The 110942-nt window shown below is 47.5% G+C and overlaps 8 protein-coding genes across 18 annotated transcripts; 3 read left to right on the forward strand and 5 right to left on the reverse strand.

Moving 5' to 3' along the window:
• The first annotated feature begins 478 nt into the window (after positions 1 to 478).
• MORN4 (MORN repeat containing 4) lies at positions 479 to 8698 on the forward strand. Of its 2 annotated transcripts, XM_028730565.2 has the most exons (5): positions 480 to 630; positions 4876 to 4973; positions 5726 to 5840; positions 6267 to 6376; positions 6652 to 8698. In XM_028730565.2, the coding sequence occupies exons 2-5, from the start codon at positions 4907 to 4909 to the stop codon at positions 6798 to 6800; spliced, it is 441 nt and encodes a 146-aa protein (XP_028586398.2). In that variant the 5' UTR covers positions 480 to 630; positions 4876 to 4906; the 3' UTR covers positions 6801 to 8698. The 2 variants fall into 2 exon arrangements, with proteins under 2 accessions (XP_077786272.1, XP_028586398.2); XM_077930146.1 differs by lacking the exon at positions 5726 to 5840 and having other exon boundaries at positions 479 to 630.
• A 1058-nt stretch (positions 8699 to 9756) lies between these two features.
• Positions 9757 to 17783, reverse strand: HOGA1 (4-hydroxy-2-oxoglutarate aldolase 1). Its single transcript, XM_028730561.2, has 7 exons — positions 17486 to 17783; positions 14480 to 14608; positions 14117 to 14244; positions 12644 to 12778; positions 11615 to 11711; positions 11094 to 11227; positions 9757 to 10026 (listed from the first exon to the last, which is right to left on the reverse strand). The coding sequence occupies exons 1-7, from the start codon at positions 17739 to 17741 to the stop codon at positions 9877 to 9879; spliced, it is 1029 nt and encodes a 342-aa protein (XP_028586394.2). The 5' UTR covers positions 17742 to 17783; the 3' UTR covers positions 9757 to 9876.
• A 1537-nt stretch (positions 17784 to 19320) lies between these two features.
• ANKRD2 (ankyrin repeat domain 2) lies at positions 19321 to 29160 on the reverse strand. 2 transcript variants are annotated; one of them, XM_028730556.2, is made up of 9 exons: positions 28744 to 29160; positions 27228 to 27341; positions 24368 to 24511; positions 23417 to 23524; positions 22712 to 22810; positions 21638 to 21736; positions 21245 to 21343; positions 20372 to 20470; positions 19321 to 19516 (listed from the first exon to the last, which is right to left on the reverse strand). In XM_028730556.2, exons 1-9 carry the CDS (start codon positions 28831 to 28833, stop codon positions 19418 to 19420), a joined length of 951 nt encoding a protein of 316 aa, XP_028586389.2. In that variant the 5' UTR covers positions 28834 to 29160; the 3' UTR covers positions 19321 to 19417. The 2 variants fall into 2 exon arrangements, with proteins under 2 accessions (XP_028586389.2, XP_028586390.2); XM_028730557.2 differs by lacking the exon at positions 21245 to 21343.
• A 3368-nt stretch (positions 29161 to 32528) lies between these two features.
• On the reverse strand, positions 32529 to 55439 carry UBTD1 (ubiquitin domain containing 1). Its single transcript, XM_028730553.2, has 3 exons — positions 55083 to 55439; positions 35472 to 35699; positions 32529 to 33669 (listed from the first exon to the last, which is right to left on the reverse strand). The coding sequence occupies exons 1-3, from the start codon at positions 55150 to 55152 to the stop codon at positions 33284 to 33286; spliced, it is 684 nt and encodes a 227-aa protein (XP_028586386.2). The 5' UTR covers positions 55153 to 55439; the 3' UTR covers positions 32529 to 33283.
• MMS19 (MMS19 cytosolic iron-sulfur assembly component) lies at positions 55395 to 83235 on the forward strand. Of its 3 annotated transcripts, none has more exons than XM_077930148.1 (31): positions 55395 to 55511; positions 62833 to 62881; positions 65028 to 65128; positions 66081 to 66166; positions 66805 to 66879; positions 67876 to 67945; positions 68033 to 68161; positions 68507 to 68568; positions 68732 to 68818; positions 70152 to 70226; positions 72834 to 72911; positions 73684 to 73822; positions 74159 to 74313; positions 74532 to 74610; positions 75497 to 75622; positions 75941 to 76022; positions 76955 to 77052; positions 77393 to 77524; positions 78263 to 78418; positions 78694 to 78793; positions 79169 to 79271; positions 79384 to 79461; positions 79634 to 79760; positions 79924 to 80024; positions 80102 to 80158; positions 80244 to 80430; positions 80910 to 80992; positions 81267 to 81431; positions 81524 to 81583; positions 81741 to 81841; positions 82400 to 83235. In XM_077930148.1, exons 3-31 carry the CDS (start codon positions 65056 to 65058, stop codon positions 82425 to 82427), a joined length of 2892 nt encoding a protein of 963 aa, XP_077786274.1. In that variant the 5' UTR covers positions 55395 to 55511; positions 62833 to 62881; positions 65028 to 65055; the 3' UTR covers positions 82428 to 83235. The 3 variants fall into 3 exon arrangements, with proteins under 3 accessions (XP_077786274.1, XP_028586375.2, XP_028586376.2); XM_028730542.2 differs by lacking the exon at positions 55395 to 55511 and adding an exon at positions 58419 to 58576; XM_028730543.2 differs by lacking the exons at positions 55395 to 55511; positions 82400 to 83235 and adding an exon at positions 58419 to 58576 and having other exon boundaries at positions 81670 to 81791.
• Positions 83236 to 84267: 1032 nt separating this feature from the next.
• ZDHHC16 (zDHHC palmitoyltransferase 16) lies at positions 84268 to 93591 on the reverse strand. 7 transcript variants are annotated; one of them, XM_028730551.2, is made up of 11 exons: positions 93419 to 93591; positions 89615 to 89867; positions 89075 to 89269; positions 88707 to 88798; positions 87482 to 87510; positions 86771 to 86904; positions 86545 to 86592; positions 85967 to 86052; positions 85602 to 85725; positions 85022 to 85092; positions 84268 to 84769 (listed from the first exon to the last, which is right to left on the reverse strand). In XM_028730551.2, the coding sequence occupies exons 2-11, from the start codon at positions 89849 to 89851 to the stop codon at positions 84655 to 84657; spliced, it is 1131 nt and encodes a 376-aa protein (XP_028586384.2). In that variant the 5' UTR covers positions 89852 to 89867; positions 93419 to 93591; the 3' UTR covers positions 84268 to 84654. The 7 variants fall into 7 exon arrangements, with proteins under 7 accessions (XP_028586384.2, XP_028586379.2, XP_028586382.2 ...); XM_028730546.2 differs by having other exon boundaries at positions 86771 to 86910; positions 87437 to 87510; XM_028730549.2 differs by having other exon boundaries at positions 88707 to 88801.
• Positions 93592 to 93707: 116 nt separating this feature from the next.
• EXOSC1 (exosome component 1) lies at positions 93708 to 100960 on the forward strand. The gene is made up of 8 exons (XM_028730555.2): positions 93708 to 93863; positions 95476 to 95591; positions 96414 to 96488; positions 98842 to 98930; positions 99367 to 99400; positions 99931 to 99981; positions 100082 to 100166; positions 100533 to 100960. Exons 1-8 carry the CDS (start codon positions 93836 to 93838, stop codon positions 100637 to 100639), a joined length of 585 nt encoding a protein of 194 aa, XP_028586388.2. The 5' UTR covers positions 93708 to 93835; the 3' UTR covers positions 100640 to 100960.
• Positions 100961 to 102119: 1159 nt separating this feature from the next.
• PGAM1 (phosphoglycerate mutase 1) lies at positions 102120 to 108121 on the reverse strand. Its single transcript, XM_028730541.2, has 4 exons — positions 107884 to 108121; positions 104714 to 104988; positions 103279 to 103459; positions 102120 to 103131 (listed from the first exon to the last, which is right to left on the reverse strand). Exons 1-4 carry the CDS (start codon positions 108023 to 108025, stop codon positions 102962 to 102964), a joined length of 768 nt encoding a protein of 255 aa, XP_028586374.1. The 5' UTR covers positions 108026 to 108121; the 3' UTR covers positions 102120 to 102961.
• Positions 108122 to 110942: the final 2821 nt, after the last annotated feature.

A 110942-nucleotide genomic window follows, 5' to 3' on the forward strand; every position in this document is an offset into this window, starting at 1 on the left:
AGTAAATAAAATTGTGACATATAAAAAACCCCCCACCAAACAAACATTTTAAATTATGTCATTTTTGTTACATTACAATAAACAAATGATACACAAACAACACACACTCCCCTGATTTCAGAAATCTCTTTTTCTTTTCAAAGTAGCATCTGCTTCTTCACATTTTCCCTTTTTAAACCATGAATTATGTATTTTGAGGACAGCAACAGGAACTTGCCCTCAAAGGAAACGAGTACAGAAAGGCCTCAATATGGCAGCCCCTAGCCTGTGGTAGGAAGGAAAGAGAGAACTCTTGCCCCTCACAAAGATGGCCGCCCTGTAAAAAAAAAATAGAAAAAGGAGGAGGGAACCCTCCTCGCCCTTCACAAAGAAGGCTGCTGTGGGAAGGGCGGGGGAGCTCAGCAGGGAGGCTGGGCAATGAAGAGGCGCGTTACTGCGGGTTGCCAGGGCAACAGCCAACGGCGTGCGCGGATGGTTCCTGGTGGGCGGTTGCCCTGGGTGGTGGGTGTGAGGGAAGCCTGGCATAACTGACGGAGCGAAAGGAGAGGAGGGAGGAGGGGGCGGCGGCCGATGGGGGGAGACCGAAGGGGTGTGGGGCTGGTGGCAGCTGCGGAGAAGCTCGGAGCGCAGGTGAGGGGCGCGGCCGTCGGGGATGCCGCCCAGAAGGGCTGAGGGGAAGCGGTGCCTGGGCTGGAGCCGCTGTGCGGAGGCTGCTGGGGTGGGTGGGCTGCGGGGGCTTTGGGGTGCGCGGCGGAGGAGAGCGCCCACAAGGGCTGCGTGGCGAAGGGTGGTAGCGGGGGGCTGCCTGCAGCGGGTGCACGAGAGCCAGCTGGGTCCCGAGACCGTGGGTGCCATGCACCGTGCATGACCCCGGCGCTGAAATTTGTGGGTGCCCGGCCCCTTCCTGGGGAATTTTGTGGGTGCTGCTCGGGCACCCAGGGCCCTAGGGAGTTTGGTGGCCGGAGTAGCCGGAGTGGCACTAGGGCATGGGCGTGGCTTCGCCGGGCGGCATGGCGTGACTTCAGCATCCTGCAAGGACCCGAATTCAGGGGCGAAGCTGTGTGAGAGTTGTGGGGTTTTGTTTCGTTTGTTTGGCGATTGTGATTTTGCACCGTGGTGACTCGGGAGTGTTGAGGCTGCCTGAAAGGCATTTTGCCGCGGCTTGAAGAGCTGGAGCAGAGACATAATAGCGGCACACTTCCCTCTTTGTAGCTGCCTTTCTGTTTTAATTGACTCATGCCAGGCTCCCGCTGCCCGGTAAGACGACCTGATGGTTACTGCCAAATTCTGCTGGTTTCCGAGTGGGTTGGGGTGTCCCTCTTCACAGCTTGAGAAACTGTTACACACGCCTGGTTTGCTGCTGCTGCAGAGCAGCTGGGATCGCTCTGCTCCAGCAATCTGTTGTACTGTAATTGTTTCCAGGGAAGCAACAGCCATCGCGTGGTCCCTTGGAGACTAGGCGAACCTCATCTCCTCCTCTGTAGCCCTCCAGCCAGCTTTGGTCGTTAACAAGAAGATTCTTAAGTATATCTTGCCTTCCAAACATGAACAGATTAAAGTTGTATTTTCATAAGGATGACTTTTTGCTCCAGTTATTTTGTTGGTGTGTGTGTGTTGGTAATTTGTGGTGAAAAGAGTAGTGATTATTTACATCTTGACATTTAATGCACCCTGAACCTCTTATATCTTCTTCTGTCTCCTGGACTTTTAACAGGTTAACTGCACTATTACATGACTTCAAGTCTAAGGCTAGCCTCAAATCTGGGCTCAGATTGTAGTGATGCTAGTTTCCCTGCTGTACAGCAGGACCCTGTACAGCAGGGTCCCTGCTCTACAGCAGCAGTTTGGTAGGTGAGCACTACCATGTATTGATTTGCTATCATTCACTGTAGACTTTGAAAATAAATTAACCATTCCTTATTTCCAGAACTAGGTGCTAGTCCATTGGGGCTAATGGAGCACTGCCCCACCAACCTCTATCTGCCCTCAGCCAGGCCCCACCTGCCTGCCTTCCTACTTACCACCTGTCCAGGGCCATCAGCTTCCTCCTCACTGGTCTCAGTGTTGCCCCTCTAGTATTCAGCAGGGAGGAGGATGGGGACAAAACTAAAATTAGTTGACTCTAGATTCCACCTATCTGCTGCCCCTGCTAGGGTAGGGTGTTTCTATTTGGAGAGGTCTGGGTTCTAGCGCTGCAGCATCTCCCTTTTCATCTAAAATCAAACGTAAGTTTTACTTGATGAAATTAACTGTAAAACCCAATGAAATTAATGAACATGACTAAGTTGAGTCTATTAACTTCAATGTACCAACTCTGAGTAAACCCAAGTTGAATACCACCCCTACTTGCTGTCTCCCAAAAGGTAGGCATTATCTTAGGTGGTTGCATTTCTGTCTTCCAGTAATACAAATTACACACGTTTCCCATTTCTCATTGCTTTCCTCTTTCCCACAGAGCTTCCAGGCAGCTCATGTCATTGCCCGCTGTGAGCTCATTGATGTAGTGTACATCCTTCCTTGCTCAAGGGGCTCCTTTCTCTTTTCGCTTGCCAGTTGTATATTCCAATTACAAAGATGCTGATCTACAGCTGTTTTGTCCATTGTTCTGAATGTTGTCTGTGTGGAGTCCTCAGAGTTATGATTTGGTTGAAATTGATAGGCAACACTTTTGATTTAAGACTTGCTCTGTACAATATGGAATTCATTGCCACAGGATTCTGTAATGCCCACTAGCTTGCATGCCTCTAAAGAAATAAAAAGAAAGAAAGGTTCTGTCTGTTTGGGTTTGCAATGTAAGATAGCCAGAAGCACAACTTCCAATGTTTCAAAATTTCACGTCTTATTGAAGGAGGAGGGGTATAGTTTGGGAATTCTCATCGATCCAGATCTGTCTCTGGAGGTGCAGGTGTCTGCAAGTCAGTAGTGCCATTCCTGTACCAGGATACCTTGACCACAGTTGTCCACGCATTGGTAATGTCACAGCTAGATTACTGCAATGCAGTCTATGTGGGGCTACCCTTGGGGTTGCTTCAGAGGCTGCAGCTGAGGCAGAATGAGATGGCTAGATTGCTGGGGCAAACTACCACCTCCATATAACTCCCTACTTGTGCAATTTGCTTTGGATGCCAGTCTGCTATTGAACCAAGTTCAACATATTGCTTCTGATGTACAAGGCCCTATGTGGCTCAGGACCAGGTTACTTGAGCAACCACCTCTTCCCTTACACACCCAGTAGGTTGCTGTGGTCGGTGGAAGGTCTTCTGTAAGTTCCAAAGATTTCAGAAGCCTGCTGCGCAGTAACTCAGATCAGGGCTTTTAGTGCTTTGAGATTGTTGTTTAGATGAAGATTAATAAATCAGTGATGATGATGATGATGATGATGATAATAATAATAATAATAATAATAATAATAATGTCATTTTATATCTTTTTACTTTATTTCATAAAATTTATTCACCACTTGATTCCAAAAATACAAAACAAAAAACACCCCCAAGGCAGTTTAGAACAACATGGTAATGATTCTATTATTCAGCCCCTCCCCTTCCCTTGATCTGGCCTTGAAAGCTCCTTATATTTTTCTAAATGTAACTTGTCTTCCTGGACAGAGCCAAGTGTAGATGGATTTGAACAGTAAACTTTCCTTCCGGCTATCCCTACTTAGCCTGGCACAAAGATTTCTGCCCTTGCCAAGCCATGGAGAGTTCTAGGCGGGTGTTTGGAATACTAAGCAGGGAATTCAACTTGTAGGTTCTGCTAGTTGCTTTAGGACCTGTCAAACAGTAAATAAATGGGGGAGATGACATACATTAAAATACCCACCATCCATCTGCATGTAGTAAACATGTAGTACAAAGGGGCCTGGGCACTTTGCAGTTCTACTAGTCTCTTGCTGATAGTAGGAGGGGGGAGATAGCAGCGTTTAATGCTGAAAACTGCCTGAATAAGCCTCTGAGATAGGAAGCACCAGGCTGGGTCCCCATCTGGGCTCCACACATGAATGTTTCATGGAGGTAGAGCCCTTTGTGCTGGAGCTGCATTTGAGTCTAGTCTGGTGAAAAAAACCCAAGAAGAAATAGCAACGTGAGCCATAAGGCTTGAATTTCCTGTGGAAAGAATGGATACGTTTGTCTGGTGGAGGCAGGAAATTGCTCTGTGTGGCACTGATGTGGAGAAATAGGGCAGGAGTCTGCAAAACACATATATGCCAGGTCAGCTCTGGGAGCTGAGCTCCTGTGGCTTAAGCCTTGTGTGTCCTTCCCTACTAAGGTAGGATACCCTATTTTGGGGGGAACATGTGTTTGAGAGTTTTGCTCCTGCATACTGAGTGTGTTGTGTAGTAGTTAGAGTATCAGACAAGGACTAGGAATACCTAAATTCCAATCTTGGCTCAGCCCATGAAACTCATTGGGTGACTTCAGCCCATTAATTTCTCTCTCTTTCTCTCTGTTTAACCTACCTTACAGGATTGTTGTGAGTATTCGGGTGGGGGGGGCAGGAGACATGCTGTCCCAAGTCCCTTGCAGGAAAGGCGGGATAAAAACTTACGAGTTCCTTATTGGATTGGGAATAACAAAAGGGAGTTGCATTACCTTGTAATAAATATGCCAGTATAGTATAGACTGTTCAGAGTTCATACTGGTGGCCAAGGAAGGAGAGTCCACAACCTCCCTAGGGAGACCATTCCACTGCCAAACAGCTCTTACTGTCAGAAAGTTTTTCACATGCATGTTGCTCATACTGCATGGATCCAAAACTGGTGGATGTGGCTTTCCTGTCTCCTCAGCTTGCTGTACTTCTCCCTAGTTTCTGAAGTGCTCTTCCTCCCCATAGGCATCTTATCCTGCTTTCAAACTCCTGCATCTTTTCTTGCAGCTGTTGTCTTGCCTTCTTGAAAGCTGGCACCATGACCTTGACCAAGGGCTCCTTCACCTACTCCAGCGGGGAGGAATATTGTGGGGAGTGGAAGGAAGGTGAGTGAGGCTGGCCAAGTGCAGAGTGGGGTCCCCTCATTGAGCCAAGTACAGGGGACGGTATCTGTTCTTGGCGGACTGCATATAACTTCCTCTCTAGGGGCCATACTACACATTACATTACCTATATGGCTGTGCCTTTAAGTGCAGGGGGCTTTATCTGGACTGGGACCATAGCATGTGGGGAAGGAACTATAGCTCCTTATACCCTGTTGTGGTCCCAACCTCCTCTCCCAGGTAGTGCTCTCTGCTCTGGTCCCACAAGTGCTCCCATCAAGACATGGAGAGAACAAGGAACCTCTTCTTGGCCACTGTTTCCCATTGGCTGGCAGTTGTTTATGTGTGGTGGTGGATGGCAAAAACTGTTCTTTAGGAACATGCATGTGATATATTGGAGACTCGGAGATCCTTCACTGGCTGCACAATCAAACTTAGCAACCTTGAGGTCCACAAAGCCCTTTACGAACGGTATTGTGTCTGCACTGTGAGTCTCTGTATGAATGCATACTAAGCTCCAGCATGCCTTGTGGATGGTAGAAGGAACAAGCAACAGCAGGGGTCTGTTACATTCTTTCTCTGTAAGACATATTAGCCAGCATGACCTCTACCACTGCCCACATCCTATTCCTTTTGTCCCTTTTTTGAAATTAAAAGTGTCACCATAGATTTCATTGATTTGTTGCTTAATGGGCACCATGGTTCCCTTTTTGACAACTGACAAAAGAGCAATACTGCTTGTTCTCCCTGCCTAGGGCGCCGGCATGGTGTTGGGCAGTTGACATTTGCTGATGGCAGCATTTACCTGGGACACTTTGAGAATGGTCTCTTCAATGGCTGTGGGGTGCTCACTTTTGCAGATGGCTCCAGGTGGGTACAGGGCTGGGGGCACACACTGTTCTAGGCTTGCATTTGGTGCATGTGCATGACCTAAGCAGCCCCAAGAAAATAAGAGTAAAAGGCAGCTCTGTGGAGCAGGCTGCTCTGCTGTCTTGTTGGACTTGGAAGAATGTCTATGCCTTGCTATGCCTAGCATGAAGCCCTTTTTGTATGTGAGCATGCCTCTGTGATTCAGAACCATAAGCAAGCACTTCTTTGTCTTGGCTGTTACACCATCCTCATCCTAGGTTCTCTGTAGTCACTGCGATTACTACAGACTCATGTTTAAAGAGCTCCTTAGTGATGCCCCTTTGGCTCTTTGCCTTCTGTACAGAATACTGTGTTCCTCCTGGTGTTTTCAGTTTCTGGCTGTATGCCATAGTACGTTATCCTTACACAATCCTATTATTGACGCAGGTATGAAGGGGAGTTTGTACAGGGAAAATTCAACGGCGTTGGAGTCTTCACACGGTATGACAACATGACCTTTGAGGGAGAATTCAAGGCTGGACGTGTTGATGGCTTTGGTGAGTACTGCAAACTCCTTGTTTGGAGTAGCCAAGCAGCAACACTGATCTTCTAGGGCTAAATCTATTTTGGAAGGACGGCTGCAGTGTGAGATGGGGAGAAGTGAGAACTGGGCAAACACCATCCTCCAAAGCACAATATAGGCTGACATATACCCCAGTGCTTCGTCTTGATTCACAGCTCTGCATTCTCGGCTCTCCTGAGCTGAAGTCTTGCAAGTTTGATCCTCTGCCTTGAGCCCTGCTGAATAATGATGTTTTGTTTTCTTCCAAAGGGCTTCTGACTTTTCCTGATGGCTCTCACGGAATCCCCCGCAATGAAGGCTTCTTTGAGAACAACAAACTCTTGCGACGGGAGAAGTGCCAGGCAGTGGTCCAGCGCGCTCAGAGTGCCTCTAAATTGGCGCATGGCCTCACAGCATGATGGGTGCAAGCTCTAAAGCACCCTACCCCAGGACTCTCCCATGAAACTGCAGCTCATCCTGGGGGTTGGCAGGAGTGTGGAGTGCAGGAGTCACAGAGACAGACACCATCTCTAGGAGGTAGATGATCCCAAATCAGCCCTTATCAGGTGGGCAGCCTACCTGAGTCACTTCCTTAAAACAGCCTGGCCCCCATAGTGTAATCCAGTGCCAAACCTCAACTTATAGAGCCACTGTCCCCTCCCAAACAGAGAGTCTGTCACTCCTGAGGCTGTGGCATTCCTTTGTCAAGAGCGTTCTCCATAGGACAGTCTTCTAGTGCCCCATTTGCGGTGGGAACAGCGGGGGGGGTGTGCTCCCACCACCACCTTAGAGGCAGTGACTCACTAATGCTTAGACATCATTTTACCATTTTCTTAGCTTGATACTAGTGCAGCTGAGAGTTCATGAGATTAGTCTTCAGTGTTCAAGGGAGAAGTTGGAACTTGCATTTAGCACAGCTTCCTGTTGCCCTCCACAGCCCTAAACCTCTGGTTCTCTCTCTTGTCGCTTCAATGGGGTTCTTCGTTCCTTTTATTTATTTATTTATTTATTTTTAATGCAAAAATGGAAAATTTATATACTGCAGAATTCTAGACCTTCTGAATGTGCCTTTCCCCGATGTTGTACATCAGCCCAAAGAAGGAGACTTGAGCTGCAATGCCTGCCATCCTTTAGGCCCTAGAGTATATCTGGGACGCACTGCCACTGCTTTCTGATGCTTTATCCAGTTCACTTGGGCCATTCTCACTGTGAGTATTTGGACTGCCTCTTCGGTGAAAGTCAGCTTTTCTCCCTTATATAAGGTCTGTGCTCCTTGACCCAGAGGGAGAGATCTTCCAGAGCTGTTGCATGGCATCCATGCACCATAGTGCCATAGACACAGGGCTGCGTGTATTCTGCCCTTCAAAAATGACAATTCTGTACAAAGAAAAGCTGAATTCTGCAACATGTATAAATTACGCGGAAACAATTGGCATATAATTATTTATTTTGCATGATTTCTGCTTTTGGTAGTAATAGGAAAAGGCAAAAGTGCTTTGGAGAGCACTAATGCCGTATCTCTTGAACACTTGTGCATCCCCTAACTCTCTCTTCCAGTTTCTCAGATTTCATCAGGCATTGCCTGAATGCTTTTAAGCCTATCTTTTGCTGCCTTAACGGCTAGAAATTTGCTTTAAAACATACAACCGAGTCTCATGATGCTGACTGCTGTGTCCACTATTGTTGAATGCAGTCACAGAGAAATGACATACACACAGCCCTGTAGATACCCAAAAGAAGTGGTGTCCATCCCCATTTTGTCCACTAGGTCCAAAGAGGTGGTTGCACTGAGATCTGGTAATGCTGTGTAGCTCTTTAGGAGCATTTTGGTAGGGGAAGTAAGTGAGCACTGGAGACTTCCAAAACTTGAGTGTGTGCAGGGCATCCCTAATACATTTGCATGCTAAGCTGGGGCAATGACGTGGAAGAAAGAAACAGCTCCTGGGAGGGTCCTCGCAGGCTGAATGGAAATATAGGGCTGGGCTAGCAGAAGGGGAAAGCTAGCTGTGGGATATCAGCCTGTGAAATGATGGGCTGGGGGGTTGAGTTGGGACTGAGTGGCCTTTGAAGAGCGACTTAGTTTCTACCCAGCCACTTTGTGTTTCTGTGCACTGAAAGTAAACATGGGATTGTTTTGGGACTGGGGGGTGTTCTTAGCCAAGCATTGACCTGCATGGTGTGTGTGTCCCTAAGTGCCATGCTGGAGCCTCTTGTTACCAGCCCACCTCCACACTGAATGTCTGCGTGTCAATGCCACCCTCGTGCCTTTTGTGTCTCTGCCCATGTAAGGGCCTTGGCCAAATAAAGAGTTGCTGAATCTCTGCCTCCATGTCTTTTTCCCCCTATTGGAAGGATGTAATGTATCAGCAAGGGTGGGCTGTGTGCATGCTGTAATAGCCTTTCTAATCATCTTTATGTGGGGAATACAGCAGCAGGCACACTCAGCTCTGTATGCTGCTTTTGTTTTGTGCAGACAATCCATGCTTCCCTCCTTTGGTTCAATGCACAGCTCTGGCCTGAAATTGTGCTGGTTTCACCATTTATTCAGTCACTCTATTTCCCCTTTGCAAGCAGAGTGTACCATTACTGAGATAGTAGACAGGTCAAAGCATTTTTACCTGGAGAACATACTTTTCTAAAGATTAATTCCACCCATGCGATCTTTGTCACTGAGGGCAAGCGACTGAGCCCCAAGAAGCATTATCTTGCAAATAAAGCATCTTCCCTGTTAAAAGGTGCTTCCTAGTTGGTGAGCTAACACCAGTCAGTACCATGAATCTATGGATCAAACAAATATGGCTCCACCCTCTTCCATTCTTACACACCTTGTGAATTTGCAGTTGGTCAGCACCTACTAACTTATGGAAGTAGGCCATGTAGTCATGCAGCAAACTCCTTTGACATCACCTTGGAAGATTGTAATGATGGGGAGTAGGTGGATGAGGCACCTATTTCCTTCCAGATATTGTTGGATTGCAACTCTGTCCATTGGCAGACCATGGTAGTTTTAATTTTGCTGGCTCCAGCTGTTATCCAGATCCCCCTTAGAAAAGCAAAGGACATGGGGTCTGCTTTCTTTCTCTTTGGCAGCTGGGGGAGCAGGGGAAAGGAAGTCAACCTGAAAGGATAGTGCCTCGGGCACTCAAATGTTAAATGGGCCCCCAATGGTCAATTTGATACAATAGATAAGTACCCCAGCTAAGGACAAATTTGGCGATTCCAAGAAGGAATGGTTAGAACCTCTATGAGAAAAGGAATTCAGAGCTACTGCCATGAAAAGTGCTTACTTGCCCATTTGAAAACCTTTCTGGCATCTTCATTATGCTGTTTCACTTGTAATAATACTTTGGTTTTCAAACATGCCAATGAACGGTGTAGGTTGAATGAGCTGTATTTTAGTAAGCTGCAGGATATGAAATTCGGGGCTTAACTGGATGGCAATATGCCTGCTGCCCATTTCAAGGTTCCAACCATTGCCTGGAACAGCTTCGTCTTTCAGAGCCATCCGTTGGAGGTGAAATCCTGGCGCAGCTCCCTCACCTGTGCCTCACTTAGCGGGAGCAAGGGAGAGCGACAGAAGCCCCCATTTAAACCAAACCATTCCATGGCCTGTTTCAGGCCTGGGACTCCAAACTTGCTTGTTACCTGTGGAAAGAGAAACAGTGCAGGGCACTCAGAACTGCAGTGTGGCAGAGGTGTACGTGAACCCCCTTTTCCTACAAGCATCACTCAGCTCTAGGCCTGCAGAAACTGAAGAACTGCACCATCAAGGACTTGTCTGTGGTCACAGAATGTCCAGAACATTAGATATGGGCAAGTGTTATGACCCAGGAATTCCTGTTTGACACTTAATCAATTCAGGCAAGGAGGTAATGGTGCAGATCATAAGCGTGAACGTTTGAAGTCAACAGTGTATGTGCATTTGAAGAAGTGGTTGGTTAATTCTTAGACTACATGAGGTCTAATAAAGTACTACTAGTACAAGGATATACAAGCTTACAACTTGCGCTCACTTTACTTATGCAATCTTACACCGGTGGGGAGGAATAAATTAATACATGGAGAACTGGGGAAACTGTTCTCTTCTCTTCATTTATTTATTTATTTTCCCCACCCATGCACCCAGCAGGTTTTCTTTGCTTATCAAGCTTTGGGATGGAGGTGCAAGGGCTCCAGAGGATTAGTACTAGAATTACAAGCCCCAGATATGTTTCTGAAATTATTAAATGGAGACGAAAAGAAACTGCCAAAAAATAAAATAAAAATTCACAGTTGCATATCATGCTTTTGCAAAATCCAGAAAATTGTGGTGTGAATAAGTCACAGGTTTTGCCAAGAAAAACCCAAAGAATGGCTGACGTTCCCCAAATTGTCACAAAAATAAAAATGGAATGCTGAGATGGCTCAGAACACCGACGCTCACACAGAATAGGACAGGGCAAAGTGGAAGAAATGTAAGACCAAAGGGCAAGCAATAAAACACAATTGCTTGGTCATACTGCTGACCAAGTTTGCAAAGGATGGGGAAGGATAGGACTTGCCCCACAGCCTGTGTTCCAGACCATGAGCAACAACTGTATGTTGTTCTGTTGGGAGCTTTACCAAAGCATTACCTCTCTTCCAGTTGGGCCTTTTCCTCCCCATACATTCCCAAGGAAGTGGGGTGTTCCCACTTCTTACGTCCCACTTTCCTCCCGTTTTCTGCCTCTTACCGCAATGTTAGGCTCAATGAGTCGGTGCTGCAGTGCACGGGCCTCATCCCAGCTTCCAGCACAGCACAGTTGCTCAAGCTGACAGACTGGAGAGCCAAGCACGTTGGCAAGGGCACAAATCCCTCCAGCAGCACCTGGAGCAAGGAGCATAGTTCCATCAAAAAAATAATAGGGCACCTAGGCAGTGAAACAGGCATCTTTGCATGATACACACACCACTTCCCCAGCATTTTTTCGTTCTCTGCTCATTTCAAACTAGCAAAGCCTGGGCCAAATGTTGGGCTCCCTGTAGCTGCTTCCAACCCAAGGAAGGAAGGAAGGAAGGAAGGAAGGAAGGAAGGAAGATAGATCATACTCTGCTCAAGGGTAACCAAGTTGGAAAATGCTTTTTTAATCTCTTGACAAATGTTATAATGCACACCCTAGGCTATTTTGTAACCCTTCCCCATCTCCTGAAACAGCCAGCCAGCCACTCTCCCCAGAACTGCCCCATATGGACATCAGCTCCCAATATCACCTACCTACAATGTAACTCGCCAGCAGAAAACCAGCTGATCCTGCCAATACCTGGAAGTCCTCATGCTGGGTCTTGTGGACAAGCAGTCCAAGGCGGGTGATCTGGCAAGAGATGGGATCACTTGATAGAGGAGGACAGCAGTAGGCATCCATCAAAATGAGGGGGCAGCAGTTGACGCTGACAATGAAATCGCTACTCTGCCATTGCTTTATTCATGTCCCCTTTAAGCTACCAGGCAGCTCCTGGTCTTAAGAAGAGCATCAGCCCCTAAAGCTACTCCCCTCTTTTTGCTTCACTTATATAATGCTCTCCCTACAATGGGCGATCTCAACATCAAGTGGGGAGGGATGGATGGACTATGCTACTAAGCAAAGGGTGGTAGTCTTAGGTCACATGGTGCTGTCACGTTAACGCACAGCCTGCCGAATTCCTGGGTAGACAAGAGGCCCACAAAGGTGGTGCTGAACTTTTAGGTAACAGTGTAATACCAAAAGGAGGTGAAATACACTTGTAGAGTCACCGCTGAAGGTCTGGGTTCAGAGATCACAGCCGCTTTCCAGTCACATATTTCCTGATGGATTTGTTGGGATAAGCAAATGGAGCTGTTTTATTACTGCTGATTCCTTAGCTCCACTGGCAGGATGGACCACAGTTTGAAAGTGTCTGCGTGTGAGTGTTTAAGCGTTTAGGGTTATTAAAGAGAGCACAAAACCTTCGCATCAGTTTGGAGGGGATCCAAATTTTTGGGGTTACACATTAACGAAGCTAATGAAAAGTAAGAGTGTGGGGAAACTTCCACCTGGCTGTGTCCTGACTTGGAAAACAGCCTTAAGCTGTGGGAAATGATTACTTCAAAGTTAATCTTTCAATACTCTAGGAGGAGGGGCATACTGGCAGGTCTCCAGATCTCCCTGTGGGCCATTAGCTTGTTTAAGAGGGCCAATACTGACAGGCCCTCCAACTCAGATTCTTGCCAGCACCCCAAGACGCAACCCGCTTTGTCTCAGCACCCGGCCTTCCCCCCTTCACTCACATTGCCACCACTGTCCTTGATCCCCACAATGTTGGGGTGCTGTGCTAGGCTGAGCACCACATCGGTGGGCAGCTCCAGATTCGTATTGGCCGGGACACTGTAGAGTATCACAGGGATTGGAGATGCTTCAGCTACCTGAGGACACAAAATAGCATGATCGTGGCACATGGGGAAAACCACATGCAGACTGCGAGAAGCCTCCACACAGCAGGTTACCCTTCAAAGACTGGTTCACATGCTTCCTTTCACATAGTAAAATCCATGTCAACTCTAGTCATCCCCTTGCTGTGGTTGATCTTGTATAGCTACACTTACTGTGTGTGCTGTTACACTTACTAGCCAATGTTTTCACTGGGACTGGACAGGTCTGGGTTTTTTAAATTCTCAGTGTGAAGCAATACAACAAACCTGCGGCCATGCAGATTATGCAGGACTACAACTCCCATCATCCCTGACCCTTGGGCCATGCTGGCTGGGGATGATGGGAGTTGTAGTGGCGACACAGGTTTCATCATCCCTGCAACAAAATGCTAATTTTTCTGGGCTACGTTTCTCCACTCTTTCAACACAACAATGTTCAACAAGACTTGCAGCCCTAACATGGCAGCCAATGGCTCCCAGGTGGCCCTAAGCGTCTGCCAGCATCTTTTGACTTGGAGAACCATTTAACTCTTTTCAGCACCTACTAAAAATATTCTTGTTTAGATAAGTCTACCCAGGTGCTTAGAAAGTTGAGGTAATTTTAATCTGCTTTAGTATTTTAACTCTTGTATGTTTTAAAGCATAGCTGTAAACCTTTCCTTTTTTAAAAAAAAATCTTTTTGTAAACCGATTTTTTGTTTTTTTACAATCATGTGGTGTAGAAATTTTTATGAAATAAATAAATAACGTCTCATACACAAGCTAAATAACTAATACTCAAAGGTCAGTCTCACTCCAAGGAAGAACATTGTGATAATGAAAGGGAACAGGACCTGGAAGAAGCAAGTCAAGTGTTTATTCATTCTGATTTATGGGTACCCTGCTCAGAAGCTGTGGAGATATAGCACATGTTTCATACTACACCGAACCCTGCAAATGAATCATCACTGATCTGAATTAGACACAGAGAATGATTATTTAATATACAGATCTTTGTTCTAAAATTCAAGGTAGCTAGAGACCAAATGCACTCTCCTTTCAAACCCACATCTTTTACTTTCTCAAATAAGCTTTTTATTTTCTGAATAAATACTTTTTAACCCAGGCAAACACTGGTGCCTGCGATAAAAACCCTAAGCACCTTAGGGAGAAGTTGCACTTGAATTCAGAATTAAAGGTATTTATTTTAATTGCATTACTATTGAAAATCCACTCATGCCTGCAACATCAACCAACTTGTAATACAAGCTACCACCATCTTGGTACCATCTCAGCCTTCCCCCCCAGTCCCTGCGGCTCTGACCAGGGAGATGCCTGCACCTCATCCTTCACCTGTTTGTAATGATGAATCAAGGCTGCACTGGTCATGCTTCCCCGGAAGTAGCAAGGCGTCACCACGAGGGCAGCGTCTGCACCCTTGTCAGCCATTTGTGCTGTCATCTCAATGGTGCCCCGAGTTGCTAAAGGAAGGAGGACAAAGAGGATAAATGGATAAAAATAATAAATGGGTTTTAAGAGGCCTGTGGGACCAAAGGATGGGCTCAGTGAGATTAAGTGGCTCCAAGAACCAGAGATAGAAGCAGGGGATAGAAAATGCCTATATAAGATCATTGCTCAGCTCTAGCATCTTCATTCAGGATGTGGTGCGGCTGGAGAATGGCATCCTCTGGGCCCCATCCCCTGCATGCTGCTCACATTCACATCCGGTACCAGCCAGCAGGAGCTTATCCTTGGGCATAGCTTGGCGCACCCGTCTCACCACTTCCAGGCGTTCTTGTTGAGTCAGGTAGGGAAATTCCCCATTGGAACCCTGCACCACAAAACCTGCAAAGAGAGAGAGAGAGAGAGTTGGCAATGGGTTTCTGTTTCCACCATGGGGAACTCAGCCATTTTCATTTCAAGAGTTTATGTTCTGCTTTTAAGCAAAGCAACAGAGAAACGCCAAAACCTAAAAACACTAAAATTGTGTGTGTGTGAAAGAAGAGGTGCCAGAACTCACCATGAACGTCTCCCTTGTTCTCTTATAATGGCAATGGCACCCAACTAAGTTCTGGCTGAAAAAAAGCGTGCTCTGTCTGTGTGTGTGTGTGTGTGTGTGTGTGGAGATACCGATATAGCTATATAGAGAGAGATATATATATAACATGATAAAATGTAAAACAAATGAACACGAACAAAACAAGCCAAATAGCAGTAGAAAACAATAAAGCAGCAGTGAATAAAACTAGAAGAACTAGGAGTGGAGTAGGAACCCCGATGAATTTTTTAAAAGTGTTAACCTGTATTTTAAACAATAATTGTGCAAAAAGGACTCCATAAATCTGCTTGGGGAGGGTGCCAACACTGAGGTCTCTCTCCCCAGCTGCTGTACCTCTAATGGCAAGAGAAAGTCCCATGCAGCCAATATTAAAATCAGGTATTATCCAGCACCCTGGTTCCAGGCTATTTACAGCTTTAAATGTCAACACCCTCATGACAGGGAATTAATTGTGCCTGGAATTTTCCTGGTAGCCAGTGCTGAACTTTTAAAATGGACAAGGTATGTTCACAGGAACATGTTCCAGGCAACAGTCTAGCTCATGAAGTGTGCCTCCGGGGGTAAAGTCAAACCACTGGAGAATCACAGCGCCTGCTGTGGCTGCAGAGACTGGTAACTCGTAACTGCTTCCTCCTAGCTGCTGTAATTTGAGCATATTGAAGATTTGATGAAGTCTTCAAAGACAGCCCCACATCGAGCACATGACAGTAGTCTAACCAGGATGTTACCGGAGCTGCAGTCTGGTGATCTAAGAGTGGGCTTGGCCACAAAGTCAATAAGGTGGTAAGTAAGCAACCAAATGAAGACTCCTGTCTCACAGCTATAACAACAGTTGAGTTACAGAAGCTTTCTACTCTTGCCTGCCAAACCATGTCCAAACCCCCAGGAGAAGAAAATCATGCTGGGCAGCATTAGTGACTTCTTCCTGGCAGGGCTCCTGTGCCTTTAGCAGCTGTATTTCAGACAGAAATCAAACAGGTAAGGCTATAAAAGCAGGGATGGGGAACTGTCAGTAACATAGTAACTACACTTGGAAAAGGGCAGTCACTGTAATTGGATAGGTGGTGAACCAGGACCTTTTCGGAAAAAATGCCTGGGCATGTGGAATCCAGGAAGTATGGCAGCCGGTTACTGGCAGGGTATCCATGCAAAGTTGTCCTCTGCTAGTGAAGACTAGGATAGCATCATTGGGGGGAGGGGAAGGAAAAATACGCCAAAAATGCAGTTTCCTCCCCCATCTCCTGCAGAGCGTTAAAGGATGGCCAAAGTTCGTGCGGGCAGCCATGTGTGTCTTTGAAGAAATAGCATAGTTGACAATTCAGCTGTGTACCCCTTTCCTATTTACTGGAAAAGGTCCCGCTGGATGAAACAAGTAAATGGAAGGCTTGGTTTTGCTCTGTTAAATTGTCACCACTGGAGAAGTAGCGGTGCTAGCTCTGAAGGACCTTTCAGTACAGTATGTGCATCCAGCACACACACCCCCTCCAGCTGGCTGGGAATAACTGTGCCTACAATACAGTGAAACCACTTGCTTATCCATTTTTCCTGCAAAACGTTCTGTGCCTTTATCAGCTTCAGGGCAGAAGGTCTCGCAAGACACGTTGCATTTCTGTGTATCAGGTAGCTCTTAAAGGCATTGAGATTTTTTTTTGTTTCTCTTTCCAGAGTTATAGCGAAGGTGGCCCTAGTTCACTGTGAACCTGCCTTCCAGGATGCAACAAGATCTCCACAAATCTGTTTGGAGAGGATATTCCAAGAATTGGGGTCCTTATTCCTAGCTACCTTACTATTGAATGAAGAGCAATTCCTCTCAAAGAGCTACACTTCACAGAGCTCCCCCATGAAGAGGGATTTGTCTTAAACCATTCTGGAAACAGTAGCTCTGGGAGGGGAACAGGGGTCTCCTAAGTACTCTTAGGAAGGCCTGCACAGCCATTGGGTAGGGTGAGGTCACTGCCTCAGGCGGTGAAAGCCCCGAGGCAGCATCTTTGTGGGTCTGTCCCACCACCATCCGCCAGTGAAGTGGCACCAACACCAGTGCAGACTTTGGGAGAGATCGCACAGATTTCAGGCAATATCTCACTGAAATTGTGTGAGATCTCACACAATTTTTGCCAGATCTCGCTGGAAATTGGCACGACTTCACCCAAAATCCGTGCCAATGCCAGCACCATTTCTCCAGCCAGGAGCAGACTGGAGTAATCTTTCGTAATATGGCGCTCTGTGTGAGGCCTAAATTGGGTGCCCCAAAATGGATCTTCTCAATTATGGATTTTCTCAGTTTTGCACCCCCTCGGCTCAGCACCGTGTGCAGGGGAATCCAGCACTGCTCCAGTAGGGCTGGGAGGGCAGGTAGCAGCGGGGTAGGGCAGCATGTCTCCTTTCGCCTCAAATGACTAAACGAGAGGCGCTGCCCGTCACTCTCTGCACCTCTAGCCAACCACAGCTCTCGGGATTATTTGGGGAGAACGATGACTGTTCCAAGTGGCATCATAGCGCTTTAAATGAATGGTGTGGATATGTAGTCAACAGCGTTGCCAACGCCCCCGGAACCCCACAGGAACAAACTGCGACCCACATCCGTCTCCAGAAAGTAGAAAGTTGCTGCAGCATCCGCCCTCTCCACTCTCCGCCCGCTGCTCTGCCTCGCCTGCCGACCCTACCTCGGAAGGGAATCCCGGAGTAGAGGCGCAGGTTCTCCTCCAGCCGGCTGTAATCTACCTCTCCCTGCGAGGTGAACGGGGTGGCCAGGGGCGGGTAGATGCCCCGCAGGTCGAGGCGCCGGGGGGGTGTCGCTGCCGAGGCCCCCGCGGCAAACCTCCTGGGCGCGCTGCCCGCCCCAGTCCCCGCGGGGCGCAGGCCAGGGCCTTTTTGCCACTGCAGGCGCAGGAGCCGCGCAGCTACAGCCACCCGCACCATGACCCTCTCGCGGCTTAGCGCTGCGCCCTGTGGGAGACGCACAACGCTTGATCGGGGGCGGGGAGAGTTGGCGAAGTCCGCCCCGTCGGCGTGGGGTGGGAGTCCAAGCAGAGCGGACTCGCCGCACCATGAAACCCTTCTCAAACTCGAAGAGAGGAGTGGAAGCAGCTCCGTCAGCTGGATCCTGATAGGAAGCCAAGTCGTATGCCCTGTTCCCAAACTTTGCAGGTGCAGACAGTATGGAGAGTGGAATTGTTCATGACTGCCCCATGCCACCCTGAGCATAAATGCATAATAAAAGGATGTTTGGAGGGGCCCCAAATCCCACCCGCCAATCTGCTTTTCTTTCAGCTAGCAGGGGTGAAGGATTGGGGGCGGGGCTGTGGGTTTGTTGGGAATTCTGGTTTTGGTAATTCATCCATCTGTTTGAACGTTTTAGATTGCAGGCCTAAAGATACTTATTAGGGAGAAAGCCTCATTATGTACACTCTAAGACTTCTGAGTAGACATGTATAGGACTATGCCGTCAATGTGCTGTTTCGGCTTTATGAAATGTGGTGTTATATCTATTATGTATGTGTGTGGAACATGCTTTAGTCTTCTTAGGAGGAAGAGGAGTTTGCTGTCCTAATATTAGGCACCAGGAATTTCTATACCTTGAACAGCAGATCTTATCTCCATTTGCTGAGCCAGTTTAGCATTAGTTGCCCTGTTCACCCCAGATCCCCTAGAAGTTGGTATTTAACATGCCACATGTTTGTATTGCGTGTGTGCCATGTAGAGGAGATGGGGTTTGGGGCAGATATATTATTGCCAGCTACTGTAGTTAGCGAGTAGATACACAGGAAGGAGGTTCTGGGTATAGACAACAAAAGACTCTGCAAAGATCTGCATGTAGACGGTTATATGAGCCTGCCGGGCCTCCATTGATTCTTTCACCATTCCTTCCTTCCTGGAATAGCTTTTGATTTGCAGCCAGTTTTCATCTCCAGTCATTCAATCACAGCAGCTCAGATCAGGCCCACGCTGAGGTTTTTGCTGCTGCTCAGGCTCCGAGCCTTTCCCACTACTTGAGGAAAGATGCACTGTTTCATTAGAATCCCTAGGAGATGCTTTGAATCTTGACTTCCACATATGCTCAACCCCACCACCCCTATGCAACAGAGTGCACACAGTTTTGGACTGTAGCATCTCATGGGCAAAATTGCCATTGTGCACCTATCTGAATAATATGGAGCTGGATCAAATAGGTATTGTGGGTAGCTCAGCTCAGTTGGACCTAGTGGATATAAAATTAGCACTTGTTTACCTAAGAAAGTCCCTGCTCCTGTAACAGCTGTGGGGCTGGCAAAAATGTCACACATGAGGCTGATAGGAGCAAGACTTGCTGAATTTCTGCCCGTTACACACTTCTAAAGGAGTGGGTCACCTTCATCCCTCCAGAAGTTGTTGAACTCCACTTCCCATAGTTATGCTGGCTGGGGCTGATGGGCCCTGGAGCCCCACAGTATGTGCAGAGCCACAAGTTAGTCACCTCCTGCTTCACAGCAACCCAAAGAGGACATCAGATTCCCGCGGGTTTTTCGTTTGCTTGGTTCTTTATTGAGTGTTAATGGCACAGCCTCTCCCAAGTCCAGAACCGTCCTTGCTTGGACTTCCATCTTTTGTCCGTTTGCTCATGCTGGCAACTCTGTTGCCTCGGGCTCTCGCTTCTCTAGCACTTCCCGCGTGTCTGCCTGCCACAGCTGCACCAGGTCGGTGGGTGTCTTCCCAGCCTGTGGAGAGACCAGCATCCTTGGGTTACAAAACTGCAGCTTCCAACCAACAGACTGCAAAAAAACTGACACAGGCAGCACCTGAAATTAAGAAAGCATGCTTCTGGGGTCTCCTCCAGACAGATTTTTATTTTATTTTTATTTTTTTGCAAATGTAGTCTGAAACATGTCACTGATACAATAATAGTGCCTTAGTGGTGGATTTATTCTGAAGCATCCACATCATTCCACTTTATTACTGTAGTTGTTCTGCAATGCTTCCACAATGATATCACTTTGCACTATAGCACCCTTGCACTATAGCACAGGGAAAGCAGGGGGGAAGCCCTAAACCAAGAGCATCTGGGGTATAGCAGGAGACCATGAGACATGCACCATCTGGAAACAAAGCTATATGGCTGCCCAAAAACTTCTGCAGGCAAAAGCAGAATTGAAAGTGACATCAAAGACACAAACCAGGCATAGGCAAACTTGGCCCTCCAGATGTTTTGGGACTACAACTCCCATCATCCCTGACCACTGGTCCTGTTAGGTAGGGATGGTGGGAGTTGTAGTCCCAAAACATCTGGAGGGCTGAGTTTGCCTATGCCTGGACACAAACCATGATGAATCAAAAGGACATATTGGGAAGCAAATGTACTTTGCATTAAATTAAAAAATTGTCCAGTAGCACCTTAGAAACCAACTAAGTTTGTTCTGGGTATAACAAGCTTAGTTGGTCTCTAAGGTGCTACTGGACAATTTTTTAATTTTTTAATTTCCTTTGACTGCATCAGACCAACACGGCTACCTGTACCTGAATCTAGTACTTTGCATTGTTATTCCATGCATAAGCCACAAGGGGGCAACACTCACCAGGTTTTTGGCCATCATGTCTGCCCCATGCAGAATCAGCATCTTAATGATCTTGTAGCGATTGAGGCGCACAGCATCGTGCAGGGCACTGTCTCCCTCCTGCAACAGACATGGCAGCACCACTATGTGTAAGGCAAGGACAGGCAGGTACCAGAACACTTATGCTCACTGCTCATAAGACTAGCAGAAATTGTTAGTTTATCCGCCTGCTCATCCAGTTCAGATCGATCAAGTGCTTCGAAACGAGAGTCTGGGTGCACTGAGTAGAGATAGCTTTGTGGGCAGAGATCAGTTGGTGCACTAAAGAGAGAAAAGCATGGCAAATACTGTACTATGAAAGACTTAAGCCAGCTGAACGTAAAGCCTTTCTGCGTGCCATCGACAGAGTAGGCTGCAATTTCCCCATTCTAATGGATGGAAGGTACTAACTCTGGGGATTAGGGAATATCCATGGATGATCTCTTGGTTGGTGCATCCCTAGCTAAAATTACTAGAGAGGTATAGAACCGCTGGTATACAGGGCAGCTCAGCCTTCAATGAAAAGAAGAGAAACGAGGACTAGGACTCAGGAATTGAAGGCAATAAGGAAGGGGATATTATTGACATTATTAAGTTAATATACCACCTTTTAAAACTTGATCTTTCCTTTTACCTTTTTTTGTTTTGTGTGCATGCATGCACCTCCCTATAGAAAGGGTTTTGTGTATCCATGCATTGTGTATTATATTTATAATCTGCCCTACCACGGACTGGTGTGATTCCTACACAAACCTGTGTGCGTGTGTACAATTACTGCCTCGACTCACATTAAGTTACTGGAATTAGATGAGCAGGGTGCACTGCAATAAGCAACCACAAAAAAGGGCCTCTTACCCGGTCACGAGAATTGACCTCCACCCCATTGTTTATCAGGTGCTCCACAATCTCCGCCATGCCAGTGCGGGTGGCCACATGCAGTGGGGTGCTGAGAAGCTGGATTTGGGCAGGTGGTGAAGACGGGAGCGAGAAAGGGGAAACATGATTTCATGTTAGTGCCCCCTGCTTCCATCATGTGCTTCATCGCGTTCTTATTGGAAGGACCTTGCATTGCTCCAGAACAGAGCCACTTTCCTGAATAGCTGCAAGATCCCACAGTCCCTTAAAACCTCCTTCTTTCCACTCCTCCCGCACAAATCTCCTTCCCCCACAACTGTCTGCTTGCCGAGTTCCTCCCACAGTGCTGTTCTCCCACCATGAACCAAATCCTGGACTCCCCACCTTCCTCACCTTGTCCTTGACATTGAGATTGGATCCTTTCTCCTGCAGCAGCTTCACCACGTCCAGATGTCCTCCTCGGCAGGCCCAGTGCATGGCTGTGGAGTCCAGCTGTTGCCAAGCAGTACACATCCATCAGAAGAGGAGAACCTCTCCCTCCTGCACCTGTGTTCACCCCCTTCCTTCCCTGCCCCAAACCCTTTTGAGATTCATGCAACTGCATCTCCTAGCGTTACTTAAATAAACAAAGCTGTAGTGGTCATGTAGGATTGCTATGAGGAATTATGAAAAATGAAGCAAGCCATTGTGTCAGCGGTGAAAGCATCGCTTTGACTGGGTTTGGGTCATCAACATGATTTCTGATCAATCCCACAAGCCTCTGCATCTCTGCCCCATTTTCTCTATGCCTGACAGTCACATGGAAAGCATTCTGCACAGACCAGTTGCTTACCAGGCATCCTGGGTGCATAAAAATAAGGAGGTAGCTTTGAAGGAGGTAGCTTTTGGTAATCTTTAGGTAGATCTTAGGGCCAGGAACAGAGTTCACATGGAGGTGGTAAAATGCCTGCATTTCCTTTTACTGTGGGTTATTACCTCCGGGGTTTACCAAATGCATTCCTCCTTGGCTCCTGTTTATTTAGCCTAAACATGTATGCATGCTCAAATAGTAAATAGTTCTTTGTAGTTAAGAGGCTTCCTCTGATCTGACTTTGTCCCCACGTAGGGTTTTTTTGAAATGCTCAGAGGAAATCTGATTGGTTCTTACAAACGCTGTGTTAAAGTTCTTTTGTGAATAAAAATGACCTGGGCCAGGGAGTGGGATGCACTTTCTCCCAGGGTCTTGCTGGTCAAGCCTCGTGTCTATTGTATTAATCAGGGTCCAGTCCTTCCTTTGCTTTCAGAATGCCAGTCTTTTTTTTCTTTTACCTGGAGCACCCAGTAAATGCTACCCCTGTACCAGAGAGAGGAAACTGATAGTAGTGGCTTAGGAGAAGCATATATGGGCATAGATGGAGATAGCAGGGTGGTGGTGGTGGGGAATGAGCAGACACAGATACAGAATGATGCAATGAAGGGTTATCTTACTCGATCTCTGAAGTCGACAGTGGCTCCATGGGACAAAAGCTTCTCTGCGATCTCCACATACCCCTCAAGTGAGGCACGGTGCAATGCTGTCCTGCGGAACTAAGTGAAGGACAGAATTAGGGCTTCTTCACATGACATAGTGATTGAGCAGTGTTGGTGCTGACCATTAAAGCCCTAAACAGCCTCGGTCCTGTATACCTGAAGGAGCGTCTCCACCACCCATCATCCAACCCGGACACTGAGGACCAGCGCTGAAGGCCTTCTGGTGGTTCCCTCACTGCAAGAAGTGAGGTTACAGGGAACCAGGCAGAGGGCCTTCTCGGTAGTGGCACCCGCCCTGTGGAACGCCCTCCCAGCAGATGTCAAGGCAATAAACAACTATTTTACTTTTAAAAGACAACTGAAGGCGGCCCTGTTTAGGGAAGTTTTCAATGTCTGACGCTGTATTGCTTTTAATATTCGGTTGGAAGCCGCCCAGAGTAGCTGGGGAAACCCAGCCAGATGGGTGGGGTATAAATAATAAATTATTATTATATTATTATTATCCTGATTTGCTTGCAGAAGCCACACACACCCCGACACACCCCACACCAATACTCTGCTGTAAGCCTTATCCCAAGTGTGGAGATGGTTGGTTCTCTGAATAGGGTGATGGCATTTGAAGGCATTTCATGAAAAGAACAAGCTCTGCTCCCTGCGTCATACCTCATCGCAGGCGTTTGGGGATCCTCCGTCTGCCAGGAACTTGTCCACCACATGCGCCTTGCCTTGCACAGCTGCTTTCAAGAAGTCCTCTTCCGTCACAGGGCCCGTCTGCAGGGGAAAGGGTCGACGCTGCAGTGGGTGTTGCAAAAGCTCTGAAAGCCCACGGCGAGGAGCTTGGACCATTTTAGAAGCTTCTTTTTGTAAACAATCAAGCGGCATATAAATTGTAGGAAACGAACCATAAAAATGAATAAAATTTCATCACAAAGGCTTTTCCGAAAAAAGGAGCAGTGGCATAGCTATCCCTGATCCCATGGGATGGGGTATGCATTTCGAGAGGGCTCTGGGAGCACGACTAGCTCTCTGCAGGGTGAGCATTGGAGATGGGGGTCCTTGGGCACCTGCCCACCCCCCAGCAGGGTCTCCTCCACCACCCGCAACCGCTGAAGCCCCTGGGCTCTGTGGCTGTTGCTGCTCTTCCTCCTTACTGATGCTGCCAGTATGCAAGTGAGCAGGGATAAGAGCAAGGAGGAGAGAGCAGGAGGCCCAGCACACTCTGCCCTCTCCCTCCAGACTGCCGGGTAGATGGTGGCCAAAGGGAGAGGGCAATCAAGTGGGCAGAGGCAACAACAGCGACAGCAAAGAGGGCCCCACTCATGGGACCTTGCCCAAGGACTCCTCCCTGGGGGAAGAGCTGTTGAGCACCTGGTATCTCCAAGCAGGACCAGGAATGTCCCCCTGTCTGAAACTTGGGGAGGATGCTGCCAGCCAGAGTAGGTGATACTGAACTAGGTGGAGCCAACAAGCCCACTCAGTATAAGGCAACTCCCTTATACTGGAGCTATGCCATCTTGCTTCTGCTGCTCCTGGGTGAATCTCAGGCTCTCCCTGCTGCTGCCTCTGTAGTCCCTTCCCCCCCTCCCACTTATAGACGCTCCGCCCACCCCTTACAATCTCCTCTGGCTCAGGCTCTGGTTTCTTCTCCTCTTTTTTCTTCTTAGGCTTTTTGCGCAACTCGAAGAGGTATTGTGTGCCACCAACTTGGATGATCTCTCGTCTCAGGTCCACAGAGCTCTTCCGCACCCTTTCCTGGCCCTGTGGGAGAAGAGAGATTTCTACAGAAAAACTCTTGCTTAGGACTAAATCCCTGCTTTTATTTCCCCCCTTAGCAGCAAATCCACTCTCCCCCACCCCTTTCTTTTGCTTTCCAGTTAGGGCTGGCCCGAGAGGCCCTGCCCAGAGGCGAAGGCTGAGATGGTGCCCCTCTTCCCATGTGCAGGTGCTAAGTGGATGGGAAGTTTGATCTTGCTCCCAACACGGCCGAGGAGCTCAGGAGGTGCAGGGTAGGCAATGTCATCAACACAGCTCTGCCTTCCACTGCTTCCTGTCCAAGGCAACAATGCTCCCTTTGCCTAATGGTAGGGCCGGGCTCAGCCAGCTAATGGTAACCAAGGGCTTGCTGATCAAATGGAATATTTTTGTCTTTGTTTACTCCAGTCCTCACATTTAAAATTGGCACTGTGATGAGCAATGTAAAGTCCTGCTGACTCATGCTGGCTTCTCTCCTTTCACTCACCAAGAGAGCAACTTCCTTTGAATGCCTGTCTGAAAGATCCTAGAAGGGGGGAGGTGGTTGGACTGTTCCAGATTCCAAGCAAGATATCCTGCTAGGCTGAGGACAGTGGAGTCTGGGAACAGCAGCATTCTGCAATGGAGCCCATGGGTTCAGCCCTTTTTAAAGAGAGAGCTCAGCCCTAGAGCATGCAGGAGCATATCTGAGCATATGCAGAGTGTATTTCCTTTGTCCCCCAAAGGCATGAGAGAACTGGGTTCCCAGGCGAACTAGAGTCCCAGCTGTCTCATTATGAAATGAAACTTCCTGCAGGAAATGGAGATTATAAAAGGAATATCCACGACTTTTCTCTTTACCATGTGGGGCTTGCTGGTGGTGTGGGCAGAATTTGTACCTAATAACGGCACATGTTGCCCAGAACTTCCTATGTAGCTATCAGAACATTAACTTTCCTGCTCTGGTGCCAGATCAAACGACGTTACTTTTATGTACTGTTTTACTATATTACCGTGTTGGGTTTATTTTTAGTACTGCACTGAAAAAAACACTCAGCGTAGCTTGTGCCCTGCCAAGCTGCATGCTGGCCGTCCATCGATCTTGAATGACAGCCCATCGGGGCTCTGTAAATCTCCTGGCTTGGCTGCCTGTCAGGGAACGGCAGAAATTGAGGAGGGGGGGGGCTGTCAAGCACCTAGTGGGCAGGCTGCAATATATGGCTGGTGGTCCGACTTGAGCTTGAAGGAACCCAAGTCCTACTGATACAGAGATTTATGGAAGGACCATAGCTTGGTGGAAGGGTGTTTTGCTTTGCACCCAGAAAGCCCCAGTTCAATGCCTGGCCTCTCTAGGTAGGGCTGGGAGAGATTCATCCTCTCTGAAATCCTGGAGAGCCTCTGCCAGTCAGTGTAGACCAGGCATAGGCAAACTCGGCCCTCCACATGTTTTGGGACTACAACTCCCATGATCCCTAGCTAACAGGGCCAGTGGTCAGGGATGATGGGAGTTGTAGTCCCAAAACATCTGGAGGGCCGAGTTTGCCTATGCCTGGTGTAGAGGGTACTGATCTAGATAGGCCAATAGAGGCTGGATCTGCAGATCCTGCTTCCCAAGGCAGTCACCCGCTTTTACCTCAGGGATGGGCCAGCACTGGCTAGAGTCAGGATAGGGGCGTTGTACCTGGGAAGGCTATTATTATCAGTGCTTTTTTCTGGGGGGACGCAGGGGTACACATACCCCTGAACATTTTGTGAATCTGACTTTGGCCTCATTGAGAGGCAGTATTTCAATATGAGTAGGAAAATGAGAGTACCCCTAAATATTTTCTTTTAGGGGGAAAAAGCACTGATTATTATCACACCAATATTAGGGAACGGTGGAAGTATTTAGCCACTAGAGGGCAGGAAAGGCACTTGGGAATTCATCTGGAATGTATGCCCAGGGAAAGGAAGAGAGACCATAAGCAGGCATACTCCTTAATGGGTCTTTCCTGACTTAAGGTAAAGGTAAAGGTACCCCTGCCCGTACGGGCCAGTCTTGCCAGACTCTGGGGTTGTGCGCCCATCTCACTTAAGAGGCCAGGGGCCAGCGCTGTCCGGAGACACTTCCGGGTCACGTGGCCAGCGTGACATCGCTGCTCTGGCTAGCCAGAGCCACACACGGAAACGCCGTTTACCTTCCCGCTAGAAAGCGGTCCCTATTTATCTACTTGCACCCGGGGGTGCTTTTGAACTGCTAGGTTGGCAGGCGCTGGGACCGAGCAACGGGAGCGCACCCCGCCACGGGGATTCGAACCGCTGACCTGACGATTGGCAAGCCCTAGGCGCTGAGGCTTTTACCCACAGCGCCACCCGCGTCCCTTTTTGTTTTATTCCACCTTTCCCCCAAGGAGCTGCGGCTGTCTCTTTCCTCACAAGAGCCCTGTGAGGAGGCAGATTAGGCACAGAGTGAGTGACTGGCCAAAGAGTTACCCAGTGAGCTAAGCGGGGATTTGAACCCAGGCCTCACCCAACCTTGGTGCTTTACTCTAGCCATTACACTACACTGGAAAGGCCGTTAACATGGCATGGCTTATAACGCCAGGAAAGACAACTTAAGACGCTTCCACTGGATCCGTGTGACTACTGGATTGATAGATCCTGGATGATACCCCCAGGAGTATTATAAATTCATACATTATAAAGCTTTGTGCCCGACAGAGTAGGATACAAGAGCCTCACTGAGGGCTGCAGCCTCTCTCACCTTAAGCCCCTCAAGACCTTTGTTGAGAGGCCCGTGCTTCTTCTCATCCTCCAGAAGTGGGGTATCTAGCCGGGCCACGACCGGCGGTTCTGCAGTGGGGCAGGAACGGTGTTTCTGGGTGAAGCAAACAGGAGACAGGAAAAGCATTGCAACATCCCACACCTCGTTTCTTTTGACTGTGTAGTGAGCTGCGGCTTCTCTTTCCACGCATTTAAAAAAATGAGATGTATTCTATGATCACAATGATAAGCAGACTGGTTTTCATGAGAGACCCGTTTCCTGAAAATTGCTGTCAGCCTCAAAATTGTCACTCCCAGAGCCATCCATGTTCCACATCAGTCTCTTTTGAGGCCCTAGAGCAGGGATGTCCAACAGGTCGATCGCGATTCACTGGTCGATTGCAGGGGGGGGGTCCGTGATCGATCACATGATCCTCCCCCCAAAAAAAAACCAGTTCAACAACTTTGCTCCCTAAAAAAAGCTCAACAACTTTGGTAAATTGAATGGGTAGATCACTGACAGTTTTTTTTACAGTGGGAGTAGATCGCAGTCTCTAGAAAGTTGGACGTGCCTGCCCTAGGGGTAGTTTATCATTCAGCGTTATCCTTATTCCCCTCTTCTTCTCCCCATGATCTCTGGTGGGGCATCTCTCTGAAGCTGCCCAGAATAACCACTGCATAATTACTAGGCTGCCTACAACAAACTGTCTAAAGCACATGAAATAAACGCAACCAAATAAATAAGCCACTCTTCAAGTGAGCTTTGTTTAAAACTTGCCATTTAGGTTTTCAAACCTTTTTTGTAAATTGAGTATTAGAAACTGTACTTTTGAGTCCTCAATCCTTTATTACTGCGCTTTATTTTACCTAGGTCGAACTAGGATTATAAACACGTCAGAATTTTGGGGGTTCTACCCTTGTTTGAATTTTGGTCATTTAAAGTTTATGATTTTTCTATTTCCTTCTGAGGAAACTGAATAGTTCAGTGAAATGAGGTTTGTAGCCAGCATCCCGTTAAGGCTTTGTTCTATTTTAGGTTTTTCTAATTTTTTTCCTTAAGCTTTTTGATTTTTTATTTTATTTAGTTGATTTCCACAAGATAATATTTATAGTCAATTACTTCTCGTTTCAGGGATTTTCACGGTATTTCATTTGTTTTGTGCAATTTCTCAGTTCTGTGACCGTCTTTTTTCTATTACATTTTCATTTGGGGCAGAGATAACAGCGCCAGCCTTAAACATCCCTTACTTGAACAGTCAAAATGGTGACTCCCTTTCCAATATATTAGTTGCTAATTACATGGAAAGGAGGTTACAGGAAATAAATTGGCTGCTTCGAAACAACCATTTCACACCACTTCATAGTAAAGCTGTCCCATCTCCTGTGGTTGGCAAGAACATGAGATCCTTCTCTGTGGGTCAAGTCTCCCTCCCGTGGATATCCAGGAACCCAGGCCTCATCCAGTACAGCCACTGGGTCTGCCTCCTGAGTCCCAGGAATGCATCCCCAAGACTCACCTGTTCTTCCTCCTCCTCCAGGGCCAGCTTCTGTTCAATCAGGTCTGTTGCCCATTTCACCCCCTGGTCCACAGCCGTCTTCTCTGCCATTATCCTGGAGTTGTGAGTCCTCCCCAACACTCCCCCTGATCCTGGTTATGCTCTCTTCCCAAGCTTTATGCAGGACTCTGTGGACCTGCTCCTGTCCGCTCACAGCCGCTGACTTAAAAGACCTGATGTGCGTCCTGCCCAAGTGACCCTGTTCACATTCCCCACCCCAAAGGCCTTTGCTGTGAGCTCAGCTTGTCGCAATCTCTCCTTTTCCAACTGCACACAGCTCACCTTCCTAAAAACGACCCATTAGTAGCCAGACACCCCCTCCCAATCGGGAGGTGAGCACTGAGTTTCCCCCTTGACTCCTGGGGAAGATTTGTCCATTCCATATAGGCTGATGTCCTTCTCCTGGATACATTGGGGACAGGGATTGTGGCTCCCTGCCCAGCTGCAAGCTTCCCGAGTTGTCCTATGAGTCACTCCTGGGAGATTTGTATTGTCATGCGCACATACATCCCAGAAACTCCACATACACATGGAGTTTCCAAAAGTGGTGATCCCTGCACAAAGCTGCCAATCATAATTTCAAAAGCTGTAGCATCTGAAATACGGCCGTAATAAAACCATCAGGTTGGGAGGGATCTCCAAAGTTCCTCTAGTTCAGCCACCTGTCAATGCAGGAAAACCACTCCAGCAGCTTCCCTGAAAATCCAGCCACTGCTTTAAAATTTCTAGCAGTCCACCACCTTCTGTTCAGTGTGGCGCAATGGTTAGAGTGTTGGACTGGGACTTAGGAGAACAGGGTTCAAATCCCTGCTCAGCCATGAAGCTCACTGGGTGAACCTGGGCCAGTCACCATCTCTTAGCCTAACCTACCTCACAGGGTTGTTGTGGGGATGAGAACCATGTACAGCCCCTCGAAATCCCTGGAAGATAAAGGTATATAAATGTAATAAATGATAAATATTCCAGTGTGAAAATTAGGGGTATCCATCCTGCGATGACTATGAGCTTCTGGAATCAAGGACCACCCCTTTTTTAAAGTGCTACCTGGGAATAGAGGTATCTGAATTTATCAATACATTTTGTAAACTGGCCTTTCCCCCCAGTGCTTTGTATTTTGATAAGTGAATGTTTGTTGTAACTTGTAAGTCACTTTGGGCATCGCTCATTATGTGAAGGCAGCATGTAAATCAACAGAGTCAACCAACCAACCGTCTTCTAAAAGGCTTCCATCACTAGCCTTAGTGGCTGCTGCTCCCCCAGCATAGAACTCCTGCCTCTGTGATGAGACACATGATACCCGAAGGGCATTTTTGCCCTCTGCTGTGGGTGCCAAAATCTCCAGAGGAGCCTGCTCACGAGGGCACTAGCCCAAGCCACTGGGCTCTGCCAGGAAACAGCTTACCAACCTGCCAAGCAGCTAACATAGGCACAAAGCCTGGAACAGAAAGTGTGGTGGAACAGGATGAGTAACATCGGGTGAAGTGGGGAGGGGTGGGGGCAGGTGAGAGGACACCAGGAAGGGATGAGCTGGAAGTTATTTATGGCAACAGACACATCAGTCTATCCCTCTCAGTCTCATAGCCCCCAATTGTACCGTGACAGCAGTGCTACTTAAGTCGTTCCTGAGCTCCAGGGTGCTCTTCTGCACAACAGGATGGAGATAACATCCCATTTCCCAATAACCAGTCTGAGAATTAATGACGTGGGACGCCTTCCAAGCCTGCAAGGCAGCTTCCGAGGTGATAAGAGGCCAGGATGAGCCACAGCAGTCAAGCAGCAGGGAGGAGGACCTCTCCAAATATCTACTGGCCCATCTTGCAAATTCGTGGGTGCTCTTTTTGTCACCAGCCCTGTTTCATTAGACAGTCCTGACCCCAAACTAACCTATAAGGAGAGCAAGTATGCATATTAATTTAGTCACACGTTGTTTTTAAAGAATGGCAGCTGTACGAGTGCCACAGAACAAAACCAATGTATGAATCTGATGGGAACTGATGGCCGCTTAATAACTAGATGTGGATGCTGGTTCACATGAAATCTTGTACGCTGCTTTGGAGAAACTGGTAAGTACTGGTATTGAGGCATGCTTTCTCTGGCAGTGAAGGGAGAACATAGCCGCCAGGGCTAGTGGCTATAATAGTCTCATCCTCTACGAATTTGTCTAATCCTCTTCCAAAGCCATTCACGTTGGTGGCCATCACTACCTCTGCCTTTGAATAACAGGGGGGATTTGGGGTTCCTTGTTGTTCCTATTTTTATTATGCATTCTGTATTCTTTATAAATTTTGACCAAACTGCGGGAGGCAGTGGAAGACAGGAGTGCCTGGCGTGCTCTGGTCCATGGGGTCCATGACTAAATGACTAAACAACAACAACAATTCTTTATATTTATGTTGTGAACCGCCCTGAGACCTGCAGGTATAGGGTGGTATACAAATAATAATAATGAAGATTATGATGATGTAAATTGTCCTGAGGTCTACAGATTATAGTAATAATAGTATTAAATAGTAATGCAGAAGACCACATGTGTAAATGTTCAGAAGCAGTGCTTTACACATGTCATGTGAACTGCTGAGCACTTCTGTCCATGCTTGACCATCCATCAAGCAGAGCTTGGCCAAGTGGATCTTCCACACGGGTTCTGCTCTTTTCATTTCCCTTGCCCTCCCCTCCCTCCTTTGTGCTTTGCAGGTGGGCAAACAGCACCTGCACACAGAGGGCGTGCATCCTTTTTAAAAACAGATAGACCACTGTAGCAATAAGATAAGCTTAAGACGTGTTAGCAGTACCATTTTTCAATGTATTTGTCTGGTGTGTTGTCTCAAAAACCTCTTGACTAGATGTGGCCAGAGAACTTGGATCAGAAGGCCAAGCTAGACCTTACAAGGGGAGCCTGGGGGCTCCCAACCCACATTTCCCTCCCCTTGCTAAGGGCACAAGTGGTGCACAAACCTTCGCTGCCTGGTCCTCTTCTGTGCAGGCAGTGTCTATTTCTCCCCTTTCCAGCCAGGCTGTGAAAAGGGAAACAAGACCAGCTGATGGGAAGAAGGTAAGAAAAAGGCCTGGAACGGAGAAGTACAGGAGGAAATAGGCAGCCATTCCTCTCATCTGCAGAGGGTTCCCCACATGTTCCATCAGCCCCCCATTTTTGTTATCATGGCCACTATGTAGTTCACAGAATAGCAAGTTAGAAGGGATCCTGAGGGCCATCTAGTCCACCCCCCTCCCTGCAATGCAGGAATCCTGTCCACAGCTATCCCTGGGTAGCCTTGAACACCAACCTTCTGGTTAACAGCCACATTACTCCAGGCAACTTCTAGTTCCACATTGAAATTTGGATTTGACTTGAGTTTCAGGTTCCTAGGGAGACAGGAAGCTGCCTTATACTGAGACAGACCATTGGTCTACTTCACTTAGCCTTGTCTACACTGACAGACTCTCCACGGCTTCAGGAAGTAATCCCTCCCAGTCCCACTTGGGGTTAATCCTGGGACCTTCCGCATGAAGGCAATTGCTCTCCCACTGAGCTACAGCCTTTCCTACCTGGTTTGCCTCATGCAAATTGCCCATTGCCCTTCTGGAGATGCTCAGGCATTGCATTGCAAAGGTCAGCCTGACCAGCTCTTCCTTCAAAAGCAAATCCAGCTTACCAAGTTCATAAGGCTGGTTCTTTAAGTCGTTCGACGCTTGCAGAAAGCGAAGGCACCCAAAGCAAGTTCCCGGCTGAAATCAGGCTCCCAGGCTAGTTGGAAAAGGCTTTATTGATAAATTACACTGATACCTATACATACAAACCATCTTCCCCCGTATCGCACCTTATCTGGTTGAGGGGCTGCCCATAAAACCAGGACGAGCAGCAGCTGCCTCGCTGGGCTCATCCCATGAAATTGTGCAAAGAGGGCCAACCTCAGCATTACTCAAGGTCTCATTCAGTGGCCTGGAAATGGGGAGCCAGAACCGGCAGGGTCTTCTGACCCACGTAGTGCAGCCCTGGGCCCAGCCTGGTCCCTTCATGTCAGGGACGCTTTGGTCTCCAGCTTCTCAGTGCCCAAATGACAAGAGCTGTGCCCAGGAGACAGCGTCCACAATCCGTCATATAGGCTCAAGTGCAGGCAGCTCAGCCCGGACTGGAGCTGAGCAGGGGGGGGGGAGGCATGTGTTTCGGTGCCAGCCGAGCCCAGAGCCTGGATAATTTGGGAAGAGGGGGGAGGTCCGATCCTTGGGGTTCTGGGAAGTTTAAAAAAATTGGCCCCAAAGGGCCCCGAGAGACAAACCACGGGGATAAACCACTTTCAATGTTGCCCATCTGCGCTGTCAACTCAGTCTGTTGCCTCTTGCAGCGAGTGAGTGTGTGCAATTTCTCAGGGGCTGCTGGGGAACCTTCCGGCCCTGGTTCCGAGGGCGCCACCTGCTGGGCCCCCCTCCAGGCGCAAGAGCAGCCTCCTGCAATCTCAGTCCCTGGGTTGAAGGCCGGGGCGTCGCACCACCCGCCTCCAGCTCAGTTCCTCGGTGCAGGCGGCTGGTTGATGATGACTTGGATGACAAAGTCCTTCTGGATCTTGGTCTCCTGCAGGCGGCTCCTGTCCGTCAGGAGCTTGCCCGAGAAGAACCAGCGCTGCCAGGTGGGCTCCAGTCCTTCCTGGGCGTACAGCTGCTTCTTCAGCTGCCCGATAGTGTCTGTCATGCTGGCGCTCAGGCGCAGGTCCTTGCCCGTGGAGAGGCGGACTTTGAGGGGGAATTCGCGCCGGGTGTTGGGCGTTGGCTCGGGGGGCTCCACGCCCTCCTCCTCGCTCCGCTCCATGATCAGGTTGACAGGGGGGGCCAGGCAGTAGACTGGAAGCTGGTAGCGGTTACCCAGTTCATCATAGCACTCGGTGAGGGAGCCTGCAGGAGAAAGAAAGCGCCAGCAGGGGGCGTGAGAGGCTTATATAGGGGGGAACGGAACCCAGTCTCTTCCCCTTGATTCTAAACCAAACTAAATGTAAGCTTTCCATTTCCTCTCCTTATTTATTTATATATCCTTTTTTTCCTCTCCAAGGAGCTCAAGGTGGCCTACCTGGTTCTCCACCTCCTCATTCAATCTGCACAGCAACCATGTGACTAAGAGAAGGGGTAGGCTAGACTAAGAGAAGAGACTGGCCCAAGCTCACTCAGTGAGCTTCATGGCCAAGCGGGGATTTGAACCCTGGTCTCCCAGGTCCTAGTCCAACTCTCTAACAACCTTGCCCAGCCACCTATCACACCCCAGCTGCCAGTGAGCTGCCAGCAAGTTACTGAGCCCAATTCAAGATGTGAGTCCTGGTGTACAAAGCCCTAAATGGCTCGGGAACCAAGAATTAAAAGGAGCATCTCCCGCAACATTAAGCACCCCAGACCCTATGATTGGCAGGTGAGGCCCTGTAGGTCATACTAACTCTGGCTGCTGTCCAGTTGGCATTTTGACCCATGGCAGGGCCTTCTTGTTGGTGGCTCCCCATTTGTGGATTAAGTGTATTTGTCTCCCTCATTATTGGCTTTCAGGAGAAATTTAAAACTTCCCTGTTTAATAATAATAATAATAATAATAATAATAATAATAATAGTAATAATATATTATTTATACCCCACCCATCTGGCTGGGTTTCCCCAGATACTCTGGGCGGCTTCCAACAAAATATTAAAACAATACTTTTTAATGTCTATTGAACATTAAAAGCTTCCCTAAACAGGGCTGCCTTCAGATGTCTTCTAAAAGTCTGGTTGGAGGGCGTTCCACAGGGTGGGTGCTACTACACAGGCATTTGATGGGTTATAGGTACTGGCCGTGATAACTTTGAAAATAGTAACTGTGAGGTTATGTGACTGCTTTTAAATGTGTTTAGACACTTTTAAATTGAATAAAAAAGTTGTACATATGTTTTGTTTTGTTTTTGTTTTTAAGATTGTATTGTTTTAACATTTTGATGTTTGCCCCTTTGGGAGGAAGAGTAGGATACAATGTTAATAAATGAGCAAATAAATGCTTCATCCATACAGAGACTAACACAGGGTAACAGAGATGAAGTTGGCACTTTTTCTCTTTCCTCCTGAAGGTGAAGTGGCAGGTACAGTCTCAGTTTGTTCAGGTCTTGGGAGAATGTTGTCCTTATTCCAGAAACAAATGTGTACAGAGGGATCAAAAGAGCTCAAGAATCCTGGAAGTACCAGCTCTGAGGACACTTCATATATTTTGTGGCAGTAAACACATTTCTCACAGTGGAGACAAGTAGCAGGGAGGCATGGCCAATTATTACTTCTGTGTGTGTCTAACCTGCATAATATGCATGGCGATAAGCACACATTTGCTGCTATCTTGGGTTTGCAGGTGCACATGTGTGCTTGTACTGTGGCAGGCAGGCAAGGGGTTCAAACAGGGACTTCAGGCCCTAAAACAGGGATGGGAGAATCTCTGGCCCTCCAGCTCCCAGCTCCTATGAGCCCAGTCAACATGGCCAACAGTCATGCAAGGATTATGGGATTGCAGTCCAACGAACCTAGAGAGGAGCACCGATTGCCTATTCCTGCTTTATGATTTTTGCCTGGATAGAAGTTCCCATTTTACACTCACAGCACAGAGCATGATTTCTACCTCTGGCAAGAGATAAGGCAGAAAGAACTAGCCCTGTGCTATTTCTTCTCTTGCCCACTTCCCGTCCTGCATCACATACCATGGGGCAAGGTCACTCCAGCACCGTCAATAATGGCCTGCGCTAGCCCGTGGTCATTCGCCTCCACTGCATAGGCAGCAGCCTTGAGCGCATCCCAGATCTCCTTGCGGCCCTCGAAGGCCGGTGCCGTGTCCCAGAACTCGTCCCGTTTGCTCCGCAGCTGCCCATCGGTCATGGGGTAGTCGCTCTTCCACTTGGGACGGTCTTTCTTCAAAGGTTCATTGCGACCTGCAGAGGGAGAGGGAGGCTTCAAATGGGGGTGTCCCAAAGCAAGAGATTCACCCTAGCCAGGCCCTTTCCTCTGCCAGCCATTGCCCCGCCCTTTCCACAGCCTGGCACGAGTCACGTAGCCACTGGCAGAGCTTTTCCTGCACGGCCACCGCCCTGACCGGAGCCTTAGGGAGTTTGTCACCCCAGGCAGTATTTATAGCACAGGGAATTAGCCAGAGAATAAGCCAGGGAGCTGTAGTCTGGTGAGTTGCAAGGCTGGCAAAGGATGAGCTACAGCAAGGCAGGGGCTCCTCTGAGAAAAGCTCAGTTCATCGGGGTTCTCTCCCTAATTGTGGCATGGATTATTGAGTGTCTTATTCAGGTTCTGCTCCTTTACCAGAGGCAGGATCCACGAGGCACCCCAAAACAAAGCCAGCAGGTGCATAGCTGCCGACAAACACCCCTACACCCCCCTTCTAAAGGAAACTCGTTTTTCTTAACAGTGATTTAAAAGGGGGACATTTCAATACCTCCCACATCTCTCCTCAATCTCCCACTCCAAACAGGCACATTTCCTCCGTTTTTATCTCTGCACAAAATCTTGCATTCTCCATCTTAGCTTTGTTTTGGCCTTCCAAATATTTTCTAAATGTGTCATCCAAAAACTGTGCACGCAACCAAGTTGAGGAACAGCTAATACAAAGCAGGGAGCCTCACAATTTGAGTGGAAAGCTGTCTCGGGAAATAATAACTCAGCATTAAACAGAGAAGGCTATGAAACGTTTTCTTTTAATTGAGTATAGAACTGGAGGGGGCTAAAAGCCCCACAGAGGAGAGGACAAACTTTCTTTTTGCTCTCGATACACCACGGATCTGTGCCAAGAACACAAACTGATGAAATTTAATAGGATACATACGGAGCATAACACAGGAAAGATTGCAAGAATGTACATCTATAAAGAAGAGAGAACCTGCAGAAGCAGCATTGTGTGGATAGTCTTGGTGTGTGTGTGTGTGTGTGTGTGTGTGTGTGTGTGTGTACAGAATAACAAACATGAGCCACCTTTTGAGATGATTTGGCACAAAAAGCTAATGCCATGTCAGATATTAACAAACATATCCAAGCTCAGGAAGGTCATAACTGTTGCTCTGCAAAATAATAGGGGGAATTGCAACCTACTATTGGGGATAATGATGTGGCAAACAAGACCAACATTACGAGCCTAATTACTGGGCTAGATGTGAAATTGCCAGGAATGTTCTGGGCTACACAGGAAGGTGTTTGCTACACCCCTTGGAGCATGTTCCGAGAGGCAGGCACATCCCTTCCTCAGCTCATTTTCTGGAACAGTCCATCTTGCAGGCTTCCCACAGGCATCGGTTTGGCCACTGTGAAAACAGGATGCTGGACTACAAGAGCCATTGGTCTGATCCGGAAGGCTCATCTTATGTCCCCAAACTTTCCCCCCAGGGACCACTTTGAAATTGCTGAGGGTCACGGCACAGCACTTAAATTATTATTTTCGCCTGTTGCAGCAAATGTGCTGTGCTAGATGCTGTATGGTTTCTATGGCTTCTTTTGGGTTGTATTCAATACTAGTCCTACTCACAGCAGACACACTGAAGTCAATGGACATGACTAACTCAGGTTCATTCATTTCAGTGGCTCAACTTTGAGTAAGACTTAGTTGAATGCAACCCTCTAGCCCAAATTCAATTAACCTGGTGTGCTAGCAGAAGGCAACGATCCCATGAGCAGGATGGGGCTTTCCTTCCTCCTTCCACGGGCCCCCTGCAACTACCCTAAATCTGCTCTGGAGAATCAGAGGAAGGAGGAAAAGAGGGAAGATTATCCAGAAATGGTTGCACTGATGGAGGATAACAGTGCAACGTTGAAGGTTAATCTCTTATACGTAGCATTTTATTGTACAGTTGACTCTCAATTTATGCGGGGGTTACATTCTGGGGGATAGCGCATAAAGCCAAAATTGTGTATAGTCAAAGCAACATTTTAAAACCATAAAAAGCACAGGGCAGCATTCTCCCTGCACCTCTGCACTCTCTTCCAAGGCAGCTACAGACTCTCCCTGCACCTCTGAACGGCTCTCCCAAGGTGTGTGCAATGGGAGGTGGGGTTGCCAAAGGTCCCTCCCCCCACTCTGCCGTCCCCCTGCCTTCTGGGATACAACCAGTTAAAGCTGGGATCGCACAAGTTAAATGCACATAAGCTGCGAGTCAACGGTATTTCAATTAGAATTCCATGGAATTCAAAAGATAATGCAGTAAAACAGTGATTCCCAGTTGGTGGTTTGTAACCCACCCAGGGGATCCATGGCACCATTCACGCAACAAAAACTACCATAGAGATATCAACATTTTTAAAAGTAGGGAGTCCGTGGCTTGGCTTTTGAAATACAGGGGGCCTGCAGTACTTAGCTAATTGGGAACCGCTGCAATAAAAAAAGCAATAAGACACAAAATAAAAAAGCAATAAGATACAAAAATCAATGCCAATGTTTTATGTGATGGGTAGGCCAGCTCCTGTCTCCAGCCCAAATCCACAGACACACCGTGAGCTCCCTGAATGAAGCTTGCAGACCATGGGCCACTGTTTGGGAATCCCCTGCTCTACAGACTTCCACAGCTCTCATGAGCAGAGGCACATAGCCCAAGGGTGGGTCTACACAGAAACCACAAATAAGAATACTACATTGGAGACTCAGGATATAACTGGCGCTCTGCAAAACAACCCAGGGAATGTCACCCGCCACTGAGTATAATGATGGGGCCAAGGAGCACTAACATTAAGAGCGTAATTAGTGGGGGGGGGGGAGATGGAATTGTGAGTCATGTTCTCTGCTCCAGAGTATGAGGGGAATATAGAGAGAACCTTTGAAAATGCCAAGTCACATGACAATCTCTCACATGGCAGTGCATTCAGACAAAGTCCCCAACTCAAGTGTGCCTCAGAGTGAGGATAATGATGATGATTATATTTGCACCCACTTTTTTGGCTACAGTTGCCACAGTGGTTCACAACAAGTACAATCCCATTCTAAAGCTGTCTGATTTAACCATTCAAAGGAATGAGAGAATGGAGTGGGGCAGGACAGGAGGGTGAGAAAAGGAGAGGGGAACAGTTTAAAAAATGCAGAATTTTAAAATGCTGATTTTTATTTTTATTTTAAGTCAGTGGGGTGTAGTGGCTACAGCAGCCTTTCTCAACCTTAGTTCCCTGGATGTTGTTGGACTACAACTCCCATCATTCCTAGCCAGCATGGCCAGTGCTCAGGGATGATAGGAGTTGTGGTACAAGAACATCCGGGGACCCAAGGTTGCGAAAGGCTGGGTTAGACTTGGGAGATCTGGGTTCAGATCCCCATTTGGCCAGGAAGCTCACTGGGTGACTTTGGGCCAGTCACTGCCTCTCTGCTTAACCTACCTCACAGGGTTGTTGTGGAGATTAACTGAGGAGGGCGAGTACCTTGAGCTCCTCAGAGAAAAAAAGTGGGTTATAAAAGCTTTAATGGGGATGTTAATCCAGGAGCAGTAACTATATAACCTTTAGAAGACATATGAAGGCAGCCTTGTATAGCAAAGCTGTTTAAGGTTTAATGTCTTATCTTGTTTTTATACATATTTTGGAAGCCACCCAGAGTGGCTGGGTCAACCCAGTCAGGTGGGCAGGGTACAAACAAAAAAACAAGATAATACTAAGCTGTATAGATCATTTGTCTGACTGAGTATAAGACAGCATCTTATGTACCTCATGCCTGCAATAGTGAGTATCAGGGTTTCCCAACCTTGGGTCGCAAGCTGTTTTGGACTACAACTCCCATCATCCCTGACCACTGGTCCTGCTAGCTAGGGATGATGGGAGTTGTAGTCCCAAACAGCTGGAGACCAAAGTATATGGATGACAAATAAGACCAGGGGGTCAAAGGCTGAGCACAATACAAGATCCAACTGAGCAGGCCTGCCTTGCATGTCCTTAGGAGTTTTACACTCATGGGTGAACAGTCAGACATCATGTCCATAATGGGTCCCAAGAAGCAGCAGGAAACGGATCTTAGATACAACCGGAGGGCAGCCCTGAGCAAGGTCTCCTGAGGTTTTCTTTGGCACAGGACCTCAGAAGAGCTGCAGCTCAAGTTGCAGAGCCCCTGCTTTTCCTGCAGGAGGTCCCAGGTTCAGCCGCTGGCATCTGCAGGAAGGGCTGGGAAACATTCCTTGTCAAAGGGCCAAATTGCATGTGATGCCAAATGTATGACTTGGAAACACTTTGTGGTGGTTGTTGGTTTTTTTAAAGCAGGCACAAGGAGGCCTGATTTTATCAGGACTGTAAAGTGCAAGAAGGCTCCTTCCCTCCCCACATTCCCAATGAACTCCCCCAACCCTTGGTTGTTACTAGGCCAGCAACAGTGGTGTGGGTGGGTGTGAACTGGGTTCAACCTCCCCACCCCTTGCACTGTGGTCCTGATGAAAACTAGGGCCCTGCACTAATATTAAACAAACAACAACCCTGACACGATTCCAAGCGACACATTCAGTGCCATGTGCAGTTTGGCTCTCAAATCCTGGAGAGTCGCTGCTAATCAGCCTTGGTAATTCTGAGCCAGATGGACCAAAGGTTTCATTTCACTGCACAGCTTCCTCTGCTTCCCAAGCAGCCCTCAGAATGCTGCTGCTTGCTGTAGACTTTGGTGTCCTTTTCACTGTAGATTTCAGCCTCCTTGCCATGTTCAGTCTGGAGAAAGTGGAGGGGGAGGGGGAGATGTGCGGGAAGCAAGCACTCTGTTCCAGCCCAACCCCATGAGATGCGGTGACTGGAATACCTGCCGCCAGGATGTAATTAACCAGCCACAATCTCTAGGGGTACTAGAGATGGCCAGGAAGACATTGATTGGGGTAAGTAGCTGCAGTTTAATGGGAGCAGTGAGAAAGAGCAGTGCTTCCAGTACCATTTGAAGAAATAAAACCTGTACGGAGAGTTTGCTAGCCAATGACAACCCTGGAACAGGTCAGAAAGTCACACACACTGCTGGGGGAAATGGCTGCCCTTGAATCCCAGAACGGACAGCTAGCCACTAGCCTGGCTCCCAAGGAACAGGGAGCGAAATATAGAGCCATTCCCCTTCTTAGGAGCCTGTAATTCTCATGCAATATTCATAGGACCACTAAATAGCTGGGAAAGTAAAAGCTACCCCCCTCCCATCCTGGGTAAAAGTGCCACGTTAGCAGTTTCCAAAGGGAGCAAGTCCTGCATGGATCCCATTGGAACAAAGTCAAATACTGACTCTCTGCTCTCATCTCATTCCCAGCTGACTTCTCCCACCCACCACAAAAGCACCACAGCACAGAATCTGTAACCACTAGGTTACCAGGAAGTAAGTTTTATGGAGCAGCTGCTCATGGGTTGTGGGGTCACTATCTGCAGCAGAGGAGATCATAGAGACTAATTGTTTTGGAAAAATCAATGCAATATTGTTTGACTCTTATCTCGCAACAACCTCTCCTTGGTACTTGGAGGAAAGACGAACAATGAGGGCTGTGTATATTTCTGCACCAAGGAGGTTCAAATTCGGTGACCTGAATAAATTATGGAAATCATGCAAAATATGCACGTATTTTGCTTTTTGTGTGTGCGCATACTGTCTTCTGCTTCCAAGATCGAAACGTTCAAATGAGTTGGATCTGGGGAATGGTCAGACACAAGGGAGATGGGAGCAACGCACCCAAGGGAAGACCCAAACACCTTCCTGTCCCTGTTCCCCACACCCGCCCCTGAAGCTGGAAGTCTTGCACAGGGTCCTCTGGCGTCGAGGAATTCGCCCAACACTGCCCACGTGTCCCAGCTTTTGTTCACAGCCGTAACAGCAACAGATGTGTGGTTTTAACAGGAAAACGGAGAATTTATGGGTGCCAAATTCTGTGACGGATTCCATGAGTGCAAGCAAGATGAAATCATAGGCACACAGAGTAAACATCGTTTTCCAGACAATAATTCTCGCCCTGCCCCAATGCTGTTGTGGCCCTTTCATCCCCCAGGAAAATGTCCTCCAGATTCAAGGGATGCACAGAGGGGAGGCCTCCCCACACCACTCGCCCCTCATGCATTTCACAGAGGTGCATTGCTCAGCGCTCTCTGTGGAGAAAGCAGAAGGCCAGCTTCCTGAGCTGACCCTGCCCAGGCTGGCTCTGCAAGGGGATTTAGCTTCAAGTCAGCTGTATAAGAAGCTTGTGCTGCAGGTTTAAGTCTAATTAGGGTGGGTAGATGAAGAGAAAAGCCAGGGGCAAGACATGTTCTCAGAAAGAGAGAACAAAGCTGGAAAAAGCAAGAGACAAGTCAAGTCCCAAACTTGGGTGGCCCTTCCCTTGTCCCCAAACATGGTCATTGCATCATTGAGGATGGCTCCACCAATACCTTACAGGTGGTTGCAACCTTTTATGGCTGCCCCAGATAGGAAAGGGGAGTTGCCATCACGACTAAGGGACCAGGATACTTTGGTTAGAGGTCCTTTACCTGCAGAGGAGGAGGAGGGGCACCTGAGGCAGGCCTGGCAATAGGGTTCCCACATTTACACAGCCAAAAGGAGCTGTGGCTTATTTGCATACAAACTATTGTAGTTGTGCCATTTTAATACGCAAATTGCTTTTTAAATGGCCTGGTGCCCGGCATTAAAGCTGAATTAAAACAAAAACCTGGACAGATGGCAAGTAAAAACAGGTCAGGCCTGTTTAAAATGAGTTATGTGGCATCTTTAGCAGACAACTTCTGCAATGAAGGATGGGGGAGCTAGCAAGGCCCCCTGCTGGAGCTAGTTGAACCCCAAAGGCCAAACAGTTTCCTTTATGCACCTCGTAATATAGGAGCAAAGGGAAATAACTTCTACTTGTGCTGCAAAATCAGAACTTATTTTGGTCACCTGCTTTCCACAGCAAGCCGCTGGCATTACCAGGCCATAGGTAGAGTCTCCTGGCTTCTCCCAGCCCCCAGCTAAGTTAAGCTTCTCAAGGAGATTAGCTTGGGAACAATTAGCTCAGTAGTAGGCAGAGGAAGAGGCAGGCAGCAGCCACCTCCATAGACAAGAGACACCATTCCTTTGGCTCCAGGCAACTCAGCACACAGAGGAAATGGTCTTTGACTGAAGAGGTACAAAGGCTGCTTTCAGAGCAGGCTGGGTTCCCATTGGACAACCCTGAGACAGCTTCTAGGTCTACCTGCCAATCAGGCACTGATCAGAACAACTCTGGCCATTCCGCCTGCTACTTTAAAAGACTGAAGGCAGTGAGAGTGTGCAGCTATGGTCCCTCTGCCCAGGAAGCACTGTCACTGCCTGGCACAGGCTCTCTTGCTTTCTCCAAGCTCTTAAAGTGATAGGCAGCTTTGGGGTCCCTATCGGAAGGAGCTTCAGGATTAAGAAAGGTTGGGTCTGCCCTTCTCTGGTTCAGAGAAGGACCTAGGAGACATCCAGTTTACTTCCAAACCCAGGACCCCTGCTTTGTCTTTCAGGAAGTCGGTGCTCAGCTCAAGAACCAGGCAGAAGGTGCACAGGAATCCATCTCAAACAACTGTTTTCAGCCTCCCAATCCATGATCAGAAAGCAGAGAGGGAAGTAGTGAGCGGCAACCACTACCAACCTTAGGTAGCAAGGGCAAAGCTGCTGCTATTTAATGACGCTGCCACCAAAGTCCAGCCAGTTCAGCCACAGGTCCTAGACACCTTACCCTGCTGCAAGATGTTCATTTTGTGTTCTGTAGGTTTTTGCTCCCCCAAAATCCCACAAAAGCTCAAGACGGACGACTCATTCCTGACACTGCAGTTGTGTGTGGAAGGTGGTGTGAAATCTCCTTCCTCCTTTCTCCAAGTATTTGATGAGGCTGGGGAGAAAATATCCTGCCTGGGGTGTCTCCTCCTAGAAGGCACAAGGACACAGGAAGCGGCTGCCTTATACAGTGCCACACTACTGGACCATCAAGCTCAGCATTGTCTGCTGGCTGTCCAGGGTTTCAGACAGAGAACAAACCCAGCCCTGTGTGGAGATGCCAGGGAATGGGACTTTCTAACATGCAAAAGAAGTGCTCCACCACTGAGTCATGGCTGTTGCAGCAACACTACAGAGAGGAGTGTATCCAAAGCCTTATTGTATCAGGTTACGGATCCGGCCAGCCAAATATTTCATCACCATTTCCAGCAGAAGTGCAAGTGCATAGGCACTACCCTCAACTTCTTGGGAACCTAGGGACTCTCAGGAAAAGCATCATCCCATCTGTGCCAGCAGCCATTTACTGGTTTTCTTTAATGAAATATCCGTGTCCTTTTCAAACCCAGGTGAAGAGACAACAAGATCTGCCCCCCCCCCCCACATTACCTAACTTCCACTTGCAATCAGCCCTGTGGAGGCAACTATTATTATCTCATAATCATAAGAGCTGGGAGGCATCCGAGGAGATCAACAGACAACAGGTTTAAAAAACATGCTAAGGAATCGTCACTCTGCAGAACCTGTTGTACTGCAAAACTAACCACATTTTTTAAGAAGACTAGAGATGCTGCTAGGCCCAGCCAGCACTCCTGCAGTGTGGAAGGATCAAGTTCGCCAAGCTGATAACTGAAATTGCCAGTAATGGGTCAGATTCTCTCTCTCTGTGCCCTGTAACAAGCTTCGATTCCCCACAGCGGAGCCTGCTTGTCTATCACTATCAAGTCTCAAAGGAACTGGGGCTCCTTCACCAAGGCAGGCGGGCACTGACTGCACACACACACACACATGCCCTTCGCACCAGCTCCTGATCGGGTGTTTTCAGACAAGTGACACATTATCACATGCTGACCTGAATCTGCACCCCCCCAAACTTCCCTCTCCCCAGCTTAAGTGGGGATGGGCTGCCTCCCACTCTCCAGCTGTCTCCCTCTTCACAGAACAATGGGCTGAGCTCCCCTCCTGCTCTGCCAAGCCTAACCTAACCCCCCCCCCCATCTCCACTTCAATATACTTTCTTCTTTATTCCCCAGAAACACAATCTCTAATCGGGAGATCACTTGTACAGGCAGCACATGCACTGTGTTTGCAACATGCCAGAAGGGAATCAGGCAAGATCTCTAATCTGCCATGTTTCGAACTCAGCACCCTCAAGCCTGACAGTCCTGCTTTAATACCTAGAGCACCCCGGACTTACATTTCCACCTGGCCCAATCATCTCTGCGGCAAACAAGACCAAAATTACGGACATAATTATACGCTACAAAGAAAACATGTTGATTTCTGGGTTACTTGGGGGTATGATATTAAAATGGTTCATCCTGTTAGTGCAAAACAAATGATGGCATGTCTAACGTTGCTCAGATTATGGGAGGGTGTGACCCCAAAGGCCGTGTGAAGGAGGGAGCCAAATGTAAAACGTATACAGTACATGACAGTCTTTAGGACTGTCTTAGGAAGCAATGGACTCTAATCATTAGACAAAGGAATCAGAAGGCAGGTTCAGTAGCTGACTACAGAAGCAAGGTGTTCCTCTGTGGGTGAGGGGAAGCCAGGTTTCAAGTTGCTAGACTGGTTTTACCATGGCATTTAAAAAATGACTTCAGCTACCTTTTTGAGACAGGAAGGAACAGCTCATGACTTGATAAAGTGACTCTCCTACGCTAGCCTCACAAAGAAGAATTAAAACATTTGATCGTATATCAAGACAACCATTATATTAGATTTATGGAATCCCTGTGTGAAATGGCACACAGGAAAGAGACAAGCCACACTAAGTTCATGCTGGGGACACACACACACACACACACACACACACACACACAGGCTGTTTTAAAAGTCTTTCTTCCTCTGTGCAGGTGAATCAAGAAACAAGTGTCATTGGGAAGAAATGAATGTTTGTGGTCTGTTGGACTAAGGATCTCGGGTCAGAAAATATTTAAATAGTCATGTACCTGCTATTGCAACCATAAAATGCACAAAACTGAGGCAGACTCTTACCAAATATGTAGGCAACAGCCACAAAAAGGACTCTTTGCTGCTTTTGCTACAATATAGACTGACCTGACTACCCCTCTGAAACTAAGCACTGGGAATGTGGGATATAAATCTCACTCTAAATCAGGCAAGCTGAAAAAAGAAGGAACCATGTAGCCAGTCTGAAAAAACAGAAGACAACTTATGGTGGTCTTTCTGCCATTGCCTCTCCTGAGTCAGGTGGCATCAGCTTCAATGTAGGAATATGTGGTTCTTAATTCCTTTGGAAACCAAGTACCCAGAAGCAGAACAAAGCGAACTATTAAAGGGAACTTGCTGGATCCAACTGAAATATGTGAATCAGGAAGGTGACAGCAAAGAATAGGAACCAGCTGTTTAACACCAAGGCCAGAAAGATGTGGGCAGGACAGGGAGTAAGGAGAGGACAGGCAAGGCCATGCTCAGGATTTATCCTCAGCCCAGTGGGCCATTATCATGCAAAATGCTCTCTACTGCTTCAGGGTGTACCATATATCATTGCCAAAACCCTCAAAGCCAATGTTAGGATCCCTTGGGGATGCCACTGGCAGAACCTAGGAAAATCTAGTTTCCTGGTGCTTGTGGTGATGGCTATTAGTTGAAAATCTTTAAAAGGGGTGTTAATAAATTCATGGCTTCTCACAGTCTACCAGTCGTGATGGCTGCTTGCTACACCAGGATATAGTGCTTCTGGTTCCTCTGTTGGAACCAGTTGCAGGGAAACGACAGTGGGAAAAGGACTACAGTGGTACCTCAGGTTACATACGCTTCAGGTTGCAGACTCTGCTAACCCAAAAATAGTACCTCAGGTTAAGAACTTTGCTTCAGGATGAGAACAGAAATCGTGCTCCGGCGGCCTGGTGGCAGCAGGAGGCCCCATTAGCTAAAGTGGTGCTTCAGTTAAGAACAGTTTCAGGTTAAGAACAGACCTCCGGAATGAATTAAGTACTTAACCCGAGATACCACTGTATTGTTCTCAAGTTCTTGTGGGATTCCTTTCCGTAAGCATCTGGTTGGCCAGTGTGGGAAACAGGATGCTGGGCTAAAGATGCCTTAGGTCTGACTTAGCAGGGCTCTTATTAGGTCCTTATGAAGGTAGAGACTGCATGTGATAACACACATGGAACGTTAATCCTCCTGCTATTCTTGAGCAGGCAATATTCCTGAGCTGAAAATATGCATAACAGCAATGGTTTCCATATAGCACGCTACTGTTTTCAAAATGCTTCATGTGTGCCCTCACGCAGCATAGCAAGGAAACAAGAGAGCAATTCCTGCACCAAAAGCAGAAGGCAGGGAGAAAGCCCAATGGACTTGAAGACTGGTGTGCAGCCTGCAATCAGTAACAGTCTGTTAGGCCCCGGTGAAGAGGTTTCACAGAGAAACACGGAGAGGGAGGGATGATATAGGAGCCCCATAAAACCACATGTGGCAAATATGGAAATGAGTTGGGTATGAAAGAGTTCCTGCCAGGACAAGGCAGAGAACCAGGTACAGAAGATGACGACTAAGCCTCAGGATCCCGAACATCTCTCCCTACAAGTGTTGTCTGTTTTGTGTGAATGCAGTAAATCGCAACTCCTCAACTGCCCATCCTTGGGAATCTGCCGGTGGGCAGGCACAGCTCCTTAGCAACACACATTAATAAGCACCCTGACAGGAACAGAGGAGGCTGGAATACTGCACATCCAGAAGTCATTTGGGGACAACACAGCATAAACGTAGCATCTGTGGTCACAGAAGGGGATACACATAGGGCATAAGCATTTTGTTTTTTGTGTTGCTGGAAGCAAGATGCTCCCATGCACTGTGTTAACACAGCTCCGTCGTTTCTTGCCTGGACATGCCCTTCAGACACAGCTGTGCCCACTCTCTTTCTCCCTTCTGCCCTGCAAGAGCCCTTGGATGACAAATTGCCTGTGCACAAAAGAGCCATTCTGTAAGAAAACAGAAGGGATCAGCATTTTCTGAAGGGAACCACCACCAGGATTGGTAAATGCATGATGCATTAGCCAAGGACAGTCCTGCCCACTGAATTATGTTACATGGTGCTGGAAAATGTCAGAGTTGGCTGCAGGATCATCCAAGATTTTTTCCCCCTTTAATGAGGCCATCCAGAACTTTTTGTTTAGAGAAAGGTAAGTGGGAGGTGACATAGAATTATGCACAGTGTGGAGAAGGTGGATGGAGAAAAGATTTTTCACCCTCTCTCACAACACTAGAACTCATTGGCATACAATTAATATTGAAAGATTCAGGACAGAAAGTACTTCTTCAAGCAGCACATAGTTAAACGGTAGAACTCATTTCTGCAGGAGGCGGTGATGGTCACCAACTTGGATGGTTTTAAAAGAGGATTAAACAAATTAATGGAGGAGACGGTAAATTGATGGCTACTAGCCACAGTAACTAGGGACGCGGGTGGTGCTGTGGTGTAAACCACTGAGCCTTGGGCTTGCCGATCAGAAAGTCAGCAGTTTGAATCCCCGTGATGGGGTGAGCTCCCGTTGCCCGGTCCCTGCTCCTGCCAACCTAGCAGTTCAAAAGCACGTCAAAGTGCAAGTAGATAAATAGGTACAGCTCTGGCAGGAAGGTAAACGGCGCTTCCATGTGCTGCTCTGGTTTCGCCAGAAGCGGCTTACTCATGTTGGCCACATGACCCGGAAGCTGTACGCCGGCTCCCTCGGCCAGTAAAGCGAGATGAGCACCACAACCCCAGAGTCGTTCATGACTGGACTTAATTGTCAGGGGTCCCTTTACCTTTACCTTTTTTAGCCACAGTAACTATGTAGCACCTCCTTTGCCAGAAGCAGTAAGTCTCTGAATACCAGTTGTCGGGGACTGCAGGTGGGCAAGGTGCTGGTGTGCTCGGGTCTTGCTAATGTGTTTCCCACAGTGATCTGTTTGACCACTGTGAGAACAGGATGCTGGATGGACTGTTGGCCTGATCTAGCCGGCTCTTCTTATGTTCTTATGAGCCATGCTGGGTTATGTTGCAAAGGACATTTCTTTCCCTGAGAACTGTATTCTGGTTTTGACTGGGCAAAGCCAGAAAAGTCTCCCAGCACCAGCCTTGCAAAATTGACTCCAGGGCCCAAACAGCAGAAGAAAGAAAGAAGTCTGCTGAAAAAGCCACATTAACTGAAGTCATGTTGGCACTGCTCTTCCTGTGCACTCTAGGGAAGTGCCACATGGTGCAGAAGAGGGGAGGGTTACAAATACAATGAACAGGCAGTGGCGCGCCAGCCTGTCAGCAAATAAGGACCCCAGCTTTGTGAGTCAGCTAGGCTAACCAAACACAGCTCAGGATATGGCCCCAAAACAGTTGAGCAGACAGGAGAATTCTACTGGGTGCAGTTTCTCTCAGCTCTGCAATGTGACAAGCTGTAGCCATCAACATTTCCTCCTCTACACAACTATTAAAGGTGCAGAAATCCTGTCCTATTTTGATCTGATCAACGCAGAAGGGGCTCAGCTGCAGGCAATCTTGTCTTTCACCAACACTGAGGATGCAGCAGGACAGGAATGAATCTCAAGGCAGGGGGCATTGCAATAAGATACCCTAAATCTGCCCCTTTAAATTGACAGCCTATGCACATCTGTTCCCTGACGTTCTGAAGGCCACTGGCAATGCCACACCCTCAAGCAGCAGTAAGTGTAAACTTAGGCTCCCAGGTGTGAATTCTTGCCTAGGCTGCTCTGCAGGGAGGCATCTGGGCAACACCTTCTGAGCTAAGCAAACAATCAGGCCTGGGAGCTGGGGGCTGGGCACAGATTATAGCCTGCCAGAGGAACTGTTGCATGCAGGTAACAGGACTAGCTTACTGAAAACCTGAACCATGCCAAGGAAGAAAAAGGGTGGGAGACGCACAGCTTCCAACCTTGCAAGATGCTCTTTTGGTAACAGAGACAGACAGGGTGGGACTTCCACTAAATAACCAGGGCGTTAAAATCTGACCTGTGGGACACAAAGATAACCAGGATCATGGGCCTGCACCCATCCTTCAACTGTACCAGGCAATAAATCCAAACCAAATCTCAATCCAAACAGGGAATTTAATCACACAAATGAAAAAGGGCAGGAGGGGCTGGGCCCTATCAGAACACATTGGTCAGCTCACACTATGTTGGTACCAGTATCATAATTTCAGCCAGTTCGGAAAAACTTCCCAGTCTACTAATCCATTGTCTTACCCCAGCAGGGCTGGTAGGGTCATTACAGTGCCATTTATTCTAAAATACTGTACCACCATAGCATAGTTCAGTACAGGCACCCCCCTCATTTATGTGTGGGTTACGTTCTGGGCCCTCGTGTGCATAAGTGAAATTGCATAAAGTGGGGAGCACCCTCTAAACAATCTCTCTGCCACTCTTTCTTCAATTCATACCAGAAATATCCACAACTAGAATTGAAGCTCTAGGACTGGCAGGAGGCTGGAGGACATGCGGGAAAGCAGCTGCTGCTGTGCTACTCCACACATCAGCTGTTAGGTGGGGAGGTTGAGCAGTGTAAACAAAGCGCCACTGCACCTCCCGTCTCTTTGGGGCTTCTTCCGCCTTCACTGTCGTCCGTTTCAGGCTCCAGGGAGGGTCTCCTCATGAGCCACGAGGACTCTCCAGCTCTCCCGCCATTTCCAAGTTTGAATTGATTGATTTAATTATTTCCCGGCACCACACGTATATGCGGTTGCACGCGAGTCAATCACATGTACAGTGGTACCTCAGGTTAAGTACTTAATTTGTTCCAGAGGTCCGTACTTAACCTGAAACTGTTCTTAACCTGAAGCACCACTTTAGCTAATGGGGCCTTCCGCTGCTGCTGCGCCGCCGGAACACGATTTCTGTTCTCATCCTGAAGCAAAGTTCTTAACCTGAAGAACTATTTCCTGGTTACCGGAGTCTGTAATCTGAAGTGTATGTAACCTGAGGTGTATGTAACCCGAGGTGCCACTGTATTTAACATTCTAGCTTTCCCTTACCTTAGAAACCACAAGTCCCTCTTTCTCAAAAGCCCCAGGATGGCTCAACAAATCTGACTCAGCACACACATGGTATCACGTGAAAGACCATCTCGCCACAGAAGAGCAGTTTGGTCTCACGTAGGGTGTTTGCAGTCCACAGAACCCAACAGATTCCAAGGCCTCAGCAAACAATCAAGCCAGGCAAGCCTCATTGTGACATCAGAGTAGGTAAGCCAACAGCCGCCAAGGCAGGTGTGACCTCCTGGACTGCACAGGTCAACTCCCTGCCTACCTACAACATCAAAGCAAATCAGTCAATAACATCAACAGAGGCAGGGCAAGCAGGGCCCAGCAAAAAGAAAGAGACTCCACAGCAATAGGCTTGTGGTGACAGAAGGCAGAATTCTCATCAAGGAAGGTGGTGGTGGTCTCTTCAAGCAGGGATTAGACCTGGTGGCCTATAAGCCCGCCTCTCCTCCAGCCCTATGATTCTCTGAAGTCCTCTCTCCCTCTACATATGATATCCAACCCCCCCTGCTTGTTCTTTATGGATCAGATGCAGTCAGCCTCCTCTTTGGGAAGGTGTAACTTACAAGTGTTGCTCTCAGCCCACTTACCCAGCCCTCCCCATTTCCTGTTTCCCTTTCTCTGCCTCCTACAAAACAGTAATTATTGCAGGGAGCAACACGCAGGCAGTTGCAATCCGTGGCTGCATGAGCAGAGCAAAGGCATGAGTCAGTCCTGCAGTCCCTTGGTGGGGCCAGTTTCTGATTATGATAGGGTGTACTCGGAGAAAGAAGCATGCCAGGCAACTGCACATTGCACAACACCCAAACCAGCTGATGAGTTTCTTCCAGGATAGGTTCACACGCTACACTTGCGTGGCATATGTAGGAATCATTTCAGTGACGTCATGTGCATGCATGGGCAAATTGAATGTGTAAATTGGTAACATATGGGCCCGACTCATCAAAAGACCTGTGAAAACCAGAATTCCCAAACCATCATGGGATTTCATAGGCCTATCAGTAAAGCAGGTCCATGTGTTAGCAATTTACATATTATGTTTACCCATGCATGCAGACACAAGAAACAACCCTGAAGCTGCAAGAACATAGTGTCCAAAACAGCCTGGGCCTCAGAGAGTTTGGATAGGGAAACTTAAGTATCATTCCACCCAGCCCATTGTTGGGATGAAGTGCAGTGACTTATAGTAACGGACCCATAATTTAGGACCGGAAGCCAAGATAATAGCCTTTAAGTTGACACTATGTCATAATTGGAGGCAAAAAGTCATTCTTGTGCTGGAGTTCAGCAATGGTATCAGTGCTCCAACTTATTTTCATAGTTCCATGGGATCTTCAATGCCCTTAACCAAATCAGGGCTTTTTCCTTTTATTTTAATTTTTCTCTAGGGAAAGAAGTGTCCTTCTGTAAGAGCTTCCCTTTGTTGGTCTCTAAGCTTCTGGTGCAACTCACACCCCCAAATATTTTTAATGTCCACACTTGCTTAGTCCAGAACTCAGCAGATCCCATCAGCCAAAACGCTTGCATTGCACTTGACTGCACAGTTTCCAGTTCACCCTCTTGGATGAGTAGATCAGGGACATGTTTTTGCTGTTTCTTGAAGACTCAGCTCAGCTCACACTGCCTGCGTTTGCAAAATGCCAGCAATACATCACCAGGAGTGCCAGCCCAACTTTTCATAAGCACTTAAGGTAAACACCACCACAAAGCCTCAGAGCAGCTCAAGATTTCTGCGGCAGGCAGATAGCCTGCTCCCTAACAAACACAATTTTATGCATTTTCGCTTCAAAGCAAGTCCCAATGTGTGCTCAATATGGATTACTCCCTGGTAAGAGTTGGTAGGACTGCAGCCCAACAAAAGCAGGAGTCCAACATGCTTGCAAAAACAGTTAAACAAAAGGACTAAATGCATTAGGGTAAACTTTATTCTTTTTGAGTACTGTAGTGTATCCTTTCCCAGAAGATCCTGCTTCTTGGTGCCAGCTCCCTGCTGTATAAGATATTAGACTAACAAAATCTTAAATCCCTTTCCCAGCATGGAACTAAGTATTAAGTCAAGGCACTGCTCCATCAAGTTCACTATTGTCTACACTTACTGTCAGATGTTCTCCAGGATTTCATGCAGAGGGCTTTCCCAGCTCTTTGTGGAGATGGCAGGGATTGATCCTGGGACCTTCTACATGCAAAACATGAGCTCTACAAGGAAGCTAGTGTTTCCTGTTTCTCACAACCCAGCCCAACAGCAATAGAGATTCCAGCCAGTGCTCCCCACAAGCAAAAGCTAGGCATTCCTGCCCCGAGCGATTTGCCAAGAAAGACTTACAAACTGTGCCAAGTGTTTACTTTTGGTTTTAAAGTACATGCTCAGGACTTCCAAGAAATAAATTCCAGAAGTGTAGTTGGAAGCATTTAGGTCAGTAGCACCAATATATATATATATTTAAAGTGCCATGGCACTTTCAAGACTAGTTTATTGTGCTTTCATAGACAACAGCTTCCTATACCCGAGGCATGAAGTGAGCACTTCAAGTATCATATAAAGCAGGGTGTCAAGTATAAACCTTCGTGCCACACAGTGAAATAGCCACTATGGTGCCAAAGCATTTCAGGGTTTCTGCCAAGGAGTCCTATTAGCCCAATCTCTATTAGAGTGGGTAAAGTTCTCCAGCGGGAACATGCAGAGATGCATACCCTGTTCAGACCACCATGGACTATAGAGCAGAGCAGACAGTGTGTGATGCTGGTGGGGTCCGGTCTCGGTGTATGTGCAAGGCTCAGCAAAGTTAAATCCAGTCTCACGGCATCGTGGAGGGACACCTCGGGACACAATTCTTTGTGAAATCAGAGTAGCAACTGCAGAGTGGCTGCCTGGGAGCCCCTAAACAACACCTCCCAAAATACCCATTTATAGGAAGCATGTGAGGAGGTGTCACCTATCACTTTGGCAGTGCAAGCGCATGGTTTTAATCAGGGCTCTAGCACCACCAATAATCTGCAAGTTTATGAAAAACCATAATCAACCCGAAGCAGCCGTACACAGAGACTGTACCTTAGATGCTCTCATGTCCACAAAGGCCTCTCTCTTGCTGAGAAGTCGACTGTTCTGTCTCCAGAAACCCTGCATCAATGTGTGTGTGCACCGCCGCCGATGCCAAATACTGCTGATGAGCTTGTTGGGTTAAAGCGGTTTCTGCTATTGATCCAACTAATGCAGCTCCAGCAGAGTGAGACTGATCTGAGCCGTCTGGGGTGGGAACCAATTGTGCTCTTGACTGACCTGGACTAAGAAAAGTCAGGGCAGGTCTTGCGCACATGGGCACACACCACACAGGGTCACATGCACAGACTCAGGCAGCAAAGCCTAAGCTAGCTCAATTCTTATCATTTTGCAGGGGACTTAGCAGGGAGGGCCCTTGAACCTGGAAATGGACATGAATTTCTGCACCTAGGTTCAGAGAAGGCTGCAATCTCTCTAGCAGCAAATGTGGCCTTAGCACATGCTGTGAAGGTATCTGTCCTGGAGCCCACACATGGACCAGAGTACCTGATGATGGTTTGCAGGACAAGTTTCCAATCAAGCAGCAAGGGCAAAGGAAATGTTCTTGCTAGGACCCTAGCCACACATCTATGCACACTGTATCATTTGGATTTTATATTGCTCTTTTATTTTTCTATGGCTTACAATGCATCTTCCGCAACAACACACAAAGCTGCATAAAAGTGCTTTTAGTAAATCTGCAATAATAAATAAAATTACTCTGATTTGAAACCTGAGGTGGCAGCCCACTGACCTCAGAGCAGCCCCAAGCCCAAACTTGTACTTCTGAGCCAGTGGGGAAACAGTAGTTTGCACTTCCAACCCATCTGGTGAGACGGGCCGGACTGGCTCTTACATAAATCCGGTAGGCGAGTTTCTGGGACATCCCACACACTCTTCCTAAACACGGAGTTAAGGGATCAGTAGAAACCCAAATTGCTCCAGGGAGCCTTACTCCACCAATACATTTACTAACACACATCCCACATGCTCCTCCAAGGAAGTACAGACCACCCAGTAGATTCAGGTCATTTAAAAATCGCCCCAAACCGAATCTTCCCATTGCTAACAGGAGGGGAAGCACATAGACTACCGTCCGCTCCGCTATGCCCTCATCCGGGCCCAATCCTGAAAGATCCGATGCCCACTCAAGACAATCACAGAGTGGCACTCTATTCCCAGTCTTGACAGTGGTCTCGGTGCCCGATTATGGTGGGAGTTGGGAGTGGGGGATCTGAGACAAGTTAATTCTCCAGCAAAGGGCCCCCAGGGGAGTGTCTGCAAGGGCCCAACCCCGGTTGTGTTTCCAGCGGCCCAGATTCCCTTGCCCGTTCGGGCTGCCACGGCACCGAGAGGGTGCCAGACCGGCGGCGCTCACCTGCTCGCTTGCGCGGGTGCCCCGGGGTGGTCGGCCGCTCTCGGTGTTGCCTCCCCACGCAGCTGCCCATGGCGACAACCCCAGGCTGCGATTGCGATGGATCTACCCGCCTGAGCCCGGCTCCGGGCTCTGCCGCTCCGCATGGAGCCGGATCCCCAATCCGCCCTCCGGACGAGCACGCAAACTTTGTGCGGCGCGGCTGCCGCCTCCGCCTCCCTCCAGACGGGGCTTTGGAGTCTTGCGGAACGGGAGGCGCCGATTAAGGTCTGCTGCCCTCTCAGGTTGGATCCAGCCCAGGCCGGCCCAGCGGCTCCAATGCCTGCCTCCGCCGTCGCCGCCGCAGCCGCTACTCCGCGAAGAGCTGGGGATCTGAGCCGGGGAGGATCCCCCGGCCCTGGGAGACACTTCGAGCTCCTCCTCCTTCTCCAGGTGAGCATGTGACTCGGCGGCAGGAGCCCGGCCTCCACTCCGCCCTCTCTCTGCCAGCCCCAGGAAGAGGATCGTCCGTGACCCGGGCTACCACTCTGCAGGGGGCGGGGGCGGGAGAAAGCGAGCAGGGCCAGCGCCCCTGACAGCGGGAGCAGCGGGAGCCGGCCTGGGCTCGTAGCGGGCGGCTGCTAGCCGTCGCCCCCCGCTCACTTGCTCCTCAGTCGCCTCCTAAAACTCTCACGAGGCGCGACCTCCAGGCCCAGTTTAGGGCAGCCAGCTTTGTAATGTTTTATTTTGAAATCTTTTAAGCTAATATTTTAGTTTTCTGTTAATTATGTTGCTTTGACTGTATACTCTATATCTGACTTTCTTCAGATTGTTTTATTGATGTTTTAATATTCTGTAAACCGCTTTGAGATTTTTCTTTAAAATATAAAGTGGTACAGAAATGAAATTAATAATCATAATAATAATTTGCAAAGGCTGGCTCTTTATATGCCAACAAATGCTAGAGCAGTCGAACGGCCCTGCTGGGGTTCGCATTCCAAAGTCCTGTTACCTTGCAGAGGAGCCGGCTTGCCCAGCAATAATCTGTAACAGGCGATGTTGTTGTAATGAACGGGAGTTGGATTTAGCAAGACTGACATGGCAGTCCAGCCTATGGGCAGTGGAAGAGCCTCGCCTTTGCCCTGGGTGCATAGGACTCCCTTTCAAAACATGAAAGGGAGCCACCTTCCTTCCTTCCAATCCCTTGGTTTTTTGTTTTTGTTTTTAAAAATACCTGCCTTTTTCATGAAGCTTTTCAACCCTCAGCCTTCAGCCCCCTATTTACTATGATGGGGCTGGGGAAATACTTGGTCAAGGGTGCGTCTTTTATTACTCTGTAAAGCAGCGTGTTATATTGATGTACATATTAATGATAATTTAGTACAGTATTAGTTGAACAATTTAGATAGCTACAGCCTGGCGGGGGAGAGGTTCTGTGTATCTGCTTTTGAGGAGTGATGATGGAACTAATGCTCTCTCAGACCTGTCAGTCTTAGGCCTTGATTATCACTGGGAAGCCAGCTTAGTGCTGCAGAGGTGTCCACTGGGAAAGCTGACCATGGTTATATAATAATGCTGGATGCTATGAAGAGAGGACTTGGCAAGTTCAGGATTTTGTTCTGATCTCTGGTGTCAATTACCATTCTGGCCAACCCCAAATGGGGTCACACACATTCAAATCCAGGTGTCGCTTTCTCAGGCTGTTAGTCCCATCAAGAGTGTTGGATATGTCATACCTATCCTACTTCTTCCATTATATCTCTTATCTCATAACTATTCCTTTGAAGGTAACGCTGCGTTGGCAAGTGGTGCAGCTAGGTAATTTTAGACCTTTTAGACTTAATGACCTTTCTGAAGTATGTGTGAGTTGTGTGTGTGGTTTAGATAGTTGTATGTATACCTCAGTTGAAGTACACAATTAACATGCCTCTTCTCACCCCAACTGTCACCAGTGCCTTACAACTGCTATGATGTTGAAGCAAGAGAGAGAAAACTTTGCTAATCCAGATACTAAAAAGAAATTTAAAAAGAGCATGCAGACTTTTGCTTTTTGAAAACTTGAGCACTTAAATCATAGCACCATCATAACTATAGGAATAGTGTTGCCCTGGTGCAGAATACATTTGCTTTGGAATAAGCACTGTTTTGTTGTAGAAAAGGATAATGTATTTTAAAAGCAACAAATGTCCTTATTTATTTAAAATCTTTACATGCTGTTTTTTAATTTGAAACCACAAGATGGTGTACATTTTTAAAAAATACATTACAATATAAAATAAAGCAGCAGTTGATAGGCCAGGGAAGACATAACTTAAAAAAATAAAACCAACATATATAAATAGCCAGCAAAGGCCTGAGAAAATTAATTAGTTTTTAGTAAATGCCAAGACAACATTAGTGTTGGTGCTTTGCATTAGTTCAGAGGGCAAGCTTTCTCTGACCTTTGCTCAGGGGAAAAGATTAGATGTGCATATTTATCCTACTGAAAAATACCCTAACCATTTGCACACTGTAAGCATTAAATGTACTGGAAATGTACTGTAATTGTTCATTCTTTAGCACTGGAGATGGGACTTCTTTATGAAGGTGGCAATGATAACCAGCAAAGACAACAGACTTCTGAAAGATAAATAGGTGGAGCAGGATGCTGGATGCTGAGATCTATCCATTCCACCACTAACACCAAACCACAATGATCCCTGTCCTGATCACTGCATTCCTCCTCCTCCTCCAAGTGCACTGCAGTTCGCGGGTAGGTGGGCGGATACATGTGAGAACCGCTGCCATAATTTATACTTGGAGCGTGGACGGCTAAAACGATTTCCTCACAGAAACCAGAGGTCTGAGTGTTTCCTTCCTTGGATGCACGTGTTTTGCCCGCTTGCCTGGTATTTTTAGGCCTCCTAAAGCAAATGGGAAACAATTCTGCATCTTGGCACTAAGCCGCCGTTTCTAATAACAAAATGATAAAAGTGCGTGTGACATTCTTTGTACAGTATATCCGGGGATGGCATTCCGAGAATGAAGAGCCTCTACGTCTCCAGCAGACGCAACGCAGCGCTCTCCTCCTCCTCCTTCGAGCGCGTGGAAGCCTGTTCGCATCGGCGGGATGGTTGTGTGAAATCGCATTGAGCTTCACTTCTGCGCTTCCCGCGTGTTGTGCGCCCTCTTAACGCAAAGCAAAACCCTCCCCTTCCGTGACCCGGCCTAAGGCGCCCGCCCTGACCTTTGACGGACCTGCCCGCCGCCTCCCTTCGGGCTGCGCCCCTGCCTTTCCACGGCCCTCCCCGCGAACTGCGCCCATTGCTGGAGTGGCCTCTTGCCACGTGATGCCCACTTTGCCCCTGTCGTTTTCACACGTGACAGAGGGGACGCGCACGCGCGTTGTACGCTTCTCGCCTGCCCTGCTATTCTCCGCTTTATCATGGCGGCCGGAGGGGCTGAGGTGGACGTGGGGGCGGACGCGTCCCTGTTGCCGGGCTGGGAGCGGGAAGGCGCGGCCAGAGAGGCGGCGGAAGGTGCGTGTGGGGATAGGGCGGGGGGCAGAGGCCAGGGCCGGGGAGCAGGCGGCGGGCTCCGGCAGTGCCGCGGGCGGGGCGAGAGGGGAACCGAAACGGCGGTTCGAGGGGTGGTCTGCGGGGACGGAGGAGGAGGTGAGCTTAGGTGTCAGGGAGAAAGATCGCCCAGTTGGATCTGTGCTCAGGATCGGAATTCACTGTCGGAATTCATTCGGGGGAGTGTGTAAAGGAATGCAAACGAGATTCTCTGGGCGTGTGCAGAGTGCCTCTGCCTAACTTCATTCCATCCACCCACATCGGGATCAGGCGTACTGGCATTAATTAGGGCTAGTCGGGCATGCGGTAACGGTGGGCGCATGCAGGGTGTTGATCGGGCGAGGCAGTGTGACGCACGGTATTAATTAGGGGCAACGTAACGAGCTGTTTCGCCTCCTGAAGATTATTTCAGAGACGATAATGAGCTGGACGCGTGTGTTGAGGTTGGGTACGAGGAGGCTGCTGTGGGCAAGGCAGACTAGAGATAAAACCATATGTGTGTTTGCAGGAATGTACTTTTCCAGGGGATCAGATCAACAGAGAGCCCAACCTGGGCATACTCAATATAATTTTCTGTTTCCTTGACCTGTTCTTTTCTACCATTCATTAATGTATTTCCTTTGCCTGTACTGTAAAACTATGAAAAGATAGGGAAACCTAACCCTTAATCACCCAAGCTACCTTAAAAATAAAAGAGAAGAACGAATCATTTAAAGACTGTTAAAGGATTTTGAAGTGTTCTTGAGTTTCTATCATCATGAAGAGGCATACTTTTATTCCTGGAAACACTGGCTTGTTTACTTAACGTTTTATAAGAAAATATAGGTGGTTTATCATAATTCAGATGACTATTTGTGGTGTGGTAGCCACTTAGGAATTCATCATGATGTAGCTGCAGCTGTATGAAGAGCTGCTTTACCATGTTTCCACATGAAGGCAAGTTAACCCATATAACTCTGTGAGTTTTGGAACTCAGGACTCCTAGATTTCTGAGGGGTGAGTGGTACTTGTAAGGCTGTAAGCACAGCTACAGCTTTTGCCAATGCTGCAAACTTTAGTAGCATTGGTGAGGTTCATAATAGGTATTGCAAGTGTAGACCTGCAACAACATTTGATAATTTATGGTAAGGCATGTAATATACATAGGGACCAAAAAACAAACTAAACACATTGTTTTCATTTAAATACTCACTGTGGCCTTCTGAAAAACATTCATGGAAATGGAAGAAGATGGAAGGGCAAAGAGTGAAGTTTTAAACTTTTCTCTTGTCAATCAACCATGCAATCATCCTGACCTAACTAAGGAGATCTATGTATGGAAACAATGATCCACATGGATATCTCTAACTCTCACTGGATCAGGGACTGTGTGAATGAGATGACATCCACATGTAGATGTCATCTGCATTTAGATGTTTGTACTATTTATTCCAACTTATGCTTGCACAGATAGATCTTCAGTTAACCCCCAACTCCAGAGGCTATGGGTATTGTGTTTCTGTGTGCTGCTTTCTGTTGCCAGTGTTGCAGAGCAGCATGAGGGCAGTGTGCATGTGCAGCCCTTGAACCCTGCTTGTGTTTTGGAAGAGCTGAGGATCTTTAAAGACAAACCCAATATTGTCTTGCATATCTCAGGCTCCCCCAGTACGTAAGAATCTGTCACTGCCTTCTCTTTGGGCTCATTTTGGCATCCAATGTGTATGCATACGGGACACCAACTTTACTAATGGGAATAATGATATACTGAACATAGTTAACACATCTGAGCTTGCCCCAGATACAGCTGAGAAGACAGGAGTGCAGTAACTTTTAAACAACCTTCCTTTTAAGCAACACAGGCTCTCCAAATTAGGTTCTGGACCAGCCTTCAAGTATAGAGGTGTTCTTGGAAATATGGTTCTCCTGGCTTTCAGAACGGCTTCCTAAGAAAATAAATCTTGCAGCTCTTTAATTAGTACGCCTTGTACTTTTGAGAGTGAGATGCTGATAAAAAGAATAGAATGCAGGATTTATAATTGGTTCATTCACACTGCTCTTTCAGCACTCTATCAGCTGTTTTAACAAATTGTGCCAAACTTGATTGAAGATATTCTGTACTCCCATGCTGTCTCCTCCCACCTCCCCATTCTAATTGGAAGAGAGATAGTATTTTCAAGCGACAGGTTGTTTCATGCCTTTATCTAGAGAAAATGAAGGAGGCTGCTGGACAGCTCTCCCCACTGCTAATGAGGTGATTTGAGAACTGCTCAGCAGGGATGGGATGGTTGCCACTGGCTTCTTGATTTGCAGTTTCTGAAGTTGAACTTTGGAATAACTTAAAATAAGTTTTCAAAATTCAATTTAAACATTTGTGGGTGGCAGTTTAAATTTCAGTGGTAGAACTTCTTTTTGTAAACCACTTTGAGATTTTTCTGCCATCAAGTGGTGTATAAATGTTATGAAATAAATAAATCTTCTGCATCTGGATGAAATTTTGCATCATTTAAAATGTATTGTGCAACTCTACAAACTAAGCTGTCTGTGCAACATAGGCAAATAGTCCAGAGATACATACATACATAATGTCACTAGGGGAACAGATGACTAAAGTCTTTTGAAATTTTGGGAAGCTTTAGATATAAAATGTATTGGCTATATAGTGTAATTTTAAGCAAACTTACTCAGAAATAAGTCTCATTGGACTCTTTGGGTTTTACTTCCTAATAAGTGTGTTTATCATCACAGCCATAATCTGAGGTCAAGCAGCTGTTGTCCTTAAGTGAGCACTCAAGTGGCAAAGACATACCCACAGACCCAAGCAGCCACTGCCTTTTCAGGCTCATTACAGCCCTTTGCGATAAGGGCTCTCCCGATGCAGCCAACTCACTGCTCCTGGACTCCTGCAGGGATGCAAAGTCCTCATGTTTGGAGTTGCCAGCAGGCATGCAGCAACACAGTGCAGCATAATGACAGGTGCCCTTTCCTCTTTGTCACTGGGAATGCAGGTGAGTGCTCAAGTGAATTGAGCAAAGGAGGGCAGCTACCCATGAACTGCTAATCACAAGGTTGATTAGGACAGAAGCTGACCGGGGCTTTTTCCTCTGGTGTAAAAAGAAAGTGTATTATGCCACCGTTTAGGGTTGGGGACAGGGTTAAGGAATGTTTGCCTTGAGTCACCTGTGTATCCCAGTCTTTCAAACAGGTATATACAAACACATGCATTTTTGCTTGTGTAAGAGGTTGTTTGAATAGTGATCTGGCAGGCTACTTTCCCTGGAGAACGCACCATCCCCAGACGAAAAGCTAACTAAGTCAACTGTGCCTTGCTCACTGCCAGCAGTTGTTGCTCTGCTTCTGTATGCTGTCTTTGTGATTTCTATAGCACTCGATAAGCTTTTAAGTAGCTGTATGAGCACCTGCTTAATTAAGTCTTACTTGGTCCAAGGCATATTAATTAAATGAACTGCACAGTATCTCAGAGATTTGTCAGTACTAGCTTGAGAACTGATGTTCCTTTGCCATTCACTTTTGCAATTAGACCGCTTTACAAATAGTTGGGAAAGGTTGTCTGTCTCACTAAGGGCCTAGAGCAGGGGTAGGCACCCTGACACTTCCTAAAATTTCTGGATTCCATCTGTCCCATCCAGCATGCCTAATGATTAGGGGTGATGGGAATTTTAGTCTAGAACATTTGGAGACCACATGGTTATCTACCGCTAGCCTAGAGAGGCAGTATGCTTCTTGGCTATCATTTTCCTGACTGGAAGAAGCACTGCAAGGAATCTTAGCTAACCCTTCCATTTTCAAAAGACTAGGACAGACAGACTAGCGCGGTGTTGCTTGCTGGTGGTGGGGGAAGAGCACTGTACTGGAGAAGCAGAGATGTGGAGGGCAAATGCAGCTTCCCACTCCTTTTCCTGTAGATTAAATGCTTTTCAATTTGTGATAAGAAGTATAAGAAACTGCCTTATGCCAATTGAGCCATTGCGCCATACAAGCAAAAGGTCCATTTAACTGGATATGCCTGGAAGGAAATTTGGGACCTTCTGTATGCAGATCATGTGCTCTGCCTCTGAGCTGTGCATACAAGAAAGGCAAGTTGCACTGTACCTGAAACATGGATTCCCATGTCTAAATTTGTTTTAAGAAGCGCTGCTTAGTTTGGTGTAACTATCTATCTATCTATCTATCTATCTATCTATCTATCGTGATTTAACCTTTTGATACTTCCTTTTTCTTAGGAGTAAAAGCTGGGACCTGCACCATCTTAGATGTTGTTGAAAACTTGGGGTAAGTAAGTAAGTAAGTAAGTAAGTAAGTAAGTAAGTAAGAGCTTACTGCTCTGGGATGTATATATGCCAGTGTCGAGGATGACTCTTTGCACTACTGCAACAACATTAGAATTTTGTTGTTCCGTGCTTAATGCCTGCCTGGTGGATGCCCTTTGTCCATTCAGAGAAAATGACTTACATGATTAGGGTATCATGAAACTTTGGAATAGCATTGTGGGCTTGGTGGTGATAATGTGTAGCATTTTGCTATCCTGACATTGGGATGAATTTCAGCTGCATTGCATAACTAAAGGTTTTGGGCTACATGCTTTCAGGTCTTCCCAGTATTTCCCTTGCAATCTGAGAGGAGAGTGCCTCCATGGCAGTTAGGTGTACATATTGTTGGCGGAGCAGTTGCTAGCGCCTCCATTTAGTCAACCGGATAAACTGCAGGGTACTCTTATGGGTAGATGTTTGGCCTAGGGTGGTGGCTACGTTAAATGGTGGTGATGAGCCCTCCTCTCAATATAGCATAGAGGTTAAATTTGGATTGAAAGCCAGGAAATCATTGGTTAAATTTGACATTGACCACAAATTTACTAGACAAGTAGTTATTCTCTCAAATGCTCTCCCTCCACACTCCCTTCACATTCCTAATATGAGTATATTGCTCTGGTGGGAATCAGCCTGAAAGGGAAAAATGAAAACTCCCTTTCTTATCCTGATGGTCAGACTGCCAGATGTAGTCATTGCTCATTGCAAGGAAGCGTCTGTCGAGTGAAGAGCACCTCTGTGGTGAACCAGAACAGAGCAAAGAAGAATATATTGACACGTCAGTGTTCTCTAAACAACTGCAAACGTTGTTTTTTTGTGTATATATCTCAGATAGTGCAGAAGCATTTTAACCGTTAATCTAATTTGTGTTTTGGGTTCATTATTGTGGTTCCCACCAACCTTGAATTCCTTGGAATTTAAACCAGGCATAGGGAGCCTTTGGCTCTCCAGTGTTGTTGGACCACAGCAGCCTTTATCATCTCTGACCATGGCCCATCCTGGCTGAGACTGGTAGGCGCTGAGGTCTTAGAACAACTAGAAGGCCACAGCTTCTTGATCCCTACCTTAAACAGTATAGCAGTCTTCTATCGGCAGTAATGTGCCAGTAGCTGATGCTGAGCATATTGTGGCAGGGTTAGACATCAGCACAGGCTACCATGACAAAGTGGTTGGCTACAAAATCCAAGTCATAGGTTGCATTCAGATATTGCTTTAATTGAGATACTTTTGGGGCCATTCGGTGAAGAGTGGGCTATAAGTACAAATTAAAAATAAATAAGAAAATCAATTCAGATTGAGCCTAGCCTCCCCACAGACTTCACACTACCTGGCCCCCACGCCTCATTCAGCACAGTCACCACTTGATTGAAAACTTTCACTTCAGTTTTAGATTAATCATGGTTTAGAATGTCATGTGAACCCAAAACTGTAGTTAATCTTAATAGTTAGTGAAAACAAGCCAACTTCATTAACTGTGATTTGAAGCTGGCTTGTTTCCACTTCTCACAGTGAAGATTAACCACAGTTTGTCAAGGTTTAAGTGATGCAGCGAGCTTGTAGTTAATCAAGAAGAGAAGCCAAAGCTTCTGAACTCCTGTTGCCCAGACGATGGTCAGATGATGGAGCATGTGAGCCTGGTGGGGCCTAGGCTCCATTTCCCTAAAGCTAAACTAGCCCAAACCAGCCAATAAATCATGATGCCCTGGACAAAAGGGAGGAAGCCAAACACATAATGTGGGGACATAGGAACCTGCCTTAGGCAGAGTCAGATCATTGGTCCATCTAGCCCAGTATTGTTGACAGTGACTGGCATTGGCTTTCTGGGGTTTCAGGCAGGGAGTTTTTCCCAGCCTTACCTGGAGAGGATTGAAACTGGGACTTCTGCTTGCACAGCAAGTGCTCTTCCACTGAGCTACAGCCTTTCTCCTAATCACTTTTATGTTGGCCCATAATTTATGAAGCCCTGAGCAAATGGAAGGGAAACTGATCACTTAACTGAATCGTCAAATTAAATCAGAATATTGTCTCTCTTTGCCCCCCCCCCAACATATTTCACTGATTCTCTTCCTGCTACGGCCTGTAAAATCTTCATTTTGTGTCTATAAATACAGGTCTCCTCTTAAGAATGCAGATCCTCGAATGCGTGCACAGGGCATCCAAACGCTTTCTGAAGTCCTCCTGCAATGCTACTCCCTCCTTCAAGAGCGGGAAGGTAGGGCATATGGGCTCAGTCCTCACTCTTTTGCAACCATGGAGAGTGCTGCTTCAGGAGCTGGCCTCAGCATTCAAGGGATCATGCCTGAGGTTGTGATTAGCAGCAGGAGGTTAGGCAGGCAGGATTCAATGACTCAGTGGTTTTTGACACGCCATATGCTTCTTTGCTGAGTAACTGGGGTGAACTCAGGTTTATTGAAAGCTCTAACTTTCTGTTAGAAAGCAGTTAAATGTTTGGAAGAGAGCGAAGATGGAAGGCAATGCCTTACCGAAGCAGTAAGGAGTAACGTATTTTGTACTTTCAAGAGGATTATGGATTTTAGGGTGACACAGAGAGGGAGGGTTTGACTTAATGGTATGACTCTCCTGGAATACTGAGACTCCTGCCTCAGTTTTCCCAAATGTGTACAGTATAAGCTAGTTTCAGAGCCTTAGCAGTGCCCATCACTGAGTGGCTTCGCAGGAACCTACTTACCATGCTGTGGTCCAGAGCTATGTGGGTAGCATATTCATTGTTAACTTTCAATAATCATAATCATAATAATATCTGCAATCCCAAGAACACATGATTAGTGGCGGTCTGATCTATGGTTCTGCACCACAGAATGTCCTATGAGATGGGAGATCTTAAGTGTTCAGTTACCTTGCAGTTTCCCTTTCAGAATGTCCTCTTGCTGTTTCTTTGGTCATAGTGTTAGGCATTTTATGCTTGTGTGCAACCACTTATCGGTCATCAGATGAATTTTTTTAAATAGGTCTGAGGAGCCAAAAGTAGGGGGCGAATGCCTGTATTGCCAAGTGACCTGTGATAATTCTGCATTTTCCTTCATCCTTTCAAATCTGCTGAGGCTGATGTAGATGCCAATTTGCCCCATGGATATCTCTATTTGTGTTAGCTAAGCCCAACTACCACCATAGCCCTAGTTTCTGATAATGTTTGTCTGTTCCAGTGTCCCACCTGGTCTTGTTCTATGAGAACCGGCTGAAAGATCATCACCTGGTCATTTCTTCTGTGCTGCAGGGACTCAAAGCTCTGGTGAGAATCGTTTTCATGGTAGTCATTCTCGTTTATTCATTTCTGTGAACTTAATATAAAAGTATATGTATATGGTGCCCTAGATCTTGGTTAAAACCAAAACATCATAACACAATAAAATTGGAGCAAAATATATTAAAGAAACAGAAATACAGAATGGATCACCTGATAAGATTATTACAAAAAAGCAAATAATTTTCATAAGAAGCCTTGCAGAAATAATCTAGCGATAGCAATCTATGACAAAACTGGGGACACTCTCTATTCATCTGCTCAGTGGTAGAAAATTGGGGTGCCCCAAGGATAGCAGATTGACAGCTCTGGCTCATTTAACTGAGACCAGTGAAAGCTGCTACAAGACAGGCTGATTAAGGTAGTAGGTGCTGGTGTAGAAAGAATATTTTCTGAATCTACTTGGGATTTATGGGGATTAGTTAACAGTGAATTTCCCCCCTTTCTCTCTTAATGATTGGGTCACTGTCACACTGATTAAATGATGGGCTTCTTTTGTTTGTTTCCATTCCACTGACTGATAATATGCCATGCAGGGCAGTCTGAGGCCTTAAGCATGCTAACCGGTAGCCATCGTTACATGTAGATGGGTACTGAGTTGTTACCATTACTTTCCTTGTCTCTAGAGTATGTGTGTGGCGTTGGCTCCAGGTCTGGCAGTGTCTGTTCTCAAGGCCATTTTCCAGGAGGTTCATGTCCAGGTAAGTCAGAGAAGCCCTGATAGACTCTCTAATTTTGCCTTTGCGTTCCACATCCATGCTTCAGCCTTTCTGTTCTCATTATTATTATTAAACTAGTTCCTGAAGTATCCTGTACCTCCTGTGGTCCCTCTTGGTGGACAATACACAGTAGTTCTCTTGGCTAAGACCTGCTCATCGATATTTTCTTGCTGTCAAGAGAATTGAAGCACTGGATCATGGCAGAAGTTCTGAGAATCATATCCCCTGCTCTTTGACACTGTCTAAACGATATTAGAAAATCTGAGACTTGGTGGTTTTATGGCTGTATTACTGATATTTTGTAATGGGCCGTTGTTGTAAGTCATCTTGGATGGTCATTGCCCAGAAAGGCAGGCTAGAAATAGTTCTTTAATAAATAAATAAAACTATGAAACACGGCCTGGGGGAATAGTGCACCGGAGTTGGATATAGGTTCAAATTTATCATGACTTGTTAAGTTGCCTTTGGCAATATTAGCTGCCATTCTTTACCAACTCCCCACTGCCTTTATTAATAACCTTATTTGAAAGAGTAGTTGGGTGGGTGGACAAGATGAGATTGTGGCAACTTCTCTGAGCCTTGAGTAATTAAATATAAAAGGAGTAGACACATGTATCCTTTGTGTGTGGTAATGTATGCAAATTCTGCTGTGAAATACCTCTAGTTCCGATGTGAATGTGTATATCTTGATTTTTACATGGGACATTAAGGGCATTGGAGATACTCTCAGCAAGACTAAAAATAAAGATAGAGAGGTTGTTATGGAAGGTCCTGGCCTTCAGCTGGGTGTGTGTAAATTTCTGACTTGCCTGCAGTATCTTAATTGTCTTTCTGGCAAATTAGGCACCCAGATCTATGGACCAGAGTATGATAACATGAACTGGAGAGGGATCATAACAAAACCATAAATCTCTAAGGCTTGGAACAGGTTCACGTAATACTGCTTTATTTCCCAGCTATGCTTTTCTTATCTTCCAGTCTTTGCTGCAAGCGGATCGCCATACAATCTACAGTATCATTACTAACTTCATGAGCAGCCGAGAGGCAGGTGAGATGGATGGCTGTGGAAGGGGCTGAGTCGGACACCCTGCTGGAAAACCCTGGGAATTTCCTTACCTGATGCTTTTTCCTGCAGAACTGAAAGGTCTGGGTGCCGATTTCACCTTCGGGTTCATCCAGGTGATGGATGGAGAGAAGGACCCACGCAACTTGTTAATAGCCTTCCAGATTGTACGAGACATCATTGTGAAGGGCTATGCATTGGGTATGTCCAAGTCCTTGGCAGTGTGGGGAAGCCCATGTTGGCAGCGGTTGGTTGGTTGGTTAAACTTCTTATCATGCCTGCAGTGTGTGAGGATGCAGGCTGTATGGGGAGCTTGTTAAAGCGTGCATAGCTTTGGAATCATTGAACATAGAACCACAGGTTATATCTGCTGTTGTGGCTATGGAACACACACACTCTTTCTCTTTCGCGCGCTCTCTCTCTCTCTCTCGGTGACCTGTGAGAATGGTAGTACTAAATAGGATGCAAATAAATAGTCCATGTCCAGACTTGTGACTGACTGTTTTGGTCACTCAAAGAACTCATACTGCTGTCTTCACCTCTCAGGGCCCTTCGCAGAGGAGTTGTTTGAGGTGACTTCCTGCTACTTCCCCATCGACTTTACCCCTGTGAGTGAGTAAATCTGGTGCTTTGTCCCTCCTTCACAATGCTTTGGATATGGGTGTTGGAGCAGGATAGTTTGTGTAATGCCTGGAACTGGGGGTGTCCCTATGGAGATGGGTTTATTCAGTACATTCATGTCTAAATCTTTCGATTTTGCTTCTGCTCCAGCCCTCCAATGATCCTCATGGAATCCAGAGAGAAGACTTGATCATCAGCCTGCGGGCAGTGCTGACCTCCACTCCCATTTTTGCTGAGGTAGGGCCATTGTGTATCATGGCTGAAGTCTGTTTTCTGTGCCCTGTGGGTTCTTCCTGAGACCCTGTAGCAGAGTTGGTTCCCATCCTGATACACCATGTTGAGCAATAATACATTGACAGAGTTGGGGTGGACTTCTTCTTCTTCTTCTTCTTCTTCTTCTTCTTCTTCTTCTTCTTCTACATACATACACTGCCCATCTGGCTGAGTTTCCAACAGAATTAAAAGCACAATAAAACATCAAACATTAAAAACTTCCTTTACTGGGGCCCATATTGCAGCCATTTGTAATAGTTTATCCTCATCAACAGAAGATGTTGCTGTAGTGGTGCACAACAATTTGGATCCTAAAAAGCCATCTATTAATATATAGGTGTTGGGGAAGGGAACATTGATTGCAGATCTTCCCTCCCCCTTGCACCACCTCTCATGCTGCTCTGGACAAGACTTTTGAAGGGCAAAGCGGTTGCAAGGTGAAAATTCCTTCTCTTGATGGGAGCATCACATTGTCAGAACCTTCATTAGGATAAGCCAATGCATTTATTCCCAGAACAAGCATATTGTAGAGATAATTTTGCCCTTAACTTTGAGACTTCAGTCTATTGCAGATATATGAGTTGGGGAGTAAATTTACTCTCCGGTCCTTTTGCATTTCCCAACACTGATCTTTCAAACTGCTACTACAATCAGACTTTGGACAGAGAGCTTGATTTATAGATATAAATAAATATTTGCTTTTTTTATTTAAAAAAAGCTGGGACTAATGGCTCTCTGAAATGGCCGATATGCTACACAAATTGCTGCCGTGGTAGGTATATTTTGCCCCTCATAGAATTAGAATAAAGCCAGAAATTTATGAAACTGCTGGAACAATCTTAGCCCTGGCCAGGCAGCAGTGGGCAGAGCTGAAGCACCTGAGCATCATATCCAAAGCCCTGCTAGGCAAAAGGTGGGGAGTGTTTTTTCCTCATTTTTTGCTACACTAGCTCCAGGCAGGTGCAGCTGAGAGCCTGATGATCCTCTCAGAGCTTTCCAGTGGCTACAGCCAGCAAAACCACCAGTGGTAGCTTCCTGCCTGCATGAGTGAATCTAGGCCCTCTACAATGATGGACACCCCCCTCTTGGCTAAGATGATAGCAGACTGTGCAGTATTCTAACACAAATACCTAGTCACCACCAAGGTGGCTTCAGTGGGGAGTATTGCATTGTGCTCTTTATATGGGTTTTACATTGTTTTGTGAGGCCTGCTGGTCTGATCTTCTGTGGTATATTACAACCCCAAATTATGCTGAGCAAAGTATATTGAGATTTCCAGGATCTTCTCTCCTTACAGTTCCTGATCCCGTTGCTCATTGAGAAAATGGACTCTGACGTACAAAGTGCCAAGCTGGACTCACTGCAAACCTTGGTAAGAGCACTGAGCAAAGGTATCAAGGCTCCGCAGTAGGGTGCCATGCAGCCCTCTCTGCTCCTGCAGCTTTCCTGGTGCAACTGGACTTCTCTGCGACCCATCCCCTCTGCAGGGAGGTGGGACCAATTCGGATGGTCCGCCCCCGCCACTTAATGGATCCAAATGGTTTCCAGAGAGTGGTAGGGGATGCTTTATCCCATGTTGATGGCCTTTCAGCCGATTCCCTGGTGGCCCGCTGGAATGTGGAGTTAACCAGGGCTATTGACTGTTTGGCTCCGAAGCGCCCTCTCCGATTGCATGGAGCCCGGACAGCCCCGTGGTATTCCACGGATCTGAGGGCAATGAAACAATCGTTGAGACGGCTAGAGCGCCGGTGGTGGATAACTCATTCCGAATCTGACCGGACACAGGTTAGAGCTCAACGTCGAGCCTACCAAGTGGCGATAGCGACGGCGAAGAAGAATTTCTTCGCCGCCTCTATTGCATCTGCAGAAAACAGCAGCAGGAGACTTTTTCAGGTGGTTCACAATTTAGCGGAACCACCTGCAACATTGGGGCCCAGTACGGGCCACATGTTCTCCTGCAATGATTTTGCAAAGTTTTTTGCAGATAAAATCGCTCAGATTCGGGAAGAAGTAGACTCCACCGTGGGAGCAGGGCCGGGGCGGGAGAGTGCTAGAGTTCTGTCTAGTCAAGTTGAGTGGGATCAATTCCAATCTGTTACCTCCGAGGATGTGGACAGGCTGCTTGGACGAGTGAAACCAACCACCTGTCTCCTGGATCCTTGCCCATCCTGGCTTATAAAAGCTAGCCGGGAAGGACTGGGCGATGGGCTTCGTGGGGTGGTGAATGCTTCCCTCCGTGAGGGAGCCTTCCCAGACCCGCTGAAAGAGGCGGTTATTAAACCGCTTCTTAAAAAACCATCTTTAGATGCGGCCACGATGGCCAACTATCGTCCAGTCTCAAATCTTCCATTCTTGGGCAAGGTGATTGAGCGAGCGGTTGCCGAACAACTCCAGGCACGCCTGGAAGAAGCGGACCATTTGGATCCCTTCCAGTCGGGATTCAGGCCTCATCATGGGACTGAAACTGCCTTGGTCGCACTGGTTGATGATCTCCGGCGGGCTAGGGACAAAGGTGAGAGCTGTTTCCTAGTTCTGCTGGATCTCTCAGCGGCGTTTGATACCATCGACCATAACATCCTTCTGGACCGTCTTCAGGGGCTGGGAGCTGGAGGCACTGTTATACAGTGGTTCCGCTCCTTCCTCCTGGGCCGGGTTCAGAAAGTGGTGGTGGGGGATGAGTGTTCAGACCCCTGGGCCCTCACTTGTGGGGTGCCTCAGGGTTCGGTCCTCTCCCCCATGCTTTTCAACATCTACATGAAGCCGCTGGGAGAGATCATCAGGGGATTTGGGCTGGGTGTTCATCAGTATGCGGATGATACCCAGCTCTACCTCTCTTTTAAATCAGAACCAGTGAAGGCAGTGAAGGTCCTGTGTGAGTGCCTGGAGGCGGTTGGAGGTTGGATGGCGGCTAACGGATTGAGGTTGAATCCTGACAAGACAGAAGTACTGTTTTTGGGGGACAGGACGCGGGCAGGTGTGGAGGATTCCCTGGTCCTGAATGGCGTAACTGTGCCCCTGAAGGACCAGGTGCGCAGCCTGGGAGTCATTCTGGACTCACAGCTGTCCATGGAGGCACAGGTCAAATCTGTGTCCAGGGCAGCTGTTTACCAGCTCCATCTGGTACGTAGGCTGAGACCCTATCTGCCTGCAGACTGTCTCACTAGAGTGGTACATGCTCTGGTTATCTCCCGCTTGGACTACTGCAATGCACTCTACGTGGGGCTACCTTTGAAGGTGACTCGGAAACTACAACTAATCCAGAATGCGGCAGCTAGACTGGTGACTGGGGGCGGCCGCCGAGACCATATAACACCGGTCTTGAAGGACCTACATTGGCTCCCAGTACGTTTCCGAGCACAATTCAAAGTGTTGGTGCTGACCTTTAAAGCCCTAAACGGCCTCGGTCCAGTATACCTGAAGGAGCGTCTCCACCCCCATCATTTTGCCCAGACGCTGAGGTCCAGCGCCGAGGGCCTTCTGGCGGTTCCCTCATTGCGAGAAGCAAAGCTACAGGGAACCAGGCAGAGGGCCTTCTCGGTAGTGGCGCCCACCCTGTGGAACGCCCTTCCAGCAGATGTCAAAGCGATAAACAACTACCTGGCATTCAGAAGACATCTTAAGGCAGCCCTGTTCAGGGAAGTTTTTAACGTGTGATATTTTACTGTATTTGTGGTTTTTATGGAAGCCGCCTAGAGTGGCTGGGGAGGCCCAGCCAGATGGGCGGGGTATAAATAATAAATTATTATTATTATTATTATTATTATTATTATTATTATTATTTCCTCAAAGCAAGCATGCACTTTTCTCTTTCCCCTGCACTGGGATTTATGTGCCCTTCAAGCTGATTTAAGGGGTGGCGGCGGCTCTGGTGCTGCTTCTAGGTAATGCAGCATCTTGACTGCAAATTAACAGCACACCCCAGATGACTCATGTCTGACTCTCTCTCTCTTCCCCCCCCCCACCTTCCTTTCTTTTGCAGAATGCTGCCTGCATGATCTATGGGGAGAAGGAGCTGAAGGAGTTCCTACCCAGCCTTTGGTCATCCCTGCGTAGGGAGGTGAGAGGAGCAAGGATTCCCAAAGCGAGGTGGTTCTGGTGTCCTGTGAAAGTGCATCCATTACATTGTTCCTGCTCTCTGTGTCTGGGGACTGCTTGAAACATTATACAGCGGTACCTCGGGTTACATACACTTCAGGTTACAGACTCTGCTAACCCAGAAATATTACCTTGGTTTATGAACTTTTCTTCAGGATGAGAACAGAAATCGTGCAGCAGCAGCAGCAGCAGGAGGCCCCATTAGCTAAAGTAGTGCTTCAGGTTAAGAATAGTTTCAGGTTAATAACGGACCTCCAGAACAAATTAAGTTCTTAACCTGAGGTACCACTGTATACTGCATTGGACTGAATATAAGCCTCACTTTTTTTCCGACCGTGAAAAGTTAAAGTGTGGTTTAAATTTACATTCGCGACCTTACAAAAATTGGCTTTTACAATATTGCTGCTGAAACAGATATACGGTAAAACGGAACGGATGTGAGTGCATGCAGAATTTTAAGGAAGCGGCTTATATTTGGGTATCCCCCCCTTTCCCCCTTGAATTTTAAAGGCACGGCTTATATTCGGGCCAATAGAGTAGTTTCATTACAGGGAATTATCAGGCTGTTGTAATATTTGATGGCTCTGTAAAGAAGCAAATAACCCCCCTCCCCTCCTTTCATTATGATCACCAGCTGGATCACTGGATTACTTGCTGGATTGCGGGATCACTGACTGGATTATTTGCAGGATTGTCTGCACTGTACAGCTGATTCTCCTCCTGCTCCTCAACAGGTGTTCCAGACAGCAAGCGAGAAGATTGAAGCAGAAGGTCTGTCTGCTTTGCGTGCTCTGTCAACATGTCTGTCCCGCTTGGTGCTCAGTTCCGATGATGAGGATCTTTTAGATTCCTTCCTTACAGGCATTCTGCGAGGTAACCTTTGGAGCAGCATCCCTTTCCTAGCATCTTTCCTGTCCTGTTAAAGACCTTCCATTTCTCATTCATAAACTGCTGCTTGGAGGAAATGACCACTTCCCCAAGGGAAAAATATCTTGTCATGCTGTTGCAGCCATGATTTGGCTTACAGGACTGGAGGGAAGGGGTGGAAACTGGAGCTGACTTGTGGGAAGGCAGCAAGTTCTCCACTAAGCTTTGAAACTGTTTGCAGTTTGCAAGCTGGTGGAATTAAGTAGTGCTATTTCTTGCTGGGATTTCTGCAGTGGCATTGGGAGTGATACTGTTTCTCCCAAGCGCCCTTACCTGTTTCAGATTGCAGACACCATCTGTGTGAGCCTGACATGAAGCTGGTGTGGCCAAGTGCCAAACTCTTGCAGGCGGCTGCAGGGGCCTCTTTGCGAGCCTATTACCGGATCACATACAGTGTACTTCCCTTGCTGGTGGAACAGTACACCAAGCATGAGCAGGTGAGGACAAATGGGAGCGGAATATGCTTGTGATGGAGAGTAGTGAAAGGGGCTTAGGTGACTGCAATCTCATATTAAGGGACGTTTAGTGGCATATACCTGCCCCAGGCATATGCTTGGGCTCAAATTCCATGTAGGACAATGGCCTGCAGATCTTGTCTCTCCTTCTGTGTCTTAGTCCCTTCAACCCATCCTCTGCCCTTTTTGATCTCTTGTAGAGTAGCCAGCACAGGACAATCTTGGAAGTGCTGCTTGGTTTCTTGGAGCTGCGGCAGCAGTGGGGGCCTGAGGAAGACGGTGAGATGGTTCTCCATTCTTCTTGTTTCCTACTAGCAAGGCTGCCCTTCTGCAGCATCCTGGGCTTCCAATGTTCCTGTCTTGCCCAGAGCAGTTGTTTGCGGAGAAGAGTCACCTTAATCTATGGGATTTAGCAATGGCCTGTCTGGGAAGGGGGGCGGGCAGTGAGATAGGTGCAGTAATAGGGAGAAGAGAAATGCGGAGACAACAGAATTGAAAAACAAAGAGTTTGACAGGATAGCTTCCCAGAAGAAATTCTAGCCCTTGTGGTTGGTGAGAGAAGTCTTAGAAAATGCATGCACAAGAGTTGGGTTCCAACTACAGCACACATTTAAAGCAGTATCGTATCACCTTAAACAACAGATAGTTTGGAGATCAGTATTCCCCTCACAGAGCTAAAATTCCCAGAGTGGTTTAACAAGCAATCCCTGTTCTAACAGTTCTCAGCACCCTTAACAAACTACAGTTCCCAGGATTCTTTGGGGGAAGCCATGACTGTTTAAAGCGGCATGAGAGTGCTTTAAATGCAGTGCAATTGGGACCCCAGCCAAATATTCCAGAACCAAAGTTTCTTTGGCTTTCAGTGACCAAGTAGAAATGCTTTTTGCAGGATGACATGGTGACTGCGGTTGAGTAACCTTGGTGGATGACTGCTCTTAATGAGCAATCCATCTGTGTTTTTTTCTTATCCAGGTACCAGTGCTGACCACTCAGAATTTTAGGAAGTTTCTCATTCCTCACTATCTAAATTCTGATCACAATCCTCTCAGACTCCGGGTTAGAAAGTTAAAGCGCCCCTACCAAGGACCTTGTAATTTCTAGTGATTCGTGCCCAGGATGGTCAGTCTCATGACACTGCCTGTGTGCCTGTTTCTCTCCCTTGCAGACAAGAGTCCACTGCTTTGTTTCAAAGATGCCCTGTGTTCCGTGGTGTTCTCTGCACTTTCTGAGTCCAGTGTGCAACTTCAGTTGGTTGGCATCCGGGTTCTGACCTTTCTAGGATCACTGCAAGGTATGTGTTGATCTGTGGGCTACTCCCAGGAGTCATGGAAGAATTACGGCTTGTTTAGAGATTTTCCCCTTGGTGTGCATTCCTTTACAGATCCATCTAGCGTGCACACAGACCTGTTTCCATCATGTGTGTGCAGCCAGACAGCTGGACTTGAATCAGATTAGGTACTGTCCCACCCCACCTTGCATAACTTGGACTATATGGGCTGCAGGCAGCCTCTAGGAAGTGGAATGCAATATAGTAAAACTGGCACTGATAGCAGAGTGTTACTACCAGGGAAAGGAAAGGCTTTGAACTTCAGTCTCTCTTCCGTTTCAGGGCTCCTGACCCTCTCAGATGTGGAGATGTTTGTGGATCACCTTACAAAGTTAATCTTGCATGAGGACGATTCCCAGACCAGGTGAGGGGTGGAAACAAAGCTGGACCCTGGGGGTGCAAGGGAAACAGCAGGCATTGTCGAACTTCTCAGAATTGTCTTTGGGCTTATCTCTTTCTAAATATTGAAAATGTTTACATTCTTTTAGTCCACCACCTATAAATGGCAAATGACAAGGTTTCTAACACAGTCTCATGAATTACTCATTTCTTAATCCAAAATTCTGCTTCTGTTTGGTGTTGTCTTACACTGATCTGTTAAGGTTTGCATGTGTTTTAATTAAGAAAAGGGCTTTACTAATACTGCTTTTATGATCTTTTTTCAATCTTAAGTGTTGTACTAAAACATCCTTTGGTTTATCGTGCTTTGTTCTAATGTGTGAATAGAGCTTATATCCTCATTCTCTTAGCACAGATTCATTTCAGTCTGAACCCAATAGTGTAGTTAAACATTCTTCCATAAAAATGTCCCTCATAGTGTAATATTCTTTAAATCCTTTAAAAAAAACAAAAAAAAAACATCTAGCTTGGTAACATCCTGTTGTTTGTTTTAAGATTTCAAGTGCTGTATCTTTTCCTCTGGCCTTCCTGCATTTCCTATTCAGTGCGCAGTGCATCCAAACCTGCGAGTCACAGGACAGTTCCCAAACAAATCCGGTGATACCTTTTCATAGTTTCTATAGTGATGTGAGAATCCCACTCTCTTCTGATAAGTTCTTAGATGAACCCGGGTAGAGTGAGCTTAACAAGACCTGGGCAGTCTGCATCGCTGTCTAAGCTGCGTTCTTGTCCAAAGTGCTCTTGTAATCAAGGGAACATTTTTATAAAATGTAGTGCACACACAACTCAATATTACAATTATAAAATTAGATTACCACGGAAAGATCAGTGAGTTGCTTTACGGTATTGAGTGGCCAACAAGTTCATCCATCCTTGCACACTCCTTTATCCCTGCAGCATGGTAGCTATGGAGGCGGCTGGACGCCTGGCTCCCCTCTATCCACAAGCCTTCAGCAAGTGCTTGGTTCAGAAGTTCTCAGAAGGGCTGCAATCAGGTACAGCATGCAAGTTGGGCGGGTTGTGGGGAAGTGGGTGTCCTCTCTTATGCTGCCTTTACTAAGCATTTGTGCAGAAGTTCACAGCGTCTATCCCTGAGTGCTAGCAGCATTGTAGGCAGAGCCATTGCAGGGGGCTTTGACTTGAATCTGCGCAGTCTCTGTGCCTTGAGGAACGTGAGTAAGGCCAAACGGGCAGACGGACAGGTTAGTTCCAGGTCCAAGAATCAGCCATTCCCAAATCCATGTTCATGTGGAGGGGTGGAAGGTGGTACCTCCATGGCCCTGTCCCTAGGGACAAATTCATTGACTAGCTATTGTGTTCTGTGTGCTGTTTCAGAGCTTCAGAAGGACAGCAATCCATCCCAGCAGGAACGTCGCCTGCAGGCTCTAGCAGCTGTGTCCACGCACCCTAGTATTGTGAGGGAAACAGTTCCAGTCCTCCTGCAGCACTTCCAGCAGATTCAGCAAGGTAGTGTAAGAATTGCATGTGATAAACTATTGATACTTCGGAAGCGAGGAACCTAGCCCAGTGCTTGGGACAGCAATAACAGAAGGGCTCAGCATATGTGTATCATTAATAGGAGGTGTAAGATTGGGAAGGGCTAGAGCTCAGTAGTAGAGCGTCTGCTAAACATGGAGAAGGCCTCAGGTTCAATCCCTGCCATCTCCAGAAAAGACTGGATTGCTCAGTTGGTTAAAGTGTGGTGCTGATAATGGCAAGGTTTCAGGTTCAATCCCTGTATGGGACAGCTGCATATTCCTGCATTGCAGGGGGTTGAACTAGATGATCCCCAGGGTCCCTTCCAACCCTACAGTTTATGTTTCCATGACTTCCTGTCTGAAGAGCCACTGCCAGTCAGTGCAGGCAGCTCTGAGTTAAGTGGACCCAGGAGCCTGACTCCTTGTAAGGCCGAGCTTCCTTGTTCCTATGGAAGGGGTTAGTAGAGAGCTGTTAGTACACTGAGCCTTGGTAACCTTTAGGTGCCTACAGTCCCATAATTCTATCATTAGCGGGAGAAGTATAGCTTGTTGTTGGAAGCCTAGCACCATCAGTCTTTGACTGTTTTGGCTCATAACCCATTTCTGACACAATGTGATGCCTTTAAATGGCCCTGGTGATAATGTATTAGTAATTTTTTTAAAAAGAAAAACACCTTGGAACCGGTAACCTCCACCCTGAATGCTCTTTTGATTTTTGATTTTGCAGAGAGTATACCTGCAGATACCCACTCTGTGGTGTCTGTGTGCCAGAGTCTGCAGCAGGTAGCATTCCAGTGCCAGGAAGATGCTCAGAGTTACTGGTACTTCCACCAGGCTGTGGTGCCCTGCTTGGTGGGCTTAGCAGTCAAGGCTGCAATGCAAGGTAAGGTGGGGAGATGAGCGCAGACCCTGTGCTTCCCGAACCAGGCCAGTACCCATAGCTCAGGTGGGATTCTATATACTTTCGAACCTTGAGAGAAAGGGAGGTACCTTTCCCTTGTGCTGGGCTGGCCTTTACCCACTTGGGGCCAATCTCAGTGTCCCTGTCAGGTGTCCATTATGCAGGTGGCAAACTCAAAGGCAGCTGATGGGATTCCAGGAACTGTCTCCATCCCCTCACATTTATCCCCCCCCCCCCCTTTTCATGACTATTTTCAGAGAATTCCCATACATTGCCAAGCAGTGTGCTGCTGAAGGAAGAAGCCTTATCAGCCATGGTATCGGTCATCAGCAGTGCGTGTACGCACTTAAGACCAGAGTGAGTAGCAGCTGCTGCCATCCTGTGATCTCTGTCCCTGCAGAGTGACAAGGAGTGAGGCACAATCTTTGTGCTTTTGGATAAGGTCAGGTTCTAGCATGACTCCGCGAACAGAAGTGCAGGCAGTCTCCCCTTCCCCTCCTTGGTGTTTTTATACTACTGTCAGATGTCAAGGAAATAAAACAACTATCTTGACTTTTAGAAAACATCTGAAGGAGGCCCTGTATAGGGAAGTTTTTCATGTCTGATGTTTTAATTTGTTGGAAGCTGCCCAGAGTGACTAGGGCAACGGAGTCAGATGGGCAGCATATAAATAATGAATTGTTATATTATTATGTGCTGTAAACCAGTGTTCTTGTTTCTTCTTCCTGGCAGGCAGGCTGCCCAGAGTGTCTCCAAAGTGGTTCCCCTCTTCTTGGATGGAGAGCTTTCCTTCCAACCTGGAAACACCTTTCCCAGCACGTTCCAGCCCTTCCAGGTATCTTGTATGAGTGAGGCGCTGCTGCTGCTGCTGCTGCTGCTGCTGCTGCGAATAGGGAAATGTGGCCAGAGACTTTGGTAGTGGAAACAATATTTCTTTTCCTTTATAGGACGGGCAGTGTCTGATGGCAGCCCAGAGAAGGCTTGTTGCTCTCCTCATGGCCTTTGTCTGCTCACTGCCAAGGAATGTGAGTCCTGGGGAAGATTTGGCGGGGCGGGGGGAGGCTGCCTCATGGCTGAGAGAATGGATCTATCCATCCTGCCTTGTGTGCCTGATCCCTAGGCAAGTGATGCTGGGAACCAGCAGCTTGAAGCTCTGCTGTTGCCTCCATGCCTCCCCACGCTCTGGCTTCCTTTCAGGTTCCAATTCCTCAGCAAGACCGCTTGCTACGTGAACTGCTAGCCCTGAGCTGCTCCTGTGACTGCCCTTTCACTGCCACAGCTGCTGCCAAATGCTTTGCAGGACTGGTTAACAAGCACCCAGCAGGTAACCGATGGAGTACTAGCCTGTGTCTGTCCTAGGACTGAAGGGCTGGGGATGTTGTTCAGAGGCTCGTGAAACCTCAGAGCTGGGCTGTGTTAAGTGTTGCCCTGCTTGACTGATGCAAGAAGTTGCCTGGAACAACAGCCAGTCTCTTTACCCTTTCCAGGGCCTCAATTAGATGAGCTGTTGGAGCTGGCCATGAACAAGTTGGAGCATGGCCTGAATGAGGGTCCTCATCAAAGCCAAGCCCTCACTCTGCTGCTGTGGGTGAGTTTCCCCCATGCCCCATCCCTCCCGTCTCTGCCAGAAACAGAGCTCAATTTTCCTTTCTTTTTGCCCTGCAGGTGAGCAAGGCTTTGTTGCTACGCTACCACCCGCTAAGCACACACCTGACGGACAAGGTGAGCTTCTGGGAAAGGCCTGGGATCCTCAGGGAGGCCACTGTGCCCTTAACACATTCGATGGCTCCTGTCTTTTACCCTACAGCTCCTCGTGCTTTTGGGGGACACGGTCCTTGGCCCTGCGGTGGGCGATGGCCTTGCCTTGCTCATGGCTGACTCCCCAGATGTGCTGGGCAAGAGCTGCCACGCTGAGGTGCGCCTCATGTTCCGCCAGCGCTTCTTCACAGAGTGCGTGCCGCAGTTGGTGCAGGGTTTCCACACAGCAGCTCCTGGTAAGAATTTCCTCTGTCCCATTTCTTACCGAAAGCATCTGAATTAACAGGAGGTGCACAGTTGGAATAATGGTCAGATTGAAATGAGGACGCTACTGCAGCATTTTAGCATATTTTTGTCTGCAGAAATTGTGGACTCCTTGCATGACCTGCCTTTTGTAGCCCTCTGTGGACAGTAGGAGCTTCTGAACCCTCGACAACAAGAGGAGCAGTCTGAGCCTCTCGCCTTTTTCTTCCTCTTCCCGGATCCCTCGGAGTTTCTGGAGATGATTTTGGGTAGGAGAGCGCAGAACTCTGAGCTCGCCTACTCTGCCTGTTACATGGGACAAACAAATTGCTTTTCTTTACTCGCAAGAGGTGGACCTTCACTGTAGGCTCTGTAGAGGTCATTTGCTATTCAGTTTCTAAACTGTCATAACCTTTTCGGATGAGTCTCCTCGGAGCCACAAGATTAAGCCTTGCTTTTCTGTTCTTCCTAGATGTGAAGGCGAATTACCTGAAAGGCCTGTCTCACATACTGAACCACCTGCCCAAACCAGTGCTAGTGACAGAGCTGCCTACGGTGAGTGTGCAGCAGTGCTGAGCACCAGGCCCTAAGAACTCTTGGGAATTATTTTGTGGGGGGGGCATATTATGGAGAAGAATGATGCCCCCCCCCCCCTTTTTCAGCTAGGATAGCTCAGTTGGTTAGAGCATGGTGCTGAAGATGCCAAGGTTGCAGGCTCCATCCTTGTGTGGGACAGCTGCATTGCAGGGAGTTGGACTAAATGATCCTTAGGGTCTCTTTCAACTCTACAAGTCTGTTGATTCCATGACTCTACCCTCTTATCCCCCAGTTGCTACCTCTCCTGCTGGAAGCTCTGTCGTGTCCTGACCTTGTGGTGCAGCTCTCAACTTTGCACTGCCTACAGCCGCTGTTGCTCGAGGCGCCACACATCATGAGCCTGCACGTCGACACACTCGTGGGCAAATTTATCAGCCTGACAGACAACCCTGCTATGGTGAGTACTGGGTAGCCCCTCTATGCAGCTGGATACTCCCGGTTTCCTCCTGGATGGTCAGCAGAAGACTAAATGCACCATTTATATTGCAGGCAATCCGCATTGCTGCGCTACAGTGCCTCCATGCACTTGCCTCCCTCCCCACTCCAGTGGTAAGTAATGGATCTGCCCGATAGCTTGCCAGATGCTCCAACATTTGCCTTACTTGTGCCAAGATCTACTTGTCTCCTGTTGCTAGCACAAACAGGTATTAAGACCTCCATGGGAACTGTGGGAACCTCATTGATGGTGGCTTCTGCTTGCTACCAGGTGATACCTTACAAGCCACGAGTGATTCGAGCCCTGGCCAAACCCCTGGATGACAAGAAGCGGCTGGTGCGGAAGGAAGCTGTGGCAGCACGAGGAGAATGGTGAGCAGGACTCTTTCTCTTGGGGGATGGCGTAGAAAAAACAGTACCAACTTAAATACACTGTAGTTGCTCGACTTGGCTGTCCTTGAGACTCACTGTAATTAAATTGGAGGTAGGTTAACATATCCTTGTACAGATGTGATGAAGCCATTTTGATTGAGCGTAGAGGTTTGGATTAATAACTTGGGTTCTGACTAAGCAATCAGGATGGAAAAAAAGTATAAGGAAGACTTGAAAAGAAATGTAGAATATCTGAATTATTGTAAACACATTAAAATGTTAACAGTAATAGAATAAATTCAGCAGTAAGAAATATTTTGATATAAAACTGGGAAAATGAGAATGGGGGGGGATAGAATATGTAGCATAAAAGAGTTAATAAAATGAACCAGGGAGGGGAGGAGGGGGAAGGGAAGTCAAGGATATTTGGATGTAAAGTTGTCTTTAAATTTGTAAAAAAATGAAAATGGTAATTCTTTATAAATAAATTTTTAAAAGGGTTCCTTTTGTTCATGCCTTGCTGCTGCTAAAGCCCGCCGTGGTGGTCTTTTTCTTCAGGTTTCTGGTTGGGACACCTGCCAGGTGAAGGTTCACACTGCAAATCCTGACTGACAATCTCACCTGCCCCCACTCACCTGGTAAGCTGTTGGCCTTGATGTCCTGGGGCCTAGATTTCCATGCAAAGCAGCAAGGCTCTGGGCAGAAGAGGACTTTTTTGTGGACTGCCCTTTCCTAACCACAACATCAGCGTTCAGTAGGAAGGAACAGCCAGCCCCTGTTCCTGCTGCAGCACAGTAGTGAGTGGAGGTGGCAGGACCCCCATATATTATGTATGTATGGGGCCAGAAGAATAAAAACTTGTTTGCTAACAGCCTCTGGCAAAAGTGCTTCTTGTGGGGAAGTAGTAGAAATAAGGGTCTTGCCTTCACCTTCTATTAAGTCCAGCTTCCCCACCTTCCTGCCATAATGGTGTCTGCGTACAGAGAGATTTTTCATGTGCTAATAGAACTAAAGCCTACTGCATGAACTTAGCACCTCTCATGCAAAGATCAAACAGTGAATTACTTTAATACAGAATATTTCTGAATACAAGTTGCAAGAGCTGAGCCTAGGTGTCTAGGAATGTTCTGTCTGATGTGATACCTGCTGGAGAAATCTAGCAAACTAGCATAGGAAGATACTGACTGATCTGGTATGCCTTTTTCTGTAAGTGCAGGCTGGTGGTTGTTTACTTTCTTAATTATTAGCCACTGGTATTAAATTGGTGAAGCTACAGCTGCCTTTGGCAGTAAAATGAGTTCAGAAATCCACCTGAGCCCCTGTGTGGCATTCTGCAATGAGGTGGTAGTTTGCTTGTTTGGAAAGTGTTCTACAAATAAAGTTTTTTAAGAGTGCCACTGCTGCCCATCTGAAATTTATACATGGCTCCCTAGTTCCTCTGCTGTGTCTTTCCAGTGACAACCCTCATTAATGAACATAGCAGAACTGCATTTGAAAATTGATGAAAGTACATGACTGGCCATGACATAGAGCATTGTATGTGCTGGAAAACAGCTGAGCCTCAGTAGTAGAGAGTCCATGCTTTACCCTTCCTAGGTGTAAGACTTCTGCTGGCAAGGTGCCTACTCTTGAATAGCGTTTCTCAAACTTGGATCCCCAGCTGTTGTTGGACTACAACTCCCATCATCCCTAGCTAGCAGGATCAGTGGTCAGGGGTGATGGGAATTGTAGTCCACCAACAGTTGGGATCCAGGTTTGAGAAACACTGGTCTAGCCATTGACCACACCTTAACTTGAATTAATGGTGTGGCCTGGGGCTGTGTTGAAGGCCTAATACTCTTATTAAGTAGATGGTTGCAAAGAAAGCAGTGCTTAATGGCATATGTCCCATGGCTATTATAATGGAACCCCTCACCATACACTTCTCAGGGCTGCTTTTCATACATGCTCCATAGCTGAGTTTCAGGTAGTCAAAACCAGTCCTGAATAGCACCCCACCCCCCTTAATCTTACTATGTACCACTAGCTCTGGACTACTCATAAATTATTTGTACAAACATGGAAGGGCAGAACACTGAGAGGTAGTGTCAGCTTCTCATGTTGCTGCTTTGAAAGGGCTACAGAAATCTGCAGTTTGGTGAGAGGTCAACAGAGTGGAAAACTGGCAATGGTACATATACAAGAGTAGAGACAATCTGTGGCTTTTGAAAGATATTTTTAGACTTTAACCTATGGCCTTACACCTAATGGCTGGGACCAACAAAATCTCTTAAGACCTACAGCTATCTGTAAATGCAGCATTGTCTTCTACACCGCCTGGAATCTGTTCTGAAAAGACAGTTGTGAGCTACAGGGAGATCAATCAGTTTCTTAAGATATTTCCACCATTGTGCCTTCTCTTCTGCTAAAGAGGAACAGATGCCACACCATATTAAAATGATTTTTATTTTCGTTTAAAAAATCCCTGCCTACATAGTGGAAGAGTAACAAGACCCTGGCATACCAGCCAGGGTCCTGAGGTGGGGAAGGGGGCATATTGCGCCTTCCTCCACTACCAGGAATACCAATACTTCACCCTACATAGGCTGGATTATGTGGGCAAGACATTGCTGTCTCACCGCAGCTGCCTGCAGCTGGGGGGGCTCTTCCACCTTCATCCTAAGACTGCTGGAGCAGTTTGCTGCAGCTGGTGCAATTGTGGCATGTGACGTCACCAGCACCTCGGGGATCTGTGCTGTCCATTATGCTGCCCCTTGAAAGCAGCCTGTGGTTTCCCGTCTTCCAGCAGCTGGTCAACTCTGCCCTTTATCAAATCAAATTGTCAAGAGAGGAGTCTTCTGTTCCACAATGCAGGGTGGAGTTTCCCAACTCAGGCCAGATCCATAGGGTGTGTGTGTGGAGGGTAGTAGAACTCGGGTGACCCAATGCCTAGAAAAGAGAACATCTTTCAATGAATAAATGGAACACAGGAAGACATTTACAGGCTTGCTAGTATATTCCGCCCAAGCATTTTCCAGATTACAGAGGACCTAGAGGGCTACAGCATTGCTGTGGAATGCAAAATAAGCAGCTTCAGCTGTGCCTTGCTTTGTCAAGCCAATCCAGCCAATCCCAGCCACCCTATTGTCCAAAAGACAGGGCAGATGTAGAGTATACCAGTTGCACATTTCCCGTTCTCACCTCTGTGTCTCCACACCCAGGAAAACCTTCCAATTTCCCAAAGGACCATAGTTGTATGGGTTTTGGAAGACCTAGAGCCAATGGAAAAGTAGCATGAAATTATATTCTGCTAGGTGGTTCTAGCATATTTATTCATTCTTCCATTCTGCATAGCAACCCCTCGGGAAAATCTGACTGGTCAAACTTCAGAATTATTCAAATGGTCAAAAATAAGTGCAACGGAATCATACCCTTTAAAAAAAAAGGCTCCCTGTTTATGTAGCTGAGTTCTATATAATGTATTAAAATTAATTCAAATAAAATATTAAAAGAAAAAAATATTCAAATGCATGCCTGATTAAAAATAGTTTTGTGTTTTCTGGAAGCCAGAGAATAACAGGGTCAACTCAAGAGGAAGTTTGTGTATACAGGAAGGGGCTGCAGGAGAAAAGGCCCTGTTTTAGCTATTTTTCTAACTAAACACCCTGAAGTGATGGAACTTTAGCGTGAGACACACATCAAGCAACTAGGTGAGCTCAGCTGTTCTGCCTCCATTTTCTCCCCCCGCCCCCCACTGAAGGTTGAGCCCTGCCCTCCTCACCTTGCCCTTCAATCGGAGTCTCTTTCTTTCTTTGCGGTTTATGTGCCTTTCAATGCTGGTCTCACCACGAGTGATGAGGACAGAATGCCAGAGCATGAGAGCGCCCAGTGCCAAGGCTACTGAACTGTGGGGAAATGAACAGAGGAATGTTGCAGCGGGTGGGCAAAGACCAAGTAGCTGAAATAGCTGGAGCAAGTCGCTTATTGTCTCTCACTGACAGCTGGGTGAGGCTTTTGCAGAGAGCAGAGAATAAGACAGCTAGAAAGCTCTGTGCTCCGGAGGCTGACTTGGCAGCTTTCTCAAAGCATTCCGGAGAGACTTGCCCCTCCTCTTCCCCATGAGCACCAAACAACCAGATCAGTTACCTGCAGAGGACCCAGGCATACACTATACTCTTGTGGAAAGCTCGTTGGCGGAAGGAGAAGGTGGGTGGTGGTGTCTGAGAGTAAGTCTGCAAGGAAAAAGCAGATGTTGCGGTGGCCAGAGATGCAAGGATGTAGTGGAGGATGCTGTGACCCCAAACCAATGAGATGTGGAGGTCTTTCAAGGACAAATGGGTGGACGGACAGCACAGCACAAGACAGACACCTCTTGAGAGGCAAAGGTCTTGATCATGAATCAGCGATGGGGCAGAGCATGAGTACCGGGGTTCAATACTCACTTCCCTTACTCCCCATTCATACATTATCTTTTGGAAGGCAAGAATACAGCGTCACTTAGCCAGCTGTGCAAACACTTCCTCCCCTCGATGGCACAACCAACTGCAGCTTGAATGGGCTCAGGCTCCCTTAGGAGGAAGAAAGGAAGGAGTGATTCTGCCCAGGAAAGGGAATCTGAGCAGTCACAGCCATGGCTGTAGAGTCAATTGCTGGGGCAGAGCAGCAAGCTCCCCTGCCATGCTCTGCCCTGTCCCTGACGAGCAGCGGAGCAGCAGGTACCCCACCTGATTGGCTGTCACGTCCAGTCTCCCCTTGTCAAGCAGTTTCATTTTCTATCGGATGGAAAAGAGGCTGCCAGTTACACACACTCAGTTCTCCTCGGCCTACGTAACTCCTCGTGCAGTTATCCAAGCCAGGAGGAAGAGCCCCTCCCCCTCCACTGAGAAAGCACCCCCCCCCTCCCATGCCACCATGTGCCCAGACAGACCCCAGTTCAGCCAGAAACCTCACCTCAATGGCAGCATAGGCCTCCCAGAACAGGTCCCAGCCGCTGACGCTGCTGTAGATGCAGCCCATGGTCATGAACAGCATGAAGGAGAAGAAGTAGCGGTGGTTGAAGTGCCCCACGCAGTTGTTCAGCCACGCTGTCCCTTGGGGTTAAAGGTCTGTAAAGGCAGGCAAAAATCTCCAACCCTCCTCACCATGTAACAGGGGATAGCCAATTCTGGATCTGCACCCAAACCGTACTGGTGATTTAATTGATCCACCTAATATTATGCCACCTGTTGGGGCTCCTTCCAATTTTGCTGCTCCTTTCAATTTGGGGGTGTGAGGAGATCTGCTTACTCAGGACACACTTTAATAAAGCCATAACCCAGCAGGCAAGAAGAACAGGGGATGATGCTTCACATAGGAGGAATAATAGTTCTGGCCTAAGAACCATTTCGCTTTGGTGCTGAAACAGGAATGCCCCCTCTGAAATGCAGCTGATGATTCCCAAAACATTTACTGAGACGTGCCTCACAGGAGATCGGCACAAATACTTTTCCATTTCCTCTTCAATGTTGTGAGTTTACCCCCTTGGACCAGTTAATCTCAAGACATCCTTTACTTTCCCTGGGGATATATATTATCACTTTGCATATATCATCGCGCTCCTGGGACAAGTGACCTTACAGGAGACCCCCAAGTCAGTCCAGCTATGGGCCTGCAGAAGGATACGGCAGTGATGGTCCATCTTCAACACACACCTGTGGAAGGGAAATAGCATTTGCATTAGGGCACTATTGCACACTGGAGGTGAGACAGAAGGAGAAGGGGTTGCTGACAGCGCAGCTTAAATAGTAAGGAAATGATGCAGCTATGGAACATGACACGGTGCAGCAACACAAGGCAAGAAAAACAAGAACAAGTCACCACTCGATCCCTTAATGAGCATGCAAGCAAGAGACCAGCTGAAGGCTGCTTGGCGAGAGCTGGGTACTGGCTGCTCACTGGCCTCAATGCAAAGCCCTCTGCAGTCTTTGGCAATGTTACCTTAGTGTAAGGAGACTTCTGCACAAACTTGCAGGTGTTCCTAAAGGTAGAGATGCATATAGTCTATAGATACACAGATGCACCCCAAGGCTACACAGCATTTGGCAGAATTTAGCTTCTTGAGCATGTTTCCTTTCATTAAAAAAGGCAAGTTTCTAACCTTTATGGCTTGGGAAATAAAACCAAAGGTTTAAAGTGAGTGGAGAAAGCAAAGAAGATTCAAAGAGGAGGAGGACTGAGCAGCATTTCCCAAGCTCTGATGTTCTGCATTGTTCTTTACCCCTAATCCCACAGGTAGCAGACATTATGCAAAACAGACATATGCAGACTGAACATATTTGCCTAATTTATTAAAACCATACAATTTTATTTTCCCTCGCTCCCATGCCACCCTTCCTCTATTTACTGTACTTTCTTTTTCAGTGCAGAGAAACTATGTTGATGTTCTTACAGGTTATATCTCAGCTGAAAGTGTTAGAGGGACTCCAAGACTTCAGCATGAGAAACAGGCAACAATTCATATACGTCCAGATTATTATGGTCATCGCAATTCTGCATCAGAGGAAACTCTCACTCCATATCCAAAATTATGAAGATCACAAAAGTGTGCAATGAGTCAAGTAGTTATGCATCCTGCATTCTCGTGCTTTATTCTGAAACAAGTATTTGGATATTTGGGGGAAATATAAGAGAGAATCACAAGACGTACAGTATATGCCAAGAGGGGAACGTGGAGTTCAGAAAGCTTTCTAAAATTCTCAGGAGTCTTTGCCAGACACAGGATTCTACACCAGCGACCACACGACATTTCATGCTCACATACAATGTGAAAGATAAATGACCCTGGTTATCTGGCTGCCCATAAAGCATCTTTAAAGGGTTCGGGTTTCCATACAAGGGGAATGCCCACCTGTTGCAGATGCTGCAGTGGTGGGTCCGGGCAGGCTTCGGGGCAATACATTTCCTGCAGATGGAGACAGCAGCGACATCGCTCTTCAACTGCTGCTGGAAGGAACATCGGTAGCCTTTAGCGTGGTTGCAAGAGTGCCATTGCCCTTACACTAACCCAAAACACACTGGGTCAAGCATATTTGGACATGGGCCCTCTAGAGCTTGCACACAGCGGAAACTCGAGATCAGCCCTTTGTCCATAACGTTCTGTGTAAGAGTCACCAGTGAAAGAAGAAGTGGCAGGAAATCATGTCCTACCATGGATCTCAGTGTTAAAAAATAAACCTATTAAAAGTGAAATTAGAGATATTGGTGCTTCTACCCTACCTGTGGAGGAAAACCGGGCTGAGTAGTGATGGCCATATAGTAGTGGAAGACAATCATGACGAGGTTCCAGTGACCATAGATGAAATGCCAGAAGATCCAAAGAAGGGGGTAGGTTCGCAAGACGAGTGGCAAGAGGCAGACATACACTATGACCACCACTGAGCTGGTCAGAGTGATCACCAGGGCCACAAACACCTGTTGAGGGGGAAGAGGGAAGGGTCTGAGCCACCAACACACTGCAGACAAGTCTCAGCCCTTTCGATGGAGGAATGTTTCCAGTGGATGGATCCCCATGCTAAATCCCAACTTGGTCTCCCCATAGTCCGAAGAAAACAGCAGCACTGGGGGACCACAAAAGAATTCAGCAAAGCATCAGCGCCATCTCCTCCCACATCTGCAAGGTCATGTATCTCCTTGCCCAGCTTAGATGTTTGATGGTGGCTTGAAGCCCAGGGCTCAAACTCTTTATTTCCTAGAGCTAAACATGTCTCCAGGGGGCCTGAAGCTGCACTCCGCTGCCTTTCCTCCCAAGATACTCACCACCCCAAACCAGCGGGTGACGTGATCCACCAGCCAGTAGATGGGCTCAAAGAGGGCGTCGAGAGCAGTGTCGCTATTAGCAAAGGAGTTGTACACCAGGGAGCGCAAACAGAGGCGCCCATACAGCCAGAGCTGCCCCACATGCTTAGTCAGCCAGAACCGACGCCGCTGACCTATCCGCAGGCATTTCAGGAAGAAGCGCATGACAGCGGAGTACATCCTCTGGCGGCTCCTCATCCCTGCCACTCAGAGCCTGTGGAGAGAGGAAGCAGTGTTAAGTAGATACTGGACATCGGGTTTAGATGGAAGGCAAAGGCTTGGTGCCAAATATTCAGCGGTTGAGTCTACTGCTCCAGAATCACAATGCCAAGGGATGTAGGAAGGTGGAAGAGTCACGGCTGATCATAGGATAGTGCTGAGGGTGAGGAGTCACTCTCACTTCAGATGACTCCAGTGCAGCATTGGTGGAAAGGTTTTGCTCCCCCACCACTGTCCATGTGAGTAATGACAGCTAGCAGAATGCACCCAGAGTTGAATGTGTCCCCTCTGTGGCTCTGCCAATTCTCCTGCCCATCTTCCGAGATGGAATACCCAGGCATGAATGTATATACACTGAGTTCAAAGGGCAAGAGATTGCCCAGAGCACACACAGCACCCCAAAGGCCAAAGAGGCACATCTATGAAGTTTGCATTTGGATTTCCTTTCCCAGCATAATGGAGAAAACAGCTATCAGTGGCTACTAGCCATGATGGCTATGCTCTGCCCCCAGTTATGAATCCCAGTTGCTGGAAACTGAAGAAGGGCAGAAGGGGAGAGTGCTTCTGCGCTCAGGTCCTCCTTGCAGGTTCCTCCCAGACATCTGGTTGGCCTCTGTAAGAACAGGATGGTGGACTAGACAGGTCATTGCCTGATCCAGCAGGCTCTTCTTCAGCTCTCATAGCAAAGGGAGAGAATGACTGAGGAAACCAGGCATCTCATGAGTGGCAGAGATACAGTGCCCTTTCCCCAAAGTTGTTTGCTGTGGTGTAGTCCAGAATTTTTAGGGTAGGGGGGATACCTTGAGTTAGGGATGGACCCTTCCAAAACAGAAGACAAGCCCATGTAGAGCTGAGCACCTACGAGATTTAGAGAGCTGAGATGGAAATTGCAGGAACTACCAACGATTGAGGGGTGGCAGACAAAGATGATGGACTATGCGGAACTGGCCAAGCTGACAGACAGGTTCCGGAACCAAGACAACCAAAAGTTTCAAAGAGAGTAAATTTATTGACTATATGAATAATTATTGTAAAAATGTGAAGACACTAGTGGGATTGATATAAATCATGCAATGAGAAAACTCTAAATCTAAAAACTTTATAGACCATTGAGACAGAGTTGATCATAAGGATATAAAGGTCTGAAGTAGAGGATATAAAGTGCAGCACAAAGATTTGAAAATTAAAAACCAGTTGAAGGGATGGAGGGAAGTCACGAGCTCAGTAGAGCAAAGAATTTATTTGTTTTGCTATTGGTGTGCTGAAATATTGTGTTAAAAAGAAATTAATAAAAATTATACAGTGGTACCTCGGGTTACATACGCTTCAGGTTACAGACTCTGCTAACCCAGAAATAGTACCTCGGGTTAAGAACTTTGTTTCAGGATGAGAACAGAAATTGTGTGGCGGCGGCGCAGTGGCAGCAGGAGGCCCCATTAGCTAAAGTGGTGCTTCAGGTTTAAGAACAGTTTCAGGTTAAGAACGGACCTCCGGAACGAATTAAGTACTTAACCCGAGGTACCACTGTATTTTTAAAAAGGAGATTTAGAGAGCTGACATGCAGGGAGGGAGAGGATTGAATCCTTGCTCCCATGAATCTTTTCATCTCTGCAAAATATTTCTGGGTTGGGAAAGAATTGACTGGTGAGAGGGGGTGGGGAGCCAACAGTGATACCTTCCCAAACCCAGTCCTGGTTATGAGAGAGTTCAGCATATCCCCTTGACATCTCTACCTCAGTTGGGGAAAATATCCAATTTAGACCTGTCTACTAAAGCTAGCAGGGCTAAGGAGGCCAAAATGATAAAAGAGGAGGAACGAAATGATGGCACTTACCTGCTCGCAGAACTCCAGCATCAAGCTGCAGCTAATCTAAGAGCAAGAGGGAACCTGAGCTAGGCCAGCTCTGGAGAAAGCTGATCTTGGCCAATTAATATTAACCAAGAATGTGACCCTACGAACCCCTCAGGGGTGGTGACAGTACCAGCAAGGTGGAACTTAGTAAGGGGGTCACAGTGCAGAAATGAAACAAAGAGACCTAAAAAGGAATTTGGCACCACTGTTGAGAGATCAAATTATTATTTTTAGCGTATGGAAACTTAGGAAAGTAGGCCTATGGCTGACTCTGCAGCAACCATTATGCCCAATCTCCACTTATATCTTACTGTACTAGCAACCTCTCACTCCACTCAAATTCTACTTGCCTCAAAAAGGTGTTCTGGTGCTCTCAACAGAGTACATTCCTTGTAGTTAGTCTGAACACAAGTGACCCTATTTTGGTTCATCTTAGGGTAAGTTATAGCTGCACATTAAACAGGGACAATACCTCACAGCCTCTCACACATGAATGTATTTTCACAAGGAGGGGAGGGGAGGGGAGAGGATCAGCATAGTTCTGGATCTTCTTAATTCTGCTTCTGTAGAAACTTTGGTAAAATTGAGCAACATGTTGCAGAATTCCTGCAGCGCTCTGCCCAGTAGCCAAATAAATAGCAAGAACACCTCCAAGTCTCTCCCCCACCCCCAAGGAAAACAGATTATTTTACTTGGTTCACAACAGAATGTGTTGTTGTAAACCACTTTGAGATTTATTTAATAATAATAATAATAATATCACATAATTAGTTTTCATGAGGCAATACATTTAGAATCAAAATTAGAGCTTTCAGGCAAAGTATACCAGCTCATATGCAGCTAGATGATAAAAGTGTTCACACACAGCAGCCCGTCTGTGTTGACATTGCAGCAGAGAATAACACACACACAGAGAGAAAGAAAGATAGAGAAGCATTGTCTCTGCACCCAGAGCTCGGCCCATTCTCTGCCAGTTGAGCAGAGCTGGCATCCTTCCTGAGCACGGATTAAGGGTGATTTCTGAAGGCAGCATTGCCCCTCTAGCAGATGGCAGCAACAGCAGAAGTCACACAAGGGAAGATTAACCACTGAGATGGTTATGAGACAGCGAGACCTGCGTGGGTGAGTCAATGGGCTCCCAGTGGGGTGGGGGAAGGGATTTTGTCTCCACTATGTTTTCTAAGAAAAGGGAGATCAGCTGAGGTTAAAGCTCCACCTCCGCGTGAGCCCCAGCTCGCCTGCTCTAGGCATAACAGCCCCAGAGGCGGTCACTGGAACAAACCCCAGAGAGAAGTGGGGACAGGGAAAGAAGCACCATTCGTATGCATCCCACGAAAGCTCTGTAGAGGCGTGGGGACCTGAAGGCGCGTGTCTACCGAGTTCAGCGGCTCATGGCTCTCTCTAGCCATGCCTCCCGGGGACGGTCTGTTCCAACGTGCATTCCAAGGATGCAGTCATTCGGGACGCTGCTAAGCAATATCTGTGAAAGCGAAGAGCACCGAGCCCCGGCTTTGTTGCCCAGACCGGGCACGGCAGCCTTAGCAAACAGACGAAGCCCTTAAGCAGCAATGGAGAAGAGGAGCTACCCGGCGGCGAAAGAGCACCGGCTCTCCCGAAGCGTGCAGGGGAAACGAGGTCTGCCCCAGCATGCACCGCAGGACCACCGCGCGTCAGAGGGATCCCCCTCGCCTTACCTGGTGCTGCCATGATCAGGGTGTAGTCAAACCGAGACTACCACCCGCTCCCCGCGTTACCGCATCCAGCGAGGCATCCTGCTCCCTGTCTTTGACCACCCTCACCCTTGCGCATGCGCGACTCTACGCCGCGAGCGCCAAGCCGAACTACGATTCCCGTCACCCACTGCGCGTCGCTTCGCACGGTCTCCTCGCGTCCTCTGCCTATGGTTCTCCCTCTGGGTGCCCCGCACGCCCCGTTTTCTATAATAGCTCTTCCGCCAAGGGAGGAAAGCATGCGCAGGGGGGGGAAGTCATGTGACAGCAGAGCCGGCCAATGAGGCAGCGGCTCAGAGCCCTGTTTTCGGTGGGGGAGACTTGCTTCGGAAGGCGCGTTTCCCGCGAGGGAGGCCGCCGCTTAGACTCGCCCCGGGCAGGATGGCTCCCGCGCGGTACTGCGTCCCTGGTGGGTGACTGGGAGAGCCGGGGCGGGAGGAGGGAGGCGTCCTGGCTGGGTGCAAAAACGAAGTCGCGCTATTGAAGTTCTTCTTCTTTGGTGATCACTCGTAGCCGAGTGTGATTGTCTTCCATGAACATGGTCTTAACCGTGAGTCCATAAGTGACTGTGGAGGCCAATTCTGGATCCACACGTCTTTCCACAGTGGGGACATAGGTTGCCAGGCGGGAGTTGATCAAGGTGAGGGTTTGCCAAGCGTGCCTTCCTCTTAGCAAGTTTCCCCCTTTCGTCCTGAGTTCCAGCCATGATACCTTTGGTAAAGGCTGTTCTCTATTTGGAGCGCTCGCAGGCCAGTGTTTCCCAGTTGTCCATCTTTCCCTTAGGGCTTAGTGGTGCATTGCGTCAGGGCTCCGGCCTCTTGGGTGCCCCAACGAGTTGGGGAGCTGTGCGGCTTTGCCAGCAGCCAGTGGCGTAGCGTGGGGGGTGCAGGGGGGGCCGGCCGCACCGGGCGCAACATCTGGGGGTTAGGGTTAGGGGGCGCAAATCCACGGGTTAGGGGGCGCAAATTACTTGCCTTGCCCCGGGTGCTGACAACCCACGCTACGCCACTGCCAGCAGCCACCCCTTTCCCTGCACTCCCGCCAGCTACGCCCCGCCAACCACATGGTTGGCTGGCGGGCTTGCAGCTTGCTTTCCAAATCTCCTCGGGAGGAGAGCGATCCCCGCAGAGGCTTAGGAGGGAAGCTATGCCCCGCCAACCTTATGGCTGGCAGGTGCACAGCTTCCCTCCCAAGCCTCTGCGGGGATTGCTCTCTTGCAGCAGCATGGGGGAGAGTTGTGCTGCCACAACTCAGTGCTCAACTTCACGTTGAAATGGCAGTGCTCAGCTTCACGTGCCCCCCAGCCGTGGTTATTTGGGGGCGCTGGGCAGATATTTGCACCCCGACGCAGCATCTGCTAAAGATGGCCCTGGGTGTTTATACTACATTTTTAAAGATTTGCCTTGAGAGAGTCTTTAAACCTCTTTTGTTGACCACCAGCATTATGCTTTACATTTTTAAGTTTGGAATAGAGCAGTTGCTTTGGAAGATTATAATCAGGCATCTGAACAACATGACCAGTCCAACGAAGTTGATGTTGAAGAATCATTGCTTCGACACTGGTGATCTTTGCTTCTTCCAGTACACTGGCATTAGTTCACCTGTCTTCTCAAATGATGGTTAAAAATTTTTGGAGACACCATTGATGGAATATTTCGAGGAGTTGGAGATGGTGTTTATAAGTGGTCTATGTTTATAACTCCAGGTAGCTCAATGGGAGAGGTATCCGGACAGTCTGTGTTCAGGATGGCAGCAGTGGCAAACTGCAACACAGTTGCGCAGCCGGGTAATGTTAGGATTTGTGCCTCCTCTCCCTCCTGCCCCCGTTTTAAACCATAGGAAAGTTTTAAATGTTTGATACGCACCTGTTAACAGCATGATGAGAGTCAATAAATGGGGCTGGGGGTACATGAATTGGTCCTGCTTTTCACTATGACAGCTTCTCCTGCTGCGTCTGTTACTGTCTGAAAGGACAGTCAACTCTAGGCAATGAGATGTCTGACTTGCGTTCTGTCCTGCAGGAGAGAGACTCTGCAGCTTAGAGGAAGGAACCCCTGGAAGCGGCACCTACACCCGTCATGGTTCGATCTATGCCTCCCTGGCTGGTTGTCTCATGAAGAAAAGTGAGAATGGCATGGTGAGATTGAAGCAACCTCTGGGCAACAGTATGAGGGGGTGGTGTAGTGGGAATTGCAAGGACTGAATGCTTTGATGTGAGCAGTGCTAGTTCATAGTGTAGGACCAAGAGAGGAACCAAGTTGGGGAGGTGGGGAGTGCATAACTGTGACCTTGGATGAGTCAACATAGTTCAGTTGGTTAGAGCATGGTGCTGATAATGGCAAAGTTACAGGTTCAATCTCCATATGGGACAGCTGCATATTCCTGCATTGCAGGGGGTTGGACTAGATGATCCTCAGGGTCCTTTCCAACTCTGCAGTATGATTCTGTGAATAGCTGTGGAGCTGTTCTGGGTCTCACAGATTCTTGACTGGAGGTGGGTCTGTGCAAGGAGGCAGGTGAGCTTCATGTCATGTGAACTGGATGGTGCATAATCATGACACCCTATAAAGCCTGAAATGTATCCTGTGGCACCTGTAGTGATTAGATGCTTACATTTATATTATCCTGTGAATCGCCCTGAGACCTGTGGATATAGGGCGGTATACAAATTTAATAAATATTAACAACAACAACAAGTGTATGATCAGCTGGTAATCCAGAAGAAGTGTTGAGACATGGTTATCTTATAGTGTCATCCTAACACTTGTAAGTCAGTAGTTTTCACCCATGAGTCCCCCAGATTTGTTGAACTACACCTATTATCCCTGGCCATTGGCTAAACTGGATGGGGTTGATGGGAGTTTTAGTCCATCCACACCTGAGGACCTGTGGTTGATGAGCACTGCTCTAAAGCAATGCGTCAGATAAATCATGACTAGTCTTCTTTGCTTCTCTTTAGCTCCCGGTGGTTTCTGTGATGAGGGACGTGGAATCTCAGCTGCTTCCTGATGTGGGAGCTACAGTGACATGCAAGGTAACCTCATTTCTATCTTGGCACAGTAGAATTGTCTTTCATTCATCTACTGGTGGGCCAAGGAAAGCAACAGGCTTGGCTGTGAACCAAATATAGAAGCTGCTTGCCACAAGCCTGACTATTGCAGCTGAGCAATGTTTTCTACATCTTTTTATGTGGTGTACTCCTTAGTGTGTCTGATTAGGGCCTGAGAGACCAGGGTTCAAATCCCTACTCGGGCATGAAGTTCACTGGGTGATCTTGAGCTAGTCACCAACTCTTCGCCTCCCTTATCTCACTGGGTTGTTATGAGGATAATATGGAGAGGAGAATCATGTTTGCCACCTTGACTAGCTTTGTGGGGAAAGGTGGGATATAAATGTCTTGATATATAATAAAATGATATGGATGTTTTCACACAGCAGTTTGCTTGGCTGGTGGCACTGCAAACTAGTGTGACAACAGACTTCTGAGAGCTACTTGTCCATCACAGCAGTGTTGGGCAATGAGACAAAGGTGGTAGGAGGAGAGAGATGGAGGCAGGTGTTTGGCCCAGTCGAACCATGGAAGAATGGCCAGGAAGGGCTAGGCAACAGCCCAGCAACCACCCTGCTCTGCTGCTGCCTGTCTCTCCAGTGACACCATTTCAGCCTTAGCAACATCAGAGGATAAGAGAATTGGAGGAGGGAGACAGGTGGGAAACCTAGGTGAGCTGTGGGCAAACTACCGTATTTTTCGCTCTATAACACGCACCTGACCATAACACGCACATCGTTTTTAGAGGAGGAAAACAAGGAAAAAAATTCTGAATGAAACAGTGGATGTATCATTTTTGTGCTTCATGCTGTGGCCACAGACATGTGATCTGATGGTGAATTTGGGGTAGCTCAATGCAAAGATCCTGAGGATCCATGTGGACCCATGCTTTTAACCACATTTTTGCACCATTGCAGCCCCAGGCAACAGTGGGTGTGTGATTTTTGGGGGGCAGGCTGCTATGTGATCTGATGGTGAATTTGGGGTGGCCCAATGCAAAGATCCTGAGGATCCATGTGGATCCATGCTTTTTAACCACGTTTTTGCACCATTGCAGCCCCAGGCAACAGTGGGTGTGTGATTTTTGGGGGGCAGGCTGCTATGTGATCTGATGGTGAATTTGGGGTGGCCCAATGCAAAGATCCTGAGGATCCATGTGGATCCATGCTTTTTAACCACGTTTTTGCACCATTGCAGCCCCAGGCAACAGTGGGTGTGTGATTTTGGGGGGGCAGGCTGCTATGTGATCTGATGGTGAATTTGGGGTGGCCCAATGCAAAGATCCTGAGGATCCATGTGGATCCATGCTTTGTAACTACATTTTAAGTGGGGAGTGAAGGAAAAACACAGAAGGGACAAGAGAGCGGTGTGCAGAGAAGCAGCTGGCTAAGAAAGCAGGAGAGAGATTTTATGGGAGGGAGGAAAGAAAGGCAAAAGTTTCCACAAACCGAAGCCAGCTTTCTCTCTCCTCCTGCATGTTTTCTGGCTGCCTGCGAGGAGCACGGAGAGGAATTAGAAGGAAAGACCTCTGCTTTCCCCTCTGCTTGCCTGGAGGGGAGGGGATTTTCCTGCTCTTTGTTCCGTTTGAGCAAACACAGCAACGAAACAGAGGAGGGTGGGCAGTAAGACCCTGAGGCAGAATGCAGGAAAGCAACCACTTCCTCTTTTCAGGTTTCCCTCTCCGACACAAGACACAACGCACGGTTGATTTTTGCTGATTTTTGTTCCTGCGCTCCCCTAATCGGCTCCAGGGACTCCCCCCCCCCCACATTCGCTCCATAACACGCACAGACATTTCCCCTTCCTTTTTAGGAGAAAAAATCTGCGTGTAATAGAGAGAAAAATACGGTAATGGGAGCAGGTAGTGGTGGTTTGATGTGCTCTAATGGGAGGGGTTGACTTGGTGATGCATGAGAGGAGGGGGGGTTGACATGTGGGTGGGTGTAGCTGGCAAGTGCAGTGAGCAAGAGCTCAGCCCCTAGTAATAAATATCAGGGCTCTTGGTCTGTTCAGCCCCCAAATACCAGAAGCCCAAGTTCCTTCATTAGCAAGTCCAGTATAAACCTTGCAAGCATTGCTCTCGTCAGAACAAAGTGTTGTTGATGGAAAGGAAGAAGCACGTACTTCATCTCAAAAACTAGCTTTGATTTTTCTCCTCCACAGAGCAGAAAGCATCATCGACTGTAATCCTAAAATTACTTTTGTTACTTAGAAAAGTGGGAGGGGGAATTGCATTGAACTTACTGTTCCCTGTGATTACTCTGTTCGATTTGTCCAATCTGAAATTCAGTTATGGTTTTCTCTCCCCTTTTTCCCCACCCCCAATATTCCCACCCAGGTTTGCAGCATTAACTCTCGTTTTGCCAAGGTGCACATCTTGTATGTCGGCTCTACACCATTAAAATCCCCATTCCGTGGAACTATCCGGTAGGAAGACAACGTTGTTGTGGGGGCTTCTTCTGAGGTGTTGGATGTCTGCACTTTTAGAGAGGAGATAAGGCCAGCCCTTACAAATATTTTGTTTTACTCTCATCATTAGCACTTGAGCACTAGTGGGAATTGTTTTATTATATTTATGTTCCTTTCATTTATATAATTTTGTTGTGGAACCCAAGGCAGTGTTTGGATCCCTGGCAGTCATCCATCTAGCCACTAGCAAGACCCAGATCTGCTTCATTCAGTAAGGTGCTTGGCCTCATGTTCAGACTTCTTGGTTTTTCATCTAAACTAGCCAGCCCTTCCTCCAAAAGCTGCTGCTTCTTCTTTGGCAGTCATTCATAGCTGAGTCAATATAGTCAGTTTTCTTTTAGGGGAGGGAGAGGAAGACTAAGGTGAACTCTTACCTTCTCTTCTCCTGCTGCAGGAAAGAAGATGTCAGAGCTACAGAGAAAGACAAGGTCAGTGGAATAAACATTTTGGTTACATGTGATGGGAATAGGTAGTATTCCTAATGCGCATAGCCAGGAGCCTTTCTTCCTGGCACGAACACATACATGTGTGTGGCGGACTAGGACATGGGAGACTTTGAAGCCCTCTGGGTGTCCTTGGGCTAGTCACCATCTCTCTGCCTAATCTACCTCACAGGGTTGCTGTGAAGACAGTATCGAGAGGGGGACAAGTGGGTTTGCCACCTTGAGCTCATTAGATAAAACCGTGTGATTAAAAAAAAAAAATTACTGATGTTGGGGAAACTTACCTGAGGAAGAGCAAAACCTTGTGGGGGCAGGAGGACATTTAGCAATGCCTCTTTTTGTACATTTGTTGAAGAAAAGGCTTGTGATTTCTGGATAAAGTACATCTTAGCACAAGATCTGATGGATGTCCTCTTCGTGTTCAAATCGGCCATGTTTCACTGCACACTTTCCCTCGAAGTTGTATTTTGCTTTTCACACTTTCTCTTTCCTTCCCACCTCATGCATGGTGACAGGTAGAGGTTTACAAGAGTTTCCGCCCAGGAGATATTGTTTTGGCCAAAGTTGTATCCTTTTCTTGTTTCTGCCTTTATGTGCTGTGTATGTATGTGCTAGCTGGAAGAGAAATCTTTAGGCATTGCACCTTAACTCAGCCCGTGGGGCTAGATCTCTCTGGGTGATGCACAGTCCAACTATTTGCTGACAACAGCGGAAAATGAGCTGGGGGTAGTAGTGGCTCATAGTGAAGCAGGTAAGACCAGTCTCGTTCCAAGCAGGTTGTACATAACGCTGAAATCTACTGAACATGCCAACATATTCTGGACCTCTTAAATGTATGATTAAGGAAGAAGCATTAGTAACATCACTATTGAAGGAAGACATTCTGTAATATAGAATATCCACTTAGGTTGTAAAGTGAAAAGGGCAGTTTATGGATGCAGTAACTAAATTTCAGAGAGCCAGGTAGTGGTATATTTATTTATTTTTTTATTTTTTTATATACTGCCCTATATCTGGGGGTCTCAGTGTGGTTGCAAGGCACCTTTAATGAGGGGAGGAATCTTTCTTTCCCTGGGAAGGATGTCTGTGTAACTATGGATTTCTGCTCTGATTTCAGGAGTACAGATGGTGCCAATCAGCTGGTGTGAAATGCAGTGCCCCAGTACACATAGCAAGGAACTGCGCAAGGTAGCCAGAGTACAGCCCCAGTTTCTGCAGACGTAGTGACTGGTGTATGCCCAAAGATGCACAGCAAGTACATGAAAGGCTTTGCTACAGCTTGCAAGCTTAGAGGGGCATGGAAGCAGCCTCCTTTGCTGTTGCTGTGAATGGACCTTATGAGTGTGCAAAACAGATCTGGGCCACTTTGGCTTCTGGAATGGTCTGGGAAAGAAAAGTTGATGACAACTCCGGATTCCTCTTACTTTTATATTGCTGTTGTACTGTTTTATAAACCAACCAACTCTTCCCTGTTGTCCCTGTCTTTTCTGCCTGATTTTAATCTTAACACCTGGTAAAGGACAAATAAAACTGTCTTCCCTTCTTCCTTTCTGAGCCATAAGCAGTACTGTTTTTTATCTTTAATAAATACCACCTATAGGCGATATAAGTTTTCTCTAGAAAAGGTTAACTTCCTCCTTTGGGTACATTCAGTCCTGGGACGCGGGTGGCAGTGTGGTCTAAACCACTGAGCTTAGGGCTTGCCGATCGGAAGGTCAGCAGTTCAAATCCCCGTGCTCCTGCCCACCTAGCAGTTCAAAAGCATGTCAAAGTGCGAGTAGATAAATAGGTACCGCTCCGGCAGGAAGGTAAATGTGCGCTGCTCTGGTTCGCCAGAAGTGACTTAGTCATGCTGGCCACATGACCCAGAAGCTGTCTGCGGACAAACTCCGGCTCCCTTGGCCAGTAAAGCAAGATGAGCACCACAACCCCTGAGTCGTCTGCGACTGACGGTCAGGGGCCCCTTTACCTTTTTTACATTCAGTGCTAGATAGTTTGATCTAGTGAACCCCCTGCCCTTGTTGGAGGATATGTTATTGGAGAAGCAAGGGTGGTGATTAGGTGTGCAGGATCCCAGGCAGCGCCCAAGTTCTGAAGTAGATAGCTCCAAGGCACTTGAGAGGGAGAACCAAAGGAATGAATGCCTAGTCACAAACAAATGTCTGAGTGTAAGTAAACCAAGATTGACCTTTGTGTTCCCTCCTATTACTCTTGTGTTCACATTTTCTGTATACAGTACTGGCTTATGTTTAGTATCCACAGTATTGCAATGTTTTCACATTCCCATGTAAACTAGTTACCAAATCTGGAAAAAAAAGAAAACAATGGTTTGAATCCCTTTCTTTGCCAACAGGGCCACGTGGAAGGGGAATCCCGTACTTGGGAACTGTACTTCTCTGTTGATCTGTAGCAGTTGTGTGTGTGTAAGCCAACAGGGACCCCAACCACCTGCAATGCTCATCTTGGGAGTGGTTTGGGGATCAGTTGAGTAGAACATAAGACTTGTCCTTATATAGACTTTACCTACATGGGCTCCACAGCCAGTAGTTTTAAGATGGAGCAAAAGATGCCTGGGTCCTTTTCAGACCCGCTTGGAGGGGACAGATACTGTGACTAAATGGGAAAGGAGAGATGAAGAGTCAGCATAGGGACCAACAAGTAACACTATTTCTTGGAATCAATAAGATTGTACAGACACAGCAGCTATTGCACATAATTCCTTTATTTTACTGAGATTAGGGCAAATGCAGCCATTGTACAGTGAAGTGAGCCTCCAGTGTAAACCTGCCCTAAATCAGGCAGGGATACCACACAGACTGTGGGGCAGAAAAGCAACACATGATGATACACAGTATCTGGGCTTACTGGCACTACACAGCAAAGTTACGGGATCGCAGCTGGAGATTCCAGGGTGGGTGCTGTTCCCTTTTCTCTTCCCCTAGCTTCACTCCTTCCTACAATCGTTCTGAAGGCAATGCAATAACGCGCTGGCTATTGTTACCTAATACAGAATCAGACGTAACTCCAGGGACAACTAAAAATAAAAAAAGACTCTTTAGCAAAATTACATGCTCTCTTTAAAAAGACCCATAAAAAATAAATGGTCCTTGAGCATCCCTGTTGTGCTGTCTGAAGCACCCCTAGCTAGCCTTAATCACCAGTGACCAAACCTAATCGAGCAATACTACAGCTGCCACATAAAATGGGAAGAAGGCGGGAGGGGCTCTCTCTTCGGAATGCTTGGGGATTTCCCCCCCCCCTTCACTTTAGCAGCATCACATTCCATGGCGCTAGGGTTTGCTCATCTGCCAGACCCCTGTGCTGGACTGTGGTCCACGTCCCTAGTGTATCTAGCCATATCCTGCTGGGGGGGGGGGGGAGTGAATGTGGAAGGACGTTGGTCTTGAAGGAAAGAACATGGTGGCCCCAGGAAGCTTCACCTCCTTTGGCTCGTCTGCCCAGTCCCCTCAGGCTGTGGCAGGCATGTGCTGGGAAGGAAAGGGATGAGGGAGGGGGAGATCTTCTACGGAGTACTTGGGTTTCCTTTCACTTCTTGACCTTGCCCTGGGCAGCCACAGCTTCCATGGCCTTGCGGACAGTCTCCTCATCCCCAAGGAACTGCATAGGCTTGATGGGCTTCAGATTTTTGTCCAGCTCATAGACAATGGGGATTCCAGTGGGCAGGTTCAGTTCCATGATTGCTGCCTCAGACATTCCTGCAAAGAGCAAAGGGTGAATCACACCAAGAGCTTGGTTATAGTGCCCCTCCCAAGGACTGTTAGAAGGCAACGCTCTTGGAGCTTGCCTTTAGACTTGACCAGGCTTGTGCGGCCTTGGGTGTCTCAAGTCACAAGCAGACTCACCTTCTAGATGCTTGACAATGCCTCGGAGACTGTTGCCATGGGCAGCAATGAGCACACGCTTGCCTTCCTTGATCTGAGGAACAATTTCCTCATTCCAGAAGGGCAGGGCCCTAGCGATGGTATCTTTCAGGCTCTCACATGTAGGCAACTGATCTTCAGTGAGGTCAGCATAGCGACGATCCTGCGGAAGAATATGGAGTGGCATTTAAGACACGATTTCTGCTTCATCCTGGAGATGCTCAGGGAGATCTATGAAGCACCTTCTCTTTGGAAGAATTGGTTCCTTGGCCTGTGCTACCACATGCTCCAGCTGTGAACCATGCTCGCTGGTTGCCTGTGTTACTGGACATTTTAAAATAGGCACTTTACAGGAGGCCATCTAAGCATTTGTTTTTCCTCTGGTCTCTGGTCAGTGGCCCTTCCTTACCTCTCATATCAACAGCATAATGATAATTATTTGCCCAAACCAACATTTTATATTTGTCCTCCCAAATGTGGTATGAAACTATTAATGTTTGGAAAATCACAGAGCTGAAGGGTGCCCTAAATATAATCTTGTTCCTACTCACTGCTCACTGCAGTATCTCTGGCAGATGGCCATCTGGCCTCTGCTTAAATGCCTCTAGGGTGTGCAAATCCAGCACTTCCCCATAGCAATCTGTTGCAATGTCAAACGGCTTGTGCTGTGTGACGGTTTCTCCTAACATTTAGCCAAAATCCACTTCTCTGCAGTTTCTACACATTGCTTTGGCTCTTCAGCGACCTGTTCTACAGAAGTTGCCTCTTTTACAGCCATAATCACAATTTCATTGCCTATTGTTCTTAACCTGATTGGCCTGTTTAATTTCATTGCCTATTTTCAATTTCATTGCCTATTGTACACAGCTGTTTTAGCTTTTCAATGCCTGCAGATGGTATTATAATCCACACTACTGTGATCAGATGGAACAAGTTCTAGAGCCTGCGATCTGACCATCTCGCGTGGTAAAACCATTAACAAACATGTTGTTGTATAGATGGAAGATTCCAGCCCCTCCACGAATAACCTTGACTGTTGTCACCATGCAGTACAAACATCCATGAAAGGGCACAATGTAAATGATTAATTGCATGAAAGGGGCAAGTTCTATTAAATTGTCAAAACAGCTCAGGAGTGACATCCCGTATAAAACCAGCAATTAGCAAGGACAACTGTAGGACTCCCAAAATAACAGGACAAAGGGAGAGTAAGGGCAAAAGTCCAAGCAATGGATGGAAAAGATGGATGAAAATGGGAGTCCAATGAATCCATGGTTCTGGGGCAACAATGGGCAGAAACAGGAAGGTATTATAGAAGTCACATCCTGTTCACAGGGTCCCGCTGCATGACAACTTCCAAATGATCCATCCCCCCCTGCCCCACATGCCTCTAATGGACTAGAGTTTCCCAGCTCACCTTGCTGATGGTACTGTAGAAAGGGTGATCAGGCTCCATTGGAGGTGGCGGAATGTCAAAGGAACGCCTCCAGATCTTCACCTGGGCCTCACCATGTTTAGCCGCCGTCTCAGCCTTGTTAAGGCCTGTCAGGCCACCGTAGTGCCTCTCATTGAGGCGCCAGGTCCTCACTACGGGTAGCCACATCTGATCGATGACATCCAGCACAGTCCAGAGGGTGCGGATTGCCCTCTTCTGCACAGATGTGAAGCAGATGTCGAACTCATAACCAGCATCTGGAAGCGCCCAGAGAGTACAGTCATACCTCATGTTACGTTTACTTCATGTTACGTTTTTTCAGGTTGCGTCCCGCGGTGACCCGGAAGTACTGGAAAGGGCTACTTCCAGGTTTCACCGCTTGCGCATACGCAGACACACAAAATGACGTCATGTGCATGCGCAGAAGCGGCGAATCGCAACCTGTGCATGTGCAGACGCGCAGCTGCATGTTGCATTCCTTTCGTGTTGCGAATGGGCCTCCGGAACGGATCCTGTTCACAACCAGAGGTACCACTGTACAATGCTTATCCTATTTGAAGCATGCTTTATCCCAAATGCTCTGTAACACATTAACACCTTAGTGTGGAAGCCCCTCAATGTTTCACTGACATAGGTAGTCACCCACTAAATCCAGGCGGTGGGGGGAGAATCCAGCAAATACTCCCCCGACAAAGTGAAGATGGAATAGCAGGGGTAGCAAACAAATAGGTTTACTAATCATATGCTGCAAGCCCTGAGGTTACCATTACCAAGTTCCAGTGTTGAAATTAGCAGCAAACTCAGTGCATCGCATCTTCCACTTTACAATGTAACTGACTCGTTTTGGCCAGCTACATTGAAACCCAGCATAGTGGAAAGATGAAATGCTTATGTAATCATTGGGGCGGGGGAGGAATCTGAACAGCAGCAGCTCTCTCTGCTCACCAAGAGGAGAGGAAACAACCGGTCACCTCTATCTAAATTAGGTTATGTCGTAGTGTAGCCTTAACAACACGTCCTTACAATCATTTGCTTGCTCCCATGTGCCTGATTGTCCCATTCTGTAGAAAGGAAGAGAGGTTCTGTGCAATAATGCCAACCAATGTCAGGGTGGGGAAAGCAGTAATTGTGCAACACGGAAGATGAAACGGGACAAAGGCAAGCAAAGGGCAAGTCATGCGCCATTGCATGCAAATGTGTTTTATGCAAACAACACCCACCCAACCCAGGAGGACCCCTCAAGAGGGCATCAGAAATTAACAATAACAGCATTAGAAATGAACAATAATGGACACTTTTAAATGCATGGCTTTTATTCTGCTTACATCAAACACTCTACGCAATTCTCAGAGAAGGGCAGAACTCTGTTCTCTTTCCTTACACCCAGAGAGATAATGCACAAAACTGGAACTGGGCGGGCTGTTTCTTGAGCCTGCAGAAAACATGCGGTCCCTAGTTGCTTCCTGGAGCTCTCTCCCCCCCCCCCCCAATTTCCTGTAACAATAATGGGCACAAGCCTTCTCTCTCTCTCTCTCTCTCTCTCTCTCTCTCTCTCCAAGACAGAATGACTCAGCAGCTCCTGCTGAATTTCCATATCAAAGGCCCAGCAAGACCGCCAATGCAATCCTGCAGGATGGCCACGCAGGGTGCATGTGTAAGGAATGCAGGGAAGAGATATGAAGGCTTCTCCTATTTCCAGCAAGCCTTTTATCTTTATCTCTTTTTATCTCACTGTGTATCGGACATTAATTTTTTTAACTGGCCTTTTAAATTGCTGTAGTTTTATTGCTTTATTATTGTTGTTGTTTTTATTCCAAAAGAGCTTTGAGATGTTCCATGAGAAGCAATTATTAGATGAAATTCAATAAATAATATTACGCTGCCGTGGAGATTTCCTTGAGAGGCAATGGGGGGCATACCTTGATTCAGACCGAAACAGTGACCCCAAAATGCGCAAAAGTGACCTAGCCAAGGTCGCGCAGTTGGAGCTTGGGGGGGGGGGGGACATAGCTAGAGAGGCAGCTGCCCCTTTTCACAGCGGGAGAGTAGCCTATGCCACCCTCTCTATGTAGGCCTTTGGCGAGTGAACAAGCGGCACGTTTTCAGTCAATTCATCCTGCCGCCCAGAGGAGTGAGATGCAATCCCTGTTATGCTTGGCACAGATTTAGCCCGAGGCTATTCGGGGCCAAGAGGCGTCACAATATCCGAAAGGAGTAAGGCCGGAGCTCCGGCTAGCCTAGGACGCCCCCACCCCAGTGCCGGCTGCAGGGAGCTGCGTTTCGATTCTTCAGCTGGGAAGCCGATGCACGAGCTTCAGGAAACCTCTCCTTTGTCCTACTTTACATCTTTCCGAGCGAGAGACTTGCCGTTCAAACGCCCGAGAACACGCGTGTGCCTTTGGAAACGTGTCCAACTCCCCGTTTCGCTTCGAAAGCCCAGAAACCCATTCTGGCTTTCCATTCCCCTCCCAACATGAGTAAGCCGCCCCCCCCCCGGGGGGAGAGCATCCTTGCCAATTCCATGCACGCTTACTGGAGAGCCAGTGAAACGGAATTCAGCGGGGCTTACTTCCGAGTAAAGTGGTACCTCGGGCTAAGCACTTAATTCGTTCCGGAGGTCCGTTCTTAACCTGAAACTGTTCTTAACCTGAAGCACCACTTTAGCTAATGGGGCCTTCTGTTGCTGCCACGCCGCCGCTGCACGATTTCTGTTCTCATCCTGAAGCAAAGTTCTTAACCCGAGGTACTATTTCTGGGTTAGCGGAGTCTGTAACCTGAAGCGTCTGTAACCCGAGGTACCACTGTACTGTAGACGTAGTTAGGCATCTAGCGGAAGACCCGTCCCAGAAAAATGCAATGCACCCAATTCTTGCGCGGAGAGAACGCGGAAGCTCACCACGTGGCTAAAGCAGGAGAAAGGAAACCCGCACGCCCAAACCTCCTTCATCGCCAGCTACTGGGACCCTCCGTGGTCCAAAGAGGACCCGCAAGATCTTCTGGCCTTGCTCGGATACCTTCCCGACCCCTGCGCTGAGTTCTGGCCCGCCTCCCCCTTCCCCCCGGAGTGAGAGCCTCCAAGCATCCCCATCGCACTCCGCCCGCTGCAGCCTCCCGGCTCCCCAGCCCTCGCGCCGCGCCCCGGTCTCCTTCACCTCTCAGCGCTTCTCCGCCGCGCCGCGCCTCCTCCTGCCCTGCCGGGCTCAGGTCTGCGTCGTACCAGCCGCTGAAGCGGTTCTCGAGGTTCCAGGCGCTCTCGCCGTGCCGAACCAAAACTAGCCTGTAAGCAGCAGCCATGGCGGGAACCGAGAAGCTGGGATGCGATGCAAGCGCCGCGGATGCACTCTACACACTGCGACGCCACCGGCCGGGAGACGCTCGGCCAGGCAAGGGGCGTGCGCCCAAAGACCAGCCCTCCGTGGTGGCGCATCACAGGCATCCGCGCAGACAGGCAGCGGACAAATTCCGGGCTCGCTTTTCGCATAACTTTTTTCTACCCAAGAGAAATGAGAGTTGCCCATCAAGAAAGAAAGAAAGAAATCTAAGGTTTCGGCTTAGTTGTGATTGGGCAGCAGAATTCCCTCTCGCCAAACGCAGCAGCCAAGATAGGTGTGCAGAACTTTTCGTGTGAAAATCATATTTAAGACATCTTTCTAAACGCTAAACGCAGCGCATCTTTATGCAAGTCAACAGAGTTGATCGCCAATTTCGGCTGTGAACAAGTCCGAGGATAAGATAATTAAAATATATTTGTGGCAACCTTAAGAGTGTTTTCTATGGGGCTTTTTGTTGTTGTTGGAAACAAGGCTCGGGCCCATCTCTACTTTGCAAGTGGGCTCCATATGAAATACAGTAACTGGCTAATGGCCGAGCAATTTGTCAGTGTATTGAAACTATGTTAAATAGCACCTGCCACACAAAATAAGATCTGGATTACAAAGGAGCACGCTACATAAAAATTCTTAATATCTCCATTCACTGACTTCTCTGAGCAGTTCTTCCAACCCAGGAGAAACTAAAACCGCTTTTAAAGGAGCCAGGAAGTTTGCCTCCAGATAGTTGAATTGTACCTCTGCACCTTTACAATCTCTATGGGCATTCTAGCCCCACTCAACCCCCTCCCTCCGGATTCAGTATTGCGCATGCTCTGGTTTTCGGTCCGGCTGTCTGTCTCTCAGACTGGAATTCATACGTGCGTTTTTTAGGAGGAACTATGAAGGTTTGGCGCATGCGTCCAGAAGGAGGTGCCTGGTCGCTCCCTCCGGCACGGCGCTCACGAAGCGCACGCGAAGGGCAACGTGACCTTCATCCGCTGGGATGGTCACCATTGCAATGTGCCTGGGCATCCCACACGGGCTGTGCTAGAGGGAGCGCGGTGGGGGAAAGAGCCCCCCCAAATTAATGAGCTCGCCCTCACTCCACCCCCTTCAGCTGCTAGACACCTGTCATTAACAATATGGTAATTTTTCTGCCAGAGATCTTAACGTGAGGACACAACTTGCTCATCCAGAAGTACACTTTGCTCCTTCTCTGCCCCTCTCCCCCGTTTCATCTGGTGCTACCCCTTCATCCCCGTGGACTGCTCTGTTTTTAAATTTCACCCTTAATTCAAGATGTTATTTAACACAGCAAGGATAGATCCCTAAGGAGCCAGACTGGGCAGGTTAGAGTTGTATCGTAAGTGGAGCCATAAATTCCAGATGGGGTCCTTCAGAATGAGCACCAGCTTTGCATAGGATGAATACCTTGGAACAGCCACATGCTAGTGAACAGTAGACACTTAACACCTATAGCACAGGCTCATAGCCAGTCCAGGCATTGGGGGCGGGGGGGGGGGGATGTTTGCAACTTTGCATGCTTGAATGTTCCTCTTGTGTGGCAGGGAATTCTGCCTCTAGAAAGCTAGAGTGTAAAGGAATGAAAGTCCCACCTTATTTTCTTCCTGTCGTGCTCAAAGCAGAGCAGATATCTGACCCCCACCCCAGCTAAAGTGATACTGGCCTGAAAAAAACTTCACAAAAGTGTATGAGAGAATGTGATGCTAACAACCAATACCAAAATGAAGGTCTTCTAGGCTTGCAAGTTGAGCGTGCTGCTTTGTGGAAGTGAGTCATGGGCAGGAGTGACACCCCAATGCCATATGTGCTGTGTCAGGAAGATTTTGGGCATCACATGGCAGGACAGAGTCTCAAACAAAGATGTGCTCTCCCAAGCCCACATTCCCAGCCTATTTGCACTTCTGTCTTAGCAGCCTTGGTCATGTACACATGACCAGCCAGGCAGGATCCCCTAGGATCTCTACACTACACTAACTCTGTGTTACAAAGATGTCCACAAACACGACATGAAGGTTGACAACATTAATCTTGCAGTGTGGGAATCCCTTGCAGATGTTCACAGTGCCTGGAAACAGACAGATTGTGTATCCACAGCATGGACCAGAGGAGGAATGACCGCTGGGAGGAGCACAGAGAGAAGCAACATCACAGTGCACCTGTAATGGATGTCTTCCCCTCACAGGTGCCAACTCCAACATGAGCACCCACAAAATTCCCCATGAAGGGGCTTGGCACCCACAAATGTTGCTGCCAGGGCCATGCACACTGCATGGCACCATGGGCCCGGGCACCCATGGTCACAGGTCCAAGTTGGCACTCCTGCTTCCTCTGCAATAAACCTGCAATAAAACATATATTTCCTGTATTGGTATCTAGAGACACAGCAGGTGCTGTAACTCTCCAATGGTTTGACTTTACCTCCAAAAGCCACACTCTTCCATAAATGGCCTCCAAGGCACCTGGTCACAGTGTTGACACTAATCAATGCTGCCTAAGGCACTGTGCCTCCAGGTTACCCAAATTTCATACAAGACAAACTGCTGTTATATTTTCTTTTTTTTTAATGATATTTATTAGAAGTTTAATAGTTACAAAAAAAGAAAAAAAGAAAGACAATAAAAAATTACAATACATCAAAAATAAAAATAAAAACAGAAAACAATACAGCAAAACATTAAGAAAAACAAAAACACTTTAAAACACATCCAATATTTACGTATCTTTACCTTTCATTTACTTGTTTCATCGACCTCCTCACACCTCCCTTTTTTGTATTCTAGTTCAATTAGCTATTTCAGCAAATCCTTTCCATCTTTCTCAATTTTTGTTCTATAATTTACCTTAACCCAATCTGACCTTAAATTTTACACTTTGGC

This window comes from Podarcis muralis, chromosome 6, assembly GCF_964188315.1.
Source record: "Podarcis muralis chromosome 6, rPodMur119.hap1.1, whole genome shotgun sequence".
NCBI lineage: Eukaryota > Metazoa > Chordata > Lepidosauria > Squamata > Lacertidae > Podarcis > Podarcis muralis.

What these genes read in the sequence shown, in the direction of transcription:
- MORN4 (XM_028730565.2), top strand. Translation starts at nt 4,907, where the DNA reads ATGACCTTGACCAAGGGCTCCTTCACCTACTCCAGCGGGGAGGAATAT. An exon ending in ACTTTTGCAGATGGCTCCAG is followed by an intron (nt 5,841 to 6,266) that starts GTGGGTACAGGG and finishes TTATTGACGCAG; the next exon opens with GTATGAAGGGGAGTTTGTAC. An exon ending in TGGACGTGTTGATGGCTTTG is followed by an intron (nt 6,377 to 6,651) that starts GTGAGTACTGCA and finishes TTTCTTCCAAAG; the next exon opens with GGCTTCTGACTTTTCCTGAT.
- HOGA1 (XM_028730561.2), bottom strand. Translation starts at nt 17,741, where the DNA reads ATGGTGCGGGTGGCTGTAGCTGCGCGGCTCCTGCGCCTGCAGTGGCAA. An exon ending in CTCCGGGATTCCCTTCCGAG is followed by an intron (nt 14,609 to 17,485) that starts GTAGGGTCGGCA and finishes CTCTCTTTGCAG; the next exon opens with GTTTTGTGGTGCAGGGTTCC. An exon ending in TCATTGAGCCTAACATTGCG is followed by an intron (nt 10,027 to 11,093) that starts GTAAGAGGCAGA and finishes CTCTTTCCACAG; the next exon opens with GTAACAAGCAAGTTTGGAGT.
- ANKRD2 (XM_028730556.2), bottom strand. Translation starts at nt 28,833, where the DNA reads ATGGCAGAGAAGACGGCTGTGGACCAGGGGGTGAAATGGGCAACAGAC. An exon ending in TGGAGGAGGAGGAAGAACAG is followed by an intron (nt 27,342 to 28,743) that starts GTGAGTCTTGGG and finishes TGCTTCACCCAG; the next exon opens with AAACACCGTTCCTGCCCCAC. An exon ending in CCCCAAACGCCTGCGATGAG is followed by an intron (nt 22,811 to 23,416) that starts GTATGACGCAGG and finishes TCCTTCACTTAG; the next exon opens with TTCCGCAGGACAGCATTGCA.
- UBTD1 (XM_028730553.2), bottom strand. Translation starts at nt 55,152, where the DNA reads ATGGGCAGCTGCGTGGGGAGGCAACACCGAGAGCGGCCGACCACCCCG. An exon ending in GCACCCGCGCAAGCGAGCAG is followed by an intron (nt 35,700 to 55,082) that starts GTGAGCGCCGCC and finishes CTCCCTCTGCAG; the next exon opens with GTCGCAATGAACCTTTGAAG. An exon ending in TGGAGTGACCTTGCCCCATG is followed by an intron (nt 33,670 to 35,471) that starts GTATGTGATGCA and finishes TTTCTCCTGCAG; the next exon opens with GCTCCCTCACCGAGTGCTAT.
- MMS19 (XM_028730542.2), top strand. Translation starts at nt 58,483, where the DNA reads ATGGCGGCCGGAGGGGCTGAGGTGGACGTGGGGGCGGACGCGTCCCTG. An exon ending in TGGACTCACTGCAAACCTTG is followed by an intron (nt 70,227 to 72,833) that starts GTAAGAGCACTG and finishes TTTCTTTTGCAG; the next exon opens with AATGCTGCCTGCATGATCTA. An exon ending in TGACAGACAACCCTGCTATG is followed by an intron (nt 81,432 to 81,523) that starts GTGAGTACTGGG and finishes TTTATATTGCAG; the next exon opens with GCAATCCGCATTGCTGCGCT.
- ZDHHC16 (XM_028730545.2), bottom strand. Translation starts at nt 89,851, where the DNA reads ATGAGGAGCCGCCAGAGGATGTACTCCGCTGTCATGCGCTTCTTCCTG. An exon ending in TGGACGTGACAGCCAATCAG is followed by an intron (nt 86,053 to 86,544) that starts GTGGGGTACCTG and finishes TTTTCCTTGCAG; the next exon opens with ACTTACTCTCAGACACCACC. An exon ending in CTGGGTGTGGAGACACAGAG is followed by an intron (nt 84,770 to 85,021) that starts GTGAGAACGGGA and finishes TCTCTTTTCTAG; the next exon opens with GCATTGGGTCACCCGAGTTC.
- EXOSC1 (XM_028730555.2), top strand. Translation starts at nt 93,836, where the DNA reads ATGGCTCCCGCGCGGTACTGCGTCCCTG. An exon ending in CCATTCCGTGGAACTATCCG is followed by an intron (nt 98,931 to 99,366) that starts GTAGGAAGACAA and finishes CTCCTGCTGCAG; the next exon opens with GAAAGAAGATGTCAGAGCTA. An exon ending in ATATTGTTTTGGCCAAAGTT is followed by an intron (nt 99,982 to 100,081) that starts GTATCCTTTTCT and finishes CCGTGGGGCTAG; the next exon opens with ATCTCTCTGGGTGATGCACA.
- PGAM1 (XM_028730541.2), bottom strand. Translation starts at nt 108,025, where the DNA reads ATGGCTGCTGCTTACAGGCTAGTTTTGGTTCGGCACGGCGAGAGCGCC. An exon ending in CGGCGGAGAAGCGCTGAGAG is followed by an intron (nt 104,989 to 107,883) that starts GTGAAGGAGACC and finishes GGGCGCTTCCAG; the next exon opens with ATGCTGGTTATGAGTTCGAC. An exon ending in CATTGTCAAGCATCTAGAAG is followed by an intron (nt 103,132 to 103,278) that starts GTGAGTCTGCTT and finishes TGCTCTTTGCAG; the next exon opens with GAATGTCTGAGGCAGCAATC.